The 144,179-nt window shown below is 40.4% G+C and overlaps 1 protein-coding gene, 1 long non-coding RNA gene and 1 pseudogene across 3 annotated transcripts in view; all 3 read right to left on the bottom strand.

Annotated features, from left to right (window-relative positions):
* Window positions 1-30,840: 30,840 nt before the first annotated feature.
* Window positions 30,841-110,666, bottom strand: FRMD6 (FERM domain containing 6). Of its 2 annotated transcripts, none has more exons than XM_021701393.2 (14): window positions 110,583-110,666; window positions 67,807-68,051; window positions 63,034-63,124; window positions 59,811-59,890; window positions 58,517-58,593; window positions 56,154-56,340; window positions 52,827-52,982; window positions 49,244-49,309; window positions 48,314-48,382; window positions 45,514-45,688; window positions 41,094-41,429; window positions 39,376-39,507; window positions 35,931-36,022; window positions 30,841-33,797 (listed from the first exon to the last, which is right to left on the bottom strand). In XM_021701393.2, exons 2-14 carry the CDS (start codon window positions 67,903-67,905, stop codon window positions 33,513-33,515), a joined length of 1,845 nt encoding a protein of 614 aa, XP_021557068.1. In that variant the 5' UTR covers window positions 67,906-68,051; window positions 110,583-110,666; the 3' UTR covers window positions 30,841-33,512. The 2 variants fall into 2 exon arrangements, with proteins under 2 accessions (XP_021557068.1, XP_021557066.1); XM_021701391.2 differs by having other exon boundaries at window positions 59,787-59,890.
* Window positions 110,667-133,919: 23,253 nt separating this feature from the next.
* Window positions 133,920-144,179, bottom strand: part of LOC110590596 — a 131,478-nt gene continuing 121,218 nt past the window's right edge. The window contains exon 3 of the long non-coding RNA XR_002480961.1: window positions 133,920-133,975. This is a non-coding gene — a long non-coding RNA (uncharacterized LOC110590596). The remainder of the gene's footprint in view (window positions 133,976-144,179) is intronic.
* The window catches only part of LOC110590595, a 584-nt pseudogene continuing 422 nt past the window's right edge, over window positions 144,018-144,179 (bottom strand).

A 144,179-nucleotide genomic window follows, 5' to 3' on the forward strand; every position in this document is an offset into this window, starting at 1 on the left:
TTGCATACACAATGGAAAGTAAGCCTTCTAACCTAGACTCCCAGTGCCCCTCCACAGAGGTAACTGTACTGTTGAGTTTCATGTTTTGCATGTATTCTAAAAATTTTTGGAACATACCATATTTGTTAAGATACTTTATGTTGCAAGTCATTGAAAACTCTTCATACACTAGCTTCAATTTTAAAAAGAACATGGGGATTACTGATTTCCAGAACTGAATAGTCCGGAGTTCCTGGCTTCAGGTAGTCAATTTTCTACACCTCTTAGCTGTTCCTTCATCATCAGGCCCATTCCCTTCATGACAGCAACATGGCGGCAGCTGTTTCTGGCCTCAGAACTTCACCCCCCACACACACACTTTGCCACCATCTTCTGGTCCATTTTGTACAAATCCTGGTATTTTCTCTATCTCACTGGTCTGAATTGGGTCGTACACCCATCCCTGATTGGCTTAAACCTGTCCGTTAGCTCTGAAGACTAGGTCATTTTACCAAAATATGTGATTACAAATGTGAGTGAATTTCCCAAAGGAAAATCAAATGAATGTTCTCCACAGAGTAATCATGGCTAACCCTTAATACCATTTACTATGGAACAGTACACTCTATAGTTATCAAAAACCATTTCAGAAAGCATGTTACAGCCCTCTGGTCAAGATAGGCTGTCCCAGGGAGTCTGGCCTAAACCTCAAAGGGTCCTTGCAATGCTTGTTTTGTTGTCTTCTTCCTCCTTGTCTTAGTATCAGGGTAATGGAGGGTATGCTCAGGGGCAGAAGCTGGGGGAATCTTGGAGGTGAGGGATGGTTGGTTTGGAGTGCATGCTTACTCTTGTGTTCAGGTCTCCTTCCGCCAACTTGGAAATGAATTGGCTGAATTCTATTAATTTCCCGATTAATAGGCATCCACCTCTTTCTGAAGCTGTGAGGTTAGGCTAGCTTCCTTAATAGCTATCCTTGATACACATACTCTTGAGTAGCCTCATCACTGACTGTACTTGCTGTGGTGGTGCGGTTAGTTGAACAACTCTGTGATGTTAAGGATTAGCCTTGCTGTCCCATTTAGGTCCTCCAGGCAATCCCTGGTCACCGGTTCTTCCTTCATGTCATCCATTAGGAGATCCAGGGGTCTCCTACTCCAACACTGATGCTGAGCAGAATTGTACCAAAACAAAACGGCTTCTACTCTAAATGGTCAACATATGTCCTAGAACTGGCCTACTTAAGATTTGCAAGCAACTCTGAAATTCTAAGATTCGTATGAGCAATCCTAAAAATGGTTTCCTTCCTATTTCTATTTATCAGTTGTGGCTGGTATATTAGGTGTTGTCTAAAACTAGAACAGAAATTGTATTCGTTTAAATGGATTAATAAACAGCTTTATTAGGGGGCGAAAGGGTTGGTAACAGTACTATAAACTGTTGTGTGTACCACAAACTTCCTTGTATATACCTTTTACATGATCTATTTTTATATCATAATGCTTTTGATAGACATAATTTATTCCAACGGACTCTACTACTACTATTATTACTATTATTATTATAAACTTGTTTAGTTTTTTCTACCTTAACAGTGGGAATCCTCTTTTCTTTTAACACTGATCTAGAACTTTCTAAAACTATTCTTACTTTCTGACAGTTTTGGAATATTTTCAGCCTATCTTGCTTTTTCTCTAAGACTGGTTCCAATATCCGCCAAGGAGCTCTGGCTCCTTTTCATGGTAAATAGTGAGACGGGTTGGAATGTGGAGTCTATATTGCGCTCCGGACATGACTGTGACTTTGGCTGCAGGAATGACAGAACCAAAGGCACAATGTTCCATAAAGCATGGTTCTCAACGAGGCAAATTTGTCCCCCACAAGACATTTGGCAAAGTTTGGGACATTTTTACTTGTCGTGACTGGGGAGAGGAGACTTGCTACTGACATCTAGTATCTACACACTAGATGGCCAGGGATACTGCTAAATATCCTACAATATGCAGGACAGCTACCACCACAAGAATTATCTGGCTCCAAGTGTCAATAGCGTTGAGGTTGAGAAACCTTGCCATAAAGCATTAGCTCATGTTGATGCTTTCAATTCACCTGCTCTAGTTCCCTCCCTTTGTTTTTGAAATATCTTATTATATATATAGGTAAGTTTCCAACCCTTTTGTGCATACTTACACACACACATACGTATGTACCATATATATATATGGATATATATATGTCCCTTTCAAATTTGACATTTTGTGTTAAATATTATCACACCAAATCCTGTATTTGAATTAAAGTGCTGCCCAGAACAGCAGATATTATCCCCACTCCCCACGTAAGAGCATTTAGGGTGCTCTAGTGGTTGCATTTTAGGCTTTAGGGTGACTAATGTGATTTACAAAAAGAATACATAAGTAGAAACGTTATGGGAAAGGGTGGTGGCCATGCTTTTTTTTTTTTTCCTTCCTTCCTTCTCAACTCTTAGTTCAAAATCTGGGAACTGGTTCCAAATAGTGCAGAGTCTATGATCTGTTGGTTGGTATTATCAGAGAGTAGCACCAGCGGTCAGAAAAGAAAAGCAAAACCCAACTTCCCTCAAGAGGGCCATTCCTCAAGGGAATCTTAAGGCATGCAGCCCCTAGCATGACAAGTAGAAGCCCTGTTTTGGAATCCATTTTTATATTTTCTGGTTAATAGTGCCATTTTCATTCCCTCCTTATTTATTTATATCTTTTTAAAAAAGATTTAAAATTTTTTTAGACTAATCTCTACATCCAATGTGGGGCTTGAACTCACAACCCCGAGATCAAGAGTCACACACTCTACGGACTGAACCAGCCAGGCACCCCTCATTCTCTCCATATTTTTAAACATTTTTTGAAATATAGCATACATACAGGAAAGTGCACATAAGTGTGCAACTTGATGGATTTTAAAAACCTGATCACACCTGTATAACTAGCCCCTAGAGTGAGACACTAACCATGACTAGTGACCAGAAATCCCCTCGCATTCCCTCTCAGTTACTACCCCACCTCCCAACCCAGTCATTTTTTAGCTTCTAACAGCATAGACTAGTTTTACCAATTTTTATAATTTAAATAAATCAAATCATAAGTATGTACTCATTTGTGTCTGGTTTCTGCCACCCAACAGTGTTTTTGTGAGACCCATGTACACTATTCCGGGTTAGTTAGTAGATCCCTCATTCCTACTGCTGTATAGCATTATAGTGTGTGAATATTCTACACTTCATTCATCTGACCGTTGATGAACATTTGTGCAGATTTCATTTGTGGGCTATTTGAAATAGTGCTGTTATAAACATTCTTTTCAATGTCTTTTGGTGAACATATGTAACACACATATGCATTGCTGTTGGTTCCTAGGAGTGGCATTTTTGGGTCATAAATACGCACATGTTTAACTTTAGTATATAATGCCAAACAGGTTTCCAAAGGGTTCCATTTGCTCCACATTATCACCAAAACTTGATATTTTCTATATTTTCCTTTTTAACCATTCTGGTGGGTGCTCAGTGGTATTGCAATGTGGTTTCAATTTGCATTTTCCCTATGATGAAGGCAACAAAATACCTTTCATATACTGGTTGGCCATTTGGAAATCATCTTTTGGGAGACGTCGGTTTTCTATTTTTTATTTTTAAAATCTTACAGTATTATCTTCCTTGTTCTATTTTATTTCTCTTGTTGTGTAAGGACTTTCTCCCAACCCTTGCCCTAGGGAGTCATTATAACATTTGAATTTTTAAGGTAACATTCTTCCATCTTATTTTTGAGCTTGTGTTAATTCACTCCTTGTTCCTTTTTCTTAATGAGAAGCGTTTTATTTTAATGATCAGTTGTTAGTATACTAAAGATATAAAATAAAGGATTTCGGGCGCCTGGGTGGCTCAGTTGGTTGAGCGACTGCCTTTGGCTCAGGTCATGATCCTGGAGTCCTGGGATCGAGTCCTGCATCGGGCTCCCTGCTCGGCAGGGAGTCTGCTTCTCCCTCTGACCCTCCTCCCTCTCATGCTCTCTGTCTCTCATTCTCTCTGTCTCAAATAAAAAAATAAAAATAAAAATAAATCTTTAAAGATATAAAATATCTTCAGAAACTTAAAATGTAGAAGTATAACCTATTAAGCAAAGCAAGTCCTGCTCATGAGTTTTGCTTTTTGGCAGGTATTTTAACTTTAGACCAACCCAGTGCCAGAGAAATCTGTAATATTGAGGACTTTCTGCTAAACCTTTAATTTGATTAATTTAAAATGTGGTTAAAATGCAATGCATATCAAGATTTTTTTTTAGTAAAATACGTACAAGATTACAGAATACAAGGTTACGTTCTTACTCACAAGGTCGTCTGAGTTCATAAATACTGATTATAAAAAACACCACACATGTAGGGGTACTTGGGTGGCTCAGTCAGTTAAGCATCTGACTCTTGATTTTGGCTCGGGTCATGGTCTCAGGGTCAAGAGATGGAGCTCCACATTGGGCCCCATGCTCAGCCAGGAGTTTGCTTGAGATTCTCTCCCTCTCCCTCCCTCTCCCCCTTTCCCTGCTTACTCTTGCTCTCAAATAAATAAATGAATAAATAGATAAAATCTTTAAAAAAATATTTATGTAGGTAAATTAAAGCACATTTCAGTTAAAATTCCACCTTATTACATTAGCTCAATTTTTATTAATATTTTTGCACACAATTTTTTAATAGTCTCAGATATTTTATATGAGGTTCAAACAGAGAAAGGTTGTATTGTTTTGATATTAAGTATCTACATTTTCTGCATCATGATAATATACTGTGCCTGGAATTCCCTCCACTCAATTATACATTCTGTGGGAATTGTATAGCTACCACCAATAAAGTTTGCCAGTAGAAATGTATTCCCGATTTCACATGGACTTATCTTTAAAAATCCCTCATAGTGAACCCAGAAATAAACTTACACATATATGGTCAATTAATTTATGACAAAGGAACCAATAATTTACAATGGGGAAAGGATGGTCTTGTCAATAGTGTTGGAAAAACTGGACAGCTACATGCAAAATAGAGAAACTGGACCATTACCTACACCACACACAAAAATCAACTCAAAATGGATTAAAGACTTGAACATGAGACCTGAAACCATAAAACTCCATAAAGAAAACATAGGGGGAAAGCCCCTTGTTCTCAGTCTTGGCAACAATTTTTTGGATTTGACACTGAAAGCAAAAACAAACAAGTGGATTATATCAATCTAAACAGCTTCTTTATAGCAATGGAAACCATCAGCAAAATGAAAGGGCAACCTATGGAACGGGAGTAAATATTTGCAAACTGTATATTTGATAAGGGGTTAATTTCCAAAATATATAAAGAGCTCATATAAGTCAGTAGAAAACAGACAATTTGATTTAAAAATAGGCAAAGGACGTGAATAAACATTTCTCAAAAGAAGACATACAGATGGCCAACAGATATATGAAAATATGCTGAACATCCCTAATCGTCAGCGAAATGCAAATCAAAACCACAGTGAGATATTACCTCACACCTGTTAGAATTAGCAATTATTAAAAAAAAGACAAGAAGTAACAAGTGTTGGTGAGAATGTGGAAAAAAGGGAACCCTCAGGCACTATCGGTTGGAATGCGAACTGGTGCAGCCACTCTGGAAAACAGTATGGAGGGTCCTCAAAAATGTTGAGAAAGTACCATAGAATAGAAGTAGCGCATGATTCAGAAATTCCACTTCTGGGTATATATCCAAAGGAAATGAAATCACTATCTTAAAGAGATTATCTGCACCCTCATGTTCATTGCAGCATTATCAACAATAGCCAAGACATGGAAACAATCTAAGTGTCCAGCAATGGATGAATGGATCAAGAAGATGTGGTATACACACACACACACACACACACACACACACACCACACACACAATATAATCTTATTCAGCCATAAAAAGGAAGGAAATCCTGCCATCTGCAACAACACAGATGAACATAAATGAAATAAGTCAGGCAGAGAAAGACAAATACTGTATGATCTCACTGATAACATGGAATCTAAAAAAAAAAAAAAAGCCAAACTCATAGATACATAGACTGAATAATATTCCTCTCGTGGTTGCCAGAGGCAGGGGGTGGGGTGAGAAATGGGTGAAGGAGGTCAAAAGTTATAAACTTCCAATTACAAAACAAATAATTTCTGGGGATGAAATGTACAGCATGGTGACTATAGTTAACAATGCTGTGTTATATATTTGAAAGTTGCTAAGGAGGTAGATCTCAAAAGTTGTAATTAAAGAAAACAAATTTGTAACTATGTGTAGTGATGTATGTTAATTAACCTTATTGTGGTGATCATCTCACTACATATCCATATGTTGATCACTATGTTGTACACCTGAAACTAATACAATATTATGTCAATTATACCTCAATTTAAAAAAATTTAAAAAGAAAACCTCTCAACTGAGATATAACAGATTTTTTAAATTGTTAGACTATTTTTACTATCTTTTAATTTTTAATTTAATAAAAGCTTCAAAATTACTCATCAGTACTTTCATTAAAAAAAAAAAAGGAAACAAAGTTGTTACTCTCCCCTGCCCACATTATAGCTTAGCAGGAAAAGCACCGACCTCAGGCCAAAATCATAAAAACTTTCAATTAACTAATAATTGCTGGCATGTTTCCATTTAAATATATTTGCCTCGTTATCTCTGGTTGCTTTTCAAACCGTTAGGTCACTAAAGTCTGCTTTTGAAACAGACTATTCCTCCCCCAAAAGTCAGGGGAAATATAAAAAATGAAATTAGTGATTAAGGATATAAGTTAATTAATGCAATCAATTTGGCTTAATTATTTAAAGTCCAGTTCTTTTTTCTCCAGTACACCTGACAATACACTATCCCCCAGCTATCAGAATTATACTGAGATCTGTAATTTTTCAATGATGAATTTATAGCTCTCACATACATGAAGAGAAGAGAAAGAATCTTGAAGATGAGCCACACAAAACCATTATATGCTGACAATATACACCAAGTTTTACAGGCACATACTTCCCACATATTTTAAAAGATGGGTTCTTTAATACTAACAATGAGATTTTTGTTCCAACTGAGCAATGTTGATAAGTCTTTTGAGACACATTTGCCTAATGAACAATCACCTTTTAACCTTATACTCTTGGAACCTTGCAATTTTGTTCTTACCATTTTACCCATTTTTAAGTGTACAACTCAATGGCATTAAGTATATTCACCTCATCCACCTCCAGAACTTTTTCATTGTCCTAAACTGAAGCTCTGTCCCCCTTAAACAATAATTCCCCATGACCTCCCTCCCCCCTGCACCTGGCAGCCAGCTTTCTACTTCTGGTGTCTATGAATTTGACTACTCTAGGTATCTCCCACAAGTAGAAGCCTACGATATTTGTCTTTTTTGTGATTGGCTTAATTCATTCAGCAGAGTATCTTCAAGTTTCATCCATGTTGTAGCTGGTGTCAGAATTTCCTCCTTTTGTAGACTGAATAATATTCCCCTGTATGCAGATACCATATTTTTTTTTATTCATTCATCTGTTGATAGACACTTAGATGGCTTCTGCCTTTCGGCTATTGTGAATGACGTTGCTATGAACATGAGTGTACCAATATCTGTTGGAGCCCTGTCCTCACTTTTTTGAAAGACGTAAAAGAATCCCTGGAGTGGCAGTACTGGATCATGCGGTGATTCTGTGTTTCATTCTGATGAAGCACTGCCAGGTGGTTTCCACAGTGGTCACCTCATTTTATCGCCCCAGCAATGCACAAGATGAACACTCCTTTTTATATTCATGCTTCTGAATACCTTTTGTAAGTCTTGTGCTCTCAAGACCAGCATTTGTCTGTTGACTTATTTACAGAGATATTTAGAATGAAAATTCTACTTCGCAACTGGTGGAGGCGCCCTGCATCCGGAGGCGGTTCGGATTGGTATGTACTGGCCTGGCTCCTCTCTTGCTGGGAGTCTCTTATTCTGATTACCCGAGGGATGTGGGTATGGGCAGGTAGATAAGCACTGCTGGGCAAGGCCTGGTGACCCAGTTGTCCTAAGTGACAGAGACCTGGCCTCTTCCAGAAGGCTTTTCGGCAGGTTTGTGACTGTATTCTACCGGTGGTCTCCAAAGAACACTGCCCAGACTGGTTCTGTTTACGATTTACTTTATCTTTGATCATCTTATTGGATTCTCCTCTGGTTCCTTTGTCTAGTCTTCTAATTAATTTAATCTTTAGCCTTTTAGTATTTTTGCCAATATGTGTCTGAGAATTCCTCTGGGTTTCCTTGGACCCGGATCTTTCACACCCTAGGCAGGAAGTTGCTTTCTGATGGACTTCTAGGAAGTGACTGCATTTTGATGAGGATCTGTGAGTTATAATTGTTGTGACCATTGGAAAGGCAAGAGAGGTTTTTATACCTGAAATACGTGGACCTGACTTTTTTCACTTGGGGTTAGGAAGAGGTGGCAGAAGGGAGGGGGCACAGAGGCTCATTCTCATGGGAGGGAAGGAGTCCCTGGAGTGTCGCCCTCATATTTATTTGAACTGATGGTGCCTGAGGATTCTCCTGTGGATCCTTCTCTAGCTTTCCTTATGCCTTCTGAAAGGTCCCTCTTCCAAACAGGGCTGTGGCAAGGACTGGGAATTTGAGCGATTTTGTGTATGTTTGTCCTCTGTCCTCGCCGACAACTGCTGCTGAGTCTCCTATGCTGGATCCTCTTCCTCACAGCCTCTAAATGGTGAAGTGCCCGGACCTCTGCCTTAGACCTCTTCTCTGTTCTAACTACAGTCATTCCCTATGTGATTTCTACCAGTCCCCTGCATTAAATAGATCATTATGTGAATAACTCCCATTTTGTCCTATTCCTAAAACTCTAAATTTGTTTATCCAACTTCTTATACAGTTATCTCAAATTGGGACAAATGAGACAAATGTTAAATTGAATGTATCTAAAATCAAACTCTCTATTTTCTCCACCCAAGTCAATTTTTACCTTCTCTCTTTCCTAGGGCAGTAAATGGCTCCACTTATCCAAGAGCCCAGGCCAACATTCTTGTCATCTTCAACTTTTCATTCTCAACTGTTACTTCTAATGCAGTCTGCGAATCCTGCCACTTTTACATCCTAATGTCTATCCGTTCTCACCTCCTTCACTGCCTCCCACCCAGTCCCCCTGCTTCCATGCTTGCCCCTCCACACGGTTCCCAAGATCGATCATTCATCACATCATCTCTGTTCTCATACCTCTAAGGGCTTCTCATTTTATTCCCAGAACAAAACTCAAAGTCTTTGTCATGACCTGGGGGCATATAAGGCCCTATATGATCTGTCTCTGGCTGCCACTTTCATCCTATCTCCTCCTGCTTTTGCCCCTATCCCTCTATTTTATCTACACTGGACTTCCAGACATTCCTCACACGCACCCAGCATTCCCACCTCAAAATCTTGAACCTTGCTTTCCCCTAAGTCTGGAACATTCTTCTGTTCTGACAAGGCTCATTCCCTCTCTGTATTCAGGTCTCTGCTCATCTGCCATCTTCTCTGAGAGACATTTTCTCATGACCTTATGCGGAATGTCACCCCCATCCCTCAACAATATGGTAGGTTGCACCATATGAAATGGCCATCTTTGTAAGTCAAAAATGAAATGAAATAGAATATTGTCAATTTCAATTGGTTTAACACACACACATAACATTATTGTACTTACCTGTTGTCCTCTATGTATTTATGGTTTTATTGCTTATTTTTAGGCTTATTATTTGTCTCTTCCCTGGGAGGTAAGTATCTTGAAGGCAATGACCTGGACAGCTCACTTCTAGATGGTACGTGTAACAAACAGGCATCTACAGATCACCACCTGCTATACACCTCTCCCATCTTTTGTCAAACCCTTTGATAAATTAAGCTCATTAAACTGCTCTCTGTGCAGGTACACTGGCATTTCGGGAGGCCAATCCCTTTCACTCCTTGTCAAGAGCCATACTCTTCTATCCTCAGATTTTCATTTTTGAGATCCTGTCATCCCTCTTATACTGTTTCTTCTTTCAAATTATCTGGCTATGGAATCAGACTGCACTTTCCTCTGAGCTTCTGAGAGCTGTGTGCTGACTTTAGGATCCATGTCAGAGCCTCCCCTGAATGGTTTTTCTTGGGCATGTTAACCCCCCATGTGAAAGATTCCCGGCACCCCCCCAGCTTCCTACGTTTCTGCTTCAATAACTAGTTTTTACTTCTTCCTCCAAGGTCAGAATTAAATCTAGGAGAGAAGTTCCTTGTGTTTCTTTCTCTTCCTCTGCAAAATGAAATTATCAGCAAGACAAGGTCAAAAGTATACCGCATGTTCTGCTTTTAGAGAAATGAGATTTCCAGTTGAAACTCAGAGGGCTGGTAAGTTCCCATTACTGCTATGACTTGCAAATGTGTCAATTCTGTGATCTTTTTAGGAATATATTAATCAGAGTTCCATCTTGTTTAGCTGAGGCTATTATATTCACTTATGTTATGCTAGGTGCTTTCCAAACCATTTAACAGTGGATGGAATCTTCAGTCATCAATATGACAATGTTTAGGACTTTCCCCAAGGAATGCACCCAAAGACTGTAACTTGAGCTCCTAATGATACTTGATTCAAAGTGTTTTTTGAATGCCACTGTTAATGAAAAAAAAATTTTTTAAGTGATATTTGTTGAAGTTGGTGAGACAGACTTTATTCAGGACCATCATGAATGTATGGGGACCACTGCAATGGGATTCCATGGTGGGAGGAGAGATGCGGCTAAACTCGGAACACAGGATGGGCAAGTGGGAATTTATAGGCAAGGAGCACAGTGAGGGTCAGTAGATAGAAAATTACTGAGAGGAAACATCTGGGGTGAGGGGGGTTTGTCTGGCGAAACTGACGCAACTGAGTTCTTGCTGAAGACAGGTCAGGGTGAGCAGACATCACCTGGGGGGGTAGTGGAGCATGGGGAGCCTGATCAGATATCGAGGGTGGAGGGTTCTGGTTAAACTGACTTAGCAGGGTTCTTGACAAAACTAGATTTTTATAAGGTGGTGCACAGATGGGCCTAGGAGAAGGATTAGGAGGTTGAGTAAAGTTTGATCAAAGCAATGTATCTTTGCCACAGGTAGGAAAGGGAGTGGGTGGGAATAGCCCAGAGTAGGGATCAAGGGCCTGGATTTGGAGTCAAACATACTTGGTTTTGAATCCTAGTGCTCTGTGTATTAGGAAAACAGAAACTAAGCCAGTAACTTTAACAGAAAAGGATTTAACAGAGGAATTGTTTAAATGGGTACTGGAGATGCAAAAAGGTAAAAAAAAAACCAAAGAGGCCACTGAGGCACAGAGGGATGGTGACTTTAGGAAGCAGCGACTGCCCCAAGGGCTAGCAGGACAAAGAGAAGAGGATGAGGATATTAGAACCTCAAAGCTCGGAGCAGAGCCCTTTATAACTGGGACCCGGACCTCTGAGTTGACTGACGCTGATATTTTTGAAGGGCCGGTCTGGGGATGTGGGAAGTTACTGCTGCAGAGGTGAAAACCACTACGGGCGAGATGCTGACCTTACTGGGACGCAAATAGGAAGCAGCAGTCCCTTCTCCCTTGCCCAGCGCCACAGTCTTCTGCTAGCCCGCCAACGAAGAGCCAGTGATAAAGCAGAAATGTGGTTTGCAGAGTCCAGGCCTCAGCATCACAGAAAAGATGGGTTCTGAAACAGAAACAAATCACTTACTAACCAGTACAATGGCCTTACAGGAATGACAGAAGCTCTCTTAGCCTCAGTTCCTCTCCCTGTGTCATGGGGAGAAGTGCCTCTTCTCGAGGTTTTTGTAAGGACTGAATGAGTGGTGAATGCAGATTGCTGGGCAGGTGCATCGGCAGCAGCTCCACATCTGACTGCGTCTGACACCCCATCTTCAGCCTCAATCCAGCTGCCAGAGGGTGACGAGGGAAGGGAGAAAGAAGGATGGAAAGAGGGAGGAAGAAAGATGAGAGAAAGGAGGAGGGGGAGAATGGAAGAAAAGTGAGAGTCACCCTGGGCTTGCATAGCTACATCGAGAGGGAGATCTTCCACCACAGAGGGAAGGGCAGAGGCTCTGTGGACCATCCCTGGTCCCCCTGGGAAGGCTTTGCCCATTTGGAACAGATTACATGCTCCAGGTGCTTTTCATGACTCCTGGGTGTTGTGATGATTTCTGCAAAATCAAGGAAACTAATAAGAGTAGCTGGAGGTGTGTGATCATTTTCTAAGAAGTGAAGGCTCAGTGGCTTGGCAAAGGGTGACAGCAGGAGGTCTTAATGAGTTAGACCACAAATTAATCCTGTCTTGTTTCTCCTTTAACTGTTGTTTTTTCTCCTTGTGTCTTTGGCTGGTGCTAGCAGCTGTTCCGACTGTGTAATTAAGTCATTTCTAAAAGAGCTGAGCAGCTGGGTCAGTACTATATGTTCCAGTGATCATTGGCTGTCAGGCTGAAGCTTAAATTAATATTCTGAAAAATTATTGAATTTATGCTGCCCCATCTTCATGGAAACCAGCAACTAGAATGATACTGCTATTCAGGCTTCCACTTTCATCAACAAATTCAAGGAGGGATAAAATCCAGAGACAGCCTGCTATCTCCAGCAATATTTCTTAGACTAGCTGTTGATGTGAAAAGTAGATAAGACTCAATTTAGTCTAAGGAATTGGAAATGTAACTGTTGGCCGTGTGTGCCAAGGCTGGACAGGACAATCATCACCCCACCACGCGGAGGTGTCTCTCTTGCCTCCCGGCCTCATTTCCTTCCTGGATAATAAACATAAATTCCCTATAATGCAAAAGGGTTACTTTCTGGAGGTGCAAATTGAAATGTGATGGCTGTATAAACTTATGAAATTAGTTTCGTTGGTGGAAGAAATCTTAATTAAAGGACTGCTTTGAAATAAGGGAGAGTAATAAAGTATTTTTCATTATGTTCACCTTGGCACCAGCCACCTTCACCTTAATGATCTAATTTCTATTTTTCTTATTTAATGGATGACATTAGATTAGCTTTCCCAACAGTTTCATTTCCAAGTTAATGAAGTCAAAAGCTAAGTATATATAGTAGATCATTAGGGTCTCTGCCTGGAACCACCAATATCCCATAGTCCTGGATTCTGCTCTTTCACGACAAGATGAGATTTATCAGAAAAACCAGTCCCTCTTTTCATACTAAATGACTAGGTCCTGTATCATTTAACTATCAGAATTACAGAGGAAATAGCGTCTCCTCCAAGTCAGTAAGTTTGCTCCAATATTAGGGTTTTTGTGACTTTCCATACAAAAAATTGAACAAAAAGAATAGATTTAATGTGTGAGAATCAAAATTTGGGAATTTAAAAATTGATGTGTAGTAACCCAGTCATATCAGGGAGTGGGGGACAGGGTTTTAAACATTTATTGAAGGTAGTAACAGGAGTAAAATTTAATTTTATAAAAATCTTTTTTGTTTGTTTTAAAGTGAGACTATACCCACCTTCTCTTCCATCAGGCTTCTTAAAGAAAGAGCACAGGATTTGGGGTCAAAGACCTTGGTTTGCTCATCTGCCATTTCCAGTCAAGATGGAATAACAGGGATGAGATTTACAATTCCCACCTGAAACCAAGAAAGAAAGAAAGAAAGAAAGAAAAGAAAAGAAAAGAAAGAAAGAAAGAAAGAAAGAAAGAAAGAAAGAAAGAAAGAAAGAAAAGAAAGAAAGAAAGGTTTTCAAAAATATGAACATTAGAAAACAAAGGACTTTGACTTGAGACATGATTTCTTAAAAATGAGGTGAGTCTTAAAACCTGTGTAAAGTCAATGCAATCCTTAACAAAATTTCAGAAGTCTTTTCTGTAGAAATTGAAAAGCTGATTCTAAAATTTGTATGGAAATGTAAAAAAAACAAAACAAAACAAAAAAAACAAGAATAGTCAAAACAAGTTTTTTTTTTTTTAAAAGATTTTATTTATTTATTTGAGAGAGAGAATGAGAGAGAGAGAGCAGGAGAGGGGGGAGGGTCAGAGGGAGAAACAGACTCCCTGCCGAGCAGGAAGCCCGATGTGTGACTCGATCCCGGGACTCCAGGATCATGACCTGAGCCGAAGGCAGTCGCTTAACCAACTGAGCCACCCAGGCGCCCACTCAAAACAAGTTTAAAAAAGAAGAGCAAATTTGGAGGGTTTATGCTTCCTGATTTCAAGACTCATTATAAAGCTATAGTAATCAGAGAGTATGGTATTGGCATAAAGATAAACAAATGGAACAGAACAGAACAGAACAGTGGAACAGAACAGAGATTCTAGAAATATCGTTACATATATCTGGCCAATTGATATTCAAAAAAGATGCAAAGAAAATTCAATGGAGAAAGGATAGCCTTTTCAATAAATGGTGCTGGAACAACTGGATATCCATTTGCAAACAAGCACACAAATAAGAAATTCAATACACTCTCACATGATGTAAAAATGAACCAAAATGTATCAAAGACCAAAAGTAAAACCCCAAATCACAGAACTTCTAGAAGACCTAGAAAAAAATCCTTGTGACCTGAGTTAGGCAAAGCCTTCTTAGATACGGCACCCAAACCATGATCTATAAAAGACAAATTTTATAAATTTGACCTCATCAAAATTTAAACATCCACTCTTCAAAAGACATTAATAGGAGAATGAAAAGACAATCTACAGAATGAGAAAAGTATTTGAAAAATCACATATCTGATAAATACTCATATCCAAAATATATAAAGAACTCATAAATCTCAAAAAGCAAACCACCTTATTTTTAAAATGGGCAAAAGATTTGAATAGACACTTCACTAAAGAAGATATATGAATGGCTAATAAGCACATGAAAAGATACTTAAAATCATTAGTCATCAAGGAAATGCAAATTAAGAGCACAACGAGATATTACTACATACTTACCGGAATGTATAAAATGAAAAGACTGACCATGGCAAGTGTTGGCAAAGATGTGGAGAAACTGGAACTCTGGAACTACTGATATGTAAAATGTATAACTACTTTGGAAAACAGTTTCACTGTTTCCTAAAAGTTAAACATGTACCTATCATATAACCCAGATATTCCATTTCTAGCTATTTACCTAAAAGACATGAAAGCCTATGTCCATGGCAGGGACTTGTACATTAATGTTTGTAACAGCTTTATTCAGAGTAGACCCCAAATAGAAATAATCTATATTCCCATCGCCAGGGAATGGATAAACAAATTGTGGTATATCCATATAAAGGAATATTCATCAACTATAAAAAAATGAACTGCTGATGCACACAACATGAATGAATCTCAGGAAAAGTATGATGAATGAATATAGTCAGACAAAAAAGAGTGCATGCTGTATGCTTCCATTTATATAAAATTGTATAAAATGAAAACCAGGGTCACCTGGGTGATTTAGTCGGTTAAGCATCTGCCTTCAGCTCAGGTCATGATCCCGGGGTCCTGGGGATCAAGTCCTGCATCAGGCTCCCTGCTCAGTGGGGAGCCTGCTTCACCCTCTGCCCCTCCCCCCCACTCGTGCTCTCTCTCTCTCTCGTGTGCGTGTGCAAAAATAAATAAAATCTTTAAGAATAAAATGAAAACCATAGTGACAGAAGGCAGATCAAAGCTTACCTGGAGATGGTAGTGTGGGGGTGGAGAGGAGAGGGGGTAGGACAGGGGGAGGGATTCCCAAGCAGCTGAGGAAATTTATGGGGATAACAGATATATTCATTATCTTGATTATGGTGATGGTTTCACCATTTTATACACGTCAAAACTTGCCAAATTTTACTCTACATATGTGCAGTCTATTATAGTTCAGTTATATTTCAATAAAGTTGTTTTTAAAAAGGCCTGTGTTCAAGTCCTAGTTGTGTGATCTTGAACAAGTTTCTTGTCCCCGCAGGGGTCAGTAATAACAAGCATGTCACAGGTGAGACCCTGCAGTGACAGTCCTTAAACAAGTATCACACCAATGGCAGGTACAGCATCTCGTCCTCCCTATAAAAACCTGATTTTACTATTCATCCCACAGACAGTGTTCTCTCTCTCTAGGTGGTAGCTGTTATCTTCAGAAATCAAAGGACCTGATTTTTGAAGCCGAGGTAGTTCAATCTCTTAAAAATGCCTTGCGCACCTGGGTGGCTCAGTCGGTTAAGCGACTGCCTTCGGCTCGGGTCATGATCCTGGAGTCCTGGAATCGAATCCCGCATCGGGCTCCCTGCTTAGCAGGGAGTCTGCTTCTCCCTCTGACCCTCACCCCTCTCATTCTCTCTCTCTCAAAAATAAATAAAATTTAAAAAAAATGCTTTATAAACTAAGTCAGATGGGGAGAGGTGAGAACACACAGGAAACTAAGAGAGCACTCAGGCGGAAATCACGCTTGCCCGATCAGCAAGGGACACAATAAACTCAAACCATCTGGCCTCTGTGTGACCCCCCACTAACTTCCCCACATTCACGTGACAAAAAATTGTAACAATAAAATAATTTAAAAAATGAAGATCATATGCTTTGGAGTCAGTCTTCCAATCAGATTCTGACTCGTCACTCACTGAGTCTGTGACTTTGGACAGCTCACTCACTCTTGCTGAGCCTCAGTTTCCTGACTTCTAGACCCACTATCCGCATGGCTATGAGGAAGAAACATAAAAAGTACCTTGGACAGCACTTGGCACACGAAGGTGCTCAGTCAAAGTGTTAACACACTAGATTGTGGTAGCTCTTGAGTAGCAAGCTCCTGGCCCCAGTTCAGTACTCTTTCCACACTATTCTCTGCTGCTGGTTCCTTTGGCTAGTCTGTGGCAGAGGGGCAATTAGATACCAGGTATCTTAGCTCTCGGTCTGGCTTTCTTGCCACCGTGCAAGGTCATTTTTCTGGAATTCATTTATTAATTATGGAGAAGGGTACCTAGAGATAAAATCATACTGGTTGCAGGAAAAATCCCTTTGGACCGTACTCCAATGCCATTCATTACCAGTTCAGTCCCCAGTGTCTCTCCGGAGATGCATTCTCTGATTGCTCCTAGCGCTGAACCAGAACCCGGTCCAGAGCTTTATGGCAGGTAAGGCCGGTGCTGGACTAGAAAGGATGCTCCGGGTGCAGAACCGCTGTCGTGATGCCCCTCAACCACAAGATGGCACACAATCCTCTTCTTTCGGGAAGGGAACACCGCAGTGCAAGTCTGAAACCAGGCATATTTCGAATCAGAAGAAGATGCATTTCTTTTTAAAAGTCGCCTCCTTCACTCTTAAAAATGCTCAGGACAAAGCAAAGAGCATGGAAGGAGATTCTGCCAGGCTGAGAGGTGACAGGAGAAAGGCTGCGGTGGGGGGACCCAGGAGCAGAAGTGGTAAGACGAACCTTCTTGGTGTCCGCCCCTGGTCCTGCTGCCTCCCTCCTCGCTCATATTCTTGTCAGAGCTCCCCACTCCAGAATGGGCTATCGGGGTCCCTGACTGAGGGTCTACTTGAGCCTTGACCAGAGTGTAACGTTCCTGAGTTCCTCTTCTACTCCCACAGAGACCTGTGTTCCTTATCTCTTCCCATGATGGCAAGGACGGGTTTCTCACAATTGCCCCCCTGCCCCCATGTTCTCGGCTGCTGAGCATCCACTTCAGACATTCCTTGCTGTGGTTGCGATGCTAGCACCTGGATCCGGGAGTCGATTTTGTTCTGTATCTCACCTGGAATAGACCCAGGCCTGGGCTGCAGTGGTCCTGCCCCTCCTGCGAGCCGCCACTCCACACAGCCCTCTGCTGACAGGGCCACCATCTTCCTTCCCGGTCCTTCGTCCTCACTTACAATCTACCAGCTGGCGAAAGGCATATTATGGAGCCTAAAGCATTTGTAATACCTCCCAAGTGGCTCATGCATCTCACTCGCAGAGAAGAGAATATTCCCATTGCCTAAAGTAATGAGAAGACCTGCCCTTAAATCCGGTGTCATCTTTCCTAGGAAATCATGAGGAAACACGGCCCAGACACACAGACAAATCACTGCAACATAAACCTGAGGGGAGGGCAGGTTAGAGATGATCTCCAAAGGCTGAGTGGGAGTTAGCTAGTCCCAGCTGGGCAGAGGAGCGAGGCTGGCATGAGGGAAAACGTTCTCCACGGACACGACACGTGCAGGCCGGAGGTGAGGGACAGCAGATGCAAGCTACGTGCACAGGTCGTTCTGGGGTGCTAGAGACCGAAACGCAGAGAGCCACTGAGGAAGCAGCGCTGTGACAGACAGTTGGGCCTCTGGCTCTAAGGGATGGACTGAACCCCTGAAGAGTTTGATGAAGGCGGTTTATGCTTTAAATAAATCGCTCTACCCCTAAGGGGAAGGACAGATTAAGGAAAGATATTCCTGTATCCTGGGAAACCAGTTGGGATGCGACTGAAGTAACTCAGGCGGGAGACGATGTGGCCTGAGCCAGGACTGTGGTGAAGGCGTAGAGAGGAGCACTGAGAAGGCTCACGCAAGAGGACCCCATCAACCAACTGAAAGTGAGGGATCAGGGCAACTCCTAAGTGTCCGGCTTATAAGAGTAAGGAGCTGTGGCATCAGGAGGAAGGGCTGATTTGGAAGGAAGGTGACAAAAACAGGATTTGGGCATGCTGAGTCTGAAGTGCTCAGAGGATATGCAGCTAGAGATGACCAGCAGGCAGGTAGTTACAGCCGAAACCTGATCAAGGGTCTGGAGCAGTAGCATTTATTTGGGAGACAGCAACGGATAAGTGTGGTTAAAACCAGGACAGTAGATGAGATGGTCCTGGAATAGAGTCAAGGAGCGGGTCAGTGTTGATTCCTTTAACATTGACAGTGAAGGGATAAGAAGCAGAAGAGAAGCTATTGGAAAGAGAAATCCATACAGGAGACAGACAAGGAATGGCCAAGGAGGTGTAAGTCGAAGCAGGAAAGTGCTTTGCCATAGACTCCAAATGATCAGAAGGAAGGAGTCGATGGTGCTAATGCAGCAGAGAGACCCAGCAAGATCAAGACTGTGGCCTCTCCACACTGCGTGGTGACGGGGAGGTTGCAGCGGGCTGAGGGCGGTGGACTGGAGAGCCAAGGGAAGCTGAGAACGTGGGGACAATGAGAGCAGATCACCTTTTGGGTGGCACAGGCTGAGAAGGGGAGGAGAGAGGTGGGCGATGGAGTGGTGACCGTGAGGTGAGGAGCCAGCAGGGCTGAACTGAATATAGGGTAAAAAAACCCTTCTGTTATTTGTTTGATTTTAAAGTATATGCATTTTTTTTTACTTTTTTAAAAAAAATCATTATAGATTCACAGGAAGTTGCAAAAACAGTACAGAGAGGTTCTGCCTCACCCACGAGTAACATCTTACATTGCCATAGTCGATAGTCTCGAAACCAGGAAATGGACATTGCTACAACCTATAGACCTATTCAAATTTCAACAGTTCTTACAGGCACTTATGTGTGTTTGAATAGTTCTCTGCAACTTTATCATCGGCCTCGATCTGTGCCACCACCACCACCACAATCAAATACAGAGCTATTCCATCACCACAAAGAATTCCCTCATAGTGCCCCAACCCCTGGTGACCACAAATCACTACAATTGTCATTTTGAAAATATGACAGAAATGGCACCATAGAGTATGTAACATTTAGAGATGGGCTTTTGTTCACTCAGCCTTGAGACCATCAGTGTTGTTGCAGGTATTAAGAGTTTGGGGGTTTTTTAATTACTGGATAGTATCCCATTATACGGAAACACCACACAGTTCAGCCATTCACTTCTTTGAAAGACATCTGGGTTGTTTTCAGTTTGGGGCTCTTACACAGAAAGGCGCTATGGACATTGTGTAGCAGTAGGGTAGAAGTTTTTGTGATGTTCGTTTACATTTCTCTGGCATATTTGCCATTTTTGTATCATATGGTAAGTGTATGTCTACTTTTATAGGAAACTACCAATTATTTTCCAGAGGACTGTACCATTTTGCATTCCCACTAGCAATTTATGAGCGATCCAATTGTTCCATCTTCTCATCAGCATTTGGTATTGTCGATATTTTCTGTTTTAGCATTTCTAATAGGTGTATGCTATAGGAAGCTTTTATTGCACTGTGTTTTATTTGTTTGTAGGTTTGCTAGCAAATGTGAGCCTCTGACAAGTTTATGGGCTGAGGGGAAGGAATGAGCAGAGACAATGAATTGAAGGTCTAGGAGAAAGGAGACGAGTGGATGTAGTCTGGAGGAGAAGGAAGGAAGACGGGGGCGGCATGAGCTTTGGCAGCAGGATGTGCACCTTATTCTCTGCCACTGGAGGAAAGAATGTCAAGATTGAGAAGTGGGTAGAGATAAGCTGTCAGGGAGAGGTTAAGAAGTTGACTCTAAGCAACAAAGCAGCAGAAACAAGATGAGAAGCAGAAGGCCCTGGGGAACATTATCATTAGCAGCCTGGGCTCTGGAGTCACACCGCTCTGGATTCTGGTACCACCACTCACCAGCTATGTGACCTTGGGCACGCGATCTGATCCCCCCAAGTACTCGGTGTCCTCATTTCTAAAATGGGTATATAATAGGCCCTCCCTTACAGGGTTATCGTGAGAATTGAGTAAGTTTCTATGCATGCTATGAATGGAGAGTGGCAATGAAAATGGTCACACAGCAAATCAAAGAATTAAATATGCCAGAGAAACTCATGGTCCAAACAGTTGGCTAATTTTTGGTTTATATGTCTTTCTACAGCCTCCCACAAGACGGAAAGTAACTTGAGGGTAGGAGCCGTATTTCTTACTTTTCTTTGTCTTCCTAGCATCCTGTTCAATGCCTTCCTCCTAGAGAGCTCTCAGTAAAATTTGTGAAATGACTGAATAAATGAGTTGCAGTCGACCTGACAAGAGCTCAGACTCCTTGACACTCAGGCCGCCTTCTGCTTCCACCACACCATCCCTCAGGGGGAGCCTCTCACTTCTGTGTTTGCAAGCCTGCTACACTAATCTTTCTCTGGGACCACCAGGCAAAAGAATAATGATTTCTCGAATTGGGCTCTAGAATTCAGTTCGGAAAATGCAAAAGCATATTATTGTTCACTATTAAAAAGTCAAGTGATCTATTTCTGTTGGTTTACACATTACCGAGAATTAAAAAGGAAAAGGAGAGGGGCGCCTGGGTGTCTCAGTCACTTAAGCGTCTGCCTTGGGCTCAGGTCAGGATCCCGAGGTCCTGGGATCGAGCCCCGCATGGGGGGGGGGTCCCCTGCTCGGCGGGGGGCCTGCTTCTCCCTCTCCCCCTCCCTACCTCGTGCTCGCTCTCTCTGGCTATCTCTGTCTCTCTCTCAAATAAATAAATGAAATCTTAAAAAAAAAAAAAAAAAGGAAAAGGAGAGAAAGATGATTTGTCGGAGAGACTTTTTGAATTACCTGTTTTTAGGACCACCGGTATCCCGGGAGGGACCGAACTTCTGCCAGTTCAACAGGTGCAGGGCCCGAGGGCTGGGTAAGCCGAGGGGAGCCCCAGAGAGCGGAGGGAGGGGTAGCAGCAGCGGGGCCAGCGGGCTTAGTGCGCTCCGGGGCGCGGCGCGGGGAGGGGCCGGCGTCCGCGACGCTAACCAGGGAAAGGCAGCGCCGGAGCACACGTGTGCCTGGTCGCGATTTTTAAACCTTGCTCCCCTCCCCAACCTTTAAAAAAATGATTGTAAAAACACCCAGCTTCCTGTCCATCTCTCTCTCTCTGTCCCTCCTCCCTCGGATAAGATATGCAGCTAATAAGCTGCCTGCAGACGTTGGTGGGGGCGGGGGGGCAAGATGAATAAGCAATGGAGGTAATACAGGAATTCGGAAAATCCATTAACTGCGTATCACCCCCTCCTCAAAGTCTTCCAGTCTTGGCAAGAGCGCCAAGAGGTGGAGTGTAACTTCTCCCGGAATCTCAACAAGACCCAAGCCCTGGGTCCTTCCTGCCGAGCCAGTCGCTGGGACCGCCAGGGGTCAGGCTGCGGCTGAGAACGGGCAGGGACACCCCAAGGCTGAGCTCCGCCCCGCTCTCCCTCCCTGCGTCCCGCCCGCGGGCCGGCCTGACCGCGCACCCAGACTCAGCCAACCAAGCGCGTCCAGCACTGCGTGTGGATTCCTTTCCCATTTGTCACAGAAGCTGCCCGGAGTTGAGTTAGGCCCGCGAGGGAATCATTCCCTCATTTCCATTAAGTTGGAGAACCAGGCACCTAAGAATCACGTGGGGGTGGGGGGTGGGAGGTGGGGGAGGCGGCGCTTATCCTGGGGCCTGATTCTGGGGGCAGACTCCCCGGGTGGGGGATTTGGGCCCAAGAATCTGCGTCGTGTGCGAACTCTTTGAGGGTTCTGAGGCAGGTAGTGCAGGCACACACTTTGACAAGACAATGCTTTAAGCAGTTCAAACCAGGGCAATCCGTACGTGGAGGGATTTGGCTTTGTGTCTAGCCCGGGACTTAAGCAGGCCATGGGATGAGGCATCAGAGGTGTGGTCTCTGACCACGTGAATAACCACCCAAGATGGGGATGAAGGAGGCTGAGGATGAAGGAAAATTCTTACTCCCTGGTCCCAGATGAAGACCACTGCCGCTGACCCAACCCTCTCCTGATGTCCTTCATGCATTGTGTTCCTTCTAATCATTTCTGGGCACTGGTTTCCTTATGTCATCCTCTTTGACGTCCCTCCCTCCTCCTCATTGCTCTGAAAAAGCATTCTGGATTAGAGGCAGCTAAGCTCTCTGCTCAGGATAATGTTTGTTGTCCTTCATTGGTGCTAAGACAAAATTTACCACACGAGCACCCTGATGTCCTAACAGCTTTTCGGGGAGAAGTGGGAGTGAAATACGGCATCAAATATGCTCCTCTGTTGTAAGATGCAGCCCAGGTCCAGAATCAATACAAAATGTGTTTTAGAATAGAGAAAGGTTTCTTCTTCTCATAATCGATTGTTACTTTATTCATTCAACTCAAATTCATAGAGTACCTTCTGAGCCAAGAGCCTGCTGGGAGGGGTGAGCCAGATTCACAATGTTGTGTCCCTCACGGTGCAGCTACTACGGTGTAGGAGGCAGGAAATGACCGCATGATAATTGAATTAGTGGATCAGAGAGTTGGACATTGTGGCCGGTACATTAAAGAAATAAATAGGGCAATAGGGCAGAGATGCAATGGAGGGGCCAATTTCAGTTGGGTGTTCAGGGAAGAACTTTCTGAGGAGGGGTCATGGAATTGAGGTTGGAATGAAGAGAAGGACCTGAGGTGGAATATTCCAGGTAGAGAGTATTTTCTTGTAGTTTCAACCAAGTCCACCCGGCACCTTGGCCCACGGCAACCGAACCTCCTCTTGTTGCTTAACTCCACATTTTTCAAACAACTTTTTTGAGTCACGTGACACTAGTTGGTGAGGATGCAGGTGTGAGCAAGAATGACATGGTTTCTGCCCTCCTAAAATTTATAACCTGGTGCAATTCTTAAAGATAAGTCTCTGCTGTTGCTCAGTTTCTAAGTTTACCATTAACCCTCATCATAGAAGATTTATTTTAGCTTTTGGATTAGTGTGGCCCTGTTGGGGAGGCCTTTGTGACTACAAATACCAAAATCCAACGGGGGAATCATCTGTGGAGGTCCCAAGAACCTGAATGTGATGTCTGGTGGCACAGATTAAAAAAAAAAAAAATCCAGCCATCACAGCCTGCCCATTCTGGAGGGAAGGAAGCTTTCCTTTGCTCTCTAGCATACTCTTCATACCATCCCATCTCGCCAGTTCTGGGTAAGAAGACCAATCGGGTTGCCAAAGCAGAGCTCCTATCTTCCAAAACTGAATCCAGCCCATTCCGGCATTGTCATTTTGGGCGCCCTCTATTGGTGCTGAGCAGAAGCGCAATGGCCGGGCCTGCCCACACTTCTCAGACCCTGGAGGCTGTCAAAGGGGAAAGAACGGTTTGTGTTTGAACCCCTCAGGGGCCTTTCTGAGTTTCTCATCTCTCATGAGATGAACGATGGTACAGAAGTGGCAACAATCTATAGGAGAGCTTTGCTCCCACCCTTCCCAGGAAGCCCTCGCTTCTCCTATAGCATGAATTTGTAACTGCCAGACGCTGTCGACCCCCCTGGCAAAAAGCAGAGTTTTACCCCTGGGTTTCAGAAAGTTCCTACTGCATCTGAATTGCTACTAAAGAAGGAAGAAGAGAAAGCTAAAGTAGGAGAGGACTGCCTTGGGGCCCCGGGCAGGAGTGGTCTGGAATGGTCTGCAACCGGCAGAGCAGGGCTTCCAGGGGGCGGTAGAGGAATGGGCGGGCACAGCCGAATCCTGGGCCTCACCCCTGCAGGTTCTGGTGGGCTGGTGGGCTGTGAGGCCTGGAAATAAATCTATCTTTTAAAAAAGCTTCTTGGGAGCCTCTGAGACTCATTCAGGTTTGTGAACACTTGACCGAGGGCATAGACTGATCAACAGTCTCCTACTTATAGTCATCTCCGATGCTGACATCGTCTGTGTCTCCACCCACTCCCTCCGCATGCCCAGACTCAGGTTCCATCTTCTGCCCACTTTTTTTTGTCTTAGCCGCCCCCCGCCCCCAAGGCGGGCTGCTGAAACCTGAGTAAGCCCCAATCCCATGCCAGGTGGAGCAATTGACTTGGGCCGGGTCAACAAAGGCTTTGAGTTACCAGACACCCATCTGCTGACTGTTCTCACCAAGGAAACAGGAGCCAGATCACTTTCACTGGGCATCAACCCCACATGTCCCAATGTGCAGGGAGAAAGGCAGATTCATCCCGCCTTCTGGTGCTTTCACTACAAACTCCCATGTGGCCGCGGGAAGTATTTTTCGTTAATAGCCCAATACCTCCCAGAATAGCCTGCAGGCGTTGTCAGGAAGAGTCCAAGCCCAAAGGAACAGCCTCCCTCTTCCCTTCTACCTCCTGGGCTTATGCCCACACTGTGTTCATTGGAGACAAACTTAACAGTTCCCACTCCTCAAAAGGAAGCCTGACTCCCCACCCCACTTGCTTCCATGTGCTGATCCTTTTCTCTTTATGGTCTCTGGGAACCCAGGGTTCTTTGCTAGTGACTGAAATCAGTTTTATTTTCTTAAAAAGAATTTTTAAAATTTTAAAGCAATAGATCTATAAAGCCTCTAACAAAAAAAAGAGCACTTTCCTCTTCCCTCCCCAGATGCTAACACTTTCAGTTCTTGAGGTGGTTCTAGAAGAAAAGTATTTGCCTCCATATTTTCAAGTAACAGTCTCATAATATTTGTATACTGCTTTTTCAATTTGGAATATTATCTGCCAGCTTCCTATTATGGAAGATAAGATACCACTTGGCACACACATTCATTCTCTCTCTTCTAGGACTAAAGGTTCTCTGGTCCTAACAGAGCTTAAAAAGCAAGTCTTTTAAATATTGAAAGAGAAGTGCTGTTCAGTACTATACCCAGCAAAGACCTCTTTCAAAAACAAAAAATGAAATTAAAACTTTTTTTTTAAAGGCTTGGCAATAATTTTATTTTTAGATTTATGGACACCAGAATATTCCTGTGGCAGGAGTGAAAGTAAACTAAATTTTGAAATTAAACAGATAACCATACACCTATGTTTCAACATGTAAATTACACATTTGCATTCCTTTCCAAAACGAGGTTTCAGCATTAGAACTGAAATAAAAACTTTTGTAGGCCTACAAAAGCTGAAAGAATTCAACACCAGGAAATCTGTATAAGAAATGTCAATGGAAATCTTTCAGGCAAAAAGGAAAATACCAGATGAAACACTTTATTTGCACAAAGAAGGGAGAGCCCCAGAAGTGGCAAATATGTGGGTGAATATAAAACACATTTTTTTCATATTTTAAATCTTTTTAAAAATAACTGACCGTTTAAAGCAAGAATAAAAACAGTGTGTTTTGAAGTTTATAACATATGTAAAAAGTCAAATGTACTGCCACTGCAAAAAGACCAGGAAAGGGAAATATAAGTATTCTGTTGTAAGTTTCTTATACTATATTTAAAGTGGTGTAATATTATTTGAAGGTGGATTATGAGAGCTTAAAGATGTATACTATAAACTTCAAAGCAACCACTATAAATAAACAAAGCAGCATAAGAGAGAAAATGAAATAAAAATCATTAAGCCCAAAGAAGGCAAAGAGGAAAAAAGGAACAGAGAAGAGCACAAGTAAAATCAAATAGAATGTTGGTACATTTAAACCCAATCAGTATCAATAATCAATTCAACGCAGAATTCACTGAAGACATTTATTTACAAGGAATAGCCCAGAATTTTTTGAAATACAGACCCAGTAAGAACATTTTTTCCAGAGGCAAAAAAATACCATAGAATTCCTGTTGTTAATGACAGTGATGAAGAATTGGCGGTTTTTTCTCTATAAAGGGCCAAAGAGTAAATATATTGGGCTCTGCAGGCCCTATGGCTCTGTTGTGACTAGTCCACTCCGCAGCTGGAAAGCGGCCCAGATGACAGGTAAAGAATTGAGCAGTCTATGTACTGAGCGCTCAGCGCAGCACGGGGAGAAACTCACGCAGACCTCCAGAGCGCATGCGCGCGCTCTCCATCGCTCAACCGCTCCCGCTGCTCCTCACTGCTCTGTGCAGCGCTCTCTTTTCCGGTACTCCGCCCTGTGAACTCTAGCTACGCTGGCCTCCCCAGTTACCCACCCTGCTTTCTCAACTCTGGGAGACCACTGGGATCTGCCTGGGTCCCTCCTCCCTTGGTGGTCTAGAAACTCTCCAGGCAGTAAACTGGGACAATGGCGCGGCTCACCTTGTTTTTCTTTGGTACGCGCGTGTGTGCGCGCGCGCGCGCGCGTGGGGGGGGGGGGCGAGGGGGTGCTGACTCTACTGCACTATTGTTGAAGGTTTAAAAAACATTTCTTAGACCTACTTTTTTCTTTTTGTAAAGTTGTTTAAGGTGAGAGGGCAAAACGTGTCCTATTACTCCATCCTGGTTAAGATGTTTCATTGTTGGGATTTTGATTGAAATTGATGGGGAAAAATTGATCTTATTGGGTCTTTTCTTTTAGGAACATGGGGGTATTAATTTAGGCCTTCTTTTAATTCTTCCAGTGGCTTTTGTGGTCTTCCACATTCACTTAGCTGTTGCATTTAAAGGCCCCTGTAGAGGCTCCTTCACTTTTTTCTTAGCATCTTATTTATACTCTGTAACAACGCAGGGATAGAGTCTAAGTAAGACCCTGGGGCTTCTGCGTCTCCAAGTAGCTCCTAGACCCATCCTCTTCCTCCCACCTGGAGATCAGAAGAGGGCCTGCGACTTGACCTTTGGGGTTGGCTTCGTTCTTGCTGATTCTTTCATGATGGCAGAGCAGGACTGGGCAGCTCTGGACTGGAGCCTGGGCATGTGGTTGGGAAAACCCTAGAAGCACCCCTCATGGAACCCCAAGGTAGAAACTGACTGAGAGTGGCTTTATTTTGACATGACTTGCCTGAAGCTTTTTTCTTTTTTTTCAAGTAGACTCCACACCCAGAGTGGAGCCCAAATTGAGGCTTGAGATTAAGACCTGAGCTGAAATCAAGAGTTGGCCGCTTAACCGACTGAGCCACCCAGGCAAACTGCTTTTTTCTACTTTTTTCTACACTTGGATACGGATGTACTCTGAGAAGTAAAACCTGAAGATTGAATTACTGGTCTTCTGTATCTGGTTGTGGGGTCACTCTGTCTACCTTATTTATACTCTGGGCCTCTTTGTTGATGGTTACTAATTTGCAGAAAAAAATCATCTCCAATAGTATCTCTGGGATAAACAGGCATTTGTGGGCTAGTTAGGGAAGTTGGGGAGGTTGTGTTGTAAACACCAAGCAACCAATTTAAAAGCAAACTTGGAACATAATTCCTTTCTAAGTTGGGAACTGTCTGTTTTAATGAAATCCATCTCTTGCCATAATGACAGTAATAAAATAAGGAGACCTTAACTGACTACAGTTGACACCAGATGGGTAAACACCCATCTTAAGTAATGAGTTGGTTAATTATAGCTGTGCCCTGTTTACAGACCTTCGATTAATCTCTTCAGAGTATATAGCTCCATCACCCACAATGTCTCATGGCATCTGAGCAGGACTTTTCAGAGGTCAGGCTCCTCCATTAACTCAAATAAATGTCTTAAGAATCAAAGGGCAAGGTGGAAGTTAGCTTACTTTTATTCATTATTCTCTGTAGCGATCAACTTATATAATGCGTCAGAGAAATGACGAAGCAAATAAAAGTGACAGGGAGGAGATGTTCCGAGTATTTTACTGAACTCCCATAACCTCCACTCTCATACTTGGCAAAACAACTATATGTATGTATCACCCAGCTCTCCAGAATGTGGGTATATTCAGACTTCCCGAAATGGTGAGTTCACTGGACTTGAACATTGGTCCACGCTCTGACCTCTGTATTGGTAAGAAGAAAACAACGTCATTCTCACAAAATGCAATCAACTGGGACACTCCGGCAATGCAACTCAGCCCAAGTGTGGATCAGGCCAGCTCAGGAGCAGGTTGCCTGGTTGGTCTACACTGCTTGGACTCACCTGTAGAACGAGTCTACCCCCTGATGCACATTGGCATCACTAGCCGAACTTTCCGTAGTACCATGCCCACCCGGACCGAATAAATCATAAGCTCTGGTCTGGACCCCAGGCATTGGTGTTTTAAATTCTGCAGGTCATTCTTATGTGCAGCCCAGCTTGAGAACCACTGCCTCCACATGAGTGTTTGTGGCCGTGGGGCCAATATTTAACATTCAAGGCATTCGTGCACAGATTTTAATTCATTATATATAAAGCAGTAGTGAACTTTTTGCTTTCCCAAGCATGTTGCCAAATATGGAAAACTTGCCTATTTTTCTAGTATTTAGCTTAGAAGGTGATGTGTGTGTGTGTGTGAGAGAGAGAGAGAGAGACGGGGTGGGGGGGAGGGAGGAGAAGAGGGGAGAGAATGAGAGAGGAGGAGAGAGGCATAGCTACATTTTTGGATTTTTCTTCTCCCTATGGCCACATCCTGGTTCGGGTCACCATCTCTCCAGTCCTGCCCCCTTCTCCCTATCTTCCACTAGCACTGATCCCATTATTCCTCTCAAATAATGTCTCTCAAGTATGTCTCCTTCCTTTTCTAGTCCCCTCCAGTGGCTCCCTGTCCAGAGAAAAACTCAGTGTCCTCCTCTGGGCACCCAGGGCCTTTCATGACCGGTCTGGAGAGAGTCGTTCCTCAAGCCCAAAGGTCCCTGAACGAACACTGTTGTCTCTGGCTTCTCATCTTTGCGCGGACAGTTTTTACCTCACCCCAATCCGCCAGAAGTCCCCCTTCAAGGCTCTTCCTCCAAGTAAAACCTCCATTCTTCCCACTTGCCACTCCCTACCCACCCAAGGTCTTCACTGCCTCTGCGCCAGAGCAGTCCTCAGATAATCCTCCCACAGGTCTGGCATAGGAGTGGCCAAAAGAAGTGTGCCAACAAATGATTTCATTTCTTTTTTTTTTTTAAAAAGATTTTATTTATTTATTTGAGAGCGAGAATGAGAGAGAGAGAGCATGAGAGGGGGGAGGGTCAGAGGGAGAAGCAGACTCCCTGCCGAGCCGGGAGCCCGATGCGGGACTCGATCCCGGGACTCCAGGATCATGACCTGAGCCGAAGGCAGTCGCTTAACCGACTGAGCCACCCAGGCGCCCCCAAATGATTTCATTTCTTGCGGTATCAAAATCCTAAGTCTGTCTTCTGTATTAGATTCTGAACTTTCTCTAAGTGCAGTGGATAACATGGTATATGTAGTAGAAAAAGCAAAGCTTTTGGAGGTGGATTTGGGTTTCAAACGCAGCTCTAGACTTACGAGCTGCAGGATCTTGGGAAGTCTGTTTCCTCGGCTGTAAAATGAGTTGACTCCCCGAAGGGTTATGAAGATTAGACAGGACGTGTGTCGTCGTGTCAGATACATAGCAGGTGACCCGACACTTTACTCACAATTTACCAGATACACTGCAAAATGCACGAGTAACACCTCTACTGAGGTTTTGGATTGTATGTTTCCCAACGGCCACAATTCTATACACAACAATAGTTAAATGTTGGTTAGATTTGAAAACCCTCCTCTCTCCCACCTTCGTCCTCAGGGGCGTATTTTAACTATTACCTGATTGAAACCCCATACAGCCCTCTGAATTAGTAATCCCACCGTAGGGAAGAAAACCGGGGTAACGGGATGATAATGGCCGCCCTTTCACAAGGCTGACCGGGCTCTTCAGACTCCTGTCTACCAACCGGAAGTGCAAGTGCCATCTCCATCCTTGATGCCACGTTGCCCTCACCTTCAGCCCGGGGATTGCATGCTTGTAGACGTAATCACTTACTTTTTAAAACTGAAAACTTAACACGCCAAAGATGATTATTTTGTGGGCAAAACTAAAGTGGTTATTTTAATTGAAAAAAATGAAAAAGATTCTACTTTACTGAGTGCTTTCAGCCCCTCAACTTGGGCGTGCATAACAGCTGGCTGCCACAGCCTCTTGGAGCCTTGGTTCCTTCATCTCTAACTTGAGACGAAGACTAGCACCTGCCTTATGTGCATATGAGGATGAAAGGAGTTAATCCATGAACTCCTAACACACGTGGGACGGGCACAGCACGTGGCAGGGCTCAGCCTCCGTCCTCACGAGCATCCCCGCCACAGGGCTGTCCGGCTGGGAGCTCTACCACACTGGACCTTTAGGATGTCCCTCCAGGTGCTCTGTTATAGGAAAGAAGAACACAAAGAAAACATTCACTTCTTAATGCCTCTTGCTTCACTGAGAACTCTAATTTAAAAAAAAAGGCACTTTAAAGACAAATAAAAAGTAACTTTATTGACTGCTAATCTTACCATGAAATGCCTATAAGAAATCATTACAAAATAATGCAGTTTTCTTTTACACACTTTTGGTATTATCCTGATATGATGATCCTTTCACAGAAAGGATTATTTACAGTTTATGTAGATATAAAGCTCATTGTTGCAGATACAAATGTAGATGCAGAGAGGCCATATATACCAAACGGGTATACCGACTAGCAACGATATTAACAAATGCAGAATAAATTACAGCTTCATACGTTTCTTTTCCTTTTTTATTGTTTAAAACAATTTCCAAATACAAAATGTCGATAACCAAAATGGACTTTCATATACATATATATAACTCTGCTGCAAACTGGATCAAAAAGCAAAAATGTTCCTCAGCATGTTTCAATTTTTGAAAACCCACAAGACTATTCATAAATCCAACTGGAAAGAGGGTGTGCAAAACCACCAACAATGCTGGCAAAACCCTGAAGACCTGATTCTGGTTGAAGTACAGAGAAAATAAAGCACTAAATACTTAATTAAATATGCTTTTGTCTTGATGTTTGCAAGAAACACCAAGAGCTAAGGAAATGCACCACATTATGATCTGGGCTCTTTACAGTTAAACCTCCCAGGACTCGTCTCTGAAGCATCTATACGAAATGGTGGATTATTTAACGACTTACTTGTAAGTGAAGCAGTCATTGGCTGGTCCTTCTACCCTTTCGTACAGAAGACTGAGATACTTTTGTACATTCTGGTATCTGAAACTTTGGTTCTTTTAGAACTTTTGATAAAAGCAAAATAATTTCACGACTACAGAACCCTACAGAACTTCTGTTCCTTTACCGGTGTCAGGTGGAACTGATCTGACCGGGCTTGGAGTGCGGATGCACACCCACATGCGGGCGTGCAAGGGCGGCCCAGGCGGGCGGGTCCATGTTCTCCATGCGTTTATCATACCGACTCCCACCCACGGGGAACACCGCATGTTCCGCTGTACCCGAAATCTATTTCTTTGTGACCTGAAAACTTAATTTTGTATAAAAATATGACTGTTTCTTTAGAAAATAATATATAGTTTTTTTTTTTAAGAAAACCTGGCAGATAGAAAAAATGGTATATCAAAATATGGTAAACAAATGTTATAAAATATGAAATCATTACAAACATCTCCTAGAAAGACATTGTGCTAAAGTTCTCTCCTGAAGTGCGAACAACATTGTTACTGTACATCTAAAGGTTAATAGATTCACTCTCCTGACGTGGTTTCATTCTATATCCTAACAGCAGTGGCAGTAACTCTTAAAAATGGCCCTCTCTCAAACGCTAACATTCTCTGTACACTTTTAACTTCGAAATTAAAACAGAAAGACACCCTCCGGAGCCATGGTTTTAAACCCTGTTTCGTATTAGCTCCATTTGGAGCTTTAAAGGAGAAGGCAGGTCCACCTGGACCTCACTACAACAGACTGAGTTTATTGGCCTGACGTGGGACCCAGACATCGTTACTGTTTCTAAAGCAACCAGGGCTGAGAATCACGGCAAAAGACCCACGAGAAACAGTCATTCTTAACTCTACATATATTAACTGATTGTCTGTAGGTATCATTCATTCAGTGACACATCCTCCATACTCCACAAGAAAGACCACATACACAAGAACAGTCATGGGAGCCAAGAAGAAGAGTTAGTAAGCTTTAAACACATACAGACACACGCAATCTCAGGTACTTATATATGTATAACATATACATACAGTTAGGGTATTTTGGTTAAGCAGAAACTAGCATTACCATAATTGGTTCTTGATTAAAACAAAACACCAAGCACAAACATCTTCTAAGGCATTTCCACAGTTTTAACAGAAACTGGTTTTGTTAACGCCACAAAATGCACGATGACATGAACACCACTGATTCGTTCCTCGGATGACAAACTCCACTGGGTCCTAGAGCCTTCAGGGAGAGCAGGAAGGGGACACAGCACCAACTGGGCGTGAAGGAGTCAAAAGGCATCATGCACACAGAGCCTTCTGGTTATTGCTTCACTCACGTCTTCTGGACCTGGGCTGAGCTTCTGGTATGTCCGTATCTTTGGCTTGCTAGAGCTACAGGACTTTGACCACTTCATTAGTGCTCACTTTGGGACAGCCCCAGTGAGGCAGCAATGGCTACGTAGTGGGCACCGGTCTCTCCGTTAAAAGGAGAGACCCTTCTCTCCTCCCTCAAACCACGTGCGTGAGGGAGTAACAACAACAACAAAAATTACAAGCAAACAAATAAACCTAACAACATCTTTCACATGATAAAAAAAAAAAATGCGATGTCACGTAATCAAACGAAGAAACAAAACGAGGAACAAACACGCCACGATTCAATATTCCGAAGGCTTGGTAACCAGTAAAGCACATTTCCTTCCAAAGGATCATGAACTTCCGGGCACTTGTCTTGCTGTACATTCTCCGCAGTTCTTTTATCTCTGTGTAATACTTAAAGTGCAATTGTCCCAAGGCTTTTATTTCCATCGCAAGTTATCATCAAGAAAGAGCTATGTTCTGGGGTGAAGAGAATATGGCACAATACTTAAAAGAACGAACCATGGCTTTCCAGCCTCCAGCCAACAGCAGGCTGCCTGTAGGCCTATGGAGAGCTAGCTGTGTGCAGACGTACTTTATACAACAAACTCTGGAACTTCATCATGAGTGAGATCCAGAGAAAAGTACTTGCTGGTTCTTTTGACTGGAAAAGCATCTTGGATGTTGACACACTGCTGAGCCAAGCAGCTGTTGCAGTAGAGGCCTTCCTCATCCAGTTCGTGGCCACACCCAAAAGTGTAGCTCTGAGCAGTGTCTTGACATAGACTTGCAATGCGCAAGAAGTCTTTCTGGTAAAGTCTGATGTCATCAAGGCTCAGGCTGTGTCGATCGGTGGAGGTCTTTGGTTTCCGACATATAGTCTGCAAAATAAGGGAAGGTTAAAACAACCTTAAGAGTATAGACCAAAGTGAAAGGTTAGCAGTATTTGCTCTTGTTAAGAGAGAGGCTGCAAAATCATAGAAGGTTATGGAATCTTTGTATGTTGGAAAGTGTGATTTCCGATCTGAGATTTCTGGGCCCCTGAGGCCCTGGGGGGAAAATGTCACCACCACCACCAGTAACAGCGGCGAATGTTCACTGAGCCCTTATGTGCAGGCCCTGACCGTTCAATCTTCCAGTCAGCCCTGCGAGGCCAGTGCCATTATTCTCCCCATTTTACAGATGAATAATCTAAGGCAAAGGAAGTAAATACATCAGGAACCCAACTGTCAAGAAACAGTCTTAAAATAGGGCTGGATAGGTAAAGATAGGGCCCAATTTTTTTTTCCCCCACTAGGATATGACAATTCAGCATGGTAACACTCTCATGCTGAGGTCTGTTATTATTTTAATAAGAAGTGGGGAAACGGGGGCGCCTGGGTGGCTCAGATGGTTAAGCGTCTGCCTTCGGCTCAGGTCATGATCCCAGGGTCCTGCGATCGAGCCCCGCATCGGGGTCCCTGCTCAGTGGGGAGCCTGCTTCTCCCTCTCCCACTCCCCCTGCTTGTGTTCCCTCTGTGTCTCTCTCTGTCAAATAAATAAATAAAATCTTAAAAAAAAAAAAAAAGAAGTGGGGAAACGAACCAATTATTATTCAAGAAACACAATTTGAAGAATTGTTTTTTTTAAAAAGCTAGAATTCTTGGATCGAAAAATAATACAAAGTACAGAAAAGGCTGGGAGGCAAGAGGCAGCTCCCAAACACTCTAAGTGGTATTCTGCCAAATACTTCACACAGTGGGCAGCAGACTTCTAGAACTCATTATCCCAAGAAGTGCTACTGGCTGAAAATATAAATAGGTTAAAAAGTGGTTCAGACAATTACATGAATGAAAGATACTTACTGGGTGATTTAAAGAAACAAGGCATGGCCCTCTCAGCTTGTGCTGCTGAACACCACAAAAGCCAACCCTTGTTAGAGTTAAGTGATCGAGTGTTGCTAAAGGCAAAAGTGCCCGGAGGATAGAACAGGGTCTGAGCCCAAAAACATTTTATTAGGAAGTAACCCCTCTGAGCACTCCCTGAAGATGCTGATCGCCTGTACTCAGGCAGGCACCCCAGGGGCCACCGGGCGTCTACCACAGAGAATGCACTAGGTCCTCACTGCAAATCCATGCGACAGGCATACAACGGTGCTTCCCGCCTTGCCACTGTGGAACCTGATCCCGAGCTGTGTCCCATGGACATTTCTGTACAGTCAGACCTAATACCGCCAGGGGGGGGGGGGGGGGGGGGGGGGGGGAGAACTGGGGGGCAAACCTGAGCAGTGTGACCCTGGAGCTCGTAATCATCATGCTACACATACTGCTTTAACAATGACTCATTGGAGCACTCAAAAAAATATTTAATAAAACATCAGGTGCACATTAAGGCTATTTAAATGAGAGAGAGAAAAGGGAGGAGAGAAGCACACACAGAAGACAAAAAAAAGAGACGTTCCGAGAGAGAGGCATAAAAGGAGAGAGCAAGAGAATGCTCAGGAAGCAGAGGTGAGAATCAATTGCAGAATAAATCCAGATGCTGCAACCATGAGTTTCAGAGTGTTTTATCTTTTGATATTTTAATAGTCTAGCCAGCGATCACAGGTTATTAAACAGCCTCACTCAGCATGCTTAGAAAATTCAATCTGAATGGAAAAATCAGAGTGTGGAAACATTTCTGCCATGACACACCTGACAAGAAAATTATTCTCCCAGTTGTTGAGGTCAATAAATACACACACACACACACACACACACACACACAGTTAACCTGAAGTTTGAGGCCTAGAGGCTTCCCAGCTATAAAAAGTGTTAAAAGTATACAATTTATCCAAATAGAAATCAACTTAAAGATGAATGCAACTAGCAAATAAAATGGACATAAATTCAGAACAAAACTGAAATGTCCCTAGTAAGAATCATTTCCTTAGGGTTTTTTAAATTTTTTGCTCATTTATATAAATATAACTCTAAGTTCTATTTAGTTTTCTATAGCTTCAGTACCCAATTTAAATTTTCCAATCCCTTCTGTACCTGCGGAAGAGAATCAGTGCTCTGGCCGCGAAGCTTGACAACGGTTTCTGAGGAGCTGGAGCTAGAAGAACCGATTTCTTTCACAATCAACCCTAAAGTAAAACACAGAAGAAGAAGAAGAAAAAAAAAAACCAGAGAAGATTTCCTGTTAGTCATACCTCTTGCCACATATCTGACATATACGACCACCAAGATTGAGAGGTCAAATATTAACCGTTACTGAAAAATCTGTTACTCTTCCGTGGTGGACAGCCAGGACGGGACACATTCTGTCTCTTGTCTTACAGTAAATAGGGAGGAGCGGGAGAGGAGTAAATGTGGGGGTAGAGGACAGGCAGGAGTTTAGAGTCTGATTTTTCTAAACGACAACGTCTCATTAAGCTATTTATGAAGTGAGTAACAAAAAGAAAGACTGTAGGTGTAAAGCAGTTCATCGCCTCAAGTTTCTCCATGTTCCACAGAGCACAAAGTCTGAACTTAACCCCAGCTGAACCGTGACACGGCATTCTATGCTTGCTTCCCCTTAGATGGGCAGTGGTTTAGTGCGGGGTCTGACCTCTGGAGTCACACGGATCTGGGATGGAACTGGGCCCAGACGAGTAATTGGCTGCGTATGCTGGCCAGTGACTGTGCCTCCCTGTGTCTTCAGTCTCCTATAAAGTGGGGCTGCAAGCAGCATTCATCCCACAGAGTTTAAGGATGACTGAAGAGCAAATGCATGGCAAGGGCAAGGTGTCGGGCCTGCCTGCAGGACACACTCAGCTCACAGGAACACCTCGGGCTGACAGGGGCCCTGTGGCACTCGCCTCCTGCAGCAGATCCTACCGGGGAGAGGCCACAAATGGGAGGTCGCCCTGAACATTCGGTTCTGGACCTCTGAGAGCAACAGGGCCCCTAATCGCCCCAGCGCTCAGGGGCAATCCGCTAATACTTTGGCAACAGAAATCCAGGGCTGAAACCTCTCTCTGCGTCTGTGACACGTGAGTGAAGCACCAGAAACCAATGTTTCCGGCGATAAAACCACTAACAAGAACTGGAGACATGAGTGAAGATGAGCACTGACATTTTTCTTGCAGGCAGATGAAGCACATCAGTCAAACCCCAGAGCCTCAAAGCCAAATGGCTTCTCAGGTAAAGTACATTCTCACCTTATAAAAAAAGAACCCTGAGTAATGGGATTTTTATTTAGCTACTGCTAATAACCTCAGAAATGGCCTTTTGTATTCTCTTAACTCTTCAGAAACGACTCATGATTCAAGTGACTAATAGAGGCCTTGCATATATTAAGTGTTTGATAATTAATTCAACTGAAACACAAAAGGAAGACATTCTTGGTTTACATGTAGACAGTTTAAAAACTCTCAGGTGGATATTTATGTTTTGGGGGTGGTACAGACTGCTTTAGTAGGGGGTCTTTCTCTAGAATATCCTTGTATTTTAAAAAGCTTTAAACTCTTGACAAATCTCACAGAAAGATGTGGACGAGTGCACTAGGACCTGGGATGGGTCCTCCTGGATTTGCTGGTAACTGTGCTCTTGGCCACTATGCCTGTAAATAATCTGCTCCCAAACCAGACTCTGCATTAGATAAATCAGCATCAAGTCTGGTGGTCAGAATACTAAACCGACATCTACCTAACTTTTATCACTACTCAATCTCAGCTCCACATTTTAAAAACAATGTTTAAATGCTCAAATTGTAAAGAATTTGGAAAAGTAGGATGATGCAAGAAAGAAAATAAGATCATCTATAACCCCATCATCCAGAGAAAAGGCTATTAATATTTTTATGTATTTTTCCACATACGTATATACATTTTTATAATTTGAGATCCTACGGTTTATACAATTTGTGCTGTTTTTCCTGCCTATCTTTCTCATATTATTAAATATCCTTTGAAAATCTCATTACTTAATGGCCGTACAATATTCCACTATATGGACAGAACACAACTTTTCATTGTTAACTGTTTAGGTTCTTTTTCCTTTTCTTTGCTATTATAAATAACATTACAAGAAGTATTTTTTGTATATAAATCTTTTTAAACCGCTACCTTATTTATACTTTATTCAAAATTACAAAATCTTATCATAAAAATTAAATGTAGAAATATATAAATAAAAAGCAAAACTCTGCTTCCCTCACACCTCCTCGTCCCATAGACACTTTGGTGTGTATTGTTTATACCGTTTTCTTTCCACAACAATACACATGCACGCATCGAGAGCATGATATCCATGCACCTATAATGTGCATATAATTGTATGTTTATATTTAATATATATTAAAATGTATTTATAAGGAAAAATGTCTGTGTAGTAAAGCAAATGGGCAAAAAACAAAAGGGGCCAAGTTTGGTACGAGAACTCTTAAGCGTGACCAGAGCAAGCAACCTGACGAATCTGTGTTGGTTCGGCAGAGGGATTCTCTGTAACCACTGGCAGGCTGGCTCCTGGCGGAGCATCTGGAGGCCATGGTTCTGCTAGGTCAGCAAGTGAAATTACAGATTAAATGCCAGGATGAGAGGACCATGTGTGCTGGCCTTGTTCATCTCTGATTCCCAGCACCTGTTGCAGGGGTGATGCTCACTATTGGGGACCGTGGGTCTTGACAGAGCAATCACAGGTCACCCCAGGTGTAAACAGGGTCTTTCACTCAAAGCTCGACATGGCTGAGCAATAAGCACCTGTGCCATGTCCACACTGCTGATTCCTAATGTGTGTTTTTGTACAGAACGGAGACCAAGTCATGAAATGTGACAAGAGCCATTAGGAGTGACTGAGGCTTAAAAACAAAACCCATAGTGCTGTTTGTTTTTTTTTTTTTTAGGGTAACATCTTTTATTTGGTAGAAATAGATATTACGTATTATATAACCTTATACTAGGGTTCCAGTGAATGCATTTTTTCTAACAGAGTTAATCGAATATGGGATTTAGTAAGAATGTCTTCTTATGTCAAACTTTTTTGACACCGTTTTCCTCTAGACTCCTACACCCAGTATGATATAGTGGGGAAAACAATACAAAACAAACCCGGAGACCTGACTTCTGTTTCTAGCCACACAGCATTTGTCCCCCTAATCTACAGGATTTCTCATCTGTAAAAAGGTCTCTGAGGCCCCTTCTAGATGTATTATAGGATTCTCTGATTATCATTTAAAACAGCAAAACAAAACAACAACAAGAGAAAACTGTATTTTACCACTTTGTCCAGCGCTTGCGGTAGAAGATGCTAATTCCCAATCCTAGGTGCTTCCTCCCCTTCCTTTCCCTTTCTTCCTCAGAAGAAACTCAATCCTGCAGTCTATGGTGCTGACTTGGAAAGGTTCTGATTCCAGTCCTGTCGGACCTAGAGCCCCACCCAACCCTTCTATTTTCTGAGGCACCTGCTTCTCAGCCTGGGACAGTCCACTGCTTAAGGAGAACTTCCCGTAAGAGCTCACCAGAGTGTCCATTCAGCTTCCGCGACATGAGCATGTCCTCAGTGATATAGATGCACATGTCTGGGCTGACTTCCAGAGACTCTTCATTCATCTGCTCCAGGTCCCTGGGGTCATCGACCAGCATCTCTATTTCTGACACAGAAGAAGGAAAAGACATTTGGGGATATGAAGGGAAATGGACACCAGAATTCATAGCCATACTTTGAGGGAGGCTATGTGATTATCCATATTCTAAAACAGATTTGCTAATAAGAATCTACAATAGGAAACTCTAGGGACAATTCTCAACTAGATGAATTTGTTCTCTTTTTTCACAGGATCGCCGTATCTACATGTCTTCTCATGCCATGATTTGACTGTCAATTATTCTTTACTCTTTAAGAAAGAGGGAAAGAGAAAGGGGCGCCTGGGTGGCTCAGTTAACTGACGCTTCATTTCTGCTCAGGTCCTGATCTCAGGCTTGTGAGAGCGAGTCCTGAATCAGGCTCCTCACTCAGCACAGAGTCTGTTTGTCCCTCTTGCTCTGCTCCACCCTTTGTACATGCTCATGCTCGCATGCGCTCTCTAAAATAAATAATAAATTAAATCCCCAAAAATATTAAAAAGAAGGAAAGAGCTATAGCACCTTGCTGAGATGACAAAGGGTAAACTGAGACTGACAGGCTGTTTGCCTAAGGCCAGAGCACAATGAGTAGTTCACGAAGCTCCCCATTTCCCATTGCTGCCTACTCACAAGGCATTTCAGGGACTTCATTTGAGATCCGCATGAATTCTATAGTAACCAAACCAAGCAAATGTGCTGCATTTGTCCTTAATGAAGTCAGTATCTTTTTCCCAAACCTGAACGCTATAGCACTTGAGGCAGTAAAATAATAAAAAGGATGCACACATAGGCTAAGTTTGGCTGGAGGTCTCGTTTTATCTCCTTAACAGAGAGTTAAGCAGCCAGGTGCTAATTTCTATTATATTCCCAGAGTTCCAGTTGCATAGGAGGAATTTAAGAAATACTAAATAACCAATGGCCTGGGCTCAAATCTTTTTTTTTTTTAAATAAGGTCTTCTTTTATTTTATTTTTTTAAAGATTTTATTTATTCATTTGAGACACAGAGATACAGAGAGAGCGAGAGCATGAGCAGGGAGAGAGGCAGAGGGAGAGGGAGAAGCAGGCTCCCCGCTGAGCCAGGAGCCCGATGCGGGGCTCGATCCCAGGACCCCGGGATCATGACCTGAGCCGAAGGCAGACGCTCAACCATCTGAGCCACCCAGGCGCCCCAAATCTTTTTTTTTTTTTTCCCCTGCAAAAAGTTGAAGACATTTCTGTCACTATCATTGCATCTACTCTGCTGTCCTAACCAATGCCTATTTAATCTGGGAATCAGAAACGCAGCCATGAGCGCCGCAGGGCTGACCTCTACTCTACTTCACAGAAACCGCTAGGCCTCGGAATCCACCAGCATCCAAGCCTGTGGCTGCCACGGATCTCACCGCTAGAGGAACGCTTTCTTCACACCCAAGCAACTGCACCAAATCGGGGGGGCGGGGGGGGGGAAGGAGGGGATGCAAGACCCCTCTTCTCGTCTACTACTACTTGGAGCGGCGCCCCACACATCAACTCTCCAGAACCGGTATGTGAAAACAATACTAGGCCAGCCGGAGGAGGGGGCCGGAGCCGGCGGGGCAGCGCTGCGAGCCGGGAGAGCCCCGGCGAGCGGCTTACCGTCGTCCTGCGAGTCCTCCTCGAGCCGGTCCTTGCCGCTGCTCTCCACTCCGGAGGTGTGCGAGCTGCCGTGGCTGGTCATGGAGCTGCAGGTTCTCAGCTTGCGGTGGACCGCGCTGCCGGAGTAGCTGTCCTCCGGCCCCGCGTCCCGGGGCTTGGGGTCCGCCTCGATGCCCGAGGTGTGGGAGCTGCTGTGGCTGGCGGTGGAGTGCCGGGACAGGCGCCTGTGCTTCCCGCTGCCCGCGCTGCTCCCGCTGGCCCGGGACCGCTTTTCCAGCTGGTCCACGTCGAGGTCCAGGCTGTCACTGATGTAAGACTCCCGGTACTGCTTCTTCTCTGCGTGGTGAGGGGCAAAGCGCGCCGTTACAGTCAACCAACCCAGAGCGCACGGCCGGGGAGCGGAAGTGAGTCACCTGGCCAAGAGGCAGGGGGCTGCACACCCAGAATCTAGGGGCTGGGGGGTGGTGAGGATTGGGACAGGAGCTCAACTTCAGAAGACTGCAAATGAGTATCAGCGAGAACAACAGACCTGAGGGAGTATTTGAACCACTCCAGGAGTTTTAAAGCTTCAAAACTGGAGAAAAGTGCTCCTCCATGCAGAGTCGCCAGGCCACCTCTTGTCTGCAAACTGCTATGGGTCCACAGTGACATGGGTTCAGTAAGTGGGAATAAATACTCAGAAGTTTTTAGAGCGATGGGACATCGCCATGCCAGCCACTGTTGTGATTTTGCATTATGCCGAAGATCAGTCCACAATAGATTGGAAATTTTAAAATAATTTCAGAAGCACTGTTATAGAAGACTGTTTAAGAAATATAATTATACTAATTGCCATTGATTTTATTTACTCAATTTGGCCTGTAATTAGTTTAGTTCTGACTGTTGAATATAATTTAAAATAGAACTATTCTTCTGCAAATTTCTTCCAAAGAGTTCTAAAATTCAGTTTTTCATTAATGAAGACTCCTTTTCTCCATCTGGGGTGAACTAGTGAGGCTTTATTATCTATTTAGATAATAGATACCTGTTTGGTGATTTATACCTGTGTGGCCTCTGACTGATAAAACTGTTCTTTCATAGGTCATTGCCATTCTTTAACACAAAGACATATTAGAAAGTCCCTTTTATCAAATGCTTAACTAACCATTACATTAAAGCACCAATCACAACTGAGTTGCAGGTATACAATAATACCTTTGTGTTACACGTCAAAATTTTAAAACGGCGAAGTAGTTCAGATTCTTTGTATTCTTAACACTGATGAGAAATAACACATTAGAACAATGTGAAAGATGGAGAGTGCACTTGGGGAAGGTTAAATTGATATTATTTCAGAAACTGCTAACTTGTAGACTAATTGGGTTCTCAGGGGCCTATTGATGGATTTAATTGTCTTGTTTCTTGGGTAAGTGAAAACACTTGCACTCCTGATGTCTAAACCCAACTCTGAAGTATAATCACCACGGGCTCCCCAGAGAGGGAAGGAGCATCAGCAGAAAGAGAAGGTGTGCTTTCCAGGAAGCAATGTACGTTTCTGCACCCGGGCCATTCCTATCAATTCTAAGGAATCAGGCTGCACCACAGCAGCGAGTATGCATATAGCCCACACAGAAAGCAGACTGGGGTTGGATACCAGAGCCCAATGCACACACATCTGAGACAAGTCTCACGTTCATCATCTACAATCCATCTTTTAGAGCGAGACTGGGTTCTAAAGATTCCTATTTTCTGAAGGCAACAGTGGTTGAGATGAAGATGGAGACCTAAAGGGGTTTGCAAAATTCTCATACAATTTCTATTCACGGTAGTTTCAAAATAATAGCCATGGGGCACTTGGAAGGTGGAAAGCAAAGAGAAAATAGTTTTCTAAAAAATTCTTTAGGGTGCTGGAATTCTAAGACAATTGGGAATTATGGATCTAATAACTTAAGAGCTTTTCTACCTTTTTACAAATAGCCCTTTTACTCCCAACCCTTCCCAGAGGTTCAGACTCAATTACAGTTACTCTATATTCATTACTATACCAGAACATAAGCACTCACCAACCTATTCTCTACCTCATAGGAGCCTAGCCTAAATCTACTTCCTCTCAACGTGTCAGAGCAGCCTCGGTGTTCTATGTGGCTGGCCAGTGTTCCCTTCTTAGGGCTGAATCACTTAGACCCAGTGCAAACAGTTAAGAAGTGTCACACTACTCTGTTACAAACTGAAGGAAATGTTTACATAATTCTAATAAATTACGTAATTTATTTCAGAATAAATTCTGAAATTTATTCTAAGACCTTCAAAATGCAACCCCTCACACCTCCTTAGTAATCAATGGTGTCAACTGCACAAATCATCAATATGTTGGTGTTCTTTGTATTCCCTTTGTTGTAGAAGCCCAGAGACCACAAAGCTTTTTATACATGATTTTGGAACAGAATGCAGTCAGTGTGACCTCTTGACATAAGACCTAAGAATAAGCTCCAACTGTTGAATCAAGTTGGGTTAAAAAACCTTTCTCATGACAAAAGCTTTTAATGCTATGGAAGAATTCTTGTGATCATTTTCTACTATAAAATGCTAAAAGAGTATTTCAGACAAGGTGACTCTCAATAAAAGGAAAATACAGTCTCTTTTTGTGCTGGGTTTTTTGTTTGTTTGTTTTACTAAATGGACACTGGGAAAAGAGCTTTCTTGTAAGAATGAAGCCCTTACGTGTGGATGAGATAAATGGAGTCAGGTCAAGGCTGGCCCAGAAAAACTTAGTTCAGGTTTTCTTTAGACCTAGAAGAATCTCTAAGTAGAAGAAACTAAGTATGTTTTCTTTAGAAGAAAAAGAGAGATGTCCCCTCAAATCTATCTACATTTATCCAAATAAAAAATCCAATTTACACCTTTATCACTCCTTCATTGCCCTCCTCATGTAAGCCCCCAAATATGCATGTAGTACTATGTATGGTAAGAGACAAAACCCTGCCCTCGAACAACTGAAAATTCCTTGTAATTTTACCTTAGAACCTGTAAGGGAAGTTCATGAATTCCCTCAGGCTCTAAAGCGCTCCCCTTAAGGTCATCTAAATAAGAATTTATGAAAATGCTGATGGCAAAGGTCATGGAATGAACTTCTCAAGGCCCTATAACCTGGCCACTTAGGAATGTGGCCAATTTGGCAAATGATGGGCTCTACACTGAGGTCACCTATTCTTCCAAGTTTCCTTGGTGCTTCTGTCTCATCTTCATTCCTCCTGATATTCATGTCAGCATTGGAGAGATGTATCTGTTCTACCGATGAGTCACCGTGGGGAGGAACTGGCTGTGTGGCAGCAGAGGAAGCCAATACATCTGGCAGTTATGCCAATTCTCTCCAAAGACAGAAGCACTTTGGTGGCAGACAGTGGGGGATGATTCATGTTCTGATGGCTGCTTAAAATGCAATGGCATCTCCAAACTGTGTCTCATTTAGGTAGAGATAGCTTTTGAGAGATACCAATCAGATGTGCAAACCTCTATAAGGTTTTTTGTTAAGAGGACAGGTATTTGCCTGGTTTCTGTGGGAAAGGTGGGGTCCAAGAGGTCAATATTTGTTTCAGACATGGACCCAAGATATGAATCTGCATCCAAATGTTCATGCAGATATCCTAAATCTAATCTAATTGAATTATAAGAATTACTACAATGTGAATTTGCAAAACAAATTGAAGACATTAAAATAGGCAAATATGCAAAGTAGCATCTGCGGGGATTAGAAGCTGGAGTGTGTTAAATGGAGTCACCCTGGGGTGCCACAGCTCAAGATAAAGGGCTGTCAGGTTCATATTGTAGAGCTGAAGTCTGCTGCCTTCCTCTTCCTTACCATGACTCGTCCCCCTTTTCAGGGGCCCCAAATGGATTGCTCTTTTCTGTGTCTCAGCAAAGCCCCCACAGGACTGGCTTATAAAATCCTTGAGTGAAAACTTCTTTCTCCTTTGTCATTCTGCTCACCTCGACTTGGGGGCCTCCTGGCAGTCTATAAGAGAGACTGGAGACATTTCTGTCACCCACCTTTATTGTCACTCTAATCTAAGGAATAACTGCACTGGAAAAAAATTCCAGATTCCAAGGTGCTCTGAGTCGCAGATAAACCTTGGCCTGCACCTTCGTGTGGTGGCTTTCTGTAAGGGTCTTCAAGGCAAGTGTGGGGAAACTTTAAAGAGACTGTACTCAGGGACAGCTAAATGACAGCGATAACCTCAGGTATTCTGGACAGGTGCTACAGCTGGTGGGCCTCAAGGCTAACCCTGGTCTTCCAGGACAGTGATGAGATGTGAACAGACACGCTGCTCTGAATCTGGAGCAGCCCAACCCTCGGGGCCTCTTCTTCAGGGCTCTCAGGAGCAAGGGGCCACAGGCGGCAAAGGCACCACTTGCCCCCACCACCCCCCCGGCTGCGCCATACCTTCGTTCTCCTCCAGCTTCCGGATGTGGCGCAACACAGGCTGCAGATTCATGTAGAGACGGTGGCTGTTGCTGAGGAGCTGCAGGAGGTGTCGGGAACGCATGGGGCACCCCGTGTAGTAGATGAGCTTCCTGGCCGAGGGCAAGCCATCTGGCAAAATCTCAAATTTCTTACCCTGTGGAGCAAAAGCACGAGTCGGATTTGGGAAGAGAAGTCTCTCACCAGCCAAGGTCCCCTTCACCCTCTTTTTAGTAAGGAAAACCACAGGCTCAGAACTAGATGTAGAAAGCTCCATTCAAAATTCACTGAGAGATAAACTGTTGTTTTTCCATTAAAAAATGTCACAGGACAAGGTTTACCAAAAATTCAGGGAAGTGTCTAGTCAGGGTCTTCTAGTAAACACTGACTTGGGTATGACGGTCGAGGAGTATCTTCAGTTTCTCTGGCTAGTGGGGCCATTTACACAATAGAGAAGAGAAGGGCCCATCATGAAAGCATCTTCAAATGCAATTCCAACACCCTAATTCAGCAAACAAGATGACAGATTCTCGAAGCATAATGCATTCAAATATTTGTTAAACACTATGTACCAACTGTGCTAGTCACTGAGAAAATGACAGTGAATAGGGCAGACAAGGTCCCTATCTTCATAGAGAGATATTCTGGTGGGAGAGATGGTACATGAACACATAAAATAACTATCGTTTGTGATAAACTCCGGGGAGGAAATAAGGAGTTTTGATAGAAAACACTACTAATTCCTATTTAGGGTTAAGAAAAGAAATGGAAAAACTTCTTTAGCTGGATCAAAGAGGGAGGCTGGACGGGGGGGTGGGCACCTGGCTGACTCAGTAAGAGTATGCAACTCTTGATCTCAGGATGGTGAGTTCAAGCCCCACGTTGCGCATGCAGTGTCTTAAAAAAAAGGGGGGGAGCTGGAAGCTAGAGGGACAGTTGGAGGGATGAGAAAGGAAGAGATATAATTATCTCTATCAGTAGAGATATAAGGAATCTCATTCTTTAAGCCTGGGATCATTAACAAAGTTCATTAACATAAGTTGAGGGTGAGAGTTTGGCAAAGTTTCTTATAGTTATGGGATAGTACAAATTCCTTCATCTCTCCTATTAATGAATACGGCAGCAGGACTGCAAAAGGAATATTCCAGACATAACAATTCTCAGCCAGAGTGGAGAAGTAAAGCAAAGAGGGAGGCATCTTCTAACTACACACTTAAAGTCAAAACAAAACAATATGGCTTTGTGTATATCAGTTGGGGATGGAGTTCTCACCCTTCCACTTTTCATTTTAAAGGAACCACCAGTGGATCCCAATGCCAGGATGGTAATAACTGCCACTTAATGAGCACTCGGCAGGTATTAACTCATTTAATCCTCACAATTAAGCCTATGAGGGAGGACCAATTATCCCCAGTTGGGAACAAAGAAACCAAGGCACACAGGTTAAGTAACTTGCTCAAGGTACTACAACTTGGGCAGGACTGGGCTGGCCATGACAAGAATCATCTGGGAAATTCATCAAAATAGATGCCTGGTCCCCAATGCACACCCACTGAATCAAAAATCTCTTAGGGGAGGAGGATGAGGCTCAGAAATTTTTATCTTAAGCTCCTCAGATGAGGCTGATGCACAACTCAGTTCAGGAACCACTGAGTCCAGGACCCTGAAAACACTCAATTTCATAAGTGCATTTTATTACTACTCAATTTGGGACACGACAGGGCCAAGTGGGGTAATAATTTGCTCATTTTCATATCGCTCAGATTCTTTTACAAAGGGCCTGGATGAGAGACAGCAAGTGAAGAGGAGGCAGGTCAGGCCCCATTCGATGTATCAGTAAAGTGGAATCAGATTGAACTGTGCCCAAGTAATTAAAATAATGTAAAGTCAGGAACAGGTCTTTTGACTTCACAGGGCAGTGTGGAGTCAGTGCCCAAATGCTGTTTGGCAATACAGCCCTCTATTTATATAGGCCATCTTCCTTATGGGAGAGAGGCACATGTGTACAAAACCTTATTTTCCTTTCTTTGTGCATTTTTCCCAACAATTTCTGAACAAAGAAAAAAATATGGATTTTAATGACCACTAGATATACATACATATCATTAACTGTAATTCTTTGAACCCTACCAAAAACCAGATATAGCTAGCAAGGTAGAGAAACACCTGGGAAAAATCATGAATTTGCTCTTACAATAAAAAAAGGATACTATTCTCAATATTCTAAAAATAACAGCATTTTTCCTATTAAGAACTGTAGACCTTTCTTTATAATGATGAGTTTCAAAGAGTTAGATATTAATAGAAACATCTTGTTATATCACTCTTTATTCTCTGCTCAAAAGAAGTAACTTCCAAAAGAACTGGCTAACCCCCATGCTATGAGTAATTTATCCTGTGATTATGGCTGTTTTCTGATCCCTTTGCTTTTAAAAATAATTGTTTGATAAACTCATCTTATACATTCCCCCACTACATTTCTTCTGCAACTAGAGTAACTTAGGATAGTGCAGTGGGACCCAGACCCACAAATTAAAATTAGTCATCTTTTTTGCTATAAGATTCTTTAATTTTAGGTTCACTACTGATGAGTGGCAAGGATTAAAACACATATAATAAGAATAGAAGAAAGCTAGTTGTCTTCTTTGTCAACTTTTTAAAAAAAATACCAACTTTTGTGCCTGGGACAACATTATTTTTAAAAACAAAACAGAAGAGGGAACAACAAAAATCCACAAAACAAACAACTGTGCTATTTTTTAGTCATTTATTTTAAACTTACCACAAACACCAACTTTCCAACATTTGTCCAGGGGAAATCATAAAGTAACTGTTTCTCTTCATCTAAATTCTGTGGAAAGAGTTATAATGCACACAGTGTTATGGAGGAAAATGCCACACACTCTACAACGGCTGTAACTTCTCTCCTGGAAAACTAAAATGTGGTAATTAAAATCTGAAAGGGGTCCTCAACTCTCTTTGGAGATGTTCAGACAGTAATTAAAAGATTAGTGATACCAAACTGTAGCTCTGGGTTCCTGAGTGACTGCATTAACTGGTCTTTCAAGGTAATCTTTTCCCTTTGAGCCTATCCCCAAATTTAAATAAAAAGTCCAAGACTCAGGCATTCAAGAGATGAGAAAAGGCACTTAGACTTTCATAACTGGATATTTGCCTAAACCAAAGATGAGAGATCCTTATATTCTCCTTGGTCTCACAGAAAGAGGCATTCTCTCTCCCCTGTTGATGGCTGTAGGATAATACTATTCTGCCTGCAAAAGTGTGACAGTTATTACTTATTCAAGGGACAGGCTTTATCAGAAAGTGTAATGGAAATTAAAATGTCTGGTCTGGCACTGTATTAAAATGTCATTTTTTTCTTTGCACAGTTATAATGCTCCAGAGGATAAAAGAGAATATATAAAATTAATACCCACAAAGAAGAATGTCTGGATATTAAGGATCTATTAGTGATGAACCTGGGCCAATCTTTGGCTTATTATTTTCTGCTCTGGAGGACTTATTACTGTTGAGGTTTGGACTGTATCACTTCATCTATCCTTACATCATTCACATCTGTACTGGACAAACAAGAAGTAATGACCAATCAATGGCCAGAAATGAACCAGTGAACCTACCAAGGAACAGGCAGGTGCAATGCCAATGTAAGACATGGTAGATACCATTTGACACTTATTTCTCATTTACTAACCTGAAAAATCTGTATTCCCCGCATGGTCAACCCAAGGGTCAAAGAAGCTTCAATTTCCCTTTTATCCTATAGAAATAAAATCATATGAAAAAGTATGTTTTTCTTGTATAATGGACAATTAAGCACCAAAGAAGAAAAACAGAAGGAGAAATCCCAGGATTAGAAAGTTTGTGACTTAAAATAACTTTGCTCATCTTTCTGCATCCCTACTTTACTATAAGAAAATCACGAGTACATATTAAATCAATAATGGTATATTCTACTTTTTAAACTACTAAGATTTCAAAGCATTAGTATTTTCACTATATTACATACACTCTCATATCTGACAATATTCTAAATTATTACATTATTGAGAACTCTGATAAACAAGACTATTTTTGCTGCTTATTTTTTTTTTTTAGCTTTCTACCTTTTCTCAGAGGTTAGAATATTGAATATAATGTCATAGTTATGTTCTGAAAGGCACTAGATTTTATAGGTTTCAAACCATGTAACTCTCCAGCTCTGAAGCCAAAATCATAGGCAAGCCTAAATATTTAAGGTTGTCATCTCATGAGGATAAAAGGCTGAAAGGCTTTATATTCAGTTTGGAAAGAAAATACTTATTTCTAAGAAATTCAACTATCACTTGCCAATACGATATACCTTTTTTTTTTTTACTTTATTTTACTTAAATTCAATTAACATATATTGCATTATTAGTTTCAGAGGCGGAGTTCAGTGATTCATCATTTGCATATAATATGATATCCATTCTACCAGCTAAACCATAAACTATAAAAAAATAAATTACAATGAGCATATGGGAAAAAAAAGTCCTGAAATGTTCTCTGAATTTTAAATGCACTCTGAAATTGGGCCACATCTTTTAAGTGCTTATCTGTAATAACGGGATATAAGGTATGAAGTTCAAAACAGAAAATAAAATTATTAAATAACTGAAATATTTTCATTGAGTTTCCTCAATAAAAATAAATGAGTATATTTAGTGCCAGTTTTCCCATGAACATAAGAAGATATGTGTTTAGAAAATGCATGCTCATCTGGCATAGTAAAGACAAGACAAGGCCTATTTTCACTATTTGGGCTGTTTTTTCCCAACGAATATGTTTTTATATCAAGAAAGGCACATACAGTATAGGGTTTTTTTGTTTGTTTGTTTCTGTTTGTTTGTTTTTTAAAGATTTTATTTATTTATTTGAGAGAGAGAGAATGAGAGAGAGCACATGAGAGGGGGGAGGGTCAGAGGGAGAAGCAGACTCCCTGCCGAGCAGGGAGCCCGATGCGGGACTCGATCCCAGGACTCCAGGATCATGACCTGAGCCGAAGGCAGTCGCTTAACCAACTGAGCCACCCAGGCGCCCCAGTATAGGGTTTAATGGGAGAAACCAATCTATCACTGGGAGTTTAGGTCAATCTCCTCCTCAAGGCTACCCTGACTGCTTTCGGAAATAAGACTGTGCTCATAAAAATGCTGGCCGGGCAGGCACAAGGTGTGCGTTACTGAGAAAGGGACTCAGAAGTTTCTTTTCCTGGAATGCTTCCTGTCCTCTCTCTACTTTGTTTCCACTTTACAAGCGGGTCTTAAATGAAGCAGTTTTAATGGCTTCTTGATTTCTCTAAAGAATGAAAACTCTGCCCATGTTTTAATGGCCACTTTGTTTCTGTAAAGAATGAAAACTCTGCCCAATATCTGTTTCCTCACTTCATTCAGTTACATTAATTATCTTGTTTTAAGCAGGTAAGAGGGTCATTTTCTATGCCATGCAGAAGTACCACACTGTAAGCAAATAAAAGATTAATTTGTAGGGGGCTCCCGGGTGGCTCAGTTGGTTAAGCGGCTGTCTTCAGCTCAGGTCATGATCCCGGAGTCCCGGGATCGAGTCCCGCATCGGGCTCCCTGCTCAGCGGCGAGTCTGCTCCTCCCTCTGACCCTACCCCCTCTTGTGCTCTCTCTCACTCTCTCGAATAAAAAAAAAAAAAAAGATTAATTTGTACACAAAAGATAAACTGAGGATAATTTACTAAAGGATTCTTAACAGGATTCTTTACAATACTGTTTCCCTATCAAATAAGGAGCAGCTGATATTTACTGAGCACTGATTAATGTGCCAGGCATTCCACCTGGTCATTTCGGATTCATTATCTCACAGAATTTTCCCAAACTTGTGAATTGTACAGAATCCTTCCCACTTCATAGATGGTCCAGGATTATAGTTATATTTGCCCAGGATCCCATAATAGTGGTGATGTAGGATTTCTAATATCTGACTCTAAAGCCACACTCTTTCTTATACACCATTCATGCTTCCAGTACATTTTAAAATACAAACGATTGTCAAATGTCATTTACTTGCATTTTCTCATATAAACTGAGGTGTCACAAATGAAATCTTTTAAGGAAAAAAAAAGAAGTAACAATTCAGTCCTTCAGGAATTTGGCCAAAGAGCTCCTATGGAACTCAATTATGCCTCTCAAGGATGACAGGACATTAACGATGCATCTCTTGGGCATGCAAGTGAGGAAAAAAAATACCATTCTTTGGTACCCTATTAAGTTTTCTGAACCAGCCAGGAAGATTATCCAGTAACGCAGCCAAACTATAGTCCAGCCTCCAATGGCCCAGTTATGCTAATCTTACCACAAAGGGTACAGTAGTAATAAGGAGCTTAACAGTAACAGTGATAACGCTAACAGCCGAACATCATGCCTAACATGTGCTGGGCACTGTTTTAAACACTTTTTATCCATAAATTCCTCTAGTCAGGCAGACCTGGGTTGAATCCTGGCTCTGCCACTTGCTAGTTTCATGCTCTTTGGTCTGTTTCCTCATCTGTAAAATGAATATCAGTTTCTATCTTACAGAATTGTGAGAATTTAAAAAAGAAAATCAAGTGTGCCCCATGGAGATAATACTCAATAATCATTTGCTGTTGTGGTAGTTCTTCTTATTAACGGATACAATGCAGGTATGGCTTCACTTTGGGGAATATTAAAAATTACTGATCAAACAAATTGCAAATGTTAGTCCCCAAGACAGACATGCAGATTTGGACAAGAGAAAAATAACTATTTCATAATCACTGAAAAGCTAGATTCACAATCTGAAGCCACTTGTTATCTCAATATCAGAACCATTACAGAAAGATTCCATTGTGCTGCCAGGCCTGAGGAAAAGCATCATTAACTCCAAGACTGACCTATGATAACAGTTCACATGAAACTTTTTTTTTTTTAAAGCCCTTTAATGGGGCACCTGCGTGGCACAGTCACTTAAGTGCCCGACTCTTGGTTTCAGCTCAGGTTGTGATCTCAGGGTCATGAAACAGCCCCGTGTAGCGCTCCACGCTCAGTGTGGAATCTGTTCTGGATTCTCTCTCTCCAGCTCCCTTTGCCCCTCCCCCCACCCCCACCTGTATGCCCGTGCGCTCTCCCTCTCTCTCAAATAAATAAATCTTAAAAAAAAATTAAAAATAAAAAGCCCATTAAAAAATGAAATGACAAATTTTAATAAAAGCTTCTTCTAATCGAGAAGGTATTTTTTTCCTCAGAAGCGGCAGACACACTACAGTTTTGTACCTTATACAATCTGTAGTAATGCACAGCAACATCATCCAGCCGGACTGCCTCTTTGATGTATTTAAGATGAGCCTCGGAAGCTGTCAGTGCAAACTGATCTTTGTGCATGTTTGGAATGTGCTTCAGGATGTAGTCCTTCCCTCTCTTGGAAACAACCTGTTGGGATACAATGGGTATGCAATGCAACATTTGTTGGAGGGATGGAAGTTCTACCCTCATCCCCAAAATGATGAAAGGACAAGAACCTAAAATAGGCCATGTAAACTGGCTAATTTCCAGTAGGAAATTTCCCACTTTTATTCCGTTTTCACCATCTGTTATGTTACTAGGCTGAATCAGCTAATACTAGAAGCTACAAAGTCAGTTTAGCTGTAGTACTGCGTATGTGAGAAGAAAAATCACAAGAAATGAGAAAAATATGTTCTCTTGGTTTTAAACTCACCAAGGGAAAAAAAAACCCATGCGAACTTGCAAAATTTTGTACACATCACTGTTTATACTTGCAAAATGATTGGTACCATGCAATACACTGACTGTCAACACATCTTCAGGTTCTGGATCCTACTTAACTCTTCTAAAATTACAGCCACAGAGTAGGAGGTTCTAAATGTTAATCCAAAGAAGGCAGGGGACTGGGAGGAATTCTCTGAAACATTTTTGGTTTTTGCATAAAAGGCTGATATTAACACTCTATTTGAATACTTGTGAGAAAACAATTTCATTCAAGCATTCATTGCAATTCACTGTGGCTCAGGTTTTCATGGGACAGTAGCCTGAGCCTTTCAATGCCCAACCAGCAGCTAGCTGCAGGCTAAGAGAAAGGTGCTGATTAGTTCAAAGTCTCAGCTGATTTCATGAGGATTATAAAATAAGGAAAGAATTATGCAAGGAGAGCAAAAAGAGTAGTGCTTAAAATCATCAGAATAAAAAATTAAAAGAATTTTTAGTTTAAAAATGTTTTTATAGATACTGACATTGTGTTTCTTCCTACTGAATGAAATGTGATCAATTACTGGCCATTTAAGAAGTTCTGCTGAGAACTCAAAGTTAGATTTTTCCTTCTAGACTCCTTTTACATGGAGATCACCCAAGTGAGCAATTGTCAAACTTTCTCAGGTCAAAGATACACACAGAATATAGTATTTGTAAGGGCACTGAAGTAGGTGGTTTTGGTGATCCCAAAGACTGAAGAAACTCGGATCTCAGCACTCTGGAGGCTGTGGCACCTGATGGGGAGCTCGGATTTAAAGGACCAAGATTCAGTGAGTACCTGACAACAACTAGGGAATGAAATACAGGCTAATTTGGGTTCCACCGACACTGATATGTAAAAGCTTGACACCTTTTGTGGTTTCTCTTTAACTGAAGCACTGACAATCAGTCCACAAAAACTTACATGGAGCACCTCAATGTGAAATGCTGAAGAAATAGAAAAGGTGACGTTTGTGCTTGTCCTTTAGAATATATTAAAAAAACAGTTTACTGGAGGCAAAAAATTAACAGATCATTTGAAAAGGAGATGTAAAACACTACGTCTAGGGTCTGACAGAGCCCAGAGGTGGGGGCTAGACAGTCTGCCCAGAGGGAACTACAGCTGAGCAGTCTTGGAGGATGAACAGGAGTCTGCCAGGTCAAACAGGGAGAGGGGCTTCACTGGCTAAAGGAACTTCAGAAGGAAGGCCAGAAGTGTGAAACACCACAGGATGTGTGGAGACATAGGAATTGCTGGATGTTGTCAGAGCATCAAATTCAAGGTGCAGGACAACCAGAGAGGAAGCGGGAAAGACTGGCAGAGATCAGATTCTGGAAAGTTCCTCAGTCATGTTTGAGAGCCTGGCTTTCACTCTGCAGGTGACAGGGGAGGCCCTGAAGGTTTAAGTCAGAAGCAAAATCAACTCATCTGCAAGCTGTAAAGACTGAAGCAAAGACAAGCCCCACAGGAGTGCTGCTGAGCGCTGACAAGAGCTAAAAAACCTGGGAGATGGGATGATGGGTCGGGCACACGATAAACATTTAGCAAGTCAACCACAGCAAAAATTCAAGAGAATTTTATTTCTTAAGCTGAGTGATGGGTGATCAAGTGTTTTATGTTAGAGGATGCTCCAGTTGCCTGGATAGGGCAGGGAAAAAGAAGGGTGATGGGGAGAGATCTGTACGACTCTCAAGCTTCTGGGTGACTGGGGGGATGGCTGCGCCACTAGCTGAGATAGGAACACAGCGGAAGGAATACACAGAATGGAGGTGGGGAAAAGGTGAATTTGATTTGGGGCATCCTGAGTTTGAGGTGCCTATGGGTAAACAGCTATCTAATGATCAAGGGGGAGAGAAACAGATTTGGGAGTTGCCAGCACGTAAGTGGTTGTCAAGAAGCGTTCATTTGGATGAGATCTCCAGGATGAGAGCGGTTACGTGTCAGATACAGCCGAGAAAAGAAGCAGAAAGTGTCCACTGGACCTGGCAATCTCAAGGTCACTGGTGACCTTAGGGAAAGCTCCACGAGTGGAGTGGTAGGCAAGGAAGGCAAGATGGAAGCATGCTGAGGGGTTCATTTGGGAAATAAAGAAGGTAAAAAATCAAATATACATTATTTTTTCAAGAGGCTTTACTGAGAAGGGAAGGCGAGAGCGGGAGCTCTTCTTTCCCTTTTTCCTTTCTTCCTGAGGATGAGTGGGGCCAGCCAAACGTGCTTTGTCTGTTCTGACTGAAGAAGTTAGTTTGAGTAGAGGCTCGCGATGTGGAGATATGGGAGACAGACAAGTGACAGCAGAGACCTGGACGAAGGGTGGGCACAGACAGGGGCAGGGTTGTGTGGAGAAAGGACAGCTGAGACATTTCATGCTGGAATAACCTAAATTTTCTTGCTGACATGGTGGCATGGTTTCTCTCTTGGGAGTGGAGGAGATGGAGGTCAGAGCAAGGAGTTTACTTATATTTGTTTTCTCAACACAGGAAAATTGTCAATGATCTCACTTTTTAAAGAGTCATGTTTTTTCTCCCTCCAAAGCAAAGAAAATGAAGCTTGAATAAGAAATAAGAAAGTAAAGACAATGCAAATACCAAAACAAGGCTGGCAACTTCCAAGTTGCACCATATTTAGGACGGATAGCAATCCTCTTCCCCATTAACTAGAAGGAGCAGATCAAATATATCAAGAGATCCGTGTGTACAGTGCTCTCAGGTGTTAAATTTGTATTTGGGCATCATGAAAGGTTTTACTGGCCACAAACATCTGGGTTCCCATTTCTTGAAGCAACACAAGTAAGTAGCGGCATAATGAACCAGAAATGTGCTAGAGAAAACACTTTAAAATTTGAGAACAGTGCCTACCCAGGATGGGAAGTAAGCCTCTGGCTCAAAGTACTTTCCGTAGTGCTTATTCCTTTTGAAGTTCCCAAGATCAGCCTGCAGGGCAAAGGCGGCCAGCAGGAAATAGGCCTCTTCTCGGAGCACACACTGAGAATGAAGCACTTGTTTTCTCAGGTGCCAGTAATAATAGTATCTTGCTGCTCTGTCACTAGGAAAAGAAAAGAAAACCGAACTCACATTTGATGGAACAATCCGATGGCATGTAAACAGAACCCAAATCCTGCTATCCATCTGCTGACAAGAGCTCTTCTGTTTCTGCTCCTTCTTCCTCCCTCCCTGCCCCAACTCCTTGGAGAAAAGGGGGGAGGGTTGTAGCTATACCTGATTGCTGCCTCGCCCAAGTCGCAGGGAGGCAGAACTCCAAGCCAGACTACCCAACAGCAAACGTACCATTTCCTGAGGCCGGTACCATTTGATTCATTCAGAGAATGGAAACAAGGTCTGAATCATTCCACCGCAATATGGTAAACATTTCATTGAACAAGGATTAGTATAGAAGCCTAGGCATTTGTTGTCTGCATTAAAATTATTTTGCTGCAATAATGCTGCACGTATGCCATAAACAAGGACAGATCTGAGGGGATAATCCTGGCTCTAACGTTTTGCCGTTCTGTTTTGGTTTGTTTACAAATACTCTAAGGCCCTTTTAAAAATATTTCTGTTTATATGTCTATTTAAAAAAAAATTTATAGAGTTTTGTTTTTTTTCTTTCTCAGAATGAATGAACTAAATAAAAAAGCTTGCCTTAAGTCTCTCTCTCTTTTTTTAAATGGATGTTACTTTATGGGTGTGGTTTTCTATGCACATGTTATGACAATCATGATACTCCTCACAAATGGAAATACTAATAATGCACTCATTACAATCTGTTGAGGTCAGAAATAAATATAGTTCCCATTAAATACGTTGAATAAGAAGTGCTGACTGGGGGAAAACATGGTCAAGCTCCAAAAAATGTCACAGGCAAATGAGACGCCTTTGTGATCAAAGCAAAAATGCAAGAAAAAAAGGGTATGTGTGTGTGTGTGTGTGTTTAAGGAATTTATTTGCCTTCCTATTATTTTAGATCGAATGTTTATCTGAAATTCATAGCTTCTTAGCTGATGACAATAAAAACATGAGTTGATTTCAACTAAGATGGTGTTTAAGTATGAAGAGTTTAAAAATAAGGCATTTATGTAATTTTTTCCCCCTCGGGACAGAATACTTTTCAGAGCACTTCTTTTTATAATGCTGACCACACAGTGTTTGGACTAGTTCATCCCTGGGGAAAAGAAGTACATGGATGAATTAAACATTCATTAGTCCCGGGGGGTTAATTGGTGGCTAAATAATATATTTTGCTTCTTTTCAGCACATTCCATACTTAGTAGGTAAACTGAGTAAAAATTTTACATAAACTCAGAATAACAAAAAGTTTCTTAGCCTTTTAAAAAAATTATGCACTAATTTTTTTACTTTTAAAATTACATATGGCAAAAATACAAATATTAAGAGTGAACCTCACATATAACTCATTAGCCAAATGTATCTTTGTCTCTTTTACATGGGGTTTCTCAGAGTTTAAAAGTAAATAAGTAAAAGAGAGTTCACCATTTTCTCTATCAGCCAACAAAACCACCTCGGAAAGTTTCCCAGTACTGAATCCTCCTATACAAATGAGAAACTTAGCTTCTGAGATGGTAAATTCTGAGTTTGTATCACGAGCATAGTATTGTTCACGCACCAACCTCCAGAAAAAGAATCAATTACCTGCCCTTGCCGAACTGCATCTAAGATTCTCACAGGATAGCTCCATTGGGTGTAATCTCAGCTTTAAAACTACTGCCAAGAACAGAAGCAAGACCCCGAAAGTGCAAAGAAAACCAGGCTGTATAAACACCATGCATTTTTATAGGAGAGAGTTCTTGCTTGCTTGCCCTACTACTCCCCACCCTACCACAAGAATATAATCCTTTAGTTTCTCTATTCTTCACAAAAATGCTAGTTCCTTCTTGAATGAAATACCTTTGTGTTGACTGATTTGTTATCAAAAACGTGGAGTATAGAAAATGAGAGGCAGTGATATTGTTAACATTTTCATTAATAGTCTAACATTATCATTCATTCATTCAACAAATATTTATTGAGCGTCTACTGAACCTCTGTTATAGGAACTGAGGATACATGAGCATACAAAAAGATTTTTTTTTTTTTTTTAAATCCCTGCTCTTTTGGAATTTATATCATAGCAGGTGGAAACAGACAAAAATGAGGACTTTATTTGGTATGTTAGAAGGTGAGTGCTACGGCAAAGTAAAAGTTTAGAATCCCTGTTCTCATACCTGATCAATCTGCCATTTTCCACATAGTACTGCACGCGGAAGTGAATGATCATAGGAGGTCCAAAATGGTCAATACCCTAAAACAAAGACACATATAAAAAGCAAGCTATTTTTAGTTACTACAAAAAGGGGTTTCAAAAGCAACAAAATGCCATTATTTACAAGATGGTTTTTAAATCTTGAAAGGTTTTATCTATTTCTAATTGGGGGGGTGGTGGTGACTGGCAGAGGGCAGACAATTGTCCCATATGGATACCAAGTTCATGCAAAACTGGGAAGTTATAAAGCATCAGCATATACTCATTCACCGTAAGGCCAATGACAACATAAGGGAAGATAAAAATAAATACCAGTGGAAATTTCTAGTTGAGATCCAGCTCCTCTCTCAGCTCTATCCCCTGTGGTGACCATTTGCTCCTCATTACAAATGTTCTCTTGTGCCTCTGACATTCCACATACCAAATTCTAATATGCTGTTTGTTTATTTAGACTTTAATGTGCCTTACTTTGTAGTTGGCTTTCAAGTAGCCTTCCCGTTTATTCCAAGAATTCTTAAAATACAAACTGGAGGATCTAGGATTAGACACTAGGGATTTATTCCTGATTTTCTAGGGTGATCCTGGAAACACTACGTAAATTCCCTGTGAATGATCTCCCATGTAAATGGAATTAATGTTTACTAAATAAAAGCACCACCAGTACAATAAAGTAACAAAGTATCAAAGGTAAGTATAGTAAAAGTAGATTCAAAAATTATTAATAACTTCTAGAACATCAGTTTTGACAGTTAATATAGCCACAAAAGGAATATTTTTTCCATGGTTTTCATTTCAAAGCATTATCCTCAAATTACTAAAAAGTTATTATCCAACATTATTTAAGCAGATATCTTTTTTTTTTAAGATTTTATTTATTTATCTGACAGAGCGAGAGCACAAGCAGAGGGAGTGGCAGGCAGAGGGAGAAGCAGGCTCCCTGCTCCCTGGACCCTGGGATCAAGACCTGAGCCTAAGGCAGGCACTCAACTGACTGAGCCACCCAGGTACCCCTATTTAAGCAGATACCTAAAATCTACTGTTATATGCAATAAACTATTAACACTTCATCAACATGACATTTTGGAACTTATAATTCATTTCCCTTTCCCATGCTCTACTTCATAATATTTTTATGAATTAAAATTTTAAAATTTAATATTTTTCTAATGTATAATAGCTAAAATAAACCTTTTAAAAAATCAAAATAATTTTGCTTATAAATGTAATCTCACCCAAGTGACTTCGTATTGTCGTACCTTGCTGGCTTCTTTCTTCCATTCTTTTGGACAATATTTATACAGCTTTTGCGACAACTCCATATAGACATGTTCATTATCTGCACATTAAAAAAAGGAGGCAAGATGATAAGAAAAGATTTAAAAGAAAAGAATATACACAAAAACAGGTTTTTTTAAAAAGCCTCAAGATTTGTGAATGTGTTCTGAATTCACAAAGTACCACAAAAACTCAAGAAGATACTAAAAGACAAAAGGTTGGCTAGACATTAATGACATTTTTTATGAATTATTTTGCATTTGCAATACAGAACACATACTATTAAAAATCTATAATATTTAGAAGAAATATTAAGCTTCCACCTCCTGTTTTTACTTAGTTTCTATGGTCATCCTAATGCACAAACTTCCAACACTGTGGGCTTCCTGGCTCTTAGAAGAAATATGCTTTTGTTGAGTTCACAGAGAACTCTCATCATAGGTGCAGAATAATGAAACAGAGAAGAAACAGCATCCTAACTGCTATGTAAGACATTAGGGGACATTGAGGATAACTGCCTATTTCCAAGTGAGGGGCCTGACCTATGCTCTGTGAACAACAGCCTTTAAGACTATTTCTTCTCTGTGTTCTCCACATATAACACAGCCTGATAAAATAGCAAGCCATTACTCTCACTGCCTTTGGGACTGATCCTGTGGAATGAGGAGAAGAATCTCATGCAAAAAAAGAATGCCAAAGTGTTTCCTCAAGGGGATGATGTTCTTAAGATGAGCAGAAACTATGATTGTTAAAACCCATGTAAAAATTATCTAAATATGTGAAGACAAGCTGGTAAAAAAAATATTAAATTTTCAGATTTCCCAAAAAGAATCTTTTAAAAGCGAGATATTTCACAACAAAAGCCTTCAGCATTCCTATCCCATACTATGTTTTAAGTCTTCTTTTTTAAAGATTTCATTCATTTATTTTAGAGAGAGCACAAGGGTGCATGAGTTGGGGGGGGGTTGGATGGGCAGAAAGGGGAGGGTGGGGGAGAGAATCTGAAGCAGACTCCGCTGAGTGTGCAGCAGCCCAACACAGGGCTCAATCCCACAACCATGAGATCATGACCTGAGCCAAAACTAAGAGTTGGTGGCTTAACTGATTGAGCCACCTAGGTGCCCCCAAAGTTTTAAGCCTTTTTTTTTTTTTTTTTAAAGTTTATTCCTTTTTCTCTAACCATCACTAAAGGAGTATGCTCGTGGAAAGCTCTGCATAAAAATGTACTCACTCTGGAAGGGTAGTGTGTCTCTTTGACTACTCCCTACCAGGGTAACATGCCTGACCACACTGTCACTCCTGACTCAATGCTGGGGGGGGGGGGGGTTTGATTGAAAAAGAGCAATAAGAGAATAGGAAGGGTAGAGCTACTCTGTTTATAAATGACATATTAAGCCAACCAATTTGAAAAGGGATAGGTAAGAGGTCCCAGGGACAAAAAAAGGGTGCTACTTAAATCTACTTATCAGATCAACTAAATTATCTCCCATCTCTCATATGCTACCGATTAACATGAAATGAACAAGACCAGACACCCTTCCTGTTGAATATGATTTGTGTTTTGCTTGGGTTGCCATCTGAGGAAGCCATATAATAAACAGAACTGAGACTGTTCACTGTGTAATAGCACATATTTTTAAACTACCACCATATCTCTACTATCTGACAGTTTGATCGTGGCTTTATTATTTTAAGAATTCAAAAGCATGTATCAAAATCTGACAAAGCAGGTGAAGCAGTAATTTCCAGTTGACATGTGAGAAAAATGAAATTGAGAGAAGTCAAGTGATATTTCTAAAGCCACACAGCTAGCTAGTGGTAGAACCAGAATTAGAACCGGGTCAACTGATTCCTTTTCCAATGTTCTTTCACCACACTACAATCTCTCTTTTAAAAAAGATATCTTAAAAACTCTCATTTTGAAATTTAAGGAAGCTGTAAACTGGTTTTATTAGGCTGACTTTTTGAACAACACAGATCAACAGTCTGGCTGTAGTTGTACAATTAAAAGAATTAGCTTTGAGTTTAGAATAAAAGAAAAATTTTTTAGAATCTATAGGGCATCTTATTTCTCCCGGACCCTTCCTTGAAAGAATGACTGAGAGATGTGCTGATAGAAGGATGGAGCTAAGCATTTGTGTTTTTACTGCTTTAACTATTACAGGAAGAGACTGAAGAGCAAATGGTTGATTCACTGATTCTTGAGGTGCTCCCTGCTCCATGCTCTCTGGCCTCTCCTAAGAAGATAACTGAAAATGGTTCACATTTTGGTGGAGAAGGGCCTTGTTTATCAGCTCATCATGATACACCTTCCAACCTGGCAGATCTAAGCATTTTATGGTACTAACCAGATTCTCAAGATGTCATAAGCCTTTAAATTTAAACCAATTCCAGTAGTAGAATATGATCCATAAAGAAGTATAAAATATAAATAAATATATTTCACAGAAAAAGTATTCCTGAAAAATTGAACACAGATTTAAAAGATCTTTTGACACAAGACTAGAGAAATTTAAAAACATGATGTGAAAGAAAAAGCTTATAAGGAATGGTTGCAGGTAAATCCTTAGTAACTAAGATATTATGGGGGTGAGGTGGGGAAGAGACTTATATTGAGCCCTTTATGTGCAGAAAACCTTCACATAAAATATACAGAAGAAACTGATCCCTTATCTTCATGTCATATAGTCCAACTGGAAAAAACAGAAGGTGTGCAGAGGGAAAAACAGAAAATAGGAGCAAATTAGTAGATCACTTTGTTATACTATACAGTCAACGGTAAGAGAACTTGAATAGAGTTCTTTTTCTTATGTCTAAATTTTTTAATGTCAAAAATTATAAAAGAAATTATAAAAACATTCAAGATAATTTCCTCCTAGCTCCAGCTGCTCCCTGAGTGCAAGGAAACAAAAACCAAGCTTGGTTCATTAAAACAGAAAAGAACAAACACAAAATCTAGATTCCTAAAAAGGAACCCATTTTTAAGTTCCAACTATAATATGTGGCCTAAAATTCTAAATCTTAAAAGAAATACACATCAGTTAAGATTAAAAAATGACTACTAGACTAAAAATAATGACCAACTTATGGGTATTTTGATAATCACAATCTTAACACAATTTGCCCAAATTAAGTTACAGCTATAAAATATCATTTCCTCAGGGATAGTTGGCTAAATCTATCAGAGATGGGACTAAGACCTACTTTGTATAACACTGAGTCCAAACAGGTGACAGTCCTTTAGCCTGAGTAGGTCACACACCTGGACCAGCAACTGGTGACACAGAATTTTAACCTGTAGAGAAAAAAAAAACAAAACAACACAACTTGTGATAGCAAATAAACCAAGCCCACATGCTGAGCCACAACCAGGCAATTTATTTTTTTTTAATTTTTTAAAAGATTTTATTTATTTATTTTAAAGAGATCGAATATGCAAGTGGAGGGAGTGCAGAGTGGGAGGGAGAGGGATGGGGAAAGAATCTCCAGCAGACTCCACGCTGAACTCGGGAGTGTGACACAGGGCTCGATCCCATGACCCTGAGATCATGACCTGAGCAGAAACGAAGAGTCAGACGCTTAACCAACTGAGCTACTCAGGCACCCCCACAAACAGGCAATTTAATGCACCCTAAATATACGCCTTAAAATGACAAGCAACACTGGCAAAACAACTGTTGGTCCATGGAAATTGCTTTAATCTGTGCTGTGTTTCAATGATTATCACAATACAAATGTTTATGAAATGGTAATAAGGTACCAATACTATCTTGTCCAAGACTCATAAATCTTATAATACATGGACAAGGCCTTATTCTAAAATCATGGCGCATGATAAATATTTCAGAAGATATCCAAAACAGGCTACTCAGATTATCAAAAGCCTGAATTAGGCAAGTATCTTTACAAGGAAGGTTTTCTTCTTGATGGCCTAATATGCTAATATACTACAAATTTGAGACTTAAAATGTCATACCAGCTATAGCACCTTTAATCCTTAGTTTTGACTGTACTTTTAAATGTCATAAACAAAGCTCTTGGGATAAAATGTGATAAAAAGTTAACAGAAAAATTCCAAACCACAAACTATATATAAAGCAAACCATGTTGTAACTTTGTCAAACCGCTAATCAAATAATGCTGTACATTTCCTCCATACTCATTATTGTTCTGCTAGTTTAAATCAAGTATTTGGAGCCTACTGATAAAACTCTGTAACAACTATCAAGTAAGCAGTGTTCTTGTTTAAAACTGTAATTAAGGGCTCCCTGCTCAGCAGGGGGTCTGCTTCTCCCTCTGTCCCTCCCCCTGCTTGTGCACGCTCTCTGTCAAATAAATAAATAAAATCTTAAAAAAAAAAAAGAAGTTGCCTTTAAAAAAATAAATAAAAATAAAACTGTAATTAAGTAAGGCTGTGGCTCTGAAGTCTTAACCTGCTGTGAAAACAAGCCTGAGTTATTTGTATTTGCATATTATGAGTCTTTAAGGCCACATTTTAGCTAATTGTGCAATTTTTCAAGTTCTTTAATCTTCAGGAGCAATGAAGCTTTAAAAAGTGCTATAGAGTATGAGGTATTAAGAATTAAAGTATTATCTAAAAATATACTCCATATGGAACTTTCTAATAAAAACATCATTTGATCCTAAATATCAATGGTTGGGGCGCCTGGGTGGCCCAGTCGGTTCAGTGTCTGACTCTTGGTTTCAGCTCACATCATGATCCTGGGTCCTGAGTTCGAGTCCTGTGTCAGGCTCCACACTCAGTGTGGAGTGCTCATGCCCTCTCTAAAATAAATAAAAAATTCTTTAAAATAAATAAATAAATGTCATCGTTTTTGAGTAAGCATGCTTAAAATATATTCCAAAAAAAGAATTGTTCACTTTAGTCTTAGTGAACAGGTATAAACTCTTGGCCACTATTTATATTACTCAAAAATTTTTATATTTACCATAATTTTATTGTCAAAATTTACCAAGTTTCCATATTTAATATTTACCTGATGATTAAAATCATTTAAAACATCGCCTACTAGTTCAAACTCATGGAGAAACTAGGATGATCAAAACACTAAGTTTACCCCACATGCAGAAAGACAACATTCTATCATATCAACTACACGTCAAGGAATAAACTATCTTTGTTTAAAAAATATTTAGAAATGATAAAAAATGAGACCATTAATAAAACTGTTTTTGCTACCGTTAATTTGTTAAGAGTACAACACTACAAACATCAATTGCAATTTTATGAATACAAAGATAACACTGTAGAAAAAAGACAGACCTTTGGCAGCCCTGAATCGGTTTTCTAGCAATGAGGGGCCTCCATACTACTTAACTCGGTCCCTCCTCCCTCCTTTGTTCAACAGCTTGCTAGAGAGGAGTCTGAACGTGGCAGGGGAGTCTATGTGCCCTGGAATAAGAAAATCTTACAGGCCTAGAGGGAGTTCAGATTCTCCATTTGAGCTTCATTAACAGAGCTCCCTAATGAAATGAACAAACAGCTCAAAGAAATTAAAACAAGTGTTACTCTATTAAGTGCTCACTTACTGAGCAATTCCCAGCTGCCAGGCACTACAATTAGAAGTTTATTCATGTTATATCTTTAAATCCTCACAATGACGCTGATGAGGGGAGGAAGATTATCTCTACTTTATAGATGAGGAAACGGAAGCAAAAAAAACCTAACTTGCCCAAGGCTAGAGTATGTCGAGGAGTAGGGATTTCAAGTGAGGTCCCTGGGACTCTAAACCCTCCTTAATCATGACGATATATGGCTATACAATCCATGATCATAGTCCTGACCATCCTGTGGGGATATTACAGTAATTCTGCAAAATAAGGAAAGTGAAGACATGTAAAATTAATCTCTGACGAAGAATTACAGTAATAATAGCAGCTACTATGTTATGTGTCAGGAATGACGCTGTGTGCCAACTCTCAATTCTCACAATCACATAGTATGGTTGTAGCAGAGGTGTTATTCCTAATTATCTTCCTCAGCTGAGATTTTAGTACAAATTAATTTCTTTGAAAATTGTAGTCAGCTCTTAGTGTTCCTCATGAAGACAGATTAGTCCTTCCTTCCACTTACCTGAGGTCAGGAAGGTTTGGTTCCGTATCTTGTATGTGTGTATAAGTGCACACATGAACACAGAGATATACAATCCAACCAGGGGATTATGTTTAAATACATAAATGGAACTGAGAGAAGTTTCTTAAAGTGCTTAGGCTATATGTCTTGATTTTGATTTTTTAAAAAAATTCAGTGGGTATCTTTTTATAAAATAACCGTACATAACAACTGAAATAGCATATTCACCTATATAAGTAGAATTACATTTTAATGTATTTTGCCCATGACCACACTGAAAAAGATAAGCTGCCGAGTTTTATTAGATTTTTAAAAACCAAATGTAAAAATAATAGCCTATCAGTTCACATATTCAAAAACAACTTCGGGTATCCTGAATAACAATTTGTTAATCAAAAGAAATTCTGCCCAACAGATGATAAAATTCATCCAAGAGGTAAGTTTGATGCTCAGACAATCCCTATGAGCAAAAATGAGGTTACATCAGTAAATCAAGAAACTGAAACTGTGGTGATTCTCAGAATAAAACCAAAATAATTATGGTAATAAGCAGAACCTTTTCCTGTCTAAATTTTTTAATGATGCTACTTAAATGTCATATATACTCAGTATAACATTTAGAAATACTCTTTTATATAGCAATTGGGTTAAAAATACAGTAGCATATAGCAAAAAAAAAAAAACAATTCAAGGCATGCACTAAGGCAAATTTCTCCCTAATTCCATCTGAATACAATCAGTGAGAGGAAGAATATGAAAGTTGATAATAGGGAGAGGGGTTGAAAAATGCTAGGCATGATTCTGATTACCATAAACCTGTCTGGCAGTCTCTACCAAAGCTAAACACAGATATACTTTATGATTCCCAACTCCACTCTTGAATAAACCCCACAAATGTATACACATGGGTATACACATAAAATGTTCATAAGTTTTGTTCATAATAGCCCAATACTTACAACAACCTAATATCCATAAAAAATAAATGGATAAACAAATTGCACACAACGGAATATTACACAACAATGAAAAGGAATTAGTGTTACATGTAATAGCATAAATGATTTTCACAGACCAAATGCTGATTGAAAGAAGCCAGATACAAAAGAGAACACACCACATAATTTCAGCTGTGTGAAGTTCAGAAACAAATTATAGAGGAGGAAACAGTTACTACCCCTCTTTGGGTGGAGATTACTGTCTAGGCAGAGTCACAACAGATCTTTCCGGGGTGCTGAAAATATAGCATATCTCAAGCTGGTATATACACGGGTATATACACTTTTAAAAATTCTCTGAGCTGCACACTTAAGATTCCTACACTTTGCTGTATGTAGATTATAACTCAATTTTAGAAGTTAAGAAAAATAGTACCATATTCCTCAATGTCCGATGACTAAGACAGTTAACTCTGACTCAAGAACCAAAAGCCACAGCTTAGTGCTCAAGTCACAGCTTATTCTTGAAATTGGCTAGACTCAGGCTACTAGTAATGATCAAGATGCATAGTAAGAGGCTAGCAATTATTACCATTTCATTTGTGTGACAACTCAAAAGCATTTAAAAAGCAAATTCATATTATATATTAATAAAAATTTATATTTCAGTAAAAAGTTATAAAATAGCAAGGTGTTAGTTTTTCTATAATATGGTAACCAAAATTCTATAATTTTACCCCCAGGTGAAGGAATGTTGAAAGGCAGCTGCACTTAAGCCATAATTCAAAGTTTATACTTGTGTAGACAACTTTAAAACACCCCAATTCTGCTACATTACTCATGGTCTCATTCTGTAAGGCTTTCACCCTTCACCAGGTAGTAACTTGAATGTGGTCACTGCTGGGAACAGAATATTCCAACATTTCTCAAGTTGGACCTACTTACATTTATGATGATGTTCAGAGATTCATCATTGGGAAGGAAAATACACACACTCCGGCGGTCTTGCATGACTCTATTGTTATGGAAGTTCAATTTGTTCATTGTGTTGTGGGCTCTCGAGTGGTCAGGGCTGGGCTCCGAGTCCTCGGCAATTCCTCTGGTTCCGAGCACTCCAAAGCCAGACTCCACTCCTCATCACTCGCTCTACAGGAGAAGCAGCAGGATGTTCCCCTACGTAGGGTTCATAGCTGTAAAAAAAAAAAGCCCCAAAGCCAGCCATAAATAAAGGCAGCGAGACTGGTGAGAGAGACAGGGAGATGAGCAGCACAAATGCTCTTGTTCGCACAGGGTCAGCACGTCTCAGAGCTAGGGCTGCCTGTTTTAGTAAAGGAGAACTCACTGAAATTTAGTCTGTATTTTGCCCACTATCAACTGTTTTCAAACTTTCATTCACAGTCATGAATTAAACATAAAGCCAGTGAGTGCCTCATACATTCAAGGCAGTACTATGCACTGCAGAGCTCACAGAAACAGAGAGCCTGCCTTTGGGAAGTTTCCAAGCTCACATGGGAGATAACGAAGGGTTCCATAAATAAACAAACAAAATGACAAAACAGCAGCGACAACAAAATTCTCAATCTCTTGCTCTTTTTTTCCATTACAAACTCAAATAAGTGTCTTGGCTCTTCCATTACATTCCTTCTTCAACCACTGTGGTCTGGCTTTTACTTCCTTTGCTTCACCAACATGGCTCTGCCAAAGGAAGCCAGGGATCTCTAGACCATCAGCAGCATCTCTAGGATTCACTTCAATTGATCTCTCTCTCTCTCACCAAGGTTAAGGCCTCCTTACAACTTTTTTCTCTCTGAGTTTTTATGACGCTGCTCTCTCTCCTGATCCTTTAACCTGACAACGCAAACAATACCTCTATGTACTTCACCAACACATAGAAATAACGAAACTGTATATGTATCAACCATGTTTGTATACCAAAGAACTGTGGATTTTGTGGATATCTAATCAGTTTATTAAACACATTATTTTTTAACTTCTCTCAGGTTTTCAACGTATACAATTTTTTTTTTTTTGCAAGTAATGAAGATTTTTATCTCCAATCTTCAATACTCACATCCTTTCTGTTTCATGTGTTATTGCATTGGCAAACCTTTGGAGAATAATTTTAAAACAATGGGGGATATTTTCTACTTTTAAATGAGTGTGCCACTGTTTCATATATTATTACTAATATAACACTATTCAACCAAGGTGTTAAGGCTAGTTGCCTTTCAAACCAACAGTAATTATTTTTCTCCAGTAGCATTTATATTGTCTCTTTCCAGCTATATTTGTAGGAGCAGAAGATTTTACTAAGCAGAGAGTATAACAACACAGTTTTAATAGAAAAGCTACTGTCAGCGCTCATGTAGACCAAAGCATAAATGACTTACAATCTGCTTAAGGTTAAACGTCCATCTGTTATCAGTAGGAAGATGGGAGAGAATATAATCTTTTATGGCACTAGGAGTAAATATAAACTATTATTTCTTTTTAAAGTATGAATAAAATACCAACCACAAGGCAGCTACTCAAACTGAATAAAAACAAATGGTAATCTTATATACAGTATTTTGTTATTAGGAAGGTGACCAAAAGGCCCCTTAGAAGCATTCTGCTTTTCTTAAAGGATCATAGCAATTATTTCACATTAGGTTGTAGCCAGCACATCACCCTACAGGATCAGTGAAGTTCAGCACTGCAGTTTATCTTCAGTATGGGATGGTTAGCCCATGTTTCTATGAGCACAAACTAAGTGCACCCCAAATCCAATCCACTTTTATTTATTTATTTTTAAGATTTTATTTATTTATTTGAGAGAGAGACAGAGAGAGAGCATGAGCAGGGGGAAGAGACAGAGGGAGAGGGAGAAGCAGACTCCCTGGTGAGCAGGGAGTGAGCAGGGAGCCCTATGCGGGACTCGATCCCAAGACCCTGAGATCATGACCTGAGCCAAAGGCAGATGCTTAACCAACTGAGCCACCCAGGCGCCCCTCAATCCACTTTTAGTTCAACAGTTCCAAAGCACCAATCGTTAAGACCGGTGTTGGCTGCCTCAGAATCACCTGGGTGTCTGTGATAAATACAGAATCCCGAGCACAGTGGCATTCTACTCACTGAGCCCACGTCAGGGCTCAGGAATCTTAATCTTTTAAAAAAGCTCCCAGGTATTTCTGACATATAGTCATGTATAAAAACCACACTTGAATTAACAGAAGGAAGGTACTGAGCAGAGAGTTGGTTGTAATACCTTCATAGTATATACTGGGAAAACATCATGAGGTATAGAATGGGGAATAAGCCAACATATGTAAAAGACATCATCACTATAACTGAAAAAAAAAAAATCCTCAATATTAAAGGCTCTGAAGAGTCCTGCAGGCAATTTCTTAAATTTGTTTAACTTAGTATTTCTCAAACTTACTTGGTCACTGAATAGTTTCCCTCTCCTCTAAGACCTCTCTATTAAGGTCCTGTAGAATAAATTCTTAAACATCCCATTTGAGAATTATGGTTGTAAAGCAATTTCCTTTTCAAATCTTTAATGGCAGATTTTTTCCTATGTATTGCTCTATTCCAACACTTAGGCCTTCTCTTTATTAAAATCTTTTCAAGAAGAAATTATAAGCCACAATTAAATGCATCTGACTTAAATTCAAAACCTAAAATGATATTAATCCCAGTGTAATTCTTCTTATTTAAATCTACACTTCAAATTGAGTTACTCCTATAATTTTCCATTCCTAATTAAACCAATTAAAGGGGGATATTTCTATTGACCTACTTTCTATAATTAAAAAAATTAAGGAAAAAATACCTTCTGAGGTTTGAGATGTTTCCAGAGCTTCATTAAGATAATTTCCAAATTTCATTTGAGTACAATTTTTACTTATTTTTTGATTCAAATAATGCAGCAGAAGACTGGAGTAGGATTATTGAAGAAAATTTCGTAAAAACCAAGAGTCTTTAAGAAGCAGTGCTGCCTCTTTGCTGCCTTTTCTGCTTTGAGGATGGCAAACTAAAAAGTCCTAAAAGAGAGAGAGGATGAAGTTTTTTACTTCACCCAGGACTGCATGAAAGCTGATTAAAAGGTTCCAGTGAAATAGCAAAATGCCTATTATCTCTAAAATGCTCCAGTATAGGGCGCCTGGGTGGCTCAGTCGTTAAGCGTCTGCCTTCAGCTCAGGTCATGATCCCAGGGTCCTGGGATCGAGTCCCACATCGGGCTCCCTCCTCGGGGGGGAAGCCTGCTTCTCCCTCTCCCCCTCCCGCTGCTTGTGTTCCTGCTCTCGCTATCTCTGTCTCTGTCAAATAAATAAATAAAATCTTTAAAAAAAATAAATAAATAAAATGCTCCAGTATAAAATTTAATCATACATTGGACAGTCCTGGGGAAAAGAATCAGACTAAATTTATACCAATCTGAATTGTAGAAATTCGACTCTGAGCTACTGGCTACCTATGCTGTGTCCTCAGCTGAGTCCCGACTCAGCCCCAGGAGAGCACATTTCCTACTCCACGGCAGTCCTTTTCTGTCCAGGGATCTTTGGATAGATTATTGCTTTTAGGATAGATATTTATGAAGAACACACCATGCTACAGAATCTTATTTTCCAGGCAACAACAAAACAGCTTTAATAATGATCAAACCCCATCCTATCATCTTTATTAATATCTAACTTACAAATAAAATGTTATAAGATTCCCCCACTTGAATTTTTTTTTTTTTTAAGATTTTATTTATTTCTTTGACAGAGAGAGATACAGCGAGAAAGGGACACAAGCAGGAGGAGGGTCAGAGGGAGAGGCAGGGTTCCCGCTGAGCAGGGAGCCTGATGCGGGGCTCATCCCAGGACCCTGGGACCGTGACCTGAGCAGAAGGCAGACGCTCAACGACTGAGCCACCCAGGTGTCCCTCCCCACACTTGAATTTTAAACCTACATTATTATAAGTCCCTTTTTCCTGATAAGCCCCACTGGTTAAAAGTTACTTTGTTTCTTTTAAGAATCAGGAAGCCACCACCTGATGTGTGTACACTATCAGTTTTCATTTTTTAGAAATTATTGGAATTAACCTTTAAACTGGGTCACCCCTGAATGAAAGTATGAACTTTAGTTTATTATAATGTATCAATACTGGTTATCTGTTGTGACAAATGTAGCACCCTCATGTAAGATGTTAACAATAGGGGAAAGTGGGTACATATGGGGTATCTAGGAACTCCTATTTTCTTTGCTAGTCTTATATATCTAGAAGTATTCTAAAATAAAAAAGTTTATAAAAAAAAAAAGAACGAGGTTGCCAGAAATCTCCAACACATGATATAATCTCACTTTGAATGGAGGCAAAGGAGTCTCAATTCTGAGATTGTCACCCTAAAAAAAGTTAAAAGGTGGTGCTGCGATATGATGAATTCTATAAGGCAATCATGGTTAGTAGCCGTATTTCAACAGTCAACAAGGTGTCTTTATTACCTAACAAAAACAAGATCAAAATTTATCTTGGAAAACTGGATCACAGAGAGCCCTAACTTTTAATTTAATTATACATGTAGGAAGCTCATGCTATACACACAGTACTATAATATTTATTTGCTAAAAAGCAGAATACAAAAGCAATAAAAGATGTGCTCCTACACCCTTGAGCTCAGAATCTAGTTAGGGACATACCTTTGCCAAGAAACTTAAGATAATGATATTGTCCCTGCTTCCCAAGAACACATGTATTCTGATGGGCGACTCTCATGGGGAGACATAACAGCTGACAGCATGAAACATATGAATACTTATATCATTATGGCTTATATCATTATGGAATAAATAGTATATAGCCTTTTAATGTATGGTATTCCTAAAAGTGATATCAAAATGCCTTTGGTAAAATGGCTTGTTTTTTTTTCCCTCATTCATTTATTCATTCATTCCATGTATACACATTAAACACCTACAATGTACTAAGTGTTGTCGTAGGCATGGAGCATATAACACTGAACAAAGCACAGAGAGACAATAAATACATAATGTAGATGGTGATATGTACTGTGAAGAAAAATAAACCCAGAGTAGATGAGAGAGTTGATGGAGATAAGGTGGTAGTGTAGATGCTATTTCATACAGGGTAATCAGGGGAAGCATCTCTTATAAGTTGCTATTTGAGCTGATAACAGAATTAAGAGAGGGATGTCATTTCCTTTCCTCCCTCCCTCCCTTCCTTCCTTCCACTGATCTAGCCATCCCAGGGAAGTTTTCCAAATAGAGGGAACAGCAAATGCTAAGGTTCACCTACTGTTAAGAAAAGGCAGAATAAGAGGACTAATTATAGCTAACATTTAGTACATACTTACTATGTGCCAGGTTCTACTGTTAAGCCCTTACAGTGTATTAAAGAAAACTGTAAACTCTTTGCCATGCTTCCCATTAAGAGATGGGATCTATCTCCCCTTCCCTTGAATCTGGGCTTGCCCTGTGACTAACTCATGTTTGGTTAGAAGTTCTGCCTCATGGATAACTCATTTGTGTAAATGCTCTTTGTCTGTTATTTCAAAGCACTATCTCTAACAGTTCAGTAGGTTATAGTTATCTTTCTTGTCTATTTCCCCAACTCAGATTTCTTTTCATCTCCAATGGCAGGCTTGCTCATTAAGTGTGGGTTGTTTCACTTACTATATACATGTCTTTGGACAAGGAAGATCCTACAGCAGGGTTTCTTAACCTTGGCATTACTGACATTATGGGTCAAATATCCTTTGCACTGTGGGCATCCTGTGCACTGTGGGATGTTCAGCAGCATTCCTGGCCTCTACCCACTAGATGTCAGGAGAATCCCCCCACGTCCCAATTGTGACAACCCAAAATTTCTTTGGATATTGTCAAATGCCCCCTTGGGGTAAAATCACCCACTGTTGAGAACCAACTATTGAGAACAAGTTTCCTTAAAGTCATTACTTTTTACAATCTAGCTGTTTTTTTAAAATATAGGCATATCTTGTTTTATTGAACTTTGCTTTATTGCACTTTACAGATAATGCGTTTGGCGGGGAGGGGAGGTTATTTGTCTGTTTTGTTTTTTTTTTACAAATTTAAGGTTTGTGGAAAGCCTGCTGGCAGCATTTTTCCAACAGCATTTGCTAACTTTGTGTTCTCTGTTTCACATTTGGTAATTCTCACAATATTTCAACTTTTTCATTATTATTATATTTGTTTTTTAAATTTTTTTTTTAAAGATTTTATTTATTTATTTGAGAGAGAGAGAATGAAAGACAGAGAGCATGAGAGGGAGGAGGGTCAGAGGGAGAAGCAGACTCCCCACTGAGCAGGGAGCCCGATGCGGGACTCGATCCCGGGATTCCAGGATCATGACCTGAGCCGAAGGCAGTCGCTTAACCAACTGAGCCACCCAGGCGCCCCCTCATTATTATTATATTTGTAATGGTGATCTATGATCAGTGATCTTTAATGTTACTATTGTAATTGTTTAGGGGTGCCCATATAAGAGAATGAACTTAATCAATGTGGGTGCTCTGACTGCTCCACCAACCAGCCATTCCCTGTCTCCCTTGCCTCCCTATTCTCTGCGAAACAATGATATTGGAATAAGAACAATTAATAACCCTACAATGGTCTCTAAGCATTCATGTGAAAGGAAGAGTTGCATGTCTTCCACTTTAAATCAAAAGCTAGAAATGATTAAGCTTAGTAAGGAAGGCAATGCAAAAGCCAAGATGGGCCAAAAGCTAGGCCTCTTGCATCACTTAGCCAAACTGTGAATGCAAAGGAAAAGTTCTTGAAGGAAAAGTGCCATTTCAGTGAACACACAAATGATAAAAAAGCAGAACAGCTTTACTTAGCGGTCTGAATAGATCAAATCAGCCACAGCATTCGCTTAACCCAGAGTAATCCAGAGCAAGGCCCTAACTTTCTTCAATTCTAGGAAGGCTAAAAGAGTTGAGGAAGCTGCAGAAGAAATGTATGAAGCTAGCAGAGGTTGGTTCCTGAAGTTTAAAGAAAGAAGCCATCCAAATAACATAAAAGTGCAAAGTGAAACAGCAAGTGCTGAAGCTGCAGCAAGTTATCCAGAAGATGTAGCTCAGATAATAAATGAAGGTGGCTACACTAAACAACAGATTTTCAATGTAAGTGAAACAGCCTCTGTCAGAAGATGCCATCTAAAAATTTCATGACTAGAGAGAAGAAGTCAATGCCTGGCTTCAAAACTTTAAAGGACAGGCTGACTGTCTTGCTAGGGGCTAATGCAGCTGGTGACTTGAAGTTGAAGCTAATACTCATTTACCATTCTGAGAATCCTAGGGCCCTTAAGAATAATGCTAACTCTACTCTGCCCGTGCTCTGTAAATGGAACAACAAAGCCTGGATGACAGCCCATCTGTTTACAACATGGTTTACTGGGTATTTTAGGTCCACTATGGAGACCTACCACTCAGGAAAATATTCCTTTCAAAACAGGACTGCTCATTGACAATGCACCTGGTCACCCAAGAGCTCTGATGGGGAGATGGACACTGAGATTAATGTTGTTTTCAAGCCTGCTAACACAACATCCTTCCTGAAGCCAATGGATCAAGGAGTCATCTTGACCTTCTAGTTTTATTTAAGAAATGCTTTCCATAAGGCTATAGCTGCCATGGGTAGCGATTCCTCTGACGGATCCAGGCAAAGTCAACTGAAAACCTCGAGTCACCATTCTAGATGCCATTAAGAACATCATGATTCATGGGAAAAGGTCAAAATATCAACATGAACAGGAGTTTGGAAGTCACGGATTCCAACCCTCATGGATGACTTTGAGGGATTCAAGACTTCAGTGGAGGCAGTAACTGCAGATGTGGTGGCAACAGTGAGAGAACTAGAATTAGAAGTGGAGCCTGAAGATGGGACTGAATTGCTACAATCTCAGGATAAAAACTGAATGAATGAGGAGTTGCTTCTCTTATAGATGAGCAAAGAAAGTGATTTCTTGAGATGTAATCTACTCCTGGTGAAGATGCCATGAAGACTGTGGAAATGACAACAAAGTATTTAGAATACATCATAAGCTTAGCTGATAAAGCAGCAGAAGGATTTAAGTACTGAAGCCACTTTTGAAGGAAGTTCTACTGCAGGTAAAATGCTATCAAACAGCATCACATGAGACAGAGAAACTGTTCATGAAAGGAAGAGTCAACTGATGTGGCAAACTTCATTACTGTCTCATTTTTAGAAATTGCCACAGCCATCCCACCCGTCAGCAACCACCACCCTGATCAGTTAGCAGCCATCAATGCAGAGGCAAGACCTTCCAGCAAAAGAATTATGACCTGATAAAAAATGAGATGATGGTTAGCACTGTTTTAGCACTATAGTATTTTGAATTAAGGTATATACATTTTTTTAGACATAATACTATTGTGTACTTAACAGACAACAGTATAGTGAAAATATAACCTTTATACGCACTGGGAAACCAAAAAGCTCATTTGACTCGCTTTATTACAATATTCACTTTTCTGCCGTCGTCTGAAACCTAACTTGCAATGTCTTGGGGTATGTCTGTAATAGTACAACATTTACTAAACACATACTCTCCAACTAAAGGTTAGCAACTGAGTCAAAACTCAGAAACCTGGCTTGAATCTTGAAGTCAACTTTTTTAACCTTTTGAATGTCTTATTGGCTTCTGGCTTCAGAGGCTGCTTTGATGTTTAGCCTTCTTGAAACTTAAATTTTTAATGGAGTGTACTGCCAAAATTCTCACATAAGTACACTTCCATTATTATCAGGTACTTATTCCTGGAGAGTCCTACATTTTGATTTTATACCTGGAAATATAAAAACAGACCTGGAAACAAATAATACCTGATTTTCAGTTTGTCTGTATGCTCTGCATTATGAAGGTATTTTTTTCTTAAGTAAGGGTAATTTGCTTGTAAGAGTCATTTTGGGACTACAGAAATATTTTTCTCACTTAATTTGAAAAGTAAATTGAACGCTTTGCATTTCATGTCCCTTTTTTGCAGTTATTGTTTTATCTGAAAAGGAAAGTAGTTGGTATCTATCAACTATCTGGAGCCAAACCCTCCAGAAAGAACATCTCTCTTTGTTGCTCTTTCCCATGTTCCAACCATTGCTCTCATAGATAAATGAGGGACTGTGAAGACCTTAAGACCACCTTTCACATGGTTGAACCTCAGCTGTTTAGAGACAACAGGGACAGCATATTGATTAAAAAGATGGACTTAACCTCTCCAGAGTCAAACCTGAATCCTAATCTGGATTCTACAATGACCATGGGCAAGTACCTAATCTCTGAGCTTGATTCTTCACCTCTAAAATATGTAATTTTGGCCTTCTAGAACTATTACAAAGATTAAATGAGATAATGAATATAAAGTATTAGGTATCAGGTTGTTGGGGGGGATGGTTCATTGAAACAACAGTCATGCATTGCCAGGTCATAAAAAGGCACATCGATAACTGATCAACAAGAATACATTATCACCTAGAGATCTGGAATTTAGAGCCAAATGCAACAACTGGGCTAAACTTTGGGAGGTCTACTTTGGGGTGGGGAAGTTAAGTATAGTGTTGATTATAAATGGGACAGTTGCACTATATTAGGTGGTGACTCCTTCGAAATTTTACATATTGAAAAAGAGAAAGTGTGTATGAGTGCATTAGGTTCAAATGTATGCTGGCTGACCAAAAGATGGAATGTGAAAGACATCTGTGTAATTCTGTTTGGCACCATCTTTCCCCTGGCAGTGCCCCCCTCCAATCCCACATGTTTCCAGTGGGGCTATCAATCAGCGTATTCTCTACTTTAGAAGGGTGAAGAGATGACATAGGGTATGAATGTGACCCAAAGCTGGCCCAAGAGAGTGCCCCAATCTCCAGTCACAGTGCTTGGTCTGAAGGGTAAACGTATAATCCAAGTAAAGCCAGAATTCTTCCAAGAAATTTGTTATACAAATGCTGGGATGGAGAGAGTACTCCTCTCTTTGGACAAAGGATAATCCACTCTCTGATGAATATTCATCATTAGCAAAGAAGACCTGGAAGGCCAAAAAAAAAAAAATCTGAGCAACTGAAAAGTTTAGGTGGTTAAGCTACAGTTCAGACACTACTATTCTGGAAGAGTACTACACACAGCAATTTGAGAACTGTAAAAGCATTTTTTAAAAATTATTTTTCTAGTAAAAGTATCTTTAATTTGGGGTCTATTTTACAAACTTGGTAAGGGGAAAATTTGCTAACTACCAAATGCTAGAATCTAGTACAGACTATAACCTGACTACAGCATTTTTACACTATACAGCTAAAAGTGGTTGTGTATGTTATCTGAAATGAAGCTTTATATATAGTTAACCTATGTACAGTATTATGCAAATATACGTATTTCATCTGAGTATATTTATATATTTTACATGCATATAAGTACAAACATATAATACAAGTAATAACTACACTTGAAATGTAGTTATTCAATCAAGAGAAATGTTAAGTTTGGAAAGTGGGAATATAGTGAGAGGCAATATAATGTGCTGCTTAAGAGCATGGATTCAGACTGCCTGGATTTGGATCCCAGCTGAAATGCTTGAAACCTGGGTACCCTTGGGCAAGGCTCTTTACTTCTTTGTGTCCATTTTTCTCACCTCTGAAATCAAACTGTTGTGAAGATTATTAAATTAGCTATTCTTTAATACCAAGTAACATTATTGATGTCATGTTATAGAAAGTAAGGGAAGAACTGCTTTTTGGTGGTATGTGGTGGTTAAATCAATCTATTCTGTCATTAATTGTATCTTGAGTTCTAAAAGAAATAGTGTTTTTCTCTTGTTTGTAGCTAATAGATTATTTTGTTTCTCTAAAATGAGATTTGCTACACACACCTTGGAGCTGGGAATGGCAAAGCACCTTCCAATCAAAGTGGACTTGAATTGGTGCCAACTAATGCTTATCATACTCTAAGGAATAAAAATATGTGGCTAGTCCTACAAATGTTTGCACCCTTTGACCCAATAACCTGACTTCCTGGGAATGTATAAAAAGGAAATAATTCAACCAAAGTACGTCACGCTTTTGATCATAAGTACTCACTAAACTATTATCCATCAGAGTAAAAACTGGAAAAAAAAAAAACCTAAATAGTTTAACCACAGGAATGGATTAGTAAATTGTAGTACATCAATTAAAAAACACCATTTATTGAGCCCATTCTCCCCAAATCATAAATGTCCCATGTAGCCCAAACTTACTCTGTTTCACTGTTTTTAGAATAGAACTAGCAGGAATAAAGAAAGCCCCTAAATTAAATAGGTAGAAAGAAAGACAGTAAGATAACAAGTCAGGGAGAAAGAGAGAGAGAGAAAAGAGAAAGAGAGAGAGAGAAAGAGAGAGAGAGAGAGAGAGAGAGAGAGAAAGAGAGAAAGAGAGAAAGAGAGAAAGAGAGAAAGAGAGAAAGAGAGAAAGAAAGAAAGAAAGAAAGAAAGAAAGAAAGAAAGAAAGAAAGAAAAGAAAGAAAAGAAAGAAAGAAAAAGATCACGAGGGCGCCTGGGTGGCTCAGTTGGTTAAGCCACTGCCTTCGGCTCAGGTCATGATCTTGGAGTCCCGGGATCGAGTCCCGCATCGGGCTCCCTGCTCGGCGGGGAGTCTGCTTCTCCCTCTGACCCTCCCCCCTCTCATGTGCTCTCTGTCTCTCTCATTCTCTCTCTCAAATAAATAAATAAAATCTTTAAAAAAAAAAAAAGAAAAAGATCATGAATATTCTGTCAGTCAATGAGCAAGCATATAAGCTAGCTGGTACTTGAGTCCTCCAGCACTTCCTTAAAGTATACTACTCCTTTTTGTCTCTCACGTCATTTCTAAATTCTGGCCCTTAGAGACCTTGTAACCTCTTTGAAGAGTTAAAATTGACACAGTAGAAACAAAGGAAGCAATACAATTATTTTTTAAGTTAAATGCTAAATTGTGTGGTAAAAAGAAGGTTGTCCATGGATTTGTGGAAAGGCTGAGAACAGAGGGAAGTGCAGCTACTGAGGAAAGATGTCATGGAGGGAGGTGAAATGGTTTGTAGGCAGTGGGGAGAAAAAGAATGACAAGGGTGTAAAGTCATACAGATAAGGGCCCCAGGTAGGGAGGCAGGAGAGAGGCATGAGTCCATCAAAGAATCTGCATTGCTGTCCCATGATGCAAACTCAGACTGATGAGAAATCAGGCTGTGGAGTGTTCCCCTGAATTACAAGGAATCTCCTTCAGTACCCTGACGAGGCTTCCAAGGAGACTCACTGGACATCACAACGGTATCTTACAGAGTGGGTCATTTTTCAAGTTTTGTTGTATGCTAACTCAACCAATCACATTCTCTAAGCTTTGGCAACAGTTCTGCATCCTGTGATATTCTGACTCCTAGCCTTTCAAAGTTTGCCCTTCTTTGTCATTATTTACTGCTATGACCATACTCACTTTATGCACTTGATTACAGAGGCCAAGCACAGGGTAATGATAATAGTGGTATGCAGGAAAATGAAACCATCACTTTTTTTTTTTTATACTTGAGATCAAAAACATTTCTACAAAGCATGATTCTGGTATACTCTCTAGACAGAATAGTAATAAGCATAATTCTGTTGACCAACAATTATAATGGCTTCTAACCTGGAGTTCATAAAAGAAGTAATGGGTACAACAATCAGACAAGAAAAAGAAATAAAAGGCACCCCAAATTGTTAAGGAAAAAGTTAAACTATCACTATCTACAGATGACATGATACTATACATAGAATACTCTAAAGACCAAAAAAACTATTAGAATAAATGAATTAAGAGAAGTTGCAAGATACAAAATTAATACACAGAAATCAGTTGCATTTTTCTATACACTAATCATGACGTAGCAAAAAGAGAAATTAAGAAAACAATCCCAGACATATCCAATAAAGGATTAGTATCCAAAATATATAAAGAACTTATATATGGCCATTCAGATGGCTAACAGACACATGAAAAGATGCTCATCATCACTTATCAGGGAAATGCAAATTAAAACTACAATAAGATATCACCTCACACCTGTAAGAATGGCTAAAATCAACAACATAAGAAATAACAGGTATTGGTGAGGATGTGGAGAAAGAGGAACCCTCTTGCACTGTTGGTGAGAATGCAAACTACTGCAGCCACTGTGGAAAACAGTATGGAGGTTCCTCAAAAAGTGAAAAATAGAACTATACTAAATGATCCAGTAATAGCACCACTGGGTATCTAACCCAAAAATACAAAAACACTAATCCAAAGGGATATATGCACCCCTCTGTTCATTGCAGCATTATTTACAATAGTCAAGAAATGGAAGTAGCGCAGGTGTCTATTGATAGATGGATGGATAAAGAAGATGTGGTATAAATATAAAATGGAATATAATTCAGCCATAAAAAGAATGAAATCTTGCCATTCGCAATGACAGGGATGGAGCTAGAGGGTATCATGCTAAGTGACGTAAGTCAGTCAGAGGAAGACAAATACCGTATCATTTCACTCATATGTGGAATTTAAGAAACAAAACAAATGAGCAAAAGGAAAGAGACAGAGACAGAGAAACCAAGAAATAGACTCTTAACCACAGAGGACAAACTGATGGTTACCAGAGGGGTGGTAGGGGTGGGGTGTTAAATAGGTGATGGGGATTAAGGAGTGCACTTGTGATGAGCACAGGGTGATTAAAATAAAAACTTAAAAAAAAAAGATTCCACTTACAATTGCATGAAAAAGAATAAAATACCGAGGAATAAACTTAACCAAGGAGATGAAAGACCAAGAACTCTAAAAACTGTAAAACATTAAAGAAAGAAATTGAAGACACAAACAAATGGAAAGATAGTCCATGGTCACAGATTGGAAGAATTAATACTGTTAAAATGTCCATACTATCCAAAGTAATCTACAGATTCAGTGTGATCCCTATCAAAATATCAACATTTTCCACAAAACTAGAACAAATAATACTAAAATTTGTACGGTACTACAGAAGGCTCCAAATAGTCAAAGCAATCTTGAAAGAGAGGAACAAAGCTGGAGGTATCAGAATCCCAGATTTCAACATACACTACAAAGCTGCAGTAATCAAAACACTACAGTACCAGCACAAAAACAGATTCATAGATCAACTGGACAGAGTAGAGAACCCAGAAATGAATACATAACTTATATGGTCAATTAATCTATGACAAAGGAGGCAAGAATATACAATAAGGAAAAGACAGTCTCTTCAATAAATGGTACTGGGAAAACTGGATGGCTATATGCAAAAGAATGAAACTAGACCATTTTATCATACTATACAGAAAAATAAACTCAAAATGGATTAAAGACCTAAATGTGAGGCCTGAAACCATAAAACTCCTGGAAGAAAACACAGGCAGTAATTTCTTCAACACTGACTTCAGCAACATTTTTCTAGATGTCTCCTAAGGCAAGGAAAACAAAAACAAAATTAAACTATTGGGACTACAGCAAAATAAAAAGCTTTTGCACAGTGAAGGAAACCATCAACAAAACAAAAAGGCAACCTAATGAACAGGATATTTACAAATGATGTATTTAGTAAGGGGTTACTATCATAAAGAACTTACACAACTCAACACCAAAAAAACCCAAATAACCCAATTAAAAAATGGGAGGAGGACCTGAATAGACATTTTCTCAAAGAAGGCATACAGTGATGCCCAACACCACTAATCATCAAGGAAATACAAATCAAAACCATAAGGAGATATCACCTTGATACCCGTTAGAATGGGTAAAAGCAAAAAGACAAGAAATAACAAGTGTTGGCAAGGATGTGGAGAAAAAGGAATTCTCATGCGCTGTTGGTGGGAATGCAAACCAGTACAGCCAACTGTGGAAAACACTATGGAGGTTCCTCAAAAATTTAAAAATAGAATTACCATATGACCCAGTAATTCCACTACTAGGCATTTACCCAAAGAAAACAAAAACACTAATTCAAAAAGATAAATGCACCCCTATGTTTGTTGCAACATTATTTACAATAGCCAAGATATGGAAGCAACCCAAGTGTCCATTGATAGATGAATGGATAAAGAAGATGCGGTGCATATATATACAATGGAGAATTACTTATAGCCGCAAAGAAGGATGAGATCTTGCCATTTGCAAAAAAAATGGATGGACCTAGAGGGTATTATACTAAGTGAAGTAAGTCAGACAGAGAAAGACAAATACCGTATGAATTCACTTGTATGTAGAATCTAAGAAACAAAACAAACAAAAAGCAAAAAGAGATCCAAAAACACAAAGAATTGGTGGTTGCTAGAGGAAAGGGGGGTCGAGGGATGAGCAAAACGGGTGAAGGCTTCTAGCTATGGAATGAAGAGGTCATGGGTATAAAAGGACAACATAAGGAATAGTCAACGACACTGTAATAGCATTATATAGTGATAGATGATAGCTACACCTGTGGTGAGCAGAGCATAACATAGAAATTTGTCAAACCACTATGTTGTACACCTGAAATTAATGTACCACTTTGTGTCAATCATACTTTAATTAAACAAAAAAGTAATGAGATCTTTACAGTTATTTTAAATATTTCAAACACCCTGATAAAACTGGCATATTAAAAAAAAACAAAACAAAACTGGCACATTTATCCATGGTAGTATTTCAAGGAAAACTAAGAGATCATTCACTTAAGTAATTTTAATACCATTTTTCAAGTGCTTATTTTGATAGCACATTTAGTTTTTCGTGCCTGATTTAAAAAATGAAAACAATTTATTTTGATAGACAATCTTTTCAGACATGAGGCCCAAGGAAGATGGGGGAGAAGGAGGACAACAAAAGTGATTCTCAGTGGTCAAAAGGTTGGGATTCAGTTGCTATACATCCACTTAAAAATAATCTTATTAAAAAAAAAATCCTTCCTTTTGTCTAGTCTATCATTCTAGTGCCTTTCTCCTCTACCATACATCTTCACTGTATTCTCACCTGGATTTCTAAATGTTCTGTCTTGTTTCACTCCTTAAGTCTGCCACCCACAATACTGCCAGGGTGACCTCATTAAAGGGCACATCCAATCTCTCACATCCCAGCTCACACACTCTTTCATGCTATAGTACTTCCACGGAAGAACACCTAAACTCTAAGGCACAATCTTTCACCACTGGGTTCCACCTAGCCTCTGTGTGGCCATTCTCTAACTCATGTCATACATTTACTACAATTGTTTTCCTTGTAGTTCTCTGAGCAAGTCTTGCTGTCATATGTCTGTGCTTTTGACTGTGTTGTTCCCGCTGCCTAGATATCCTCCCTTGCATATTATCCACCCACCTCTTAAAAGAACAAGAACAAAATATCTTCGTTCTCCCCCGAAAACTCAAGATACTTCTCTGGTAAGCATGCTTCCACACTGGTAGGCAGCTAAGGGTCATTTCCCTTGCACTCTTATCACCCTTGTACTTGTTGGCAAGTCTGTCTCCCCATGGAGAACTGGAATCTCCTCCACGACAGGATCCATCAGCATCTTTATGTCTCTAATGTCTGCAGTAGTATTAGGTCTATGATAGGCACACAGCAGGATATGAGGAGTAAATTATTTATAAATTCACTGGACATGTGAATTCTTTAGTAATTAAGATTAAAATTATGAGGATGCCTGGGTGGCTCAGTCGGTTAAGTGTCTGTCTTTGGCTCAGGTCATGACCCCAGGGTCCTGAGATCAAGTCCCACATCAGGCTCCTTGCTCAGTGGGGAGCTTGCTTCTCCCTCTGCCTGCAGGCTGAGGGGAGATGCTAGAGAGGCAACCAACAAAAAGAACAAAGGCAATGGTAAAATTCACAAATTTTCAACCAGACAAACTTTAGTTTTTCATAGCCATCTGTATTCAAAAGTCATATCAGGTTTAGCAACCAGGCACAAGAATTCCTTTCAGCCAAGATGAATTTCTAGCACGACATCGCCAACAAAAAGTGCTGTTCTCAAGGGAAATTCTCCAACTTAGAAGCATCTGCTTCTAATTTCCACAATGAAATCTTTGATTCCTTCATTCATGAGACTTGCACACAATTCCCTCTGACACTGGAACTGCAGCTTTCTAGATAATGATTTTGCTAATAATTCTCATTATCTGGTGGTAATATAGAAATTCTTATATTACATAGGAATCTTAACATTAACTTTATTTATTTTTCCCCTGAAATATTTTTTTTTTCCTAAGAGAGTATAATGCCTTTAAAGAAGATTGAATGAAGCATTTGGGAAGTTGCTAATTTAACATTGCAAGGATTTTCCATACTATTAAATGGTTCTTTTTTTTTTTTTTTAAGATTTTATTTATTCATTTGAGACACAGAGATACAGAGAGAGAGAGAGCATGAGCAGGGAGAGAGGCAGAGGGAGAGGGAGAAGCAGACTCCCCGCTGAGCCAGGAGCCTGATGTGGGGCTCGATCCCAGGACCCTGGGATCATGACCTGAGCCGAAGGCAGACGCTTAACCATCTGAGCCACCGAGGCGCCCCTATTAAATGGTTCTTGACAACAACAAAATAAAGGTACGAACTGGAAAGGCAAAAGTCCGCTGATAGGAGAAGAAATAAAATATGGTATGTTAAAACAATTCAGTGAACATTAATGAACCACAGCCATACGAAGATAACAGCTATGAATCTCAGACAATGTTCAGCAAAAAAAGTTATAGAAGAATATATACAATTCCTTCCTATGAATACAAAGTTCAAAAACAGGTGGCTAACCAATAAATAATTCAGAGATACATAATATATATTGGTAAGACTATAAAGAAAGGCAATGTAATGATTAACCTCAAAATGGTGCTGGATGGGGTAGGCTGGGAATAGTGGATGTCTTCAGAAAGGGGCGGGAGCTACAAAAGAGCTAGAGAAATATTATTTTTCTTATGCTTGGTAGTGGATACAATGATGTTGATTACTATTGTCATTTAAAATGTACACAGACATTATAAGCACTTTTCTGTGTATTTCATAATTAAAAAAATAAAATTTATCAGAGGTGTTGTTGAAAATGCTGTGAATATATACTGGCGATTAGACTTGAAAAAGATACATAAAGTATAAGTATGCAATCCTGTTATAATGGCCTGCTACTTTTAACATAAAATAAATCCACTGAGGATCCTGTACAAACACTTAAACTACAGCAAACTAAAATAATCTTTGCAAAATATTATTGTGCTTACTACACAACTGTTTCCATGGCCCAGAAATGGGGAAAAGCTTTAGATATTCTGGTGTTGTTAATGAATTCTTACAGGAGTATTTACAATTTGGTAGTATGCGTATGTATTAATTGCTGGGAGTCTATCTACTACTAAATGGAAAAATAATGCAATAAAATAACAACCAAATGAAAACTTCACCACTGTATCAGATTTTACAGACGATCTACAACAACCCCTTAATTTTATTGGTAATGAAACCGATGCCGTGAGGCACTGACCTGCCAAGATAATACCAGTTAGTCTTAGGTACCCAGCGTGCTTTTCTTTTCAGGATTTTTCTTCTCTAAATTCTGTTCAAACTCTCCCATGAGTCGGGAACAATTTAATTTAATCTAGTCTCTTCAGAAAGTTCATTTATTATATAAAGTTAAGAAACATGCTAAAATGATTTACTAAGGTAAAAGTATTCAAATGCTAATAAAGTTGTAGAACTATATGTAAAATAGTTTACGAAGACAGAAAAAGTGTGAGATGCTAGGAATCCAAATTTTACCCTTATACACATCAATTATGGGCTGCAATTATTTTGTTAACCAGACACACCCGGAAGAGTATCATTTGCAGCAGGACACACCCTCATACATGCACACATACCGTGTGCGTGCCAAATGTGCAGAATGGTGTGAAGTAAAACTCATGGGTCCAGGTACTCTTTACGGTAAAAGAAGATCAAAATCACAATCTATAGAATTCAAAGTAAAAGATTCCTCTGGACATTCTAACAAGGCTTTATATTGCTACAAAAGTTCTTACTTAACACCCCATTGGGAGTTTGGCTATGAATAAGTAAGTTAGAGACAAAGTTGTCACATAAACTTATAAAGACATCTGAAAATATCAATTTCAAAAGTCAGAGAAAACAATGATTATTTTAATCATTAAAAAAAAGCCTGAAACTCTGATTTATAGTTTTAAAAGCCCTTACTTAAGAAAACTGATAAAAATGTTTATTTTATATAGGGCTTCCCTGTTATTTATGGCTACTCCATTTCCCGGAAGCATCATCCAATCATTAGCCAATCTACTCTAAGAAGACTGAGGTGATTTGTGTTATTCTGGAGAAACACAAATCCAAGACTATTAAGGCGGCCGTAGGGAACATCACGGGGAGCCGAGGCTGCATCCCTTATGTTTTCCCCAAGGTAATCTTCAATCAGAAGCTGGCTCTCTTTACCCATCATCCAGCATTAAATTCCGTTAGCTTACTTTTAGAAGATAGCTACCATAAATTTGCCAGTTCCATCAAGTGTGAAATCTCATTTTCAAGTAGTAGTTACCTACATAGTAATATTCTATTTCCCATACACCAATCACAGGCCTTGTTTCTAGAACTCTTCTCAACCGGGGTTTTGAAATAAGATAAAAAAACAAAGCCAACTCAATTATTACCCGTATATTCCAAAGAGAGTAGAAGTAAAAGCCATTTGTCAGTGAACCTCCAGGATCCCGGGTGTGTAAAGTCTATACAGTCCAACAGCGTGTCACTGAATAGCCCAGTTAAGCTGTCTCCATTTGACCTACCTGTTCACCATTTTCTGGTTCTGTAATGTGCATCCCCCCAGCACACTGCCAAAAGACAACATTCCTTCTTATAGTAATCATCCTCTAATACTTTCAGAGAGACTTAAAAGTCTGGTTTTTAAAGGGTGTGGAGGAAGGAAATCAGAATTACACTTTACCCTACAATGACAGGGTTAATCCTCCATGAAAAATGGAACCATAACTCAACCTTGAACTTAAAAATAAACCAAGCAAACAAACAAAAAACAGAAACCAACCTATCTCTGTTTAGCACTGCTTTTTTTATATGGCTCTCATCATCCTGGAAAGGCAGTGAGTCCTGAGGCTGACCTATAGACTTTGATCCTGAAAAAAAACCAGATGAGCAGCCTATTCCAAGGTCAACCATTCCTCAAGGCAGGACCACTGTCCAATACCAATGGTGCATCACTGTCATCTTACTCACTTAATCATATCCAAGAAAATGTTATATAATGCCAACAAATGCCTCGGCGTCTTATCATCTCAGATCCAGGGGCAGAACTATTAAAGTGTTCAAAAAGTACTCACTAAGAGAGGAGTGTCTATTTTCCTTCATGACCTTCACATTTGGAAAAGTGAATTAAGAAAATATGGTGTTGGTACTAATCATGGTCTCTCCAGGGAAAGCTGGATGAAAATTCTTTTTCAGGTAAGATTTGGAAAGTTGTAAGTTATCTACTGGTAACCTTCGATATAGTTCTCGATAATGAAGAGGCAAGTCCTAAAATTCCCTCTAAGGAGTCTTTCAAAAACTTCTAAGAGTAGAAGTGATGACAGCTTATGAAAAATCTACAGCTAATATTATACTTATTGGTGAAAGACTGAATGGTTTTCCCCTATTCATATTCAAAGTTGGAAGGCTTACTACCTGATTTTCAGACTTACTATAAAGAATACATACATTAATCAAAGCAGTAAAATATTGGCCCAAAGAGATATAGGTCAATGGAATAGAGAGTCAAGAAATAGAGGCCTCCTAAAAAGTCATTTGATTTTTGATAAAGGTGCTAAGGTACTTTAGCGAGGGAATAAACTTTTTTAACAAATGGTGCTGGAACAATTAGATATTCATATGGAAAAGAACTGACCTTAGCCTAAATACAAAGATTAACTTTAAATGAATTATAGATCTAAATATAAAAACTAAAACTGTAAAACTTACAGAAAACTTCTAGGAGTTCTTTGTGGTCAAATGTTTTTTTTAAAGGATAAACTGAACTTCTTTACAAAATTCTGCTCTTTGAAAGTCACTTAAAAAATGGCAATGCAATCCCCAGACTGGAAAAAAATACAGTTTAAAAACATTTATCTAATTAAAGACTTAAATCCAGAATACTTAAATAGCTCACTAGTAGCAGAAGACAACTCACTTAAAAATAATTTAAACAGGGGGCACCTGGGTGGCTCAGTTGGTTAAGCAACTGCCTTCGGCTCAGGTCATGATCCTGGAGTCCCGGGATCGAGTCCCGCATCGGGCTCCCTGCTCGGCAGGGAGTCTGCTTCTCCCTCTGACCCTCCCCCCTCTCATGCTCACTCTCTCTCTCTCAAATAAATAAATAAAAAATAAAAAAAAAAAAAATTTAAACAGGGCGCCTGGGTGGCTCAGTCGTTAAGCGTCTGCCTTCGGCTCAGGTCATGATCCTGGGGTCCCGGGATCGAGTCCCACATCGGGCTCCCTACTCAGCGGGAAGCCTGCTTCTCCCTCTCCCACTCCCCATGCTTGTGTTCCTGCTCTCGCTGTCTCTCTCTCTGTCAAATAAATAAAATCTTTAAAAAAAAAAAATAATTTAAACAGTCACTTCACTGAAAAAGACATACAAATGGCAAGTAAGCATTTGAAATGATGTTCAACATGATTAGTCATTAGGAAAATGCAATTAAAAACTACAGTGATATACCACAATGCATACCCCTAGAATGTTTAAAGTTGAAAACACTGGTAATACCAAGCCTTGGTGAGAATTTGCAACAATGAGAACTCTCAGACACTGCTGGTGAGAATGTTAAATGGTATTAACTACTTTGGAAAACAACTGACAGCTTCGTAGAAGGTCTAACATTCATTCATCATAGAACTCGGATATCTTACTGTTAGGTATCTGCCCAAGATAAATGAAAAGATACATCCACCAAAGACTTACACTTGCAATCCTTATCAAAATACCAATAACATTTTTCATAGAACTAAAACAAATAATACTAAATGGAACCACAAAAGACTCCAAATAGCAAAGCAATCTTAAAAAAGAACAAAGCAAGAGGCATCACACTCCCAGATTTCAAGATACACTACAAAGCTATAGTAATCAAAACAGGATGGTACTAGAACAAAAACAGATACACAGATCAATATAACAGAAGAGAGTCCAGAAATAAACACATGCTCATATGGTCTATTAATCTATGACAAAGGAGGCAAGAATATACAGTGAGAATAAGACAGTCTCTTCAATAAATAGTGCTGAGAAAGCTAGACAGTTACATGCCAGAGAATGAAATTGGGCCACTTTTTTACACTATACACAACAGGATTAAGGACCTAAATGGGAAGCCTAAAACCATAAAGCTCCTGAAAGAAAATATAGGCACTAATTTCTTCAACATCAGCTTTAGCAACATTTTTCTAGATATGTCTACTAAGGCAAGGGAAACAAAAGCAAAAGTAAACTACTGGGACTACACCATATCAAAAGCGTTCGCACAGTGGAGGAAACCATCAACAAAACAAAAGGTCCCACCAAATGAATGGGAGAAGGTATCTGCAAATGATATATCCGAGGATTTCTAAGAACTCATACGACTCAACACCAAAAAACCCAAATAACCCAATCAAGAATGGGTAGAAGACATGAACAGACATTTTTCCAAAGAAGACATACAGATGGCCAACAGACACATGAAAAGATGCTCAACGTCACTCATCATCAGGGGAGTGTACATCAAAACCACAATCAGATATCACCTTACACCAGTCAGAATGTCTAGATTCAAAAGACAAGAAGTAAGTGTTGGTAAGGGCATAGAGAAAAAGGAACCCTCATTCATTGCTGGTGGGAATACAAGCTGGTACAGCCACTGTGGAAAACAGTATGGAGCTTCCTCAAAAAATTAAAAATAGAATTACCATATGACCCAGTAATTCCACTACTGGGTATTTACCCAAAGAAAACAAAAACACCAATTCAAAAAGATATATGCATCCCTATGTTTCTTGTAGCATTATTTACAATAGCCAAGATATGGAAGCAACCCAAGTGTCCACTGATAAATGAATAGATAAAGAAGGTGTGGTATATACGCACAATGGAGTATTACTCAGTCATAAAAAAAGAATGAAATCTTGCCATCTGCAAAAATATGGATAGACCCAGAGTGTATAATGATAAAAGTCGTCAGACTGAGGAAGACAAATACTGTATGATTTCACTCATACAAAATTTCACTCATACGGAATTTAAGAAACAAAACAAAGGGACAAACAGAAGAGAAAAACAAAAACCAGACTTTTAAATACAGAAAACAAAGTGGCTGCCAGAGAGGAGGTGGGTGGGGGGATGGGTGAAATACATAAAGGGGATTAAGAGCGCACTTACCTTGGTGAGCACTGAGAAATGGATAGAATTGTTGTATCATTATATTGTACACCTGAAACTAATATAACACTGTATGTTAACTACACTTGAATAAAAATTTTAAAAACATAAACGCATTGATTGGTGTGCCTCAAATTTTAAAAAAATTTACACATGAATGTTCATAGTAACTTCATTCATAAAATAAAGTTCCACTCCAAACTGGAACAACCCAAATATCCATTAATAACAGGTGAATGAATGAACGAATTGTGACAACTATTACCCAATAAGAAAAAAGAACCATAGATATATGCAGCAAAATGAATGAATCAAAAAAGCATTATTATGCTAAGTGAGAAAAGCCAGATACAAAAGAAAGGCACAAAAAAACTACAAGTCAGAAGATTCAATTTACATGAAATTCTATAAAAGGCAAAACTAAAAATCAGCAGTTGTTGTGGATAACGAGGGTGAGGGGAGGAAGGAGGAAGAGGAGGAAGTGGTGGAAGAGAAGAGGACCGACTAAGAAGAGGCACAGAAAACTTTTTGGCATGACAATCAAGATTGTGACACTGGTTACATGATTATATACATTTCTCAAAAGTCACCAAATTATCTACTTAAAATGTGTGAACTTTATTTTTATTGTGTGTAATTTATATCATAAAAAAGCTGATTTTTAAAAATTTAATGAATCTACGTGTTCATTTAAGTGTTGTATGTGTAAAGTAATAATACCACATTACCTCAAACCCTCTGCTGCATGACACAGGGTATAAACAAAAGTGATATAATACAATATTAGCTAACCTGGCTAAACCCATGGCTTCAGAAAGTTTAAACCAGACCTTAAAAATTAAAACATAGGATTCATGGTGATTTGGAAAAAAGAGTATAATTTTAAATGTTTTACTAAGTAAAAACAGAGGTTGGCCTTTTATGTATACCAATGGGTGAAATACATAAAGGGGATTAAGAATTTTGGAGATAAAATTTCTTGTTAAACAAAAAGTGCACAGCAAAGTTTTAAACAGGTAGCATTTCATTTGTCATGTGGTGTAAGTGTTCACTGGTTTGTCCGTCTCCCCTTATCATCCAGGCTCTAACTTCCAGAGGATAGGTCCATGCCTTGTTCATCACTGAATTTCCAACAAAATGCTTGGCATATAAATGGACAGCTGAATGAAAGAAAGAACTGCAGATGTTCTCATGCTAAATTTGGGTTCGTCCGCAAAGTCCACATGTAAGTAAAACTTCCTACAAAAAGGCCTGTGGTATGTTTCCATAAAACACTAGCACTTAAAGATTACAACGTTCTCAAGAGAAGTCACGCAAATGTAGTGTTTCACCTTTAAGTGTACAATGTATAATCATTTCAAAACATCTTTATTCTAATTTTCCTTTACTAACCGACCCTACAAACTACTAGAGATATTTTTCAAGGTAACAGCTGCTCTGAACAAAGGATTAATAGGGTGAAATTTTATGTAAACCTTGCTGTCTTCTAATAAAATCCAATGATCAGGAATTTTGTGCCACGTTAAATGCATTATCACAGGAAGTACAGTATGTTTGAAAAGACTACCCTATCTAGTTCAGCCTGACACAAAAATTCTCTATGGCAAAATCCATGTAAGCTAACTAAGGAACACAAGTTGATTTAGTATCTGGCAGAAACTAAAATTGACTTAAAAAGGTACTAAAAAAAAAAAGAAATCAAAATGTCACATCTTATTTTGCAAACACTCCAGAAATGTTTTATCAACAGGATGACTGTGACTGGCAAAAAAGCCCAGGCCGCAGAGTTAGAAGAAGAATACCATGTTCTGGTTGTGTCACAAACTGTATCAGGTAAAGCTGTAAAGTCGTACAAATTATTTAACCTCCTCATCCGTAAAATAGAAGGACTACTACTCTGAAGATCAAATAAAGTAAGCAAAGTAAAAATTCCTTTTAAAACTACAAAACGTCACACAGATATTCATTATGTAATTATGATGATGCCAGAATATCTAGTTGAAGGAAATACATGCTCACCTTCAATTTTTAAGAGGTAATATATATGAATCACGGTTCCTACTCTGATAAATACTCTGCATCCTTGCCCTACAGAGGATGTGTCCATGCACACACACAGAGCATTTGTGCTTCATTTTATTTATTTTAAATTTTATTTATTTATTTGACAGAGAGAGACACAGCGAGAGAGGGAACACAAGCAGGGGGAGTGGGAGAGGGAGAAGCAGGCTTCCCGCGGAGCAGGGAGCCCGATGCGGGGCTTGATCCCAGGACCCTGAGATCATGACCTGAGCCGAAGGCAGACGCTTAACGACTGAGCCACCCAGGCGCCCCGCATTTGTGCTTCATTTTAGAGTGTCACAGTCTCCCTCTCATGACCTGCAGCCCAGGGTAAACACTGCAGCAATTTCTACACTCTGCTTTCTCTTGTGGACACCTACTGGTAGTACATGACCATCCAGAGAACTATACAAGACCCTGAGGTGTTTCTGTACAGGGTATCACGTTTACAAAGCACTTGCAAATGCACTGTGTTATCTTAGTAGTATCTTCCATTATCTAACAATACCTTAAGATCTGTGACCTCTCTCAAAATCAGATGTAATTCAACTTCTGAACAGTGATCTATTATAATACCGAACTCTAATGATAGAATTCTTAATCGTGCTATATGGCTATATTTCTATCTGCATTTAGGTAGAAAAACCTCATTAATTAAGATGCATATAGCATTCTGAAGACCTATTATTTTATTTTACATTTTGGCATCTCAGAGAATCGAAAGAACACCATTTGGAATTATTCTTACCATTACGTAATTATTCCCATAACCAAACATTTTTAAATATATATATATATATTTATATATTGTATATATACGTTATTTTTTAAAATTATCACAGGAAGCAAATCAATGACATCTTGATTTGTTTCTTTGAGGAAAATGTTCTATGGTACAGCTACATTTTATTGGTAACCAAAATTCAATCTTCATAGTTTTTGAAAACAAACAAAATTTGTATTTTTCAATGCTACATTAAATCTAACTACATATTACTGTTATGAAAGTTATATTTTATTCATATGTCAGACTTGGAAATACATAACATGGATTTTCATAAACATAGTTTTTCGTTTGTGTTATGAGTCAACTCCTCCTGGTCTGTGGAAGGTTCAATGTCATAAAGATACTTACAAAATAACTTCCATTATCATCTCACTCCTAGGCCACTGGGCCAAGCACATCAACTCAAATGGTCAGAGGCCCATGTCATTTTAAGACTACCCCCTCATGGAAAACTTGATCACCAGAACAAGAGTGGACACCACCACTTGTTAAACCAAGGAGAAAAAACTGCAGGCATGGTTAAATGGGCGTTTCCAATGGATTAAGCTTGTGTCTGGGTCAGCCCCAGGAAAGCAGAGGAACGCTGTGCATATTGTACTGTCACCCGAGAAAACTCATGGCATGAGGAAACAAGAAACCTGTTCTGGTGCAGGCTGGGAAGAAACGCCAAACTAAGGTATTTCAAAAGAGACTTTGTCTTCTTGCACTGAGAAATTAGAGATAATTTCTATTACTGCAGTCTATTGCTAATTTTTAAAACCCAGTATTTACATATGGTCTTTTGAAAGTTTATGGAACAAAATTTTTATTTTTCATAATCTTTTGAATATTTAAGCAACAAAATGTATACTTCCAATGCCAACCTGAAATAGGAATACCTATCGGTATTGTACGATTTATACATACATATCATTTAAACGTCAGTCTTGGGAGGTAAGCATAAACACAATTCTGTTACCTTTTTTTTAATGGGTCAAATGCTTGCTTCCCTGACTTGCTGAAGGTTTACATCTAGATGACAGTACTCTCATATCATACATATCAGAAAGAATAAAGCCATAATGCTGTTGGGCTTATATCAAGAGCCAACAGTTTTCTAGGAGCTATGGAAGAATTCAAGAGAGCAGAAATACAGCATCTCATGTGTCCTCAAAACATCTTACTGCCTACCTGGGAAGACATGACTAATATCCACAGTACAGACAATAACATCATACAAGAAAAAGATACACAAACACGAGTCACCATTACAACAAGTCTAGTCAGGATTCAAGCACTAGAAAATGGAATTCAGCGACCACTAACCAGCCTACCAGGCCCCCAAACAACATTTCATAGCCTTTCCCATCCCCTTGGCAATTGAGTATTTATTTCAGTCTCCTCAACTGAAAATAGTTTATACATTAAAATGCATTAATTTAGATCCTCTATCTATGATATGCTGCTTACAAGTTTCCTGAAACTTATTGGTCAGAAATATAAGTCTAGTTCAAGAATACATAAGCCAAACAATCATTAAAGGAAACTTTATTAGTTAGATAACTTTCATTAGCTTTCCCCGCTAGTTTTTACTCTACAACTAAAATTCATGAAAATGTCTCTTTATATTTCTGTAGACACCAGGAAAAGCAAATAATTTAGTAAATTACAAATAATCAGTTAAACATCCTCTTCATAACTTAAAATTAATGTGGGCTGAGTTAATGCATATTTGGGGTTAAAAAGATTTATTTGGAATTCACTTTAAATTCTACATGACATTTGATATTTCTTAAAAACTATGTCCTGATCTGATTTCCTTAAGCTCACATTTGAAAATCCTGGGTTTATTTGAACTAAAACTTCCTTAAATATGTTAATTTTCTGAATCTCCTTCTATTAATTACCAGTAACATGTTTCTCAACAGCAATTTCAGAAATGGCACCACCTCAGCTGACCTTCGTTTCAGTGTGCCACTAAACTATGCAAAAAATTAACTTTACCACTATATTTAGACGGGTTTAGTTAAGTATAGAATTCTATTTTCTTTGGGAAAAAAATGCCTAAGGCATTTCTGATGCTGTGATAAAATATATGCACCACACAAAATTCCACTCTATTTTTTGGCTCACAAATGCCACTAACTTTACTGCTGAGGTTTTTCATGACACCGTATTACATCACTCCAAGATCAGACCGATAAACTATTAATATTTTTCAGTCACGGGTTTGGAGATAGAAAATAAAGGTAATTAACCACTTGGGGGAAAAAATCAATTTTTTATATTCTATTTTTGGAAGCCGTAAGTCCTTACTTCAAACATCTTTAAAATAATTATGGTTTCATAAAATTAAAGTTGGTTTCCAAGTTAGCTGTATCTGAAAATTTCTAGCCCAATTTCCCTTTTGTCTTTCATTTACTTATTTAAATCGAGTTCAACTCAGGTACCAAACAAAATAAACTATAAAGTTGTAATTCATTTTTTATCATTAATGCAATGACTGCAGCCAATGGTAAATTTTTTAGAAAAGTTTTTTTTTTAACTCTTTTTTTTTTTTACAGAAATTGCCTAATTTATTTGTTTCTAAGGTTAAATTTTTACTTTCAGAATATTTTACCAACTGTTATGGAATTATGAGAAAGACAGGGAGTTAAGAATTCACTTGTGTTAAGAACTCCCCATTAAAGCCCCACCCTCTGACCAGAGTGCTCTTTTATAAGGCCTCGGAATACCCCCTACTTCTTGGTAATACTTATCAAAATTAAACAATTATAGGGGCGCCTGGGTGGCTCAGTCGTTAAGTGTCTGCCTTCGGCTCAGGTCATGATCCCAGGGTCCTGGGATCGAGCCCCGCATCGGGCTCCCTGCTCAGCGGGAAGCCTGCTTCTCCCTCTCCCACTCCCCCCTGCCTGTGTTCCCTCTCTCGCTGTCTCTCTCGTCAAATAAATAAAATCTTTAAAAAAAAAATTTTTTTTAAATTGAACAATTATATACTCTGTTATTTAAATCTGCCTTTCCAGCCAACAGGTTAAAGCTTCAGGAGAGCAGGCACCATAATGCCTGTTGAACTCACGCTATCGCCAGGTCCTTCTGCATAGGGTACATACTAGTTGTCAAAAGAATGAAAAAATAAGACATTTAAAAGAGTATTAGCCTTAGAAGGAAGCATATCTAAAATAATAAACTGCTATGTAATAACGATCCACTTACTTGGAAACTTCATCCATCTACATAACAGAATCAGAACTGGCAATAAATGAGGTGTTTAGTGAATACTCAAAAAAATTACATAAATCCTGCTACAAAGAAATGGACATAGTAAATTAAGAAAGCCCTATTTGAGGCAATATATTTTACATAAGTTTTTGGTATTTTCTTTTTTTTTTTCCCTTCCTTTTTTTTTTTTTTTTAAAGATTTTATTTATTTAGTTGACAGAGAGTGAGAGAGCACAAGCAGGGGGAGCAGGAGGAGAGGGAGAAGCAGGCTCCTGGCCGAGCAGAGAGCCCGATGCGGGGCTCAATTCCAGGACCCCGGGATCATGACCTGAGCTGAAGGCAGACGCTTACCATCTGAGCCACCCAGGCGCCGCAATTTTTGGTATTTTCTAATTCTTCTAAAGCATCATTATAATCATATATTACCATCCACTGGGAGATAAATCTAAACAATAATTAATCTAGTAAATCTAAAATAAACTTGCGAGGCACTAGTAAATTATAAGATATGGTTGTTGCCCTCAAGAAACTTACAGCTGGGGAGCTAGAAAATATATGTAAAAAGAGGACTACATAAAGTAGGAGGTACTAAGTTCCAATGCAGTGATACAGATGTTAACGCAGCTCCGGTCAGTAGAAGCAGAAGAGCAAGGAGGACCCAGACTAAGTATTAGTCTGATAATGGAGACCATGGGGGACAAGGAGGAGAAAAATTTGGTTAGACTTAAGGACCTGTGATATGACACTGGAAAATCATCCAAGTAACTATAAATAAGGAGAGTAAATTTATGTGCCTACTGGGGCAGGCAGGAAAGGAGGGAAGCCTGCAGGATGAAAATGCCAACAACCACTTGGTCTCAGTGTTGGGGGCAAGAGGATCTCTTCTGGGTACTATGGTGGACTGCAGAGTACAAATCCCATATGAAAAGGGAAGCTGTTACGTTGCTCCCAAAAAATCATCACCATGCCTTCTGGTTTTTCAAAAGAAGGTGCAGAATTCAGGTTTTTTTTTAATTAAAAATTTCAACTTTTAAATGTTGGCAAAAAAATGTTTTAATACTATATTAGAAACCAAAACATGTCTGCAGCCTGTCTTCCCGGTGGGCCACAGGATTGCAGCTCTGGTTTGGCATGTTGAATTCCCATGCTTAAGAGCTCTGGACTTCATCCTGTAGTCACTGACTTAAGAGACTTAACATTTATTTCAAAATTTGCTTAGTTTTATACCTCTGCACACTCCAGTATTTACCATGTAAAACACCTAGGGCTGCCAAATTATTTCACATTGGCCTTGTGTCAGAATTTCTCTGTTACAAGCCAATTACGCTCATTTAACTAACTGTGGAGTGACTTATAAGTTTCAGCTGAAAAAACATTCAAAATGATACTAATAAAGCAGTGTTGACAGAGCAGTACCTAAGAGAATGCTGACATTATGTGTACACCACAACCCATTGGAAACACACATATAGCCCCCGGAGCGCCACTTCTCAAAAAACACACCCCATAATCCACTGCAAAAGAAAAGCCCTTGTTCTTTCCAGCATTTTCCCATAATTAGCAACTTTCTAAAGACTATTACTATACTTTTCTTTTATTACCAAACAACATTCAAACACATGTAACAAAGTTTTAATTCTACCATTCACCTTAAGCTTTTAACTACCCAAAAACAATATTTAAGCATTAAAGGCCTATGTGTTAACATTTTAATAAGCTTAGGGAAAGAAAAGATAATTAGTACCAGAGACTTGTTGATTCATTCTGATGATAGTATTACACAAAGTTAGCGTTATAATTGAAAGGTAATTCCCAGAAGAGAAAATCCTTGGTGCATAATTATGATATACAATACAGAACTATGAAAATTGCATAATCACATGCTTTGAAATAATATTCACAATGGAAGATATCAGCAAGGTATAAAAGAAATATAAAACAAGCAATGTTTCTATTACTTAATTTGTTCTCCCCTCTTGGAAACCCCTAACCTGAGCCATCCATTCCGTGAACGAAGGCTTCCAGGTCCGTGGGGCACCAGGATATGTGGCTGGTCAGCTGAAACCTATCACCATTGCTGAAAAGGAAGCCAACTCAAAGCACAGGTCTCTCCGGGGGTTCCGTTGTATCCTCTTCATAGAAAGGATCAATGGGTTGTAAAGAACACCTCTTTATTAGAAACAGAACAAAAAGTCTCAACACAAAGCGACAGTGCTTCCAGGATATAGTTCTTGTCAAAGGGATGCAATTTAGAATAAAGAAACTGCATCAGAACTATTTTTCTACTTTTTTTTTTTCTTTAAGATTTTTATTTATTTATTTAACAGAGAGAGAGAGAGCGCACAAGCAGGCAGAGTGGCAGACAGAGGGAGAGGGAGAAGCAGGCTCTCCGCCGAGCAGGGAGCCCGATGCAGGGCTCGACCCCAGGACCCCGGGATCATGACCCGAGCCGAAGGCAGCCGCCTAACTGACTGAGCCACCCAGGCGCCCCCTATTTTTCTACTTCTAAAGAAACGGTCTACAATCTAAACACTAGGATCTCTACCAGTAATAATTAGAAGGAAGCTCAAAGGCTCCCCCCATCCCTGTCAGAGCCTGTTGAAGACCCTCATGGCCTCTAGTATTCTGAAGTCCCACCCCAAAGTCTATCAGATATATTAAATAGTACTCACATTCAATATTGGATATTTATAAAAAACTGAACTGAAAATAAGAATTCTCTTTCAAAAGCTTTTTACTCCCTCTTGAGCCCACTCCAATCAGGTTTCGTCCCCACACCTCCACGGACACAGCTCTTGTCAAGGTCACCAATGACTTCCCTTGCTAAATCCAATGAGCAACTCAGTCCTCATCCTACTTGACCTCTCACACCTCTCAACCTATGACACCACTGATTCACTCTCTCTTCCCTCAGACACTTTTCTTTACTTGACTTCAAGGATATTCTTCCAATTTCCCCCCTATCATTCTGGCTGTTCCTTCTCAGTCTCCTTTACTGGTTCCTTCTTACCAACTCAATCTCTACAGGTTGAAACACCTCAGGATCAGCCCAAGTGCCTCATCACAGAAAAACAACTCACAGTTCATTCTTCCCATCTTGTGGGTCAAAAGAAATAACAGTATCTTCTAATAATAACACTTACTTAGGAAATGGAGACACTTAGGTCCACTATGTTGGAAATATGTGCATAATTCCTATGTTGTAAGATAATTTCTTAGGAGATTTCCTCTCTTCTTCAACAAACTGTAAACACTAGTATGATCCAAGACTTGGTCCACGGATTGCTTTCTCTGTTTACAAACATTCCTTAGAGGATCTCATCCAAATTCTGTTGGCACCTTCCAAATTTGAATCTCCAGCCCGGATATCTTAAACTCCAGATTCCTATTTTTTTAAAGATTTTATTTATTTATTTGTCAGAGACAGAGATAGCGAGAGCAGGAACACAAGCAGGGGGAGTGGGAGAGGGAGAAGCAGGCTTCCCGTCGAGCAGGGAGCCCAACCCCAGGACCCTGGGATCTTGACCTGAGCCGAAGGCAGATGCTTAATGACTGAGCCACCCAGGTGCCCAAACTCCAGATTCCTATATCCAACAACCTACTCAACTTCCACTTGGAAGTCAAACATTACATGTCTAAAGCAGCTCCTAGTTATCTTTTGCAAACCAACTCCTCCATCAGATCCCATCTCGGTTCATGGCAACTCAATAATTATGCAAAAAGTCTTGACGTTATCCTTACTCTGATCTCTCTCATACTCCTCTAACAGCTGGCCAGGAAATCTTAGTGGTTTGATCTACAAAATAAACCCTGGTCATTTCTCACCACCTCCTCCACTGCTATTGACATTTCTCAGTTGGATTATTATCAACAGCTGCTAACTAGTATCCCTGCTTCTGCCCTTGACCACCCTGCTCCACTTTTCCATCTCAACATAGCAGCCAGTGATTCTATTAAAATGCAAATCAAATCCCCTTACTCCTGCTCAAAGCTCTCCAAAGATTCCCCATTTCACTCAGAGTAAAAGCCTAAGTTCTTAAAATGGTCCACCAGTCAGGCCCTACAGGACATGCCACCTAAACCTCTTTGACCTCATCTACTACTACTACTCTGTGACCTTCTCACTGTTCCTGAAACACACGAACCACACTTCTGCCTGAGGCCTTTGCTAATCTCTGATGGAATGCTCTCCCCCCCCCAAGTATCTCTGTATGGCCAACTTCCTCCTCCAAGTCATCTTCTCAGTGAGTCCTATCAGGACCATACTACTTCAAATTGCCAAAGACCCCACTACCCTCCTCCAGCCCTACCAATGTCCCTTACCCTGTTCTATTTTTCTTTTTCCAACTACACTTAGTACTTTCTAAAATACTGTAAAATTTGCCTTGTTGTGTTTATTGTTTGTCTTCTAATAGGATATAAGCTCCATGAAGGCAGGCCTTTTGTCTTTATTTTGTTCACTGACATATCCCTAGGGCCTAGAACAGTGCCTGGAACACAGTAGGCATACATTATATTAAATGAATGAAGTTAAATAAACATTTAATAATTCCAATTTCATAGTTTTCTTTTAATATTTGAGTCTTTTACTAGATCCTAACCTTTTTATTGTTGTTGATGTTCCCAGAAAAGCTCCTATGTACTTGAAGAAGAGAAAGATCCCAGCCTGACCTCATGGCCCAACACAAATCCAGCAGCCCCAGGGAAGCAAGGGACATCCTACCCTTGGCCATTAGCGATTCTGCTCCCTAAAACTAGGACTCCATTTAGCACTTATCTGAAAACATCTAATTCCTTTCCACACACATGTATTTTGTTCACCCACCTAGACAAGAAGCACTTTGGCAGGACTTGCACAAAGTATTCAACATGGTCCTGGATACTTCTGATGTAAAACCCATTTTTTTGATGGACACAGTAACTTAATGCTTTAAAAAATGTTCACTAAGTTCAAGATATTACACAATGTGTTACAGGGCATGGGGTTATACAGAGTAGGTCCCGCTTTTAATGAACACAGTAGAATGATACATCATAATTCTGGAGGATGCTGTGCCTATTTTGACTGGGCTTATAATTACGCTGTTTAGATGTAAATGTGTCTTTCTAATGTGCTTAAGTTTGTTTTTCTTAAATGCTCCTTTTAAACTTTCAGACTATTAATTTCCGTTGAATGAATGGTCTAAAATCGTAAGCTTTGGGCCTCATGAGAGAAAATTATAAAGGGGTCTGACCCACATTATATAAACCGTGCCACTGGAGGGGGGTAGGGATGAGAGAAATAAACAACAATTGCTTTATACCAATAATCGTGGTTTTCTTTAAAAGTACATAAAATCTATGTAGAGCAAAAGACACGGGCCATTTGGTACTCTTTACATTTAAAAATACTTTGCACAACCTTAATTATCATAAAGAGTATTTTTTAATCTGCAGATTTATTTTTTAGCATCTGGAGAGAATTATCTAGCAAGCAGAAGCTGAGAGACTGAGTGAGACTACTGGAAATTAGAATTAGAAAAAATCAATCAATTAGTGATCAATGGGACAGGCCAGCAGCTACTCTAAGTGCAGCAACATAGATTGCCTGGTATCTGTACCTGAGAAATACTAGGTTTTGTTGCCTGCTGAATGTCATCAAAAACTAAACATAATAAAATCTCATGAGTTGCTTGTAAATTAAAGCCTCAGGGACCTCCAAGAAAACTAAAAATCCTATACATCGGGGTTTTTCTGTCCTCAGTAATAAGAGCTAACATTACTTGGCAATTTACTGTGTCAGACCATGCCATTGCATTATATGTACTATTTCATTTAATAATCAAAACCACACTGTGGTATGGTTACTATCATTATCCTCATTTTACAGATAAGGAAAAAGAGGTTCAGAGAATTAAGTAACTTCCTCAAGGTTACACACTGGAAGATAGTGGAGCCTGTATCTGGGCCCCAGAGGACTGATTTCAGAAGACCTCGTTTTTTTTGTTTTTGTTTTTTAAGATTTTATTTATTCGACAGAGAGAGACACAGCGAGAACAAGAACACAAGCAGGGGGCGCGGGAGAGGGAGAAGCAGGCTCTCCGCTGAGCAGGGAGCCTGATGGGGGCTCCATCCCAAGACCCTGGGATCATGACCTGAACCGAAGGCAGACACGTAACGACTGAGCGACCCAGGCACCCAAAGACCTCGTTCTTACCATTATACTTTCCTGCTTCTCTTCCATGTCGCCTCCAAAACATACTACTTTCTGCAGTAATTTCAGCGAGCAACTTGTCAGAGTTGTGACCCTATTGTGAGCATGTTTTTTTTTCTATTTTCTAAGATTACACATGCTAAGTTTTTGCTGTTCTAAGCAGTATCTCATTTGAGCAGAATATATTTACTACCCATTTGTAAAACTTTTGTTATTTTACCTGTTTTTCATCTTGCTTATGAGCCCACGTCAAAATTTTGAGCCTTTTCTTAAACCACAAAAAATGCCCTTTTTCTCTTTAGGGAAACACGAAAGAAAGATACGTATATATCATTTGTTTCCCTTTGTAAGCACTTTGTTTTATCTGTTAGATTTCTCATAATCCTATGTTTTACAGTAAATGCTTCCTGGAGACTGCCACAGACTTCAGCATCCGAATTTCACTGTTGTTGTAGGTAGAGACAGGATGTTTCCAGGGATGTTTACAAAAAGATAACTTGAAGGAGGGGGAAGGGTGTCCAGGGGAGGAGGAAAGTGTATAAAAGGTGGGGACATAATGGCAGGAAGAGGCAAACAAAAAACAAAAAAAAGAAGAAAGAATTTTTCACAATATCTCCTTAAGAGTGAACTATTCTGAAAATATTTAGAAAACAGTCCTTTGAAATTGGGGTCCAACCTAGATCATTTATGGATCAATGAAACAATAAATCAGGAGGGACCTCGAGATGTCACCTACCTGGCACTTAATACCCAGTATCTCACTAGAAAGGCCTAGAACACAGGGAGAAGTAGAAAAGGGAGAAAGAGACGTTCAAGGGACTTCTACAGGGGAGCAGAGACAGAACAGCCCTGAGGAGGTAAAATGCTGCCTCACTGGGCTACTGCTCTGCTTACTCTGGGCAGGGCTGAGTCCATCTGCACAGAGCTACAGAAGACCTTGGCGTCAATCAGAAAAGGGCACCCCATCCTTAGGCCAGTGGACTCACTGCTCGGGCTGCAGAGTAGGTTTTAGCGGTCAGACGGCACTAATCTAGACTAGACTGAGGGTCAGAGCAGCTTGTACTCTTGACGCTGTCGTGAGCCCTGAGACTCTGAGTCCCTCAACCTCACAGGGCCTCAATCCCTCCACTTCTAAAAAATGGTGAGGCTAGCTGCCACCTGACGTCTCCTCCCTCTTCCCAATTCTCAGGTAAAATCTGGCAATATCCAGCTGGTATATTCCTGTGTCCCTGAAACACTAAGATTCTGTGGACTGAGTTGAGACTTCAGTGTTTTTGTAATATTGCATTTTTTTCTCTCACATTTCTGAAGTATTTTTCTCTTTTTATCTTAAGACTATATTCTCCTTTCAAGTCCAAAGTGCTTGACTTTTCTTGAGTCATCAAAAGGTCATACCCCACATATCAGCCCCAAACTCCCCAAATGTCCATCAACAGAATGGATAAATAAACGGGGTACATTCATCCACAGAAGTAAAAGAAAAAGGCACTGCTACCTGCATCAATTTGGACATGACACTATGTCGAGCTGAAGAAGACAAAAAAGAGAACTTATATTTGATTGCACTTAAATGCAGTCTGAGAACAGATTAAAACTAACCCACGGCAAAGAACGTCAGGATAGCTGTTATCCCTGGGGCAGGGATTACCAATGTAAGGAGAGGCTTCTAGGGGGCAGGGGGATGAGGTAATGATCTGGTTTTTTGATTTGAATGCTGGCTGCCTGGATATGATCACTTCATGGTATACACTTCTGATCTGTGCATTTTTCTGGTTGTATCTAATTATTCAATAACAAGTTCAAAGAAATAAAGCCACAGGGACACCTCCCCCCCCCCCTCAAGCCATCTACTGAAACTGGGACAGTACACGTGCTGCTACTTGTGGGGAGAAAAATAACTACTCATTTAATATAAACCACACAAAAGAACTACCTGAAAAGCTCAGTGAGCTTTTCATTAATTTCCTAAAATCTTCATCCAGAACTTGTTTGATTTTTATAATGATTTCCTCCTTCATATGAAACTGTGGTTATAAGTTAGTATAAAATAATTGCTTTTCTGTGTTCATATACCTGAAAAACATTACTGCTCAGCATTCTAAAATAAATATGTATAAAGGCAGGGTTATTAGAAAACCTCTGAAAATATTCCTGGATAATCAATTAGGAATGCTGAAGGTTCTAAATAGTTATTTCTGGTCAGAATTATCCCAGTTATCACATTAATGAAATAAACTAGATAATGCCCAAATTTCTACTTGGTTTCTTCCTGTACAGGTTAAACTCTGTTAGGTAAGCCACACAGGTGGGGAAAGGCATTCAAGAAAATGTTATGCTCACACAGCTCCAAGAAAACTCCAGTCAACACTGCCTTCTCCTCTGGCCTATCACTGGTTCATCTGAACTTGGTGCAGCACTACACGTTTCTCCTCCTGAGGAAATTCTTCCTGTCAGATCAGCGATTTCTTTCCCCTTCCCAGTGTTCTATTATCTCTTTTGGTCAATATGGTATACTACATGATTGCTCCACTTGATACAGAAAAAAAGTGGTATTATACAAACTTGCATCAGAAGTAATTACACCACCAAATCATATCAGATAACCTGGAAGCACAGGTAGCTTGTTTTCACTCAAAATTTTATGATAACTCTGGCCATTATTACTGTAGAGCCTTCTGGTCCCACAGCATGGCAGGCAGGCTCTAGTTCTCACAAGCGTTTGGGCTAATAATATTTGTAGAATCATCAGAGTTTAGACAAAAAATGTTCCCAGTCTTTGAAATGAGAAGTGGTGTGAGGTGGGGGCAGAACACAATAATAAGCATCCAGTCCCTAAACATTATTTAACACCAAAGCAGCAATTCAACAAATGCAGGGAAGCTTTCCAAGGTAAGTATCACTTAACAGCACTATTTCAAGTTGTATACAGATTGTGTAGGGCACCTTAATACTAATCCTTCTTTTTTCTCAGCTAAAGATCTTACTTTTTAATTTCCACTTTTAAATAGAAAGTTTTCCCTACTTCAGCCTTGTTTTAAATATTCATCCTAAGTTCAGGGCGCCTGGGTGGCTCAGTCGTTAAGCGTCTTCCTTCGGCTCAGGTCATGATCCCAGGGTCCCAGGATCGAGTCCCACATCGGGCTCCCTGCCGGGCAGGAAGCCTGCTTCTCCCTCTCCCACTCCCCCTGCTTGTGTTCCTGCTCTCACTATCTCTGTCAAATAAATAAATAAAATCTAAAAATAAATAAATAAATAAATATTCATCCTAAGTTCAGATTTTCCTTGCAACTCAAGCCCCAGTATTCTACCTCCTCCTTCCTCTCAAATTATTCCTTTAATTTGTTTCTACTTATTTTTATAGGCCCCCAAAGCCTCTTCCTCCGGATAATATGCAATTCAATTTTAGTACGTGTGCTGCCGAAGCGAGCATGATAATATGCAATTCAAAAAGCTCTCTTCTACCCTCCATGTCAAAGTTTAACTACAGAGGCCAACAATACTATCTTTCCTGTGTGGGTTTAGGAAAGATACATTTCTTAAAAAGATTTTATTTATCTATTTGAGAGAGACAGGTGGAGAGGAAGAAACAGAAGCATACACCCCACTGAGCAGGGAGCCCAAGGATGTTGGGGGGGGGCGCTCTGTGGCGCTCAAAGGTAGATGCTTAACTGAGTCACCCAGGTGCCCCTAGGAAAGACACATTTTAACTAAAATTTCACCACTCATAAAATTCCTTCATTGTATCTTTTCTATTCCCCCCTCCTACACTCAACTGTTTAATACACAATCACAATGCAATTAAACTCCCAAATGTGTAATTATATAATCAAAGACTTCTTGAAAGTATATAATTTTAAGTGTGCAACACACACCCTTTATAACTTTAGCGCTGGAAGTACAGATTTTTTTAAACTACTGTAGTTTTCTTACAGGTTGTGTTTGTTGTTTCTTGTTGGTGAGGGAGCGGGGTAGAGGATCATCATGTAAGGACCAATTGCTTAATATAGGAAACCAGAAACTGTATTATAACAGGATTCTACTGAAGACTACAAACACACAAAACTCTTCATTTTCTTTAAAACAACACTGGAATTGCATAAACGAAAGCCAAAGATTCTATGCTTTGCCCATAAGAATACACAATCCTGAATACTTCTGGCTTTCCTACACAGGCTTCATTTACCAAACCAGCGTATTTATAAGGTTTGTATTAACGTGAAATCGGAAAAACCCATGTCTGCATAAATACAGAAAACTTTCTATCCTTTAGAACACTTAAAACAATTTTAAAGGCCTTTATAGAAGTCCCCCGAAATTTAGTTCTGAACTCAGAAAACCACCTAAGGGATCATTTGTGAATGCCATCTGGGATCCAGGCAGTTTCATCAACAAAAGGGAAAACTTGTTGAGATCATCCAAATCTAAAATTCACATACATTTTTACATCTGGACTGAGTTAATCTTTTCTTGGTACTGGCTTTCATGTAATAAAATAATTGTTTGCAGGTTTTTTTTTTTAAACCCTCAGTCTCAGAAATCAAAATGTGCAGCATCCAAGTTGAAAACTACAAAGAATTCCTTTATCAAAAAAGTTGTGAGACAGGACTTATTTACACTAAACTCTGAACTTGACAATTGAGGCAAAAACAATTCTGTTTGAAACTTTCATTTCAAGCATCTGCCACAAAAAGGCTACACAAGTCTATTATGTCATAAGTTCTGAAAGCCAAAGGCTTTTTAAGTGTAGTTAAAAGTGGAAACAAAGTCCAGAAACTAGAAAAGCTCTACCACCCCCACCTCCCTGGATTCAGCTAGCCCAATTGAATGAGTTTTTACAGAACGGGTTGCCAGAAATGATTACCTAGCACATGGACACTTTGCTTTCAAACGCAGTGTCTTCATCCTAGCCCCTATTGTTTTCCTGGAGAGCCAGGAGCATTTTAAATCAGCAAGTTCAAATTATGTACTTGAAGCTGGTAGCTTACCCAGGTTGCCCCCCAGAAAGGAAGGAGTGGAAATGGAGAAAGATTTCCTTTCCCTTAAGATGTTTTGAGTTCTGTAAGAACTGCTGATTACTGTGGTCCATCAGTGTCAGATCTCAGGCATTTTTACAAGCAATTTTTCAAAAGGGGGAAAATTAGTTCATATTACAGTCAGTCTGCTTTCTGGAAAAGATATCCTGCAGATAACTTACTTGATAGTAGATATCCCCTGGGGGACCCTTCCCATCTAATGATCCCAAAGGTCCATTTTAATATGAAATACAAATCCAGTATGTTTACAAACATACTGAAAGAGCATTTAAATGTCAGCTATCTCATATTGTGGAGTAATTTCATTTTTAACATAATACTTTTATTTCTCAAAACCACACCCAAGGAAAATGATTAAGTGCTACAAGTTTTATACTACAAAGGACAACAGCAAAAGCATCTGTTTCCCTGCCTCTCTCCTCTGGTCTTCTCCCCTCCCCCACTCTCTACGGAGCAGGCTGTTTGTAAGTCTTAGTGGTTGTTAAAATTACTTTCTACAATACTCTCACGATGCTGTAGATTCTGAAAAACTTCTTATCCTTTAACATTGCTGAGCCTGAATTTATGCGCTGCCCTAAGAAGAAAAAAATCCAAAAGTCAAAAGCCTTTTTAATGACAGATGTATTACGGAAAATTTTCCCCACAAAGTTTTGATGCTGTGAAATATCAACTCCCTGAAATCACAGAAAGGAAATGACTTACATTCTTGGAAAATGAAGCCACTAGCAGCTTTCTCCAACAGTATTTTCTAATCCCTAAACTACACCCTGTGGCAACGGGGAGTATTTCGTGCAAAAGCTAAATTTAAATAGATGCTTATAAAACCAATAAACAAACATCGTGGGATCTCAGAGAAAAAGGGAGAGAATCAGATACTTTTTCTGCACACTCAAAAAAAGCTGGAGAGCACAGGCTTGAAGTCAAAAGCAACCTGAGAACGCTTGCTTAAGTTTTCCTTCCCCGCTGTGGGCAATGCAAAGCTCCTGAGGGAAATTCTGGCAACACAGATTTTGCCAAAAAATAAAAACGAAAAGGATGTAAAGGAGCTAATATTTCTTTGGACACTAACTACACAACTGCACGGCCTAAAAATCTGCCAGCCTTCATTTCAACTTTAAAATATGCTTGTTTTGACAGCTTTCCATTTATTCATGCCCTTAAAGAAAACGCCCTCCCCATTAGGTTATGCTGTCCCAGGACTCGAGGTGCTGTTAGAAGCCCTGTGGATCTCACACGGGTGGCCCCCAGCGGTCCATACCTGACAGTTCCTGGCCCTCCTCCAGGACAGGCTGGTGGTCTCCTCTGCCCGGGGCCCGGCCTGCACGCCGCAAGCACCTCCAGGAACCCAAATTCTGCAGGCCGCGCCCCCCACTCGCATCCCACCGAGGCCCCCTTCTGGCGCCGCCGAGCCCCAGCTCAATCTCCGGCCCCCCGACCAGACACTTCAGGGACCGTGGGGCAGCCGCCGTGCTCGGGTCCCTTCCCGCAGCCCGGCTGCCGGGCCCCGGCGTGCGCACAACAGGCGGCACGGCACCCAGGAATGCAGGGTTCAGGGGCTGGCCCCGGCGCCCCGTCAAAGACGCGAGCGATGGGGCGCAACCGACAGGCGCCCCCAGAACAGGGCGCCGGAAACCACCGGGGAGCCGAGCGCGGCACCGTGAGCCCGGGGCGCAGCCCGCAGCCCCGGTCGGCCTCCCGCCCTCGCCGCACAGGCGGCCACGGAGCTCCGCGCCTCCCCCGCTGCGGGGCTCGGCTGCCCCGGGGCCCTGTCCTCCCGCCCCGGTGTGGGCGAGCTCTGCCGGTGGAGAGGCGACCTTCCAGCCCGGTGCCCGACGCCCAGAGCCGAGGAAGCAAGAAGGCGAAGAAAGACGCAGAGAAGGGGACACTGCTTTAGCTGGGGCTCTCAACTCCCAGAAACCCTCCCAAAGTCCCGTCCAGCCGCCGCCGCCGCCGCCCGGCCGGCAGGGGGCACAGTGGGCAGCCGGGGCGCGGTGGCCGGGCTAGGGGCCGACTGGGAAGCCCCCAGGCGCCGAGTTCCCGCTAGTACCTCGCAGAAAGCCCGTAGCACCAGGCGTCGGACTCTCATCAGCTCCGGTCCCTTCCTGCTTGCGCCGCGCCAGCCGGGCTCCTCTCAGCCCCTCTGCCCCGGCGGCTTGACGAGCGCTCCGCGTCCGCCCCGCCCCCGCCCACGCCTCCTGCCCCGCCCCCCGAGGCTCCGCCCACACGCCCGCCCCGAGGTGGCGGGGGTAGCCGCCGAGCCGCGGGAGCGGAGAGCCTAGCTTGCGGCCGCACGTGGAGCCTGCCGGCCCCGCCCCGGACCCAACCAAGCGTCCCGCGGAGGGGTGCCGCCACTCGGGGGTGGGAGAAAGCGGAGGGCACCGCACCTCCCGGGTCCTGAGGAAGGAGGAGAGTGGCAGAAGAGCGCTGTGTGTGGACCACTGCGATCTAGGCCTTTCCCCACGACGGAGGCGGGAGGGCACGCTGTCAGCTTCCCCCTTCTGGCCGAATGGCCCTCTCCGACGCTCGGCCCCCGCTCCCCTGGAACGCTCCCTCCCGAGCCCAGTTGGGCTGGGCGGGGGTGGCTGTTTGGACTGAGCATCGTCTTACTAATTCGGAACGACGGAGTGGAGGCCACTCAAAGAGGAGGCGATCCCAGCAGAGGAGGCTTCGTGACTCCTAGCTTCCCTCGCGTCCTCCTGTCCCGCACCCACCGGCCCACCCACCACTCGGGACGCCGCGCCCTTGTGGGTGTTTATACTGGATGGAGGGGGCGCCGCCGGGAAGCCAAGCCTCCCCCCGCTAACTCTTGTTTATGCAATTGTAGACACAGCCTCTATTTGCTGTGGTTTTAGCGTTCGTGACCCCTCAAATTCTTTTTGCCCGCTCCCAAAGGTGGCTGGAGGGCTTGGCGGGTGATGCAAAGCGCCGCTGGAAGTTGTTTTTTTATGGCACTAAGAATCGAATCAGGGCGCCTGGGTGGCTCAGTTGGTTAAGCGACTGCCTTCGGCTCAGGTCATGATCCTGGAGTCCCTGGATCGAGTCCCGCATCGGGCTCCCTGCTCGGCAGGGAGTCTGCTTCTCCCTCTGACCCTCCTCCCTCTCATGCTCTCTGTATCTCATTCTCTCTGTCTCAAATAAATAAATAAAATCTTTAAAAAAAAAAAAAAAAAAAAAAAAAAAAAAAGAATCGAATCAGAAGATTGAGGTTTCTTTGCCTCCTTTAGTTGCTGGGTCTGGGGAAGAGCGGGTCAGCCTGTGCCCGCTAGGACCTGCTGATGGGAACTGGAGACACGGGAGAGACCCAGCCTCCACCTGGTCCCCAGGCCCTGGACGCACAGTGCTCCCACCTGGTGGGCTTCTGCCCTCTGAGGTCTTAACGCTGACTGCCGACCCCAGTGACCCCTGGCCAGGGGTGGCAGTAACGCCCCACAGGGCCCCTCACTAAAGGAGGAATAGGGTGTATGTTTCCGGGTCTGACAAATGGGTGAGGAGACAGACAGGGGAGGACCTGAGAAAGGACATTACCCAAAATCAGATTTATGCTTACAGAAGCCAACTTAACGGCTCTGCTCTTTGAATCCAAACATCAGTATGTAAAGCTGGCTGGGACTGGTTGAAAGTGTACCTGTTTGTGTGCCTCCTTTGCTTGGCAAAAGAAATTCAGTTTTCTGTTCGTTAGGGCTGAAGCTAACTTGGAATAGTTGCCTCATTCGCAGCTTTTACCATTTGGGAACCATGACCCTGGAACTGAATATGAGAAGCTGTGATCTTTTTTCACAGTTGATAATACACTCAGAGTTTCTTTCTGATAAAGCAAAGCAGCAGTGTCTAAGGATATTGCGCTTATGATTTTAAGTCATGACTTCATTATGGAAAAAACAAGAGCTATGTTTCAATGACTGCCTTCTAAATTAGTTGTATTTAATTAGTAGACTAAAATTTAAAATTTGTTGACGGTAGTTGATGACAATGTAAGCATTTAAAAGTGGAGGATTGCACTTTTCTCTCATTTTTATCTTTTACATGCATTCAGAATGAGTGCATAGTGAACACGAGTTGGTAAGGTCTTTAATTAATTTGATGTCTAATGAGATAGTCCAGCATTTCATATGTAAAGATAAATGAGTATTGCTTTACTATCTTGGAAAACAGTTCCTAAATCTGATTTCTTTTCAGGCTTTCTCCATCTAGCAGATAAAGAACAACATATTGTTAGATGGTGAAACACTGCTGCAATATAAAATAATTAGGTAACCCAAGGAGCAAAATATTTTAAACAGCTTTTCTAAAAAAACATATGTTTAAGGGGTGCCTGTGGGTGGCTCAGTCGGTTCAGCAACTGCCTTCAGTTCAGCAACTGCCTTCCGTTCAGGTCATGATCCTAGGGTGCTGGGATCGATTCTCCCTCTCCCTCTGCTGCTACTCTGCTTGCTTGTGCTCTCTCTCTTTCTCTCTCTCTGTCAAATAAATAAATAAATAATCTTAAAACAAACAAACATGTGTTTAAGATTGGGTTTAGATTGTGGCAAAATTTACTATGTGAATATTTTTTGAATCATAATGATCATATTAACAGTGAATACCACAAAAAACATGGACTCTTACATAATACATTTTGTAAACTAAGTACCTAAAAACTCTTAAAAAACCATTTTATAAACCCCTGAAACATCAGAAAATTCTGAAAGGATTGCTTTGGAAAACAACACATAATCCATTCAATATGGAAATGGAGCTGAGAGAGGATGGGTTGTTTTAGATATTTCTTATCACAGGAAATGTTTTCCTGCACTTATTACAGTAAAGAATACAAATTCATAGGTAAAGTTATATATTATTATTCTTTTTGATGTTGAGATATAGTTCTATTTCATTGATATGATGAGATGTTTTCCTAAATATGAGACATTGCCCATCAGTGAAACATCACCTTAAGCACATCTTAAATTACTACTTTTTCCATGGCATGAAAATATTAACATAACTCTATATTTTTGCCTTTTTTTTTTAAGAAGTTATTCATTCCATGAATTTATTGAGTACTTCCAAATGCCAGGCACAGGATTAGACTCTGGGATTTGAGGATAAATATATTCCTGACTTTTATAGTAGTTTGAGGAAGCAGGCATGTGAGTAAATAGTTAAAATAACTTTAATGCTTGCCAGCATAGGGCTATGCAGGAGGAATAGCGGGAAGGCCTAGGACCTGCAGGGAGGGCACCAGACATCCTCTGTCTGGATGAGAAAGATGAACAAAGTTTGCCTAAGGACGAGCTGGTTGAGGTGATGGTTCTCAAACTTGGCAGCACATTGGAATCACGTGGGGACTTTCAAAAACTATGTCCCAGGCATGTGATTTAATTGGTCTGGGATGTGGCCTGGCATTGGAAATGTTTCAAAATCCCCAGATTATTCTAAGTGGAGATACATGTGGGAACCATGCGTTGTGGGAACCTTGGGTCATGGCATCCCAGGTAGAGGGCACAGAGTGAACATGGGCACTGGGGTGTGTGTTTAAAGCATGATGGCCAGAGCCTCATTTTGTAATTGAAGAGGCTTAAGCTTTGGTGGCCGATATTTACACATTTTTGGCATAAAGAACACAATTATATAGAAAGCAAAGAGATGTGAATTGCTATAATTCACATTCCTTTACAAATATTTTCCAAACATTGGAATAGTATTATGAGAATTAAGATCAGCTCAGTTTTTTATTTTTTTTTTATTTATTTTTTTATTCAGCTCAGTTTTTTAAAAGAAAAAAATTTACTTCTTCTTCATCTTCCATATATAATTCAGGGTTATTTGAGACTCAGAGTATGTTTCAATACTGAAATAGAAGTTCTAGACAGAGAACGTCAGTAATTTGACATAATGGCTTTTAAAAAAGACCTTCCCAAAATTAAATACTGTTCTTCATTCTGGCTGAAGGTCATAATAAAAAAATTAGGTTCAATTTTTTTTTTTTTTGGTAATTACTGAAGTTCCATTTAAAAAGCAAAACAAAATACATTTGAAAGCAATCAAAATTCATTTAAATAAGTCCTAATCTAAGGCCTTAAATGTCCATTTAGCTAATGTATATTACTTTGAAAGACAAACTAATCAGATGTGGAAACTTAACAGTGCAGTGATGTAGTCCTGATTCTCACTGCCTAACATTCAAAATGCTTTTTATTATTCTCAGTGGTATATCACTGTGTTCTCTTAAACAAAAACACCAAAAGAGATTCTAATACTCAAGTCAGGAAAATAGATTATCAAATAATGTCTCATTATGATGCAGCAGGAGCCCCTAACCAGGACAAAGAACTATTCTGCAGAAGCAGAATAGCACAGGGATTAATATATTATGGAGCAATCTAATGCAGAAAGATCTACCTTTACCCAATTTAGAGCCACAAAGTTGAAAAAATTAAATTAACTGAATTCTGCCCTTGTGGCCATCAAATTTTGAGAAAGTATTTAAAAATAGGATAATTTGGAGCGCCTGGGTGGCTCAGCCGTTAAGTGTCTGCCTTCGGCTCAGGTCATGATCCCAGGGTCCTGGGATCAAGCCCTGCATCGGGCAGGCTCCCTGCTCGGCGGGAAGCCTGCTTCTCCCTCTCCCACTCCCCCTGCTTGTGTTCCCTCTCTCACTGTGTCTCTCTCTGTCAAATAAATAAAATCTATAAAATAAATAAATAACAATTAAAAAACCACTAAATAAATAAATAAAATTAAAATAGGATAATTTGATTATCCTGGGACAAAGTTTGGTTTTAATGCAACATGTAAAACTTTACAGGAGACATACTGGAAGAGCCACCTTTCTTTCCATTCTATTATGATGTTAGTTTCACCAAAACATCACATTACTGTTCCTTGAGGGCCTAAATACTTGAATAGTCCAGACAAAAAGTTTGATAAGACTGGGAGGGCCAGGTCAGGCCCCTCACTCTTGAGGAGAGGCAGTTTTAAATGGGGCAGTGAAGGTGTTAGCTGGAAAAGGTAGGATAACCCAGCCCTCAGGTCTTGGAGGTGACAGGTAGAGTGGCAGAGAGGCCATGCTTGTTTGAGGGATACTACTGTTAACTAAAATATAGTGAGGAATTAAGTGTGCAAATAGCATTTCTGCATTATGCATGGGGCTTCACATTCTAGAGAAGGTTGAGGACAGGTACAGAAAAATGTCTAGTTGAAGGGAGAAGGGGTAGGCTCCCTACAGGATAAGGCTTCAGGACTTACGCCATTTGTTTTTACACAATGGGCCTTAAAGGTCCCACAGCAATGCTTCAGCTCTCATTCCTGATTACTCTCTGAAAAGCGGAAAGAAAACATTCCCACCCCCAGAGATGGAAGGCAACTCCCTCCACTCCCCATTGTGGGAGACTGATGAGCGGTGAAAGGAAGTAGGAATCTGGTGACAGACTGGTTACTTCAAATTATGCCCCAGGCACACTCTGATTATCCGAGATGATATTCCTGGAGGAGTCACTTTCAAACACAAATGATAACATTACAGATGTCATTGAAATTCTCTTCAGTATTTTATGACATCTTATCAATTTGTGCCCGAGACATACTGAACTAGAACAGGAGGAGATGTGAACCTCCATCTTCCAGAGCACAGGCTTACAGCCTGGTCAATACTGGCTTTCTTGTGAATACCAAGAAAAGTTTCATTTATGAAGAGGATTTATGAAATCTATCCATTCAGTTTAATTCGGCCACCTTGTGTAGAATTTAAGCATAACAAATGTGCCTTTTAGCTTCTCTTTAGCTGCTTGAAAAAGAACGATGAATAAAAGTATAGGTAAGATTTGCTAGCTCTGGAATTTCTCAGGAAGTTCACCGAAACTAAAGGTCTCTGTTGGTGGGGCCTCCAAGGAACACCGTATCCATCTGTGGTGCTTGGGGTTTGGGTTATAACACAAGTTCCTCTTGTGCTGGTTATATTACCCAGCTGTATACAAGGGAAAAAACATTTATGAACACCCACATTGGATCCCTGTTTTCCTCTCACCTGATCCTAGGTTAGAAACAAAATCTACAGTCACTCTTGTCTGGCGTGGCTATGGAACCAAATGCCAAAAAAATCTTTAGGAATTCTTCCATAGGCAAGGCACTGGTTATATATATTTTTTTCCCAGGGTAGCCTAATATATTATTCTATTAGCCTAAACAGAATTCTTATGCTATAGTTCTTTGAAGAAAGAACACTGATAATTTGGCAGGGAGCTTGAATTAGAAACCAACGATGGTGAGCTTGTTCTCAAATGGCCTCAAGTCCAGATACTTAGTTTTGACAGTCCTGGAGAAGAAAGTGCTGGGTGACAACACTCTGACCTAGATCTGGCTTTGAAGGTAAGACTTGGGGTGGAGAGGTAGGGCTAGGCCTTCTTAAACATGCTTTTCTTTAAAAACTTTATTATGTATTTACGATTCACATATGATTAAACATTTTATGTGATTTCTTGGGCAGAAAAATAGAATCAGCAAATCAGTGATTTTCTGTTCTGCCCATAGTTCTATATTGGATAATAATTTTTGTCCCTTACACCCCAGTTTCTTAAGAGATAATGGGATATATACTTGACATATAATTTTATGTATATATAGAATTCATATAATATACAAATCAATATAAAATATTTGATCACATCACTTTTTTTATAGCACTTTTCTCATAATCTGAAATTATTTATGAATATGTTCACTTGTTTGTCACTGTCTCTCCCTTTAGAATTTAAGCCTCATATGAACACAGACCTAATCTCACTAACTGCTGTGGTCCCAGCATCAGTGTCCAGTTTTTATTTGTTGAATGAATGAATCCCATAAATTATATATATATGTAGGGGAGGGGTGTGTGTGTGTGTGTGTGTGTGTGTGTACAGGCATGCATGTTGAGGGTGGGTGGAAAAAAGAGAGAAGTCACTGAGATGAGAATGGGAAAAGTTTAACATTTTTGAGATGCTTCTTGGACAGATATCCCAGGTAATCTGAGGAAGGATCTATCCCTTAAAAAGACTTTTGGTTGATTCGAATGGGATACCATATACCAGCCAGTTCATATAATGTTTATATTTAAAGTATAAATATATAATCATCAATATTCTATATCTATTGATATTCCTCAATGTATTATTGTTTTATTTCTATTTACAGCTTTCCCTCTACCTTTACTCACCCTACAGCCTTGAAGTATTAAGAAGAATGTTAGAGGGATTTTACTAGAGCAGTTAATCAATTATTGAATTCCTTGCCAACAAAACATTTTGATGAGATACCCTTGGGAACAGAGTGATTTGAGTTGAGCAAGGGAAAAATCAGTGGCCTTGCTTCCATTTGCTCAATGCCCCCACGTCCATGTGAAGTTTTCCTTGTGCCATCTGCAGCTGCTCCATCTCTGAACACCGGAAACCTCTCTATCCACCACACCCTGCCTTTCTACCTCTCCCACCAGAGCTGTTGTTTGACTTTCAGTCACCAAAACCCTCCCGGTTCTTCCAGTTTATTGGCCATTTTTGGCCTCACTTCTTTCCTTTTGAATTAAATGCCTAGGTTCACCATTTTGAATTTATTCTCCCCTGTAGTCTATGCCCCATATCTCCTTGACCTTCTCATACAGCTTTCCTAACAACCCTAATAATCAGGTGAACTCAGTCACCCATTTCTTGCATTTTGCTTTAAAGTCACCAAGGAAGACCAAAGAAAATCTAATGAATGTGTTGATTAGTCACATCATCAAGACAACATTTGAGCAGTGGAGCACTTACAGATGCTTGGTCAACTTTTTATTTATTCCTGGTGGCTCCCTTTCCCTTTCACCACAGTGTTCAGATTTTTTTTTAAGGATCTATTTCTTTATTTGAGAGACAGGAGGCAGAGGGAGAGAGGGTCTTAAGCGGATTCCATGCTGAGTGCAGAGCTCCATCTCATGACCCTGAGATCACAGCCTGAGTTGAAACCAAGAGTCGGATACTTAACCAACCGCGCCACCGAGGTGCCCCACAATGTTCAGATTTTTATGGCTCTCTTAAAGTCCGTCATCCCAGGCACCTGGGTGGCTCAGTTGGTTAAGCCACTGCCTTCGGCTCAGGTCATGATCCTGGAGTCCCGGGATCGAGTCCCGCATCGGGCTCCCCGCTCAGCAGGGGGTCTGCTTCTCCCTCTGACCCTCCCCCTTCTCATGCTCTATCTCATTCTCTCAAATAAATAAAATCTTTTAAAAAAAAAAAAAGTCCATCACCCCAGTCTAAAACCCTGCCACTCTCAAGTCTCAAGCTAGCCCATCTCTGCTGGCCACTGGTCTGAAAGGTTTATAAGTATTACCTCGTTGAATCCTCACAACAGCCCTTTGAGGGAGGCATTATCATTATCCCTGGTTTACAGATGCCTAAGATCTTAAAGAAAGTAAGTGTTGGATCTGACCTCAGGAAATCTGTCTCTAAGCTCACACACGCTCTCCCTAAACTGCTTTGCTTGTGGTGCAGAGCTGACTCCAGGGGTTTTCTCACTAGGGCTTTAAGTCCCCTCCACCTCCAAAGTTCTGGGTGTCTTCCTCTGACGCCATTCTGTCCTGAGCCCTCTCAGTCAATCTCCTACCAAAGCTCCATATCCCAAGCGCTCCTAGCTGTCCAGGGGCCTTCTCCACCACTTGTTCATTCAATTAGCAAATACATACGAAGTACCTGTTGTGTACCAGGTGTTGGGGACAGAGGTAAACAAGGCCTAATCTTCCAACCTGGGAGATTACCTAATTATCCACTCTCCCTCTTAAGTATTCAGTGGCTGGTCAGCTCCTAGACCATTCTTTGCATTGACAGAGAGTTGAAATCACCGGACATTTCACACTACATCTAGCACTGACCCTGACAGGTGCATGCCTGACAGATGGATGAATGATTCCAGGTAAAGTAATTACAGTTTGGAAGTTTGTCCTTAGTCCTCTTTCTGAAAAGTAGCTCACTTCAGGTGGGCCTCTAGCTCATACTTTTTGTCAGCAAATTTGGAAAGGTTTGGAAAACTAGCCTTTGCCATTACTGACTGACTAGTTGCACTTTAGCTGAAATGTATTCCCACCACAGTGCCTCAAATGGGTACCTATGGCTTAAGCCTTGTAATCTCTGTGAAAAGAAAGATACAATCTTATTAAAGGAATTTCAGCATTTGTAAGGGGGGGTGGATATTTGTGAGACAAAGCACTTTTTAAACTTGTATTTTGCCACTTTTAATCTAGCGGTTCTCAACTGGAGGGTGATTTTGCCCCCGAAAGAACATTTGGCAGTGTCTGGAGATGTGATTGGTTGTCGCAACTCAGGGGGTTGGGAGGAGTGTCTAGTGGACTGAGGTTAGGGAAGCTACTAAGCATCCTATAATGCAGGGCACCTCACAACAGAATTATTGCCCCTAGTTGAGAACCATAGATCTAAAGGGTGAACTTGACTGGAACATTTAGCTACCCTATAAATTGGGTTTGAGGCATGGGTCCCTTTGGGGATGCTGGCTGAGCCTGCTGAAGGCCTGTTGAAGAGTTACTAGAGGTGAAGAATCATTTGCGACCTATAAAGTAAGGTATTCAGGCTGAGTTTCTCCATCTACTCTTTCCCTAATTCCGCCCGGATCTTTGTCTTAGCCCCAAGATATCTGATACACATTTTATGTCTTGTATCACCTATTTTAGTATATGGTGACTTTGAGAGGGATAAGTAAATTGGATAATCCCTGTATCTGACAAAGCATTTTTTTTTTTTACATAAGTATAATTTCTACCTCTGGCTATAAAATTTCTAATGTGGTAGAACACCATTCTGTTTGTCAACAGAGGTATAGCAAGATTGATCTCAATCCAAATTAAATGACAGGTCAAGAAGGAAAAAGCTGGAAACACTAATGCTTTTCACTTACATCAAAGAAGAACCAACTTTTGAACTAAAATTAGTGTCAAAGACATATTTTCTTTTTAAGATTTTTATTTATTTGAGAGAGAGAGGGAGAGAATGAGCACGAGCAGGGCTGAGTGGCAGGCAGAGGGAGAAGCAGGCTCCCTGCTGAGCAGGGAGCCCGACGCGGGGTTCAATCCCAGGACCCTGGGATCATGACCTGAGCTTGAAGGCAGACGCTTAATTGACTGAGCCACCCAGGGCGTCCCAGTGTTAAAGACATATTAATAATGTTTATAATTTAACCAGACCTGACCAGTTATTAGCTCTTAAAATGAATAATTTTAATGAAATAATTTGCTAAATTTTATTTTTAAGTAGTAGAAATGCTTATAATAATGTATGTTTTGAACAAATAGCTACTGTCAAATATATAGAAAAACTTTTAAAGGATCACTAGGGCTATTAAAAATGATTTGCATGAATCATATTCTTCACATTCCTATTGCTTAAAGCCATTTCCTATCTCTATACTTCCTTCCATTATTCTTCATATCACTAGCATTTATAATAAAGAATATATGTATGTATTCAAATATATTCAAATTCTCATGAAAGCAAAACCCAAGAATAGCTATAAACACATTTTCATATATTGCACTTAGACTTATTAGCTGTTTTATTTTAGACCGTTGTTTCCAAACCTGTAAATGTATCAGAACCGTGTAAGAATTAGTGGCAAGGCTGGGAATCTCAAATTAATATAACGGCAACAAACTCTTCAAAGGATTCGGACACCTATTTGTGACCATGTGTATAGTTGCACTATTAATGCTTATGCTAAAGTAAGATTTATTTTTTTTTTAAATTTTATTTATTTATTTGACAGAGACAGACACAGCGAGAGAGGGAGCACAAGCAGGGGGAGTAGAAGAGGGAGAAGCCGGCTTCCCGCAGAGCAGGGAGCCCGATGCGGGGCTCAATCCCAGGACCCTGATATCATGACCTGAACCTGAGCCGACGGCAGACGCTTAAGGACTGAGCCACCCAGGCGCCCCGCGAAAGTAAGATTTAAATGAAGAGGCCAGATTAAAAATACTTTGGAAATGTTTAATTTGACACCCCAAAATGCTTTAAGTACTATAACTCTACCAACCCCTTCCAATGAATAAAATTAGGTGGGAGGGGAGGTGGAGGGAAAATGTGTTAAGATGTGATTAGTAATCTTTTATCACAATAATGACAGTGATGTCAGTGCATCCAATTCAAATTAGAGAAAGGTTGCCTTTTTTTTTATTCTTTATGATGTGAATGGAGTAACTAAAACTGTGATTTTTAATTTGGCCAATAAGTAGCCATTCAACTCAAGATAAAGCAATAGAGCCTATCAGTCTTACTGAATAACATAATTGCATCTAGTCCCAGAAACTTCCACATCAATCTAATAGTATATAAATGAATCACAGTCTTAATTAACATCTCCAGAAATATGCTAAAGGGCAGCTCTGAGAAAATGGAATATGGACTGAACAGGATATGTAAGCATCCCGATTTCCACTTCTTCCCATTTCACAGCTTTGCTCTTTTCGATGCTGCCTAATAAACATGTACATGTTTCATTCCCACGGCACTGACTCACTCAGGACTTTGGAAGGTGACACCTCACTGATAAATATAAGGTTGCATGGATAGATACTGTTTTGTTCTATGAATGACAAGTAACTTCAGAAGACTGGTTTCCAGGAATGCAATGCATTTAAAATAATGACAGGTGATTGTTTATTGATCATTTACAGTGTTTTAGGTACTGTGCCAAATGTTTTATTATCTAATCATAATAGCCACCCAATGAGATATGTACCCTCACAATTCCTATTTTACAAGTAAGGAAATCAGGGCACAGATAACTTACCCAAATTTAAGCAGCCCATTAGTATTGGAGTTTCTAAATAATTAAAAAACAAAATAAAATAGAAAAAGTCACATGAGAATAATGGAAACACCTAGATTTGATAAAATTTTAAAAATCTAACACTATAGTGTCCACCTTTTTATCAGAGTGTCTGATTTTCAGACAGTAAGCTATAGTATCAGACTTTAAGAAGTACCCAAGATATGTGCCCATTCAAATGGCTTCAAACCCAAATTTGTATATGGGACAGAAAGGGCTGGGAACAAAATTCTCAGCCCTGTTTTCAGGAGGTAATCTATTTAAAAATAATTGTAGGGACACCTGAGTGGCTCAGTCGGTTAAGCATCTGTCTTTGGCTTGGGTCATGATCCCAGGGTCCTGGGATCGAGTCCCACGTTGGGCTCCCTGCTCAGCGGGAAGCCTGCTTCTCCGTCTCCCGCTCCCCCTGCTTGTGCGCTCTCTCTCTCTCTCTCTCTCTCTGACAAATAAATAAATAAAATCTTTAAAAATAATAATAATAATTGTAAAAATTTACATGAGGTCATTTGGCAAGAAGATATCAATGGGGCAGTGCTTAATGACATCCTTCCACTCCAACAGCTTAAATTTGCCTGTATTTTCATATCAGTGAGATCATTTCAGAAATTCTTAATCTCAGGAAACAAACTGAGGGTTGCTGGAGTGGTGGGGGATGGGAAAGATGGGGTGTCTGGGTGATAGATATTGGGGAGGGTATGTGCTATGGTGAGCACTATGAATTGTGTAAGACTGTTGAATCACAGACCTGTACCTCTGAAACAATACATTATATGTTAAGAAAAAGAAGAAGATAGTAGGAAGGGAAAAATGAAGGGGGGGAAATCGGAGGGGGAGACAAACCATGAGAGACTATGGACTCTGAGAAACAAACTGAGGGTTCTAGAGGGGAGGGGGGTGGGAGGATGGGTTAGCCTGGTGATGGGTATTAAAGAGGGCACGTTCTGCATGGAGCACTGGGTGTTATACGCAAACAATGAATCATGGAACACCACATCAAAAACTAATGATGTAATGTATGGTGGTTAACATAACATAATAAAAATATATATATATATATATAACAACAACAACAACAACAAAATTTGCCTGTGTTTTAAATGGATCAGGTTAAAGGAATAATGACCAAAGCTCTCCGGTAAGTTACTACACTCCTCTGCATTCATCTGCAACTCAACTTTGTCCCTTCAAGTTTCCAGTTACTTCATTTTCTTTTAAAGATTTTATTTATTTATTTGACAGACAGAGAGAAAGAGATCACAAGCAGGGGGTGGGCAGAGGGAGAGGGAGAAGAAGCAGGCTCCCAGCTGAGCAGGGAGCCTGATGCGGGCTCGAGCCCAGGACCCTGGGATCATGATCTGAGCTTAAGGCAGACACTTAATGACTGAGCCACCCAGGCGCCCCCCAGTTTACTTCCTTTGAGCCACAAAGGAAAGAGGTGAACAGTTCAGGGGAACCTATGGGGAACCAACTGGTAGTCCTTGGAATCACCTCTGCCTTTAGTCTCCATGATTTTATCATTGCAAGAGCCAGGTTGCAAAATCTAGCCTGCGACAAGAGCTTCCTGTGTCAGCTGTGGCTCCCAGAACAGTGGCTGTCAACCCAGAGCCTCCAGGAGGAATTCAAACAATGCAGAACCACCCACAGCTGGAGGCTCTCAGTCTGAATGGGGTGGTAGGGACCAAATTACCATTCCCACTGGCATTGAAGATTGGGCACTGTGCTGTCCCTGTCTCATTCAGCTCCCTATCCATGGAAAGAACTTGGCAAACTTTTTATTTCTTAAATCAGAGATTGCCCTATTACTCTTCGCAACTTGGAGAACTCTTGAAAAAAATGCCCTTGGGTTTCAAGAAAAGCCGGCCATTAAAATCTTTTGGGGGATTTGGGGAGAGATGATTTAAATTGGGATGATTTTTAAAAACTGTTTTAGGTGGGTGAGGGGATGGGTAAAACAGGGGATGGGGATTAAGGAGGGCACTTGCTGTGATGAGCACCGGGTTTTCTATGGAAGTGTTGACTCACTATATTGTACACCTGAAACTAATACTACACTGTGTTAACTAACTGGAATTTAAGTGAAAACTTTAAAAAAAATAAAAACTGTTTTAGATGGGCTTATGGGTTACATTAATGAAGGTATAAACATATCAACTTGTATTATGAATTTCATCTTTATCCTCCTTATCAAAATTGCTCCCACTATTTGTAAGTCCTACGTCAAAACAAATCCCTTTAGTTTTGTGACTTGTTATGCTAATCAACAGGGAAAAAATATTTTTCTTGTTCTCCGTTCCCTTTACATTTGTTTTTATTTTTTTATTTGAGTATAGTTAACGCACAATGTCATATTAGTTTCAGGTGTACAACTTAGTGATTTGAGAAGTTTATACATTATGCTAATGGTCACCACGAGTGTATCTACCATCTGTCCCGTTACGTCACTATTACAGTATCATTGACTGTATTCCTTAGGTTGTGCCTTTTATTTTTGTGACATACTCATTCCATAACTGGAAGCCGGTATCTCCCTCTCCCCTTCACCCATTTTGCCCAATCCCATCCTCCTCCCCTCTGGCAACCATCAGTTTGTTCTCTGTATTTTTAGGTCTGATTCTTCTTTTTGTTTATTCATTTGTTTGTTCGGTGTTTTGTTTTGTTTTGTTTTAGCTTCCACTTATGAGTGGAATCATACGGTATTCGCCTTTCTCAGTCTGACTTATTTCACTTAGCATAATACCCTCTAAGGTTTGTTTTTAGATACACCAAGCATTGCAATTGTGTGCTAGTAGGATAAAATGTTGTTGCTAATTGTGCTGTTCTGCACTGCTGATAACATGCCATTTGCTTTGTGTCAGTTCTTCCCCCCAGCAACTATTTCTAGCCAATGGTATCACTTTTATGTGTTATGCTTCCAAAAAATAAAAATAAAAATTTGCAAAAGTATGTTCCTAAAATTAGGGAATTGCACATATATTTAACATCATTTACATACTAAATGGGGACACATCAACTATAGAGTAAAATCAGTTTTCAAAGGATTTTCATTTAATGGTTGTTACATAAAATGCTATGCTTTTCCTTAAATAGGAGACACATCCATACAAATAAACTTTCCTGCCAATTATTTTAAAGAAAAACAAAAATTATGTCAAATACGATTGCTGTTTACTTAAAATGTTTAATGAATGTGAGAAGATAGTTCAGAACAAAGCTGGCCTTTTCTTCCCTACGTTGCTTCCGTCTTGGTCTGCCTCCCGGGGGAAGGGGCCATCCTACCCCTCAGGTCGTCTCTCTCAGGGTACAGAATCAGGACAGAAAAACAGCTACTCAATGACCCTTGGGAAATGAGCACTATAACTCATAACAATGAGAGTCCTTCCAGAGGTCACATCCCACATTCTGGCCTTTTCCCTCTAGATTTTATCTTCAAATTGGACTTTACATATAAAAAAAGTAGCATTTGAACAGCATTTTGCAGTTTTTTAAATCGCAAGCATCATCTCATTTGCCTCACAAAAACAGTACAGGGGACTTGGGAACCCTCTTCAGCACATCAGCATTTCACACGGCTACTTCTCTCTAGCTGCCCCGAATGGCCCACAGCACATTGCCAGACAGAAAAATGGTCAACTGTAGGCAAATTTGATAAACTGACCAAAGCAATTCGATTAGTTGCGGAGAGGTCTAGGACTCTAGGATAGAAAGGGACAGGAGCAGTCGAGTAATGATCCCCACCTGCCTTCCTCATTTATTCTGCAGATGTGAACAAAAACAGGTCAGAGTGAAGAGACAGGTACACAGCATATGAACACTTTTATTGTGTTCTACTAGTTAGTAGGAAAAAAAAGCGTTTCCCTAGATAAAGGATATTTGAAAAAGACGGGTGGTAGCTGCTCTGTTGGGTGATTTCTATATGCCAGGCACTCTCCCAAGTGCTGGGTAAGTGGGTTTTGTTTTGTTTGTTTGTTTCCATTAATTCTTATGCCTCCGACAAACCTGTGAAGTAGGTAGCATTTTTTTTCTTTTTGTAATCACTTTAAGAAAATGAGGTAACTGAATCATAGAGAAGTCCCTTGTCCTAAGATCTATTTTCCCCCTGGCTTTATTGAGATATAACTGACATGTAACATTGTGAGAGCTTAGGGTATACAGTATGATGATTATTTGATACACACATAAAGAGCAAAATGATTACCACAATAAAATTAGTTAACAGGTCTATCCTTGTCTAAGTTCTTTTTTTTTTTTTTTTTTAAGATTTTATTTATTTATTTGAGAGAGAGAGAGAGCATGAGCCAGAGGGAGAATCAGACTCCCCACTGAACAGGGAGCCTGATGTGGGGCTCAACCTAGGACCCTGAGATCATGACCTAAGCCAAAGGCAAATGCTTAACCAACTGAGCCACCCAGGAGCTCCTATCCTTGTCTAAATTCTAAAGCCAGGATTCCAACCCAAACAATCTGACTGCAGAGAATATGGTCTTAACAGCTAGATAGGCTGCCTTGTGATAAAATTTACTTCAAATATTAAAAGAAATGGGAGTATTTTAAATTGTTTTCTAAATATGCTTGTTTAAAAAACTGAACAACAGAGAGCCTTTATTTATATGTGAAAGTTTTGCTTGCCACTACCTGGGCTCATGTAACTCAGAGCGGCACTGCGTCTATGCACAAGGCCATGCCAGGCTCTGCCTACTTAATATTGGAAAAGAAGTCTAACACTGGGCACTGGTCTGGAGCCCCTGGAGAAGAGTAATTTAAAAAAAAAAAATAGAATTTTAGAGCTGGGAGAAAGCGTATAATTTAAGCTCACTTTTTCATTTTTTTAAATGAGAAAACGAAAGCTCAGATTAAGTGACTTTACTGGGTAACACCCAGCTAAATAGTAGCAGACCCAGGATTCAAACCCAGGCTTCTGTCTGCATTCTTTCAGTTACTCTAAGCTGCCTCCAGATTTGTGAGATAGAATTTTCCATTTCCTTTTCTAATGTTTTAAGAAATGTCAAAAGCTAATAGCCATGTAGTAAAGTTATCCAAATTTATTTTTGCCTCTGTTATGTACATCGGTAAATGAAAATGTGTTTGGATTTCCCAAGAGTACTTGAATTTCAGGAGTTTTACATTTCCTACAAAGGGGCCCGGCTCAGCAATTTAATTTTCATGGCCTAAGAGCTCTGATTAAAACCTTTACCTCGACAAATAATTGGTTTTGAGAATAGGGGATAGGGCTAATTCAGAGATATGAGAAGCATTCATTCATTTACTCAGACATGTATTGCATGCCTACTATGTTTTAGGCACTGTGCTAGCTACAGGTCATACAAATATAATTACGACATATTTCTTTCCCTTTAGGAATATTTTTTCACTTTCTTTCCTATTAGCAAAGGATCTGATATATTCTTGCTGCTGTCAAATTAGGTTGATGTCTCCCCAAGGTGTATTAAGAGTATTACTTGTGGTATGCCACATGATTTTAGATGGTAAGAGACAAACATTTTCAAAAAATAGTTATGTGTTCATTTTAGTGTATTTTAGAAAAACCAAAACAGCTCAGAAACCCATATTTAATGGATGTTATGGCTTGGGATGTGGCTAATTATGCTCATGATCCATTTTATGCAGACCATATGAACTACAGGCATGATGCTCAGGCATGGTCTGTAACAATATGGATTTTTGAAAAGTACAGATGATAGCATGATTTGATATCATAGGAAATAGATGCATAGATAGCATAGATGATTTGAAAAGTACAGATAATAGCATGGATTCTGCATGTACTGACTTTCCATGTTCATCACTGCATTTTTTAAAGACATCAAATTGTGACTTCTGAAGTTGACTCTCACTTAGTATTTGAAGCATAATATGTAAATTTTTTATGTTACTCATGCATAATGCCATTCTCTAAGCAATTCAGTGTTAGGTACACACATTAGAATTGATTAGAGTTCTTATTATTTATAATGTTTGCTTTAAAATGTTTTATTTGTGAAATGGAACATAAGTTTTTATTATAATTTTATGGTTACCTTGTAATTATGGCAAGTAATTCACTTCTTCATTTTTAACCCAAAGATGTGTTCGCATTACAAACAGTAAACATCAAAACTAATTAGTAAAAATAAGCCACGTTAAACTTACTTGTTTAATGAGTTGGTTGAGCTTCTAGTCAGCATCTGCAGCTTCAGCCTGCATAGCTGGGCAATGGGCTTTCTGCTATATTCAAAGTCTCTCTCACACACCTACATCATTGCTTCATAAGCGCTTAAACAAAACACCAGGCTAGGAATGACTGGGAGAGGTGTAAAGGCTGTAACATTCCAGAGGAAGCGAGCATCTCAGCTGTTCCAACTAAAAAACCCTGATAGTATGATTTTAAGAAAGAGCGAGTGAGAGAAGAGGAGGGGAGCAATAGCGGACTCCCGGGCGCAATCTCCAAAGAGTCCGATTTAGTAGCTTGGGGCTGATTATTCTGCATGTAAAAAAAAAAAAACTCATCAATATCAGAAAATTCAAAACTACAAAAAATAAAAAATATTGTAAAAAAAATCCCCACCTCTCCCATTACTTAGATTGAACAGTTATTAATAGTTGGCCGTATTTGCTTCATCTATTTTTTGGGAAGGATTTTGGTTTGTTGAAATCCAGGTCCGAACAAGTGCCGTGAATTGCATTTCGTTATTAGACAGGTTAGTTTTGTATTTTAATGAAGAATTCCCCTTTCACATGATACTACCATGAAGGAGTGCTCAGTCAGGCTGGCCCTCTAGGCTTTTGGAAGAAAGTTCAGATTTAGAAAGGGGCATAGATATCATTTCTCTTTCAACATATTTCTGTGCTCTGGGAGTTTACCAGTCAGGGTCTTTATGGCAGATATTAGACAGAATGTGGGAGAATTGGCAAAAGCTGCCTGGATGTGCGAACCTCGGGGAGACAAGAAACTATACTCCTAAAGCAACTGCAAATTTTCTGTGCCGTCTTTCCCCAAAATGTTTTACAGAATGTTCCTGCGATTTTTTCTTTTCAATGGATAAACTTGTCGGAGCACCATGTTGTACCCCTGAAACCAATGTAACATTGTGCGTCAACTATACCAACAGCAACGAAAAGTTTTTCTTTTCAAGCAGATCAGTAAGTCCCCCCCCATGCAGCATCCCCTCTTGGAGGCTCGTAAGGTACATTTAATATATTCAAGGCTCTTTGGTGTGGCACAGATTTTACTCTGTGTTTCCCAAACTTATCTGAGTATGCAGTTGGGCTTCTTTTCCCCAGAGATCACCTATTAACATCTTTCAGAACATGGTTTGAGAAGTGCATTGATCTATGCTGCTATTATTACTGCTTTTATTAGGTACACCAATAACCATTTGTTCTGGAAAAGCACCTTATAATCACACGTGCTAGTTTTTCCTCTCACTCTTAGATCCTGTGGTGTAAACTGGAATTTTTATTCCCATTGAAGGGTAAGTGCTGGGGGGGTGGGAGGGATGGGGTGGCTGGGTGATGGACATTGGGGAGGGTATATGGTGAGCACTGTGAATTGTGTAAGACTGATGAATCACAGACCTGTACCCCTGGAACAAATAGTACATTATATGTTAATAAAAAAAAAAAAAGAAAAGAAATTGGGAAAAACTTAAAAGAAAAGAAAGAAAGAAAGGTAAGTGCCATTAAGCACATGATATGAGCCTAGTAACAAAATGCTGCCAGGGTTAGGAATTAACTTAAAGCCCTACATTTGAAGACTTAATTGGTAAAAATCCAGGTAATCCCCAGTTACCTGACTGGATTGGCTGTCATCAGAGAAAAAGTAATTTTGCAACGTATTACTCATATTCTCATCTCCCCATCCCCTGTCCCTTTTACCACATTTCTAAGCTATGCGTGAACAACCTTGAACTTGATGCTCTAAGGAACAGAAGAATTTAGGGAACTAGTGACATTTCCCTTGAAACTAGACATTCTAAAGATGAGTTCTCACTTTTTTCTTTCATGATGATCATATAAACATTTATGAAAAACAAATAAGTAAGAGACACATAAATATTCCTAATGATGGAGATTAAGGAGGCCTCCACTCTGGAATCTGTACGTGTTTTTGTTTTTTGGGGGGAGAGTTCCTCCGAGCACCCTGGAGCTTCTTGTAACTGCTCCTCTCCATCTCTACACTTCTGTGACCGCCACCATGCAGGGATGCCAGGTGGTGGTGGGTGGCAGTGACATCAGGAGAGATTCCACTCACCCGAGGGAAGCAGAACTATTACTCCAAAAATGTACCAGTTTAATTCTGGAACTTTCTTAGTTTCTCACCCTGGGTGGTAAAAATGTCTCTGTGGATTTTCTCTGCACTATCTGGGCAAGGGTTTTGAATGAATAATCTTTTCTCCGCTGGGAGAAAATCAAAATGCCTACTCAATGAATAAGAACACCACTTCTCCCCACTCCTCCTGAAGCTGTGAGTTTGATTCTTTGTCCCCAAGGTTTGAACTTTGTATATGTACATGGCACCCAACTATGGAAATACGAGAAGTCCTGCACCATGAGATAATTGTTGGCTGTATAATAATTGACCACTGTAAATCTCATTGTTAAATTTTCTCATTAGTTAGCAGTTACATTAACTTTTCCCCCCTGCTCATCAGAATCTTCCTCCCTTGTTTATTTCCTCTCAGTTGGCACAGTGAAATAAAATTGGATTCCAACTAGGTGACCTGGGCTTGAAACCCAGCTTCACTTATTAAGTGTGTGTCCTAATGCAATTTACCTAACCCTCTCTGAGCTTTCATTATGAAATTATCTCAGGGATTATGAGAATTTCACGATATGACAAATATGAAAAGGCTCATCTCATATCCAGTACGTGGGCAGTTGGCAGATGTTGGCTTTTTTTGCTTTCTTTTCTTCTCCTCTGCTTGCATTATTTATCATCCAAGCCCATCATTTCGGGAGGAAAATCCAGAATATATGACTTCCCTGAATGTGTGGGCATTTCTTTGACATAACACAATGATCTAACACTGCAAAGGGTTTATCCTAAAGAGATCTGCTTTAATAAGAAATGGAAACTAAGCATTCCTCTTCTGCTTGTATAGACACCAAAGGGCCTGTTTCAAGTTATAAGGAGCCTCTGGCCCATGTGGAATGCTTGTGATCCTACTGAATGGGCATAATTAAAAAGACTGACTATAGTAAGTGTCGACAAGGATGTGGAGAATCTGGAATCCTCATATTGCTGGCAGGTCAGTAAAATATATTTTTCAGTTTGAAAAATAATTTGGAGGTTTCTTAAGAAGTTAAACCTACCATCTCATCCAGCAGTTTTGCTCTTGGGCATCTACCCAAGAGAAATGAAAACATATATCCACACAAAGACATGTATGCGACTACTTATAGCAGCATTGTTTATAATAGCAAAAGACCAGAAATTATTCAAATGTCTATCAGTTGGTACATGGACAATGGAATAGTATTCAGCAATAAAAAGGAACAAACAACTGATAGCTGCTGCAACAAGGATAAAATTCAAACACATTATGCTAAATGAAAGAAGCCAAATGCAAAAGACATTGGATGATTCCATTTAAATGTCTAGAAAAGGCAAATCTACAGAGACAGAGCATATTGGTGGTCACCTGGGGTATGGGGTAGAAATAGGGATTCACTAAAAACAGGCATAAAAGATTTTGAGGGGTATGTTGGAAATGTTCTCAAACTGGATTGTGATGATGATTAAATAACTATAAATTTATTAAAAAGTCATTACATTATCCATCTAAAATAGATTTTATAATATATCAATTACACCTCCATAAAGTTGTTTAAAAAACAATGCTCATTGTTACACAATTCATGAGACAATCTCCATATCAAAAGCAGCAGTCAGAGATTGTGGAGAATATCATAATCAGGCTGTATTCCCGGAAATAGTCATATATCTGTCTTTCAGTTCAAATATCCATTATTCTATGACTCTGATCGTAAACAACTCCAAAGCTCCAGCTTTCCAACTGGGTAAGGCATGCGGCAGTGAGCAAGGGGAGAAGCAGGATTGGGTGATGTCAGCCACAGAAGAGAGGACACAGAGAGAAGATGAGCAGGCCAGAGCTACTTCTGTTTATCCATATCAGGAATGGAGATGATAAGACACTGGCATGACCTGATCTTTTGAGACCTTGGACCGAATATGCCCATCCTGCCATTTTTCATCTTGGCCAGCAGTTTCTCTTTGCCCCATCTCTCCCACTCCTCCTTTTTCTTGATTTCCAGCCTCCTTGGGCTGTCCTTTTCTATCTGTTAGCCCTTCTGTCATTTGTGCACCAGGGTGTCCTATCTGGCTAGACCTTCTAAAGTCTCTTAACCCCTATGTGCAACAGTTTAAACCAAGGAAAACCCTATCTTTCACTCATTATTTTTCTTATACTTACAAAACTTATAAAACTTCTTTCTAGGTCTCATTCACAAACATACACTGAAGAAGCTAAGATTATTGGGCGCCTGGGTGGCTCAGTTGGTTGAGCGACTGCCTTCGGCTCAGGTCATGATCCTGGAGTCCCGGGATCGAGTCCCGCATCGGGCTCCTTGCTCGGCGGGGAGTCTGCTTCTCCCTCTGCCCTTCCCCCCTCTCATGCTCTCTCTCTCTCTAATAAATAAATAAATAAATCTTAAAAAAAAAAGGAGCTAAGATTACTAATTGGCAATTTACATTACTGAAAAAAGTGAATGTGGGTGAGAATCTCGAATAGTGAAGCTTGACTATTTTGGAACTTGATAATTTAATAATTCTCTCTTTCACTTCATTCAGTCCCAGTATTTCAGAGTAAAATTATCAAGAGAGGAAGCACTGTTATCATGCAGATAAATGTGATACACTCCTAATACTGATGGTTGCACTTCTACAGGCATATAAAGAATAATCAGAAATGTGTGAATCAACTAAACATCAGATAATTTGGCATATAGTGCTTATTTAAAGTAAAAGCCTATTTACAAACTACTTTAAGACTGAAAATATCCTCCCAAACCTGTATTTGCCAGTTGAATAATTTGGATTTTGAATTACATGGGTTTATTTTCTATAAGAAGCTTAAAGTATTTTACAAATAACAGCGAATAATTATTGATTTATTGTGATGTTCCAGGCACCTTACTTAATCTTCACACTAAACAGTAATTACCCCCATTTTACAAATGAGAAAAGTAATACATAAAGAGGTTTTCTGCTCAAACTGACAGTTGATAAGTAACATAACCAGGATTCAAGTCCATGTCTTTCTGACTCCAAAGCCAATGTCTTCAATCACTACACTGTACATCTAAATAGAACTCATGATAGTATCTTGCAAAAACTGCCATCCTCATTTTTTAAAAATGGAGAAGCCACAGGGGACAGAGAATATGACTCACTCAAGAATAGCCAAACAAGTTGGTTCCCTGTAGATTTCTGTCCTTGAACCATGTGGGCCTCCTCTTCAGTGCTTTATAAATTGTTCACCAGGCTACAAGACTCTCTTGAACAGGACTCTCTTCTTTTATAGGGTACTTACCTGAATTCTAGCTATAGGTTCCGGACAGCCAGAACAATTCAGACTCTTCATTTTCTGGAAATCACTGGAGTGGCTGAAAATAAAAGGGCCATTTGTGTTTAGCTTACCAGGTCATTAGAACTAATTAAGTAGCACTTTAGTTTACATTTAATGCAAAGATTCTGGCATCAGTTCCACTGAGGAAAAGACATGAGGTTATGGATCAATCACATTAGCACATGGTGGATATATGCATTTCTTTTAAGTAACTAAAAACTAGTCATTTTATTCAAGGTATATCATTATATATCAAATCCCTTTAAAAATCTCTCCTTGGTGTGTTTCAGGCTTATCTTCTTAATCTGGCATCTTCATCAGAGTCTGACATCAGGCAAGAGTAGCAGAGAAGAGAAATCCTGAGAATGGAATGAATGATTTACAGAGGAAGATGCTTTAAAACCTTTCCTTAGGAAGATGTGGCAGCTGCTGTATTAATTCTGCAAAAAACCCAGTCCTGATTTTGATGGTGGTAAGACAAAGTTGCCCAGGCAAGCCTGGGACAGAGGACAACCTTTCCCATCTTCCCCCTAGAGTTCCCCGATCATGCATTCCAATAATGCCTCTCAATAATTTTATTCTCCCTCAGTAAGAGAAATCTCAAACGCTTTAATCTGTTTGGTAAATGAATACAAAATAGAATCATTATTTCCAGGTCTTGGTTTCATAACCAATAATGACTCCCATTTATTGAGAACCTACTATAGGGAAGGCACTGTACTTAGCATTTCACATGTATTATTTCTAATCCTGATAATGAGGCAAGTTAGGTGTTCTTATTGCTACTTACAGGGGAAAAAATCCAAACACCTGAGGACAAGGGAGATTAGGAAATTCTGACTCAAAACTCACGTGCTTTCCATCACGCTACCTTACTCTTCACTGAATCTTGGAGTATCACCAAGGATTAGATTACTTTTTGGCCACTTAAACAAACACTATCAATTGCCTACTGGATGCCTAAATAAACCTAGGATGGTAAGACATGGACCTTGTTCTTCAGGAGCTCATAATTCAGAGAAAAGGACTGAATTAAGTTATAAAAAGAGTGACTCAGACAGCATGTGCTAAGGGAACTTAGAGAAGGTCACAGTTGTGAGCTGATGAGAATGGGGTAGCCTCCTCAAGTGAAGCCAGGCCCAGGTGAGCCTGACAGAAGGCACAATTTGGATAGCAGAGAAGAGACAGAAGAGCATTCTACGAAGACTGGAACTAGGAACAGGCATGATGCATTGAAGAACAGTGAGGACACCCACCTGTGAGGGGTCAGTGTGATGGGGTTTCTGCTAAGGAGCAAAAAGATTTGAATGTGACAGTGACTTATCCTATGGCAACTTGTGGCACTAAGGAAATTCCATTCCAGTCAGAGCCCAGGGAATAGTTATCCAGGTACTGCTTCCTGTCTTGGGTAAAAATGTCTATTTTTGGGGTGCCTGGGTGGCTCAGTTGATTAAGCATCTGCCTTTGGCTCAGGTCATGATGCTGGAGTCCCAGGATCGAGTCCCGCATTGGGCTCCCTGCTCAGTGGGGAGTCTGCTTCTCCCTTTGCCCTTCACCCCACTCTCTCTCTCTCTCTCAAATAAATAAATAAAAACCTTGGGGCACCTGGGTGGCTCAGTCATTAAGTGATTGCCTTCGGCTCAGGTCATGATCCCAGAGTCCTGGGATTGAGCCCCGCATGAGGCTCCCTGCTCTGCGGGAAGCCTGCTTCTCCCTCTCCCACTCCCCCTACTTGTGTTCCCTCTCCCGCTGTCTCTCTGTCAAATAAATAAATAAAAATTAAAAAATAAATAAAATAAAATCTTTAAAAAAATACGTCTATTTTTTGCCCGCATTTAAGAAAAGAAAAAGAGACAGAAAGAGAAAAAGAGTAAGGGGAATCCTAGAAGGGTCATGGGACAAATACAGGGTTAGAAACCAGAATCTCTGGGTTTTGTTTTCATTTTCAGTCAGTTATTTTCTGAAAATGCTACAGCAGAAATTATTGAAGCTCTTCTGAATAAGTTTTTGCTAAAAGTGAAAAATATATAATCATCTCCCCCACCACACACACAAATTCATCTCATTCTAAATATGCAGACTGTTGGAAGTAAGACTCCCAAGTGTTCAAATTACTGACTTAGGTAGTGAAAGTGCCCCCAAACTACCCTGCTTCATCCCCTTCCAGCATATACTATGCTGGAGACAGGCTGCGTGGCAAATGATGTTTTAAAATTAGAACATTGTTGGGATTTTTTAGGTTAACAGGAGAGATGGCGTTAACCCTCTTCATAGTTTTCAAGCATAGTTGCTAGGTACAGTGTAATTTTTTACTGTCATAATTTTCCTGCTACCTGGACAACTTGAAAATTTTCCAATGTGTTTAATTACACAGTTTTAATTGTGCAAGACTGGGGTGAGAGATTATTTTAGTGAGTTTTATGAAGGCAAGTTAGCCTTCCAGACAAATGTTCCCAAGCTCCCTCAGCACTAATTTGGATTTTAAAAATTCATTTTACTAACTTGCCGAGCTTAAAAGATTTGGTGCTGATGTTTAGCTCTCTCAGCGCTGCAGTTTAGAAGGGCAAGTGAAGAACATCCCTCTGGGCTTCTGAAGCTGGACTGAAGCAGATCTAGACAATGCCCATGTCCCTGGCTAAGCAGAGCCTAGCAGAGGCCGTTTTATGAAAGAGCTAAGGGTTAGACATAGATATTCCACAATGGGATGACACACCCGTATACACTCATCCTACAAATTCATCTTGCTTTTACAAAGGCAGCAATATTAAAAGCCAGGAATTACAGGGACCAAGGGGGAAGATTCAGAAATTGGAGATTCCAATTTACCCTTTTATAGATCATTCAGGGTCTCCCAGGCCCTTGAAATTTTCTTTCATCCCAACTGGTGAATAGTATTGTCCATATGGTGTTCCCAATAAGGGCTATAGTTTCTAAGTTGGGAAAACACTAGAATAAGGTTCATAGGAAATTCTTTGACTCTATTTCTAGAACCACTGAACCACAGTCCTTACAAGTGCTCTACAATGCCATCTTGCTTTCATACATTTGTTCATTTATTCAACATTTATTGGAGGTCTACTACAGTTACAGTAAATGCAGTCCCTACACCAGGACTGCTCTTAGACCAGTCAATAAAACTTGATGAGACAGTGTAGAGAAATGTGATATGATCATGGACTAGGTGTTAATGGGAGGAGGACAGCAATGGTGAAGTCTTCCAGGAAACGGTGATAGCTGGGGAAACTCTGAAGGACAATGAAGAGTACAGTCCAGGTGGAGAAGAGGTAAAGCAGCTTTCTAATAGGAGAAAAGCATGTCGAGAGGCATGAGAAAATGTTCATGACCTTCACGAAAATATGAAAGGTTTATAAGAGCTGGAAGAGGGCTGCGTAATTGGCAGAATTTAGCTTTCAAAGTCATCAGCTGGGCTCTGGTTTTCACAATATAATGAATTTGAGTGTTTGGACCTGTGGAACTCAGGAGCCCATTTTTATTTTTATTTTTTTATTTTTATTTATTTATTTATTTAGAGAGAGGGAGAGAGCATGAACGGGGGAAGGGGTAGAGGGAAAGAATCTCAAGTAGACTCTGCACTGAGCACGGAGGCAACACGGGGCTCAATCTCGGGACCCTGAGATCATGACCTGAAGCTAAAACCAAGAGTCAGACGTTCAACCAGGTGAGCCACGCAGGGGCCCCTCAGGAGCCCATTTTAAAAGCCATTTCCTTGATTGGTAGTCAGGAAACATGACGGCAGACTGGTTCAAAATGCATACTCTGAGGTGGAGATTCTACAGTGTATCCAGTTGGTGATAAAACAAGAGCATCTCATTTCATTTCTTGAGGTATGATCAGGAATTCCATCAAGATCATTTTTGTGTTACTCTGTTTTAACAATCAGCTATCCCTTTCTCCCATTCCATAAAGCAAAGGTATTTTAACGTGTGTAGAGGTCAGCTGATTTTAAAATCTGATCTCCTATTTTTTTGAGGAGCAAAATTTGATCTCCTATTTCTTGAGGTATTCATTCATTTTCACTGTATATCCAAGAGAACTGACGATCTTATGATAAATGACAAAGCCAGAAAATGAGTCAGTGCCAACAAAGAATTAGATTGAAGGACTCCCAAAGCTTGGTCTGGATGAATCTTTAGGGTACTGTGAATAGGAGCAAATACCCTAGAACCTGAGCTGAGTTTGTAGTGTTGGGGATTGGGCAGCAGCAGAGCTGGGTCAGGGACTGACTCAGAGTGAAGCTCGAGGGCAGGAAATAACCCTTCCAGTGAGTACTATAACAGGACCCGAAGCTCACAAACATGCAATGAACCATTTTCGCCGACATTTCTTCCTATAACCAAGGGCTCGAAATCAGGACCACTGCTACCCCTTTCATTTGTCTGTGACCCTCAGCTCCGGCTGGGAGACTGATTTTCTTCTCTGGAGCTGCCTTTGGTGATCATTTTGTCCTAATTCCATTGATATAAATTTGACGAGGGTAAGAAATAGCCTGATTTACACGCTACTGGGATGATGCTGATTCCTACTTCTCTCGCCAGACGGCCCCACCTGAGCAGGTGCCCTTATCACAAAGTGTGGAACTTGAGGCTTATACAATTTGTGTAGGGGTTATAGAGGATGAGGAGAGGGATGCTCTTAAAAAATAATAATAATAATAAATGATGTATGTAAAATTAGGGACAAAAACAAACCATTATTAAGGAAAGAAATCACAACAGATAAATGAAGGCTTGGAGATTTGGAACTTTTCCTGAAATACCTTCAGGGGAATTATAGTGATGCTTTACACAGAAATGCTTCCTGATCACACTCTAGTGTTCACTCCACACCTACAACACTCTACATATCCTGGTCGCTCCCAGCATGCTCAGGGACCCGAGGAAGTGAGGGACCTGAAGCTTATGGTTCATTGGCTTCATGGCTCGCCCAGATATAGTACCCCTGATGAAGGCTGAAGGAGGATGACTTGGCTACTCATCCTGGTTTACCAGAAAGTCCCAGGTTATGCCTGTTATTCTTGTTTAAATGTAATAATTCCCTTTTTAGTCTGAAAAAACCAAAAAACGAAAAACAAAAAACCAGTCCTGGTTTGCACCATAAGTTATATGCTCGCCCTATTTTTGTTGGTCACCTCTGTAACCGTGCAAGCCTGGCCCAGGTAGGAAGCTCTCCATTCAAACTTTTGCATCTTCGTTGCCTTTCTGCCCCAGCTGGACCCGGGGGAATCTCTGTTTCCCAATCTTAAAGTGGGGGTAATCACATTGACCTACTTAGAGTGGGTTGCAAGGAAAGCTCCTGTTGTGTGGGGTTTTTCTTTTATCTTCTTAAAAGTCATTGTTTTAATACAAATTAAAACTTAAACAAAATTAGTCATTGGTGTGTAAGGTTTCTTTGGCCTTGGGGACCCAAGAATCTGTAAGTAATACCATCTAGCCCAGTAGAGTTAGTCCTCTCTGTTCTGCTTTCCTGAAGACCCACCCATCTTCTCAAAACAACCTGCAGGGTGGAGCGGCAGGAAGGCCTGGGTCAAAAGATCACCCGGGTGCCTGTCCTTTGGGTGATCCACTAGGACTGAATGTGCTGGTGGACTAAGGAGGTGTTCCCCATGCAATAGCTTCGTCTTGGTGGGTCCCCTGTGTCAGTTCATCACTATTAGAGAAAGGCACGCAGGAAGGGCAGGCAGAAGACCCTACCCCCACATGGAGCTGCTTTGCATGGCCGGCCCAGCGGGGACAACGAGGCAGCTTCACTGTGGGCAGGCTACTGGATCCAACACACCACTTCAGAGCCTTTGAGTTGTACGTCAAGCGCAAATAACCAGGCTTGTTTTCCCTGCCAAAGTCACATGCAATGTCAAGGTAACATCAAAAAGTTGATTTAAAAGGCCGCTTCCTCTGAGTGCTGATTTAGGCACATAAACAGTGGCTTGGGTAAATGCCACTCTGTGTTTAAAGTAATTACACTTCAGCCCTGGAATGTGGTGATGAGAAAGGTCCACTGCAGCAAACAAAGTCGATTCTATCAGCAAACTCTGGAAAGTCAGCTGGCCCGGATGCTGCTTCTCCCCGAATCGACTACTTCCTACTTGGGGGCTGTCTCTGGAAAAGTCAGAACTTGAGGACCAGTGTGGGTGCACTGCCCAGCTCTCTAACGCTGGGGCCAGCTCACAACCAACAATATGGCTGCAACATGGCCTGGGAGCCATGGCCCATAGGAGCTGCTGTCACTCACGTTCAGTGGGAGCCCTTGGAAATACTGAGGCTCTTGGTCTCTGCATCACCCTGTCTTGCCAGATCCTGCTGGGGCTGGACAGCCACTGCTCAGCAAGCCAGAGGAAGGCTGGTAGGGTTGGGGCAAGGCTTCCTGGGGGCCGGGGGTGACATCTTGAGGAGCAAAGAGATGATGGCTCTCCTTGATGGCTTATTCAAATGTCTGACTGGTATAGCCCTAACTTCATCCTAAATAGAAGGACACAGGGGTTCTTTTATCCATTTCTACTTTGGAATCGTATCTTTCTCAGAGAAAAAGACCTAGTAATCACCTTTCTGCCCTACGTCTTGGCAACCAATTCCCAACCGTGTGCCAAATCAGTGGAACTTTCCTTGCGTCTGGGAAGAATCATTTCCCTTTATCCTTACGGAACTTCCTTCATAAGTTACTGCTGGCAGCTATATTCGTGCTAATTAGCTGCCCTTGATGGATTTATTTCATCCAGTTGTAAATTTCAGAGGAGACGTTCCCAGGCCAACTTAAAAGTAGAAATCACAGAACAAGCTGAGTGGAAATCAGGTTTGGATGACCTCCACAGCGCAAGTCACGCCAATTCCCATGGGGCTTGAACACAGTGTTCCCAGGGAGGCGAGTCAAAGTCCAGTGACAGACGGGAAGAAATCTTACGGAGACCTTTGAGTTGAGTCACTTCATCTTACAACAAAGGACCTGGGGCTCGGAAAGGTCAGTGAACTTGCCCTGTCACACAGCTATTTACTAGTCACCTCAGAAAGTGAAAAGGCTATGGGTGACACTAGTGCTAGAGGGGAAACTCCTGTTTGTCTTCTGAGACAACTTGAACACAGTGGTCATCAGCAAAGGCCTGGTCTGGTTTTTTTTCACCTTCTAACTTTTTTCCGTGGAGTCATGTTGTATCCCCGAAGAAAACACATGGAATCCAGCTGATGAGATGTTTTAGATATTCCAAAAAGTATACAAAGTAGCTGATGTAATTTTGGTAGGTACAGTGGACCAGCTGTTGGAAAGGACAAAGCTTCCCAAACATCTGGACTGATCTGCGTCCTAGGCTCCAGTCATAAACTGTCCATTAGCTATAAACCTTTATGCTCCAAGTCTGGAATATTCTCTGATTCCCCATCTGTCTCTGGCCCTTTAAGAATAGTTAGGGAAGGTGATGATGGTAGGAAGATTTGTTTTATGGGGTACTTGAGAAGAAATCTTTCTGGTCGTATTTATGACAACTCTTCCAAATGGCATTTTTTTCTTTGTGTATTGGCCTCAGATGTATTAGAAGTAAAAGTCAGGATTTTCTCTTTTTTTTTTCTTTTTCTTTTCTTTTCTTCTTCCTTTCCCTCCTTCATTCCCTCCTTCCCTCTCTCCCTTCTTTCCTTCCATCCTTTATCCTTCCAACTCCACCTCGTTTGTCCTTCTTGTCCTTTTCATTCTTTTTTTCTCCTCCTTCTCCTTCTTATTCACACCTCAAAGCCCAACTGTGCCATTTAATAAACAGTCACCCACATAAATGCTTGTGGAAGGGAGACTGTTTTCAGTTGGTCACCTGTTGGGCCCTGGCCTCCTGTACATTTATTAAAAATGAGTGTTCCGGGGCGCCTGGGTGGCTCAGACAGTCGGGCATCTGCCTTCGGCTTGGGTCGTGATGTCTGGGTCCTGGAATCGAGTCCCGCGTCGGGCTCCCGGCTCAGCGGGGAGTCTGCTTCTCCCTCTCCCTCTGCCTCTCCCCCTGCTCAAGCTCTCTCTATCTCTCTGTCTCAAATGAAAAAAGAAAAAGTCTTAAAAAAAAAAGTGTTCCTTCATATAGCTCAGCTTTTGTATACATACTAGAAATATTCATGTTTTAATATAAAATACAAGAAGACTCTTCATTTTACCGTCAAGACCAAGAAGTTTCAGTACAGAACTTCTTTTTTTTACGATTTTATTCATTTATTGAGACAAAGAGTGCAAGCAGGGGGAGCAGCAGAGGGAGAGGGAGAAGCAGACTCCCCGCTGAGCAGGGAGCCCAATATAGGGCTTGATCCCAGGACCCTGAGATCATGACCTGAGCTGAAGGCAGACACTGAACTGACTGAGTCACCCAGGCGCCCCTCAGTACAGAACTTCTGTCATTAGAAACTTCTGTTTTGTGTGCAGAGCTGTACTCTCTCTGGTTAAATTTAAATGATGTCAAAATAATAGTCAAGCAGGTACTAACCCACCAGATGACTTATTATATTTTTTGCCTCAGAATCAATCATTTGAAACTCTTGAAACATAGGGAGTCCAAGGATCCTCTGGACTTTCTTAATATTATGACTTTATATGTATCTGCATCAGATGAAACCTTGTCAGTTCTTCATAAAATATACATTTATAATTATATCATAATATTTACTGATTGCGATGGATTAAACAATTTGCATTTCAATTAAATGATTCTGAAAACAAATCACATATAATCATCTTCCCCACCAAACCTGTTCCTCCTACAGGCTTCCTCATTTCTGTCGGTGGCTGCACCATCTACCTTCATATTCAATCCATTCCCAGTTCCTGTCAATTTCCCGCCCCCATTGTATTTCGACTCTGCCTATTTTGCTTCCCGTTTCCATCTACTCCAGTAGGCCCAAGCCACCATCGGTTCTTTGCTGGACTACTCATCCCATAGCCTCCCACCTGGTCTCTCTTCCTCCACACTTGCCTCTTCCAGTCCGTTCTGCTCAGAGCAACCGGAACAACCCTTGAAACGAGTGAATATGGCAAACTGTTCCAAATTCCTTAACACAGGTCTACATCTCTTGCCCCTTTTCTCTTGGCTCCCTGAACTCTAGCTGCCTTTGGCCTTCTTTTGGTATGTGAAACACATACCACATTTCCTACTTCTCCCCATTAACCCCACACCCCTGCCCCAGACACTCACTAGTGTCTTTTCATCTTCAGATAGGTCTTAACTAAATGTCAGTCCTCCGAAAAGTTTGGTACCCATGCTCATGTAGTTCCCATTGTTATTCTTAAACATAATAACTGGCTTTTCTCTCTCAATACCCTCACCACAATTGATTGTGGATTTGTGTATTTATATTGTATCATAATGATATATTTTTATTGTACTATATATAATGTCTAACTTCTCCTGAAGACTATAAACTCTATGAGGGCAGATACCATGTATGTCCTAGGTCAGAGAGACATTTAATGCATTAATATGTATTCAATAAATACTTGTGAACAAATGGATCATCATGGTAATGCACTCGTACATTGCATGGGTTTTTTTTTCAGTTTAAAGTGCATGAGTATAATATACCCTTAAATTCATGAATTTAACCTATTGACCTATTGACCAGATGATTGTCTCCTCTTTCACAGATAAAGCAGGTTTAAAGAAAAAAAAAAAATTTAGGAAAAGTGGTTTAAGGTCCTCGAGTTCAGAGTTGCCTAATACAGAAAAACAATAACAATGATTAACATTTACCCCTCTCTTATGATATCCCAAGCATGTTTCAATTGTATTAATTAATTTAATCCCTATAACAACCCTGTGAGGTAAGTAACATTATTATCCTTTTTTTTTTTTTCCTAGGCAAAGAACTTTATTAACCTTGTTTCAAACTTTATTCCCAGGCTTCTTCAGCTTAACTAGCTGCAAAGAATGAATTGTGTATAAGCCAAAACTGAAAAGAGCTGCAGTGTCCAAGGGGCTTGGGCTTAAAAATATTAGAGATCTACATTTTATCAGATCCACGAACAAAATTTTAAAAAGCAGTCATAATATAAAATAGCAGCTCCCAGTAACTTCTTCAAGTTTTATGTTCTTCAGAAGTTGACTCAATTCAGTTTGCTTCATTCTTGGAAGCTTCATCAAAATTCTCTACAAGATCTGGAACTTCATCATCATCATCCTCTCCGGTAGCAAGTGGTGCTTTTCCATCCACAGATTGTTTGGGCAGAGCTTCAGCCAGTCTTAAACTAGTCAGACTGTCTGCACCAAGTTG

Source organism: Neomonachus schauinslandi, chromosome 9 (assembly GCF_002201575.2).
Source record: "Neomonachus schauinslandi chromosome 9, ASM220157v2, whole genome shotgun sequence".
NCBI classification, from domain to species: domain Eukaryota; kingdom Metazoa; phylum Chordata; class Mammalia; order Carnivora; family Phocidae; genus Neomonachus; species Neomonachus schauinslandi.

Coding starts and splice junctions, on each gene's coding strand:
- FRMD6 (XM_021701391.2), bottom strand. CDS start 67,905: ATGAACAAATTGAACTTCCATAACAATAGAGTCATGCAAGACCGCCGG. Junction 59,891..63,033: donor TGGACTCAGTGTTATACAAA/GTAGGTCTTAGT, acceptor TTTAATGTGCAG/ATAATGAACATGTCTATATG. Junction 33,798..35,930: donor GCACTGATTCTCTTCCGCAG/GTACAGAAGGGA, acceptor CTTATTTTGCAG/ACTATATGTCGGAAACCAAA.